Genomic DNA, 144,179 nt, shown 5'->3' on the forward strand with positions numbered 1-144,179 from the left:
GTATATATACTTTTTAGGGTTAGTGTTAGGCTGTGGGGGAGGTTTAGGGTCAGGCTGCTGAATAGATGGGTTAGGTAGGTTATGGATTAAAGATAGAACACTTACCTACAAGGTGTTGGGATCCTAAACGTTGCAATGCTGCTGTTCATAATATGACTGCTGGCATCCCAAGCACCGGGAACCTGATACCATCCTGATAACTATATATCCATCAAAGCTCAGCTCAGAATCTGGGATAACCCAATAAAATAGCAAAGTATCACTTACAGAGGGAACAGAGGTAAGGGGCTGGTGGTCAGGCTGCACAGGATAAAATATATGTAAATAATTTACATGGTCTAGTCACTTGTATAATGACCACCAGCTAATAGCCATGGCAGCTGCTTTGGAGCCACATACAGTATGCAGCAGGGTTCGCTTGACTGTCATTTTAGACATGTCTGGAACCCCCCAGGATCATTTTGATGGTGAGCTTCTCCACTATAGTGTGTCGTTCTGCCCTCACGTAACCTTCATAGCTGACGTTCACCTCTCACATCAATGGCACGTGCTGCTCTACATTTTCCTTGTTGGTTATTTGCAATTGTGCCATTTGTCCAGTCACAATACACCTCCACCACAGCAGCATGTGAACATTTCACAAACTGCGCTCACTCAGAAATACTGCCCCACCTGTGCTGAAAGCAGATAAACATCCCTTTTTGCAACTCGGATAAATCAACCCTTTTACCCAGGACAGCAATGAGTTATATGCGCATATGGCGTATTGCACACCTTATATACACACCAAGCCAGCCCACAACAAGTGACGTACTTCATGGGCTACGCACTACCGACGTCAAATGTAGGAGGTGATCATAACAATGTGACTTTACCATGTATATTTGAATTACTACTGGCTGATGTGCCCAGATTCAACCGGGCAAAGGTTTTCTGGGCAAAACATTTAATACCTTTCCACCCCCTTAGGAGTCAAGTATGTTAGGTGGCTACAAATCTGTTTATATTCACTAGGACCCAGTTATATACATACATCAGTAACCAGGATATAAGTATTATCACATGATGGTTTATTAGCCTCGGGAGCTCTCATGGAAATGCAGGTGACAGTGTGATCATCTACTGAAACAAAAAATCATACTAATTTTTTTCAGATTTATATTTAAATATTGTAACATATTTAAGCAATTTAATTTAAATATTTTAATATTTGTATACAGATATTGGGCATACTATTGTTGAAATTAAATGCAAAGTCATAGTCATTTGTTTGAAAAATAATTGAAGTTTGAATAGTGAAAGTAGAATACTAATAATAGATTTATGCCAATCAGGATATAATTGTGAGAGTGGAAACATGCAGAGAATACAAAAAGAAGAAAAAGAGAAGGATGATGAAAAAAGAAAGTAGTGGCTGTGGCCTAGCAGGAGAAGGAGCCAGATGCATGGTGGCCGAGCTCAAGTTTATACACCCACTCCAGTGCCTTTAAACCCTCCTTACCCGACTTTTTGTTCCTGCATGGGAGAGTGAGCAGCTTCTCCCATCAGCTACGCTCCTTGAGTCAGCCCTTATCACTGTAATCCTGTCTGCCAAGGGGAAACACTGCTCCCAATTCTGGTGCAGGACAGAGGGGACGATGGACAAGTTCCTGGGTATGTTCTCTGCAGAGCCGGCCATAGGCATAGGCAAACTAGGCAATTGCCTAGGGCATTTGATATGCCTATGGGCATCAGCAGCTTCTGCTGATTAAAATGATATGCGGCATGCCTATATTCTGTGTGTAGCATTTTATATGCAGATACAGCCACAGTCTCACACAGTATATAGGCATGCTGTATGTCATTTTAATCAGAAGAAGCTCCTTGTGCATCCTAGCCACATAGCAATGCAAATAAGATGCATTTTCATTAAAAAAAATGTGCCCGACATTAGCATTGAGGCAAGATTTATGAGGACACATCTGTATTCAAGCAGAGGCAGAGGTCACAGAGTTAGTGTCAGTGTTAGTGTTGTGTGCATGTGAGTAGGTTGGTTGTGCAGTAGTGTTCAGAATGTGTGTAAGGAGCATTATGTGTGTCATGTAAAAATGCATTAATAATGTGCAACATATGAGTAAGGGGCACTATGTGTGTCATTATGTGTATAAGGGCATTAATAATGTGCAGCATATGTGTAACAGGGTACTACTGTATGTGTGTCATTATGTGTATAGGGGCACTAATAATGTGCAGCAAATGTGTAGGGGGCACTATGTGTGTCATTATGTGTATAAGGGCATTAATAATGTGCGGCATATGTGTAAGGGACATTACTTGTAAAAGGGCATTAATAAAGGTTTTCATAATGTGAAAGGTGCATTATGTTTATAAGGACATTAATATTGTGTCTCATATGTGTAAGGGGCATTACTGTGTGGAATTATGTGTATAAATGCATTACTAATGTGTGGCATTATGTGTATAAGGTGCTCTACTATGTGGCGTTGCGTATAGAAAGAGCACTACTGTGTCATCTAATGTGGATAAAGAGCAATAGGGTGTGGTGTAATGTGAATAAGGAGCAATTCAGTGTGATGTAATGTGAATAAGGGGCTCTACTGTGAGGAGTAACGTTTATAAGGTAAAGTGATACTACTGTGGGATGTAATATGAATTATGGATACTATCGCATGATCAAATGTGAATAAAGTTGGAGTACTGTGTGGCATAATTGGAATTGGGGTCACTATTGTGTGGCCATGCCCCTTGCCAGCAAAAATACCCCCCTTTTTAGGCTGTGCGCCAAATGTGCGAACTGTTCCTATTTAAAATATAGGGGGTATAAACCCCAAAATAAGGACTGCTATGGATGAGGGGTCATGGTGCTGGGAAAGAGGTGCAAGGTCAGAGGCGGAATCAGCGGTGGTGCTAGGGGGCACCAGCCAAAATCTTGCCTAAGGCATCATATTGGCTAGGGCCGGCTCTGGTCCTCTGCTTATAAAACGCTCCCGCTGCCGCAGCTGCAGAGACAGGAGAATTGCTGGGGAGACAACAACATGGCGTCAGATAGCGACGAAGCCCTGGGAACACCTGCAAACAAGAAACCTATAGCAGATTCTTTGCTAGACTCTCCTGCAACATCGAACTGCACAGGTACTTTTTCTTCCTCCTATGAAGAGATGGTTCTGGCTATTCAATCTGCCATGGCACTGTCACGATCCTCACTGTAATTCTCATATTTGGTGACTTAACTCTGCCATCTCTGTCCTGGATCCTGCATCTTTCTGCTCACTGGGATAAACAGCTTGTCATTACCATGAGTTTCTTGAATGCAGAGTAAATGAGCTGCAACTGTGGTGGTTAATCTTCTGTGTGAATCTAAATTCAGCAATCTGAGGTTTAGGCCTAAAAGCCAGCATCCTCTGTTCATTTGCAGAAGTTCAGGCTTCAGTGTTCTTTTAGCCTGCTAGTCCTCACTCCACATCAGAGCCTAGTCTAGAGTACTCACGTGACAGTGACTGTTCAGCTGACCCAGAGCTGTTTAATCCTGTGCCAGCCCAAGACTCTCTGAATCACCTGTCTCTGCTCACCAATCATCAAGGACCAGGAAGTATAAGTCTGAAGACTTGAGTTGCAGACTGCCAGTTCCTTGTGTCACATGCAGCTCTGTGTGAGCTTTGAAGCTGAGCTCCCTAAAGGTAACACTTGTACTTTGGTTCCTTTAAAACTCTGCTCTTTTGCTACCCTGTCTGGATTACAGTTGTGTTACAATTAATATCCAGTATTTCTACAGTCCCATCTTAAAGACACAGCTGCAGTATTCTACAGTCTCATCTTAAAGCCACAGCTGCAGTATTCTACAGTCTCACCTTAAAGCCACAGCTGCAGTATTCTTCAGTCTCATCTTAAAGCCACAGCTGCAGTATACTACAGTCTCATCTTAAAGCCACTGCAGCAGTATTCTTTAGTCTCATCTTAAAGCCACAGTGGCAGTATTCTACAGTCTCATCTTAAAGTCACAGTTACAGTCATCGTTCTACTTTCAGTTGCGTTTCCAGTTATATCCGGTACCAGCCCGGATTACAGTTTTGTTCCAGTATACCAGAAGAGCAGCCTGGTTCACAGTGTGGTTCACAGTCTCACCGGTAACCAGCCTGGTTCTCAGTCTCACCAGTAACCTGTCCGGTTCTCAATCTCGCCAGTAACCAGCCCAGTTCTGTTCAACTCCAAAGAATCTATTTCATAGTAACATTGAGTACAAAATCACCCACTCTTGTGAAAGTATAATTAGTTCAATCTCACCAATACATTCACCATCCTGCTATCAACACCAAGTCGCTGGTGATCCAGTGGTCAGGATACGGCTTCCTCTGCCGAGGCCCAGGTTCTATCCCTGGTCAGGGATTGCTCCTTCTTCTCAATGATTCCTAGAGACCAGCCTAATATTCACATAGTCCTCCAGTCACCCGCACAGACTTCACTAACACCGGGTTCACAAAAACCACAGTCATGACAGGCTCCACTGCTACAAAAGACAGTATCTGATTTTAATTCCCAATTACAAATTTTATCTGGACGAGTTTCAGATTCAGAGCAGCATATTAGTGAAACTATGGATGATGTCACTGCTTTACAAAAATCTGTCTGAGCTTTGGAAATTGATAATAAACGTCTGGCTGAAAAGTTGGACAATATTGAAAACAGAACTAGATGAAATAATTTAAGAATAACAGGTCTCCCTGAATCAATTAAAGGTATTCCTATGGAGCAATTTTTCATACAACCCTTACTAAATTGCTGCAAATCGAGGCGGAATGTAGTGATATTTCTATAGAACTAGTGCACAGAATTGGAGATGTTACAAAATTCTCAAACGAACCGTAAATTTATTGTTATTTCCAGCTCGCTTGCGCATATTTACAGAAGCTTCATATTCTGATTTTACTACACCGGAAGATGCTGCAGAGTTTCTCAAAGAATAATACGCTGAGAAAAACAACTGTGATATTACTGATGTGTCAGCAGAGTGAGAGTGTTTTGAGCCTTTACTATAATATGGTTTAATGTGTTAAGCTTTTCATGGTTAAATCTTTTAGGTTTTCTTACCTAATTAATGGTTATAGTTACTACATTTTTTCCTTCTCATTATATACATTTTAGTATGTAACCCTGAGTAGGAATTATATGGCTATTATGAGACTAGGAAGCGGAGCTGTGCCATTTCTTTCTTTTTCTGATAGTTGAACATATTACTTGGTCTATTGTTTGTTATCCTGGTGGTACAGATAGTAGACAATTTCTGGAAGTCCAGTTTGGATAGAATTAGTACTGCTCATTGTGTCTTATTCTCTATGTCTTTCTATTTTCTATTTGTTTTTTTCTTTATGTGTTTTCATCCCATTTTTCCCTACCTCTACGATTCTGAAAGATCTTATATACTCCGTTTATACTATTATATAGATGTCACTCAAGGTAGGTTCACTTAACATTAGGGGTATTTATACTCCTACGAAACGAAGGAGATTACTTGTATACCCTAATAAATTGTCAAAAGATTTGATTTGTTTACTCATTTAATGGCTGCTGTTGCAAAAAAAACTAGAATACTTTGATGGGATTTATTAGCATCAGCCTGCCATAATACTAAATCATGTGGAGTTGCTATACTTGCTAAAAAAATCGTTGAATAGTCAAGTTTCTTCTGTTTTCTCAGATCCAGAGGGTCGATATGTGGTGACCTTTCATATATGCAGTGTGTATGCCCCAAATCAGTATAATAAATCCTTTTTTACTTTGCTATTAGCCAAACTTCATACTTATGATTCAGCTTCTCTAATAGTTTGTGGCAATTTTAATTTAATTTTGTTTCCCTTTCTTGACTGTTTTCCTTCACCGAAAACCCTGATTATTCTTCCAAAAATAGGTATCCAATTTTTTGTTAAGACTCTAAATTTAGTTGATACATGGCGAGCTGTTTACCCTTTTGAGAGAGTGTTTACATGCTTTTCCATGACTCATAATACATGCTCTAGAATTGATTATGCATTAGTTGCGGAACCTTTCTTTTCTAAAATATCCTCTATAGTTATTGAGCCTCCTGTATTATCAGATTATGGTTTGGTCTGGATTGCTTTAAATTTCAAGAAGTCTGATATTATTAAACCCTTATGGAAATTTCCTTCACACCTTGTTAAAGCTAATGGTTTTAAATTAAAATGAGAAAATATGTGCAAGGAATATCAACTGTATAATTCTGATTATACAACATCTAATTCTTCTACTTTCTGGCTAGTGGATAAGGCTGTACTTCATGGAGAATTGATAACTTATTACTCTCAGGTTAACCAGCAGCGAAATGCTTATTATTTGGATTTACAAGCAAAACTTTCTAACGCATTTCAAACTTTTAAACAGACCCCTTCTTTGGAGAATAAAATCTACTGTAATAATGGTAAAATGCATTTCTCAGAACTTTTACAGATGAGTGGTGATAAATATATTTTTAATGTAAATTCCAAGTTGTAAAAATTTGGAAATAAAAATGGTAGACTCCTTACTAATCTGTTACATGGTTTTAGGAAACAGACCGGTGTTCACCCTTTAATGAGATGGTACTTTCACTGATTCTGATACTCAAATAGTAGATTTAATGAAATATTTTTACGAAGATCTTTATTCTGTCCCCAACAATCTTAAGATGTTTATTCTACCCATAATATCTCTGAAGCTACACCTTCTATTTCTTCTACTTTATCTTTTTGGGATTTACTCCAGCTCCCTACACTCCCAGACTCATTCTTCTCTACTTTGATGGCTCCTATAACCCCCTAAGAGGTAATTGGGGTTATCAAAAAAAATTAAGTTAGCTAAAGCACTGGGCCCTGATAAGTTTTCAAATGAATTTTTTTGTATACTTTCTCCGCATATTGCTAAGCCATTAGCAGCTTCTTTTAATTTTATTATAGAGCATGGGACTCTCCCTCCTCACTTTCAGATCCCATTATTAAGGTCCTACCTAAAGAATCTAATCTGAATCTCCCTGGTTCTTATAGGCCAATCTCACTCCTAAATATGGATTATAACATTTTTACAAAAATTTTAGCAGAAAGATTGAAGCCCATTTTACCAGTTCTGATTCAGAAAGATCAGACTGGTTTTATAACTGGGAGACAATCAGTAGTGAATGTAAGGAGAGTCCTTACTGCTATATATCATGTTATTTCTAATCCTTCCTTACATTCATCTTCTTTTCATATGATAGTAACGCTAGATGCTGAAAAAGCATTCAATCTTGTTTTATGGCCCCATTTATTTCGTACTATGGAGAAATTTGGATTTCCTAGTCATTTTATAAATATTCTTCGTACTTTTTATTTCTCTCCTCCGTCACAAATAGCCTGTAATGGGTTTTTATCTTCACCTTTTATTCTAAGTTGGGGGACCCATCAAGGATGCCCCTTATCGCCTCTCCTTTTTGCTATCGCCATAGAGCCTCTCGCTGTAGCTATACGTAATTCTCCCCTGATTCATGGGATTAAAATTGTCTCTGAGGAGCTAATAATTGGGTTGTTTGCAGATGACACCCTTCCTATTTCTTTCTAACTCTCAACATCCTTTGCCTGCTTTGCTTCATTTACTTGATTCTTTTGGTGTGGTTTCCGGATATAAAATAAAATAAATCAAAGTCGGAAATTCTGCTGTTGGGAAACTCGACATCAGACTTCTTGAAATCTTTAGATATACCATTTTCAATTGCCCCTGAAATTTCAGCTCCTTTCAACCTGCACACCTCTCAATTTCTAGTCTCTGTTGCTCCCTATTCTCCCCAGGCTGCTAGAAGGGACAGCTGTGAGAGGTCTGTGGAATTGGGTTGTGTTTGTGGTTACTTATGAGTTGAAGCCGGGCACTAAAGTGAAAGTGCAGTCAGGGCTGGAGTTCTGGGATTGGGGCGGCTGCGCCGCGTCACCCCGGCATGCTACAACTGCTTGCGGCTATCCCTGGAGTGTTCCCAATGGCCTCCTGAGTCTGTGCCCCCTGCTTGTTACTCCATGGCTGCTCACAGGCCAAGAGTGCTGTGTGTGGTGCTCTGCCTGAAGGGGAGTTGGCAGCTAGCTGCAGCCATCTTGGATTCCTATACAGCAGTGTGTATCTCATTCACTGAACCTCAGCGCTAGGCAGGACTGGGAAAAGGGGTATCCTCTATGGTGTTTATCCTCCTGTCCATTCCTCCTTGCTACAGTCAATATCAGCTGGAGTTGACCCTGGATTTTTGGGCTCTCTTATTCCATCGCAAGGTACCAGTTTGATACTTTCATCTGTTCTATGTGCACCCAGCCTGCTGGTTGCATTAGTGCTGTCTAATTCACGTGCTCATATTTGGATGTGTGTCTGATGTAATCCATCCTCTCCATGCACCCACCCAGGATTTTCGTGTATGAATCTTAGTTTCTATTGTAACCTCCATACCTTTGTGTCTGCTGGACTCCTGATATATTGATACCTTATCTTCCTGCATATTTGCTTTGATATTATAATTTGTTTTGAAATGCCTCCTAAGAAACTTAAAGGGTCAGTACCTCCACCGGTGTCCTTTCCTAGCCAAAAACCCACCCATGCATCCTCATCATCGGCAGGAGATCATGCTCCATCTGGTAGGTCTGCACCCAGTGGTGGCTGGCATGGCCCCTCATCTAGCAGTCCATGGAGTGGACCCCAAATCGAAGGAGCCTCTTACAGTAAAGACACTGTGCCACGTCCTAGCAGCCTTTAAATCTGAGCTTACTCAAGATCTCTTTGCCACTGTTCGTGAGATTAAAGTGGAGCTAACTGCTATAGTGGACCAAACAGACCACTTGAGCATAAAATTGAGGAGCTGCTGGCCTCCTGTAATGAGCCTATTTTGTCCCACGACTCACAGCATGCTGAGATGGAGGCATTTAAAGACAAAATGGGCAATGTGGAGGACAAGTCTAGGAGGAATAATATTAAATTCCGTGGGATCCCGGAATCAGGGTCTAATTCGAAACTGCAGCACTATGCTACTGTATGTCTTTATTCCATAAACTGCTGCCGAAGGTGGGGAAAAAGGATCTGCTCATTGATCAAATTATTAGGCTCCCCAGACCCCGGTCAGTTTCTTCCTCATATGCCAGGGATAGGCTCCTTCAGATCCACTTCTATACCATTAAAGAGCAAATTCTCCATGCCGCGACATCTGCTTCTGACTCTGATGATCTGGGAGGGCTACAATTATTTCCAGACTTTTCTGCATTGACTATCTCCAAACGCAGGCATTTAGCCCCTATAACAGCAGTATTACATTCTCAGGAAATCAGATATAGATGGGGTTTTCTGTTGAAATTGCTGATCACCTATGAGAACTCCTCTTATTGCTTGCTGACTGGGATATCCCTGTCACACTACCTTCTACATCCAAGAAGCAGACTTTGCCTTCATTTGAGTGGTTGACTACTTGATTGTATTCCTCACTTATGTTTTGATGTGGTTTTTCATTTTTTTTTCTGTCTTCAGTTGCGTTTTTAGCGATACCAGAGTTATGCTCCTGATATGTGAGTTTCTTTGCTGCATTTATGTACACTGTTGGTTTCTTTATTTGCTATATAAGTGTGTATATTTGTGTTTTCTCCCTGATATACCCCTTTATTTGTGTATTGACAGTGGAAGCCTTTCGTAATTTGTTGTCTGAGTACGATCTACAGTATATAATCTATGGAGGGTTCAGAATCTGTCTGGATGGGACTATACATACTGTATTTTTCACCTGTCCACTATTCTTACTCCCGCATAGACGTTATTTTGTGTGATAAATGGACGTTAAAACATTCAGACCAGGGGGAAATTCTACCTATATCATGGTCTGACCATGATGTCCATCTTTTTGTTTCTGAGCCATTATCTTCCCTCCCCAGTTTACATGGTATATTACAAAACTATAGTGCAGGATGAATACGACTAAAACTGATGCCCTCCCCATTAATATTCCAACCCCGGTTCTTTCTGTCCTTAAGTCCCAGTATCCATACAATTGGTGCTCAACTTCACTTCAATACCTAGGGATTCATATTCCCCCTACCACCCCTTCTGTTTTTGTAGTTAATTTACCTCCACTGCTTGACAGTCTGTTGGCCTTGGCTACATCTTTGCTCTCTTATGAGATCTCATGGTTGGGGAGATTGGCAGCTTTTAAAATGACTATCCTCCCAAAACTAATGTATTTATATCATACAATACCCTTTTCCTATCCTAAAATGTATTTAGATAAGGGTTGCCCTATATTATTGCATTATATGTGGAAGGCCAAAGCACCTAGACTGGCTCACTCTAGGATGATTCTTCCTTGTGGAAATAGAGACTTGGCTCTGCCGGTTCTTGTTTTATATCAGGAGGCTTGTGTGCTAGCACAACTTAAATATTGGTTGGGTGGACCTTCTCTTGTCAACTGGGTAGCTATTGAGAGAGCGGGGTGCCGGGCTCTTCCCCTAGCAGACCTTCTCAAAATACCATCAAGCTTAAGACCTTCATCATTGAAACTTCTCCTGTCTGTAAAATTGGCCCTATTGGTTTAGGATTAATTGATAGGCCGCCTCCCTGGGCATTTATATCCATACTCAGCTTTATCAATATGCTCTGTAGCTAATTTAATCCCCAACCTTAATCTCTCCACTTGGTATGCATGTAACCTACAGTTCCTAGGGAAGATTGTAAACTTGCGAGCAGGGCCTTCCTACCTCTATGTCGGTTTTTACCAAGTTTTGTTCTATTACTGTTGTTCTAATTTGAAAGTGCAATGGAATATGCTGCGCTATATAAGAAACTTAATAAAGAAATAAATAAATCTGTTGGATGGTACTGTCAAGTTCCCCTTTTCATTGCTGCAAACCATCCTGACAGGGAACTATTTCACTACCTTCCAATACTACATTGGTTTAAAAGTTTGCCTAGATCTTTGGATAACCCGGGACCTTCAGCTCAGGCCATTGTATCATGCTTAGCACTTCTTAACTCAAAAAAAAGATATCTCTTTTTGGTATAAAATTCTTTTAGGTTTATTCGATACCACAAAATCTAGGGCACAATTGAAATGGGAGACAGACCTGGGGATTCCATAATCAAAGGGTAACTGGGAAAGGATATTTATTTCATCCTATTGCAGGTCGAGATGTCTGAATCACACAGAGATGCACATTAAACTCTTACATAGGTTGTACCTAACACCTGATAGAATTCATACTTTTTGGCCCTCATGTTCGAAATTTTGCTGGAGGAATTGTGGGGAGGTGGGTCATATTTTTCATATATTTTGGACTTGCCCATTTATCCAAAGCTTTTGTTCAGCAATATTTCAACTAATTCATGAGGTGTTGAGTTTGTCGTTGATTCCCTCTCCGGCCTTGGCTTTATTACACATTTTCCCTGCCAAAGTATTGCCTCATCAGAGATATCTGTTGGGACATATATGTAGAGCTGCTAGAGCTGCATTAGCTCAGTGTTGGAAGCAACCATCTCCTCCCTCCCTTTCTCTGGTTGTGAAAAAGATTAAATTTCATTATACTATGGAAACTGAATTTATGCCCTATTCATCTCTGGCATCCTAACCTATGGTGAAATGGATGGCCTGTCATGAATATGTGTCAGGTGGTGCAGGAGCCTCCTCTCCATCTTAAATGACCCTAGACCCGTATTTTTTCTATTTCTCTTTGCGTTTATGGGGTTATTACCTACTGTTCAGTTTTATAGTATGACTAATGCTTACTTGTATAATTATTTATTATTGTGTATGTACTCTCTGATTAACATGCTCGCTGTATTTGTATGGTTGATTTTTCTAGATTGTTTGCTACATCTCATTTCCATGGTTTTGTTCTCCCCCCTCTTTTTCTTTACTGTATCCTATTCCCCCATAAAAAAATAGCATTTTGTGCTCTTAATAAAAATTATTGATGATAAAAAAACCTTACAGTGGAATTCAATTGTGGTAACTTACCATGGCTAATGGGTCCCTCGGGGGTTATCAAAGTAGCCCTTAAAGCCAGTGCTATAAAAGGATTTTTTTTCTCCTGACTGGAGGAAGGCAAAGAAAATCCCTGAGAACTGACATGAGAAAAACACTGAAAACTGACGTGAGAAAAACCTTGTGAACTGACCAATTTTCACAATCAACCCCATGAAAATACATAGATCTGGCAACTTATCCCAGATCCACGTGTTTTTGCAAGAAAATGGGTCAGTTTTCATATGACAAAAACAGGGCTTAAATTAAGTTGCCCAATACAGACCAACGGGCAAAAATTGTGGTTAAAGACCATTTTTTGGTGTCAATAAATAACGGGTACAATTGATTTCCCCACTTAAACTGTGCCAGTAAATTTGCTGATGGATGACATACATGTGGTAAATAACAGTCACATGTCTCTTGGGACAGTCCTAATTCCAGTTGCCTAGCAGGGTGGGTCCCATTAGAAAGACGTGGGGTCTTGCTATAAATGTATGTCGGCTGGAAGAATTGGGGAGTTACTTAGAAGAATCAAACTTCTACGGTAATTTAATAACATCTCAATCGAAAATGTTATAAGGTTACATTAAAGTAAATCACAAAGTCTCTTGTTCTCTGTGACATAAATCTTCATCTATTCCTTGTCTCTATGAGGCTAATTCAGACCTGATCACTGATGTGTGTGTTCACACAGCAACCGATCAGGCATGAACTGCGCATGCTCCGGCGCCGGAGTGCACCGGCGCATGGCAGACAGCCGACGGCTGTCAGAGCCCAGTGGTGGCCTCAGCTTGATTGACAGGCAGAGGCAGTCGCTGGGCGAGAGGGGCAGGATGGCGGCGTTATGCCACCATTCAGGGGACATGGTCCAGTCCAACGCTGGTGTGGCTGGACCGTGCCAGGGGTGGGCCGCGGTGGCTGCGTGATGTCACATGCAGGTGCTGCGACCTGGGCAGCAAAGAGTAGCTCACGGCTAGTGCGCAGGATCTGCACTGGCCGGGAGCTACTCCTGAAGTGCAAAAGCATCGCCGCTGTGCGATGATTTTGCCCTTCTGCGACGGGGCAGGGACTGACATGCGGGGCGGGCTAGCCCTGTGCTGGGCATACCCCCGCACAGCTATGATCAAGTCAATATTACCCCCAATGTCAGATATCAGTGTGATAATTAAATGATATGTGGGTTATTGTAGTAACTACGTGTCTGCTGAGTGAATGACAACAATGATCCCTGGTGGGTGACAGAACCTCTCACAGATCACACATGAATCTCAGACACTTTAATCACATGGTAAACTGCAAAAAGTGACAATGACTTTATTTGTTTATCAGGTTTGAACATCAGCTCAATATAAACGTACAGTAATATATGCGATTATTTATTATTAAGGTTTATCATTTGCAAATTGACAGGAAGATCTGGTGTATTTATGTCTATTTGTATCTCAGACTTACAGTAGGGGCTGATCTGAGTCACACGCTGCGGCCGCTTCTGTTGGTGTAGTTGTATCTGTGACAGTGGCGGATCTTGCCACGGGCAAGCAGGACTTTTGCCCGGGGCGCCGCCTTCCGGAGGGCGCCGGCGCCATCCGGAGGGCGCCGCACCATGGCAAGATCCTCCACTGTCAGTGTGCGCCCCAGCAGTGTCCCCCCGCTGTGCCCCCCCTCCCGCTGTGAGAAGGGAACCAGACGCTATGCGTCTGGTTTCCCTTCGTGGCGCTGGTCCTCCCCCGCTCTGAAGGGAATCAGACGCTAAGCGTCTAGTTTCCCTTCATGGAGAGGACCTTTGGTGTGCGGTGCGCGATGACGTCATCGCGCACCGCACAGCATTGTGGCATAGACGCTAGGGGTCATAATTGACCTCTAGCGCTTATGCTGTGCTATGGGAAAGACGTCATGACTGACGTCTCTCCCGTAGATCCGAGGAGAAGAGCGGCGCCGGTCTGCAGGGTCTGGAAACAGGAGCGGGGTACAGTAAGTATAATTTTTTTTTTCCCCCCCAGCAGCGCTACAAATGGGGGGCGTGACTGACCACGCCCCCATGTTAAGCAACGCCCCTAAATTTTGCCCGGGGCGCCGAAAGGGCAAGAACCGGCCCTGATCTGTGACTATATGATAATGCGGGTAATAGCCCTTCCCCTGGTGTACAAGCTGCGTCTGACTGTGCCAGGACTGAGACACTGACCTCCAGCATCTGTAGACACAGTAACACCGCTCAGTACATCATTACATGTCACCATCAGTCACACCATAGACAGTTACCTCATTCCCATACTAGGTGCAGAGTTTCTATCTGAGTGTGACCTCCAATGTGAGTGTCTAAACGTCTCTATACACAGCCACTTCACCGACATACAGATGTGTCCTCATACACCTTTCCTATATCCTGCAATCTATGGTAAGCCATAGAGTCAGATTTAGCCATGCTTTATTATGCTACTTTATATATATTCTATTATGGGAATAAACATTTTTTTAAATCCATCCACTCGCTGCATGTAGAAAAAGTTTAGCCATGGTATGTACAGAAAAAGTGTAAGTGGACACATTTGTACCTGCAACACTTCCATGACACTCACATACATACCACCTAACATTCTACATGGTGATGTAGGGACACCTGCACCCAAAAAGGGGACATGGACTAGGCAAAAAGGGGGCATGCCTTCAGAGGAATGATGTGACTGTGAACCACGCCCACTGTTTTCAAACCCACACCCCGCACACCCTGCACCCATATAATTATACTTATCACGCTGCTGTCCCTGCAGTGGCTGAAGAGCTGCAAAAATCATAGGGAAAGTGTCCACCATGGCCATTATCCTTGTGATTTGCGCAGTAGAGATTTTCCCTGGGAACAAGGTGCAGGAGCCAAGTTCTCAGAGACCTGTGCATGCAGAGCAAACTGTGGCACTGAGCCAGAGTCTACTGTACTGACGGAGAGGAGGTGCCCCATACAGAACCTGTATATGGGCCGCCTCCTCTCTGAAACCACACCTGGGAACACCTAATACATTTTCAATACACTTCTACATGCGTGTGTCACAACTACTTCAACTGTGTACAAACACAATCAGGATGTATGCACAGTGTGATTTAGACACATGCGCAGTATAACAAAATGTGTAACTGCACCCGACACAGCATGTGACTCAGAATCAGGCCCTTATTACCCTCTATGAGCTGTAATAAACATTGCTCCCTCATAGTCAGAAAGGTCACTATCTGTTGTTTTTTTATGGACTACACAGTGATCAATAACAAACCCTTCATCAGTAAGAACTTTTCTTGCAAATTTCTCATCATATCTTAACACATGTACCTTGTCCTGCCCAACCATTATATAAGATGTATTTAAAGCCCCTAACAATATCAGGTATCCTTCAGGTTTTAGTAGCTTCACAAATTTTCTTAAATTATTTATATAATCATCTTGGTCTTTGCTGATGGTATCCAACATCCCTGTACTGATGACACAGTCTGCTGGTGGGAGCACCTCCGGGTCTGTGAGATTCTCATTGTCAATGTCACATTTTATGATCTTTGTTATTGCCATCTTCAATGTCATGTCTTTGTCCTGACACTGGTCACTGAAATATACAAACACAATAAAGTTCACTGGGATCTAGGACTAGCCATGCTACCACATGAGAAATAGGATATAAGTTTATATGGAGATTGAATAAGTGGGAAGGTATAATTTAGGAAGGCATTGTTTGTTTTCTAGAAGGGTTCCTAGAAAGTGGTAGAGATTGGGCATTATTCTACACTTTCAATCATACACCCCTTTAATCTTTCAGGAGCATTTTATATGGCAGTGGTGGGAAACAGGTGACCACTGGATACCTTTATCCAGAGCACTCAGCTTCTACCAGCTTTATTCTCTGCTTAAAAACAGCTACAATCAATTATAAAGCAGAGAATAAGATTGAAGATGATCAGAGCATTAGATTTCTTTATTGCTTATCCTCATACAATATAAGTAGTGTATGTGGATCTTAGGGCATTTGTGCCACTTTTGGGTTAGTGGAAGCATTTAGTGACATATACAATTATGATTGGCATGTGGGCTGGTGTGAGGGTTCTATGCACCCTAGGCAAAGATTTACATTACTGCCTTAATTCCCCAATACAGTCCTTCAAACCATTTCCAAAAAATCACACTTGGTCTATGACAATGGGGGCAGAGTAATTTTGCACATCCATTTATCAACTCAATCCCTCAGCGCCCATTAACCCCATTTGTCCACACTGTCAGCACTCCATCCTGGTACCCAGCACCTACTAGTCCAATCACTCTTGGAACTAATTTTACCCCCTCACAACACAAATTACCTCTTACGCAACACCCTCCCAGCGCATATTAATCATTTCACTCCAAGCACTCATTAACCACCCACACAGCAAAAATTACCCCCCACCCTTCCCGACACCTATTTATCCTTTCATACTCAATACCCATTAACCCTGTCACCTAGCACTTATTAATCCAAACAAAAACAAAAGATTCCCTGGCGTATATATAGTCAACTATCCTGCTCGTTTTTTCACTTTACTTACAAAAATTATAAAAGTAATATTTAAAAATTATCACTAAGCTGCTCCCAAACGGTACTACTGAAATACCAAACAAAAATGGAAGTGCAAAAAAGATATATTATATCAGGAAGCGCTATAGTCAAATGTAATAGTTTATTACATAATATTCTAAAAACAATATAGTAAAACGGTAGACATATAATTCATATAACAGTATTTTATGATAATCTAATAATTTCTTCATTCACTATGACCGTATCCAAAAATGTATATTCTTCCTGAATCAAATCTATAACACAGAATGAAATAAATAGGTTCTATGCATTTCCGAGTAGAAATTAGGCAGAATTAGTAATCCCCAATACTGTATGTGGTAAATGCTGCCTGAAGCTGTTATAGTCACCTCACAAAGGGAGGCAATTACAAGACCACCTGTCAGGATCCCAGCGATTACAATGCCGACACCGGAATCCCAACAGGTGGTGAAATGCTGCCGCCGGAATACCAGCGCAACAGGCTTTTTCCCCTTTCCTCCCTTTCCCTCTGGCGCAGCCAATTATGCAAACTCTGCCCCACAGAGAATGAGGAGCTGAATGAGCAGCAAGAGCCAGGCAAGTAAGGGAACCTTTAATGGGATCTTGGTGTGTGATTGAGGTTAAAGGGTTCTGTGAGAAATGGAGTTAATTAGTGCTGGGGGGGAATGGATTAAGAAGTGCAAAAAAGATATATAATATATCAGGAAGCGTTATAGTCAAAAGTAATAGTTTATTACATAATATTCTAAAAACAATATAGTAAAAAGGTAGACATATAATTCATATAACTGTAATAGATATATATATCTCATAAGCATCACCAATATTATCCAACCGCACCAAGAACCCTTAATTGCAATGTTCCTTATATTCGGGGATATAGGGTGCTTATATGAAACATAGAGTCTTAAATAGACAGTGAGTAATACATTTGACACTTATCTCCTTAGATCTTGTATTTATTGTCAGTCAAGCAACAGCGTGAGGATTTTAGTGGCAGGCAAACCAACATGCAGTCATTCCTCCGATAATTGACGCTGTATGAATGGGCAGAGGGAGGGCGCCGAAGCGATGATAACCAGGCGCTATGCTACACCTGTGTCCAACCGAGGCTGACAATGTCCAGTTGTATATGGTGCAGGACAAACTGGACAAATCCTCACGCTGTTGCTTGACTGACAATAAATACAAGATTTAAGGAGATAAGTGTCAAATGTATTACTCACTGTCTATTTAAGACTCTATGTTTCATATAAGCACCCTATATCCCCGAAAATAAGGAACATTGCAATTAAGGGTTCTTGGTGCGGTTGGATGATATTGGAGACGCTTATGAGATATATATATCTATTACAGTTATATGAATTATATGTCTACCTTTTTACTAGTGATGTGCACCGGAAATTTTTCGGGTTTTGTGTTTTGGTTTTGGGTTCGGTTCCGCGGCCGTGTTTTGGATTCGGACGCGTTTTGGCAAAACCTTACCGAATTTTTTTTGTCGGATTCGGGTGTGTTTTGGATTCGGGTGTTTTTTTCAAAAACCCCTCAAAAACAGCTTAAATCATAGAATTTGGGGGTCATTTTGATCCCATAGTATTATTAACCTCAATAACCATAATTTCCACTCATTTTCAGTCTATTCTGAACACCTCACACCTCACAATATTATTTTTAGTCCTAAAATTTGCCCCGAGGTTGCTGGATGGCTAAGCTAAGCGACCCAAGTGTCCGACACAAACACCTGGCCCATCTAGGAGTGGCACTGCAGTGTCAGGCAGGATGGCCCTTCCAAAAAATACTCCCCAAACAGCACATGATGCAAAGAAAAAAATAGGCGCACCAAGGTCGCTGTGTGACTAAGTTAAGCGACCCAAGTGGCCGACACAAACACCTGGCCCATCTAGGAGTGGCACTGCAATGTCAGGCAGGATGGCCCTTCCAAAAAATACTCCCCAAACAGCACATGATGCAAATAAAAAAAGAGGCGCACCAAGGTGGCTGTGTGACTAAGCTAAGCGACACAAGTGGCCGACACAAACACCTGGCCCATCTAGGAGTGGCACTGCAGTGTCAATCAAGACAGGATGGCCCTTCCAAAAAATACTCCCCAAACAGCACATGGGGGGTCATTCCTAGTTGTTCGCTCGCAAGCTGCTTTTAGCAGCTTTGCACACGCTAAGCCGCCGCCTACTGGGAGTGAATCTTAGCTTCTTAAAATTGCGAACGAAAGATTTGCAATGTTGCGATAAGACATCTCAGTGCAGTTTCTAAGTAACTCGAAACTTACTCGGCATCTGCGATCAGTTCAGTGCTTGTCGTTCCTGGTTTGACGTCACAAACACACCCAGCGTTCGCCCAGACACTCCTCCGTTTCTCCAGCCACTCCCGCGTTTTTCCCAGAAACGGTAGCGTTTTTTCACACACACCCATAAAATGGCCAGTTTCCGCCCAGAAACACCCACTTCCTGTCAATCACAGTACGATCACCAGAACGAAGAAAAAACCGTGAGTAAAATTCCTAACTGCATAGCAAATTTACTTGGTGCAGTCGCAGTGCGAACATTGCGCATGCGCACTAAGCGGAAAATCGCTGCGGTGCGAAGAAATTTACAGAGCGAACAACTCGGAATGACCCCCATGATGCAAAGAAAAAAAGAGGCGCACCAAGGTGGCTGTGTGACTAAGCTAAGCGACACAAGTGGCCGACACAAACACCTGGCCCATCTAGGAGTGGCACTGCAGTGTCAATCAAGACAGGATGGCCCTTCCAAAAAATACTCCCCAAACAGCACATGATGCAAAGAAAAAAAGAGGCGCACCAAGGTCGCTGTGTGACTAAGCTAAGCGACACAAGTGGCCGACACAAACACCTGGCCCATCTAGGAGTGGCACTGCAGTGTCAATCAAGACAGGATGGCCCTTCCAAAATATTGTCCCCAAACAGCACATGATGCAAAGAAAAAAAGAGGCGCACCAAGGTGGCTGTGTGACTAAGCTAAGCGACACAAGTGGCCGACACAAACACCTGGCCCATCTAGGAGTGGCACTGCAGTGTCAATCAAGACAGGATGGCCCTTCCAAAATATTGTCCCCAAACAGCACATGATGCCAAGAAAAATGAAAGAAAAAAGAGGTGCAAGATGGAATTGTCCTTGGGCCCTCCCACCCACCCTTATGTTGTATAAACAGGACATGCACACTTTAACGAACCCATCATTTCAGCGACAGGGTCTGCCACACGACTGTGACTGAAATGACTGGTTGGTTTGGGCCCCCACCAAAAAAGAAGCAATCAATCTCTCCTTTCACAAACTGGCTCTACAGAGGCAAGATGTCCACCTCATCATCATCCTCCGATTCCTCACCCCTTTCACTGTGTACATCCCCCTCCTCACAGATTATTAATTCGTCCCCACTGGAATCCACCATCTCAGGTCCCCGTGTACTTTCTGGAGGCAATTGCTGCTGGTGAATGTCTCCACGGAGGAATTGATTATAATTCATTTTGATGAACATCATCTTCTCCACATTTTCTGGAAGTAACCTCGTACGCCGATTGCTGACAAGGTGAGCGGCTGCACTAAACACTCTTTAGGAGTACACACTGGAGGGAGGGCAACTTAGATAGAAAAAAGCCAGTTTCTGCAAGGGCCTCCAAATTGCCTCTTTTTCCTGCCAGTATACGTACGGACTGTCTGACGTGCCTACTTGGATGCGGTCAATCATATAATCCACCACCATTCTTTCAATGGTGAGAGAATCATATGCAGTGACAGTAGACGACAGTCCGGACCAGATGTCAGCACTCGCTCCAGACTGCCCTGCATCACCGCCAGTGGGTGGGCTCGTAATTCTTAGCCTTTTCCTCGCACCCCCAGTTGCGGGAGAATGTGAAGGAGGAGATGGTGACAGGTCACGTTCCGCTTGACTTGACAATTTTCTCACCAGCAGGTCTTTGAACCTCTGCAGACTTGTGTCTGCCGGAAAGAGAGATACAACGTAGGTTTTAAATCTAGGATCGAGCACGGTGGCCAAAATGTAGTGCTCTGATTTCAACAGATTGACCTCCCGTGAATCCTGGTTAAGCGAATTAAGGGCTCCATCCACAAGTCCCACATGCCTAGCGGAATCGCTCTGTTTTAGCTCCTCCTTCAATGTCTCCAGCTTCTTCTGCAAAAGCCTGATGAGGGGAATGACCTGACTCAGGCTGGCAGTGTCTGAACTGACTTCACGCGTGGCAAGTTCAAAGGGTTGCAGAACCTTGCACAACGTTGAAATCATTCTCCACTGCGCTTGAGTCAGGTGCATTCCACCTCCTTTGCCTATATCGTGGCCAGATGTATAGGCTTGAATGGCCTTTTGCTGCTCCTTCATCCTCTGAAGCATATAGAGGGTTGAATTCCACCTCGTTACCACCTCTTGCTTCAGATGATGTCAGGGCAGGTTCAGGAATGTTTGGTGGTGCTCCAGTCTTCGGTACGTGGTGCCTGAATGCCGAAAGTGGCCCGCAATTCTTCAGGCCACCGACAGCATCTCTTGCACGCCCCTGTCGTTTTTTAAATAATTTTGCACCACCAAATTCAAGGTATGTGCAAAACATGGGACGTGATGGAATTTGCCCAGATGTAATGCACGCACAATATTGCTGGCGTTGTCCGATGTAAGAAATCCCCAGGAGAGTCCAATTGGGGTAAGCCATTCTGCGATGATCTTCCTCAGTTGCCGTAAGAGGTTTTCAGCTGTGTGGCTATTCTGGAAAGCGGTGATACAAAGCGTAGCCTGCCTAGGAACGAGTTGGCGTTTGCGAGATGCTGCTACTGGTGCCGCCGCTGCTGTTCTTGCTGCGGGAGGCAATACATCTACCCAGTGGGCTGTCACAGTCATATAGTCCTGAGTCTGCCCTGCTCCACTTGTCCACATGTCCGTGGTTAAGTGGACATTGGGTACAACTGCATTTTTTAGGACACTGGTGAGTCTTTTTCTGAGGTCTGTGTACATTTTCGGTATCGCCTGCCTAGAGAAATGGAACCTAGATGGTATTTGGTACCGGGGACACAGTACCTCAATCAAGTCTCTAGTTGGCTCTGAATTACCGATGGATACCGGAACCACGTTTCTCACCGCCCAGGCTGCCAAGGCCTCAGTTATCCGCTTTGCAGCAGGATGACTGCTGTGATATTTCATCTTCCTCGCAAAGGACTGTTGGACAGTCAATTGCTTGGTGGAAGTAGTACAAGTGGTCTTCCGACTTCCCCTCTGGGATGACGATCGACTCCCAGCAGCAACAGCAGCAGCACCAGCAGCAGTAGGCGTTACACTCAAGGATGCATCGGAGGAATCCCAGGCAGGAGAGGACTCGTCAGACTTACCAGTGACATGGCCTGCAGGACTATTGGCTTTCCTGGGTAAGAAGGAAATTGACACTGAGGGAGTTGGTGGTGTGGTTTGCATGTGCTTGGTTACAAGAGGAAGGGATTTAGTGGTCAGTGGACGGCTTCCGCTGTCGCCCAAAGTTTTGAACTTGTCACTGACTTATGATGAATGCGCTGCAGGTGACGTATAAGGGAGGATGTTCCGAGGTGGTTAACGTCCTTACCCCTACTTATTACAGCTTGACAAAGGCAACACACGGCTTGACACCTGTTGTCCGCATTTGTGTTGAAATAATTCCACACCGAAGAGCTGATTTTTTTTGTATTTTGACCAGGCATGTCAATGGCCATATTCCTCCCACGGACAACAGGTGTCTCCCCGGGTGCCTGACTTAAACAAACCACCTCACCATCAGAATCCTCCTGGTCAATTTCCTCCCCAGCGCCAGCAACACCCATATCCTCATCCTGGTGTTCTTCAACAGTGACATCTTCAATTTGACTATCAGGAACTGGATTGCGGGTGCTCCTTCCAGCACTTGCAGGGGGCGTGCAAATGGTGGAAGGCGCAAGCTCTTCCTGTCCAGTGTCGGGAAGGTCAGGCATCGCAACCGACACAATTGGACTCTCCTTGGGGATTTGTGATTTTGAAGAACGCACAGTTCTTTTGCCAGCTTAAGTCTTTTCTTTTTTCTAGCGAGAGGATGAGTGCTTCCATCCTCATTTGAAGCTGAACCACTAGCCATGAACATAGGCCAGGGCCTCAGCCGTTCCTTGCCACTCCGTGTCGTAAATGGCATATTGGAAAGTTTACGCTTCTCATCAGACGCTTTTAATTTTGATTTTTGGGTCATTTTACTGAACTTTTGTGTTTTGGATTTTACATGCTCTCTACTATGACATTGGGCATCGGCCTTGGCAGACGACGTTGATGGCATTTCATCGTCTCGGCCATGACTAGTGGCAGCAGCTTCAGCACGAGGTGGAAGTGGATCTTGATCTTTCCCTCTAATCTCCACATTTTTGTTCTCCATTTTTTAATGTGTGGAATTATATGCCAGTATCAATAGCAATGGCCTACTACTATATTTACTGCACGCAACTAAAAGGCACCACAGGCATACAATGTAGATGGATGGATACTAGTATACTTTATGGATGACGAGTGTCGACACAGAGGTAGGTACACAGCAGTGGCCTACCGTACTGCTATATACAGTATACTGGACCTGGTGGACACTGTCAGCGAACTGCTAAACTAGTCTAAAAAAAAGGCACCACAGGTATACAATGTAGATGGATGGATACCAGTATTCTTTATGGATGACGAGTGATGACACAGAGGTAGGTACACAGCAGTGGCCTACCGTACTGGCTATATACAGTATACTGGACCTGGTGGACACAGTCAGCGAACTGCTAAACTAGTCTAAAAAAAAGGCACCACAGGTATACAATGTAGATGGATGGATACTAGTATACTTTATGGATGACGAGTGACGACACAGAGGTAGGTACACAGCAGTGGCCTACCGTACTGCTATATACAGTATATACTGGACCTGGTGGACACTGTCAGCAAACTGCTAAACTAATATGCACCACAGGTATAGGAATGTAGATGGATAGTATACTTAATGGATGACGACACAGAGGTAGGTACAGCAGTGCACTCTGCACTGTACTCCTCCTATATATAATATTAATTATACTGGTGGTCCCCAGTCCCCACAATAAAGCAGCACACTGTGAGCACAGATATGGAGTGTTTTTCAGGCAGACAAACGTATACTGGTGGTCACTGTCAGCAAAACTCTGCACTGTACTCCTGCTATAGCTGCTCCCCAGTCCCCACAATTAAGCAGTGTGAACACTCAGCACAGATATATCATGCAGCACACTGAGCATAGATATGGTATGGAGCGTTTTTTTCAGGCAGAGAACGGATAAAAAAAAATAAAACTCTGCACTGTACTCCTCCTAACAGTTGCTCCCCAATCCTCCCCACAATTATAGTAATAAACAAGCACAAGCAATCAAATCAACTGTCTTCTGACTTCTACTAAACGGAGAGGACGCCAGCCACGTCCTCTCCCTATCATCTCCAATGCACGTGTGAAAATGGCGGCGATGCGCGGCTGCTTATAGAATCCGAATCTCGCGAGAATCCGACAGCGGGATGATGACATTCTGGCGCGCTCGGGTTAGCCGAGCAAGGCGGGAGGATCCGAGTCTGCTCGGACCCGTGTAAAAAAGGTAAAGCTCGGGGGGGTTCGGTTTCTCGGAAACCGAACCCGCTCATCACTACTTTTTACTATATTGTTTTTAGAATATTATGTAATAAACTATTCCTTTTGACTATAGCACTTCCTGATATATTATATATCTTTTTTGCACTTATTAATCCATTCACCCCCAGCACTAATTAACTCCAATTCTCACAGAACCCTTTAAACTCAATTACACAACAAGATCCCATTAAAGGTTCCCTTGCTTGCCTGGCTCTTGCTGCTCATTCAGCTTCTCATTCTCTGTTTGCATAATTGGCTGTGCGAGTGGGAAAGTGAGGAAAGGGGAAAAAGCCTGTTGCGCTGGTATTTCGGTGGCAGCATTTCACCACCTGTTGGGATTCCGGTGTCGGCATTGTAGTCGTTGGGATCCTGACAGGTGGTCTTGTAATTGCCTCCCTTTGTGAGAATTCTGCCTAATTTCTACTCAGAAATGCATAGAACCTATTTATTTAATTCTGTGTTATAGATCTGATTCAGGAAGAATATATATTTTTCGATACTGTCATAGTGAATGGAGAAATGACTTGAATATCATAAAATACATTATAAAATAACAAGTTTGAGTTACCATACCTGCTGAATTTACATATCTACAGTATCTGCATTATTTAAGAAATATAGAAACATATAATGTGACGGCAGATAAGAAGCACTTGGCCTGTCTTGTCTGCCCATGTACACACACACACACACACACACACACACACACACACACACACACACACACACACACACACACTAGGGTTTATTTTGATTGACAGCCAATTAACCAACCAATATATTTTTTGGGATGTGGGAGAAATCCGGAGCACCCACAGGAGAGTCATGCAAGTTGGAAGAACATACAAACCCCACAAAGGCACATGGTGGCAATCAAACCCACAACCCACTGCCCAAATTAATTGATTAACAATTTCTCATTAGACAGCTGAGGTATGTTATGAACCACAAGATTAGTAGTGTCTTCCATTCAGACAAATTAATTTAAAGTATAGCACCATGCTTCTTGTAAACTACAATAAACATATAATAAAGTGGCTGCATGCTCAGCAGTAAACATTGGGAGACCTTTACCTTATAAAATATACCTGTACATTTAATTTAAACATAAATCTTAAAATAAAAATAAAAATCACACAATAAAATACAAATATAATTGCATGAGACTTGTTCATTAAGTGTCCCTGGTGACTTGCAGGACATGGACAGTTAATCAGTGGCCCTTAATGCTCCCTAGTGTTGTTATTCTAAGGTAGCAATATACTGTGAAACTGTTGCTTTAATATCTTTTGCAACTTAGTAGCATTTTTGATGCACTAGAAAATCCAAATAAATGAATTACCTCACTGCACCCACAGGCTCTTACTGGTAACAATGTTCCGCTTAGTCAATGCTGGCTGCCGGCGTCCCGGCTAAGTTCAGATACAGAATACTGATTACCGTAGCATGGCCGCTTTAATAGTTACCCCTGCTCACATGTAGTGATTCTTCCACTGCGATCAAGCCACCATTCCTATTCTCCCGGTGGTGAGGATATCACCGTCCCAGGCAGGTAACAGTGCTAGTAAGCATTTAGTTCTGTTTAGTTAGCTGCCAGATGTTTGTTGCTGCCAGTGCAGACCACAGTGCCGGGGTAGTTTCAGTCACTTACAGCAGCATATCTCCCTGTGCTGGTGGTGCAGTAGATGTAAGTCAGTGAGTGATAGTGTCAACGTGTTTCATCCCACAATGCACTGGGACTTTATCAAGACTGCAGACTCCTTGGTCCTTTACTCTTTTATACCTGTGATTCCTTATTAATTAATCCCAGCTGTATGAACTGATGAGTCTCCATACGTATGTTATCCACATTCATGGATTTCAGAACTAATAAGACTAATAAAACATTCATATAAAATCCTCATGGAAATTCTATACCAATATAAAAAAATATATCTACTAGAGTATAAGTCTCCCAACTATAACAAATGACCTTATTAATTGCTTGCTAGCACCTTTCAGTTTATATTCACAAACAGTGTTATTTACTCTGTGATTTCCAAGTGCTCTTTATTCAAGGTCCCAATATAATATATTCTAGTCCATATACAACCTATATTAACACACATATATGAACAATCTCTTGGGAATGTGACGTTGTAAATATAAGAAAACATACCTACATATATGTGTAATAATTAAAGTCCTCCATTTAGAATTCTAACTTTACACATAAATTAACACTTGTAAGTAACAATCTGCCAGATTGGGTTCTACATCCACAGAAAAAACTACTAGTTCTTTCAAAGGATATTTTCAACTATTTCACCAGATTTTCTCCCTCCTTAGTCTTTCCCTCACCCTCAAAGAAATCCCCGGTTTGTATATTTGACCTATTATTATGGTTTAGTGGGATAAAAGTGTAGAACAACCTGTTCCTTTTCCAACCTCGTCTTCATCCTATATCCATATCAAACATAATAGGTTACATTGGGTGTCATAGGAGATGGAATGTACTTAATTAACCATCTAAACATGTACAATTCAATGCATCATTGAGGCCTTTAGGAGTGGGAGTCTCTAGTTTAAAAAGCTAAGATGATGGGAAGTAGAAGTTTTTGGGTTACTGAGTGCTAGGTGGGGGTAAGTTAAGACTATTCACCTATATAGAACTGTCTAAACATATTACCTCCCCTTTTTGTGTTATTATATTTTCCTGTTGCCACAATAGATAAACCTTTCGGATCTCCTTCATGGTATTTTGAAAAATGACGAGATACACTATGAATGAATTTTCTAATCAAGATATTGCATCTATGTTCTCTGAACCTGCTCTTAATAGTTCTAGTGGTTTTCCCTACATATTGCAGGGAGCACGGACCCTGGAGAACATACACACAGTAACTGGATTCACAATTCCTAAATTGTTTGATTTCAAATGTTTCCCCAGTCACACCAGATGTTATACTGGTTGATTTATTTACCATAATGTGTAAGGTAAGCAGATAGATTTAGTGCATCGATAGCTACCTACAAATTTATGTGATAGCCAATAACCTGACTTCCTTCCTCTACACCAGGCATTCCCAACCACGGTCCTCAGGGCACACCAACAGTGCAGGTTTTAGTGATATCCAGGCTGCAGCACAGATGGTTAAATCAAAATATCTGAGCTACTAATTAAGTCACCTGTGCTATAGCCTGGATATCACTAAAACCTGCACTGTTAGTGTGCCTTTAGGACCGTGGTTGGAAATGCCTGATCTATACCAATCTGAGTTTTCAACATGCTTGGGTCTAAAATGTCACACAAGTTTGGTGTTTTTTTAAGATTACTGCTGGTCTTTTTTAATTACATTCCTCAATATAGGATCCTATTCCATTAATGTGAAGTTATCACAAACAATCTTTTTGATTTTCCATGATTTGATGTTATATTTAGATGAAAATATTATATTTTCAGATATCATGCTATTTTTAATGGCTACTTCATATCAGCAGCTAAATTCCCCTTCTTAACGTTGCTCAAGCTCTCTCCTTCCACTGTAGTATTGTCTGCCTTTTCTACATAATTTCCTAGCATAATCTTTCACATTATTAAGGAATTTATCCAGATATCCTCTCCTTTCATAGTGTTCCAGCATTTTCCCAATTTGGGAAAAAAAAGTCCTCATCACAAGCACAATATCGCCTTACGCGCACTATTTGATTTTTTGGGGATATTCCTTATCCATGGTCTGTGATGACTGCTAGTATAATGTAGATATTTATAGGCACCCATGGGCTTCATTTAATTAAATGGAACAATGGTACCATCCCTGGCATAGAATGCGACATCCAGAAAGACTACCGTGTCAAAACTAAATGTGTGAGTAAATTACAAATTAAAATCACAAGTGATTAAATTATTAACAAATTCCAGTGCTCTGTGTTGACCCCCCTTTCCAAATTACCCATACTAAATCACACAGCAGCACCCATACTATGCTCACACAGCACCCATACTACATCACACAGTAGTACCCGTACTACACTCACACAGCACCCATACTACACTCACACAGTGGCACCCATACTACACTCACACAGTGGCACCGATACTACGTCACACAGCAGCATCCATATTACACTCACTCAGCGGTACCCATACTACTCTCACACAGTGGCACCCATACTACATCACACAGCAGCACCCATACTACTCTCACACAGCAGAACCCATACTATGCTCACACAGCAGCACCCATACTACTCTCACACAGCGGCACCCATACTATGCTCACACAGCATCACCCATACTACATAACACATCAGCATCCATATTAAGCTCACACAGCGGCACCCATACTACTCTCACAGAGCAGCACCCATACTACTCTCACACAGCAGCATCCGTACTACTCTCACACAGCAGCACCCTTACTATGCTCACACAGCATCACCCATACTACTATCACACAGTGGCACCTATACTACTCTCACACAGCAGCACCCATACTACTCTCACACAGCAGCCCCCATACTACAACACACAATGGCACCCATACTACTCTCACACAGCACCCATACTACTCTCACACAGCAGCACTTATGCTATGCTCACACAGCGGTACAGATACTACACAGCAGGGAGGTGCAGTCAGGGGAGGAAGGGGAGGTAGTGCCTCCCCTTTCATTAATGACTAAAATAATACAAACAAGCCACTTATGACACATATTCTGTGTCATAAGTATCTCCTTTATATAAATCTAATCATTATCACTGTGTAAATGGGGTTGGGAGGCACCGAACATGGTGCCTCCCATTGTCAATGGGAAAGGGGCCGGAGCGGGGGGCTGGAGCAGGTGGGGCCAAGCCACGGACAGTAAAAGCCCATTGAAAATACATTGGAAAGAGGCACCAAATGAAGTGACGCTTTCATACAGGGACATGCTTTCAACCCATGAAAGCACGCCCCTGTCAGTGAGGCCACAGTGATTGGCCAGTGGATCTGTCACTGGATACGCTGTCATCACTGTGTGGGTACAGCGGATGTGTGGGCGTTGGTCTTGGTGGGATGCAGCGGAGGTATGAGTGTTGGTGGCGGCTGGACATGGTGGAGGTGATAGTATTAGCGGCAGGCAGAGATACGAGATCCCTGTCTGCCATTCTGCAGAGTTTGGCAGCGGAGCAGTATCAGTTTATAAAATGGCGCCTCAGTGTAATTTCTTAAATTTAAGATGGCCGCTGTGAGCCAATCACGGCTCACAGCATCATTTACCCACCCCTTCCGGCTGACTTATTTAAGTCAGCACGAGGCAGCGGCATCAGTCCGATGGTAGAGGAGGAGCAGTGAAGAGCTCCTGAAGAAAGAAGACACCATAGAAGTCCTGGATTGGCGGCTATGCAAATTAGCTTAACAGCCACCCACCAGGTGAAGACGCCAGAAGCCCTGGGAAGGCAGCAGCCATGCAAAAGAGCATAAAGGCCGCCACCCCCAGGTGAAGACCCTGACTAATAAATGATCTATTTCCAAATAATGCATAGAACATGAATACAGCAGCTAGGGGTGCAAAACACCCAATGGGAACACAAATGTATAAGCAAATTTGTACTAGGAATTGTATCACCACGTGTGCACTATTTGTATTAAATAATCATAATAACTGGATCCTTATATAAAATAAAAAAATTGTAGAGGAAAAGGTAGAATATATAAAGTGCCTTAAATGTTAAGTGCACTCATAACAGTTATGCCTAATAAAGAATCCCTTTGCACTGTATGCAATCCAAAATGCACATGAATATATAGGTGCCATAAAACATGCAGTTGTTTGTGTGAATGAATATAAACAAAGCAAATTCATAAGCTAAATTATGCACAGCTGACAAACACAAGCATGTAGCCCAAAAAATGTTTTCTTCCACTGACATGGTGTTGTATGCAAGTATTTGTCAATAAGTTCATCAATAAGTATTATCTGCTGATGCCTAACAAAGCTTGATAATAATTTTTCTCACTTTACTTATTTCTGTGGACTCTCATCTATGATCCAGGGGGCGGACTTGACACTTTTGTGACGTGTATTGCCCTCCTGCCTAACATAGAAAGCAGATCCATATCTTTATCTATTCTTTTTAGCTTTATGCTAATTAGACATATTTCTACTCCTATTCAGGTGCACTCTCTTTAGTGTTGTCACACCCAATTTGAGTACTCTACTACCATACCGCACTGCAAATGCCCGATCTCATGTGATCTTGAAAGTCAAACAGTGCTAGGCTTGGTTAGTACTTGGATGGGAGACCTCCAAATAATACCGAGTGTTGTAGATGTTTACCATCTATTTGGGTTTTGATTCAATCAGAACACTAACAGCAGTATCACCACTTTCACTTTTTTCCATTCTTATCTGTGATACTTAGCATTTACTGTATATCTAGGCGGCATCTGCGTTCAATTATCATAGTTACCTGCTCAAAAAATATGTAAATACTGGTGATCAGCTTTCCAATGTGCATTGACTCATTTTTTTTGCGTCATTAATACAGATCTTTCTGTACTGGTCAAGGGAAACAGGTGGAAGACTTTATTTGTCTACACATTTTCAAACTACGATATATGTAGTATGACCAGAGCATTTTTAATTTATTTTTACGTATTTTGTTTGTCTAAGGCAGGCTTTTTCAACCAGTGTGCCATGGCACACTAGTGTGCCGCGACCAGTTGCAAGGTGTGCCGCGGAGCCAGAGCAGCTTCCAGCACCTTCAGAGTGTACTGTTGGCCCGGGCTCTTCTTAGAGGATCAGTCATGCTCTGACCGTGACCTATGCCTTGAAGACGCGGCAGTGTGATATCATAGGTCACGGACGCAGCATCTCACCACCCAGCCAGCCCACCCACCTGCATACACATCTTCCAATTCCTGCCTGCATACACAGCTTTCCTTGCCCACCCACACATCCACACCTGCCCGACCGCCCACTGCTCAGTATTCGCAGCACTCCACTATGAACAACCCCCGCCACTGAGAGACAGCGAGGAGGACAGCTGACCGGTAGTGGCTAATATTTGTTATTTTATTTCTCCTGTGGAGAACAATAGGATTTATGTGGGGAGAATAAGTATTTATTGGGGGGAATAATGTGAATAATTCATGTGGGGAGCAATAGGATTTATGTGGGGAGAAATGTGATTGATTTATATGTGAGCAACATGATTTATGTGGGGAGCAATGTGATTGTTTTTTTCTGAGTAGGCCAATGTATATGTGTTGTTGTTTTTTTTTACTGTGAGGGCCAATGTGTGTTTTTTGTTTTTTTTCTATGGGGAACTGATGGTGCGCCTTGGCAATTTTAAAATATTGTTTGGTGTGCCACGAATAAAAAAAGGTTGAAAATCACTGGTCTAAGGAATTGACTTTTGGGTAAATATTTGCTCATTTTTAACCAAGGAATAATAAAAGTCATGTTTTATAGATACTTTCTTTTGTATACCACAAAATCCAATATTTAGAATAAGAGTGCGCCCACACAAGAGTATTCTTTTTCTCCTTTCTGTCTAACAGTTGTATCCTGTCAGAGCTGTCAGTCTCCTCCTCTAGGCCTATTTTCAATGGGGGGCCTGGAGCTGCAGCTCCATCCTCCCCATTGTTAATCTGGCCCTGTGGACAGTATTTATTTTTGTTCTTACTCTTTCTTTGTATCTTTGCATATAGTTTTAAAGTCATCTAATATCTTATTATAAAACAGTGTTATAGCTGGGCATTTTTCATCAATAGGAAAATAATGGTGATATCCTTTTATTCTTTAGAATTTTTCCAGCAGACAGATTTATAGTCTGGTCATATTTAAGGATCCTTCTGGATTCTCTGCTAGTAGTTATTATAAAGATAGTAGTCCGGTGGCTTGATCGCAGTGGAAGGATCACTACACATGTGCAGGGGTAACTATTACAGCGGCCACGCTACGGTAATCAGTATTCTGTGTCTGAACTTAGCCGGGACGCCGGCAGCCAGCATTGACTAAGCGGAACATTGTTATCATTAATAGCCTGTGGGTGCAGTGAGGTAATTCATTTATTTGGAAATTCTAGTGCAACACAAATGCTACTTAGTTGTAAAAGATATTAAAGCAACAGTTTCACAGTATAACGCTACCTTAGCAATATAACTAGGGAGCATTAAGGACCATTAATGAACTGTCTATGGGGGTCAATCTGACCTGTTCGCATGCTGCCGTTTTTTGCTGCACAGTGATGGGGTCACTACTGCGCATGCATATGCACCGCAATGCGCAGGTGCGTCGTACGGGTACAAAGCGGATCTTTGCTGAGCAATGGATTTAACGAAGAATCCATTCGCACAGCTGATCGCAAGGAGATTGACAGGAAGAAGGCGTTTATGGGTGTCAACTAAACATTTTGTGAGAATGTTTGGAAAAACACAGGCATGTACACCATTTGCCAGGCGGGTGTCTGACGTCAATTACGGGACCAGACAGGCCGAAGTGATAGCAAGGGCTGAGTATCTTCAGACCTACTCAGAAACTGCACAAACTGTTTTTGCAGAGCTCAGCTGCACAGGCATGCGCACATTGGCAAAGCTAAAATACACTCCCCTATAGGCGGCGACTATCTGATTGCAGTGCTGCAGAAAGTAGCTAGCGAGCGATCAACTCGGATTGATCCCACTGTTGATCTCCTTGCGTTTGCTGGTGCTTTCAGAATTTTCACACCATCACGTTGCTGACCGGAGATCCCCGTTGCTGTGGTACATTGCACCTGCGGAGTGCGGTGCATACTCATGCGCAGTTCAGACTTGATCACAGCCTGTGAGAAAATGCACAGTAGCGATCAAGTCTGAATTACCACCAATGCAATAAAGTTTGCACACCCAAAAAAAAATAATTAGTTTTATTGTTCCGGAACTCTTTGTCACCGTGTCTTCTTTCACTTGGTTCCGCTAGAGTATCTCAGGCATAAAGGGTTGGTGCAGTATCTTTTAGATTAACACAATACCATGCCCGCAACTGTATTTATCATACAATGGGGGTCATTCCGAGTTGTTCGCTCGCAAGCTGCTTTTAGCAGCTTTGCACACACTAAGCCGCCGCCTACTGGGAGTGAATCTTAGCTTCTTAAAATTGCGAACGAAAGATTCGCAATGTTGCGATAAGACATCTCTGTGCAGTTTCTGAGTAACTCGAAACTTACTCGGCATCTGCGATCAGTTCAGTGCTTGTCGTTCCTGGTTTGACGTCACAAACACACCCAGCGTTCGGCCAGACACTCCTCCGTTTCTCCAGCCACTCCCGCGTTTTTCCCAGAAACGGTAGCGTTTTTTCACACACACCCATAAAACGGCCAGTTTCCGCCCAGAAACACCCACTTCCTGTCAATCACAGTACGAACACCAGAACGAAGAAAAAACCGTGAGTAAAATTCCTAACTGCATAGCAAATTTACTTGGCGCAGTCGCAGTGCGAACATTGCGCATGCGCACTAAGCGGAAAATCGCTGCGATGCGAAGAAATTTACCGAGCGAACAACTCGGAATGACCCCCAATGCTTGCTTTGGTCACCACAACAATTAACAATGACTTAGCTGACTATATGATAATTCATCAAGTTCACAGCACTACACCAATATCACAGTCCATCAGGGAACCTCTTCTCCCTTGTTGGTGCACATGTAAAGAATCCTTTGGAGGTTATGGTGGTCATTCCGAGTTGATCGCTTGCTAGCAGTTTTTAGCAGCCATGCAAACGCTATGCTGCCGCCCACTGGGAGTGTATTTTAGCTTAGCAGAAGTGTGAATGAAAGGATCGCAGAGCGGCTACAAAGTTTTTTGTGCAATTTCAGAGTAGCTCTAAACCTACTCAGCGCTTGTGATCACTTCAGACTGTTCAGTTCCTGTTTTGACGTCACAAGCACGCCCTACGTTCGCCCAGCCATGTCTGTGTTTATTCTGGCACTCCTGCGTTTTTCCGAACACTCCCTAAAAACTGTCAGTTGACACCCAGAAATGCCCACTTCATGTCAATCATTCTGCGGTCAGCAGTGCTACTGAAAAGCTTCGCTAGACCCTGTGTGAAACTACATAGTTCGATGCAATAGTACGTCGCGCGTGCGCATTGTGCCGTTTTTGTCTCATCGCTGCACAGCGAACGAATGCAGCTAGCGATCAACTCGGAATGACCACCTATGTCTCTAGTAAATGAGTCTTGTTTTCCTCTTAAACATTTCCCGGTTACAAGGCACCAGAGAGTTCAACAACACTAACTAGGCTTCCTCAATCTCTCTTTACTTGTATAAATCCACAGGGATTGAAGGGAATAATGCGTTCTAGCAATAATAGCAGATGTAGGAATATAACCCTGCTCTATCTCTGCCTGTTCACTGAGAGAGTAGAAAAGGGAACAGTAAAGTAGCGGTCTCCTGACTAACACCGGTAAGTTCTGCTCCTCACAGGAGTATTTGAAGATAAATGGTTTATTAAGAGCTCAGTGCCTATTATCAGCAACTTTATAATCCTGACTGACTCTTTAGGTAAATAAGCAGATGGAAGAAGAAGCTGAGGGTAAATGACAGATGCAAATCACATCTGTTAGAGCTGGCTGCTGAAGAAATAGTTTGGGAATTTGCAGACAATATATTTATTATATCCTGTAGTTTATTAATTACTTCTGTAATCTCCTTCACTAATCCTCCTGAAGAAATGGTCAGCGACATAGACTGAGAAACACACTGAGGATACGCTCTTTTGGATGACACACAAACACAGTGCGGGCCCTATTTCAAAGTGAACTGTGATCTACAGCGTACATCTCCCATAGAGGTAACACCTGCCATACACCCTAGTGGATTCAAGCCGCTGCTACGCCGTCATCTGCTCATGAGACTGGTCTGAATATTTGCCATGGACGCATGGCATGCAAACACTGTCTGACCTCTCTGCTACTCCTAGAATGGACCATACAGCAGGGCGCAGCAGCACACACTGCATGGCTCAAGGATCGCAAATTACCTAGTGGGTAAGACTTCATCACAGGCTGCAGTCCCGATCAGTAATCACGGATCACTATAGCCGGTAATACTGCTAGTGTTCAGATCTTCAAAGACTGCTGTTATATCAGACACTACACACTTCCTGGCTTCATTGTATATGTTGCAGCTACAGTAGCAAAAGTTTGTGTCCATTCTAACACTGTGGAAGTAAATCAGTTCAGCCACTTGTGTCTCCAATACATGCTACATTGTTCCATATTTTCAATAATTATTGGGTATTTGCTTGTATTCTCAAGTTATTCAATTTTAAAAGTATTGTACATATCTGCTTTTTAAATTAAATTGGTATAATTTACCCCAGCAGCGCTACCACTTCTTTTCTATTTGTTTTGTGTTCCTTGTTCAGGCTGTGCCCGCCCTGCCAGTGGTGAGCAGCTTGTTCTGGGATTGATTTGTTGATGTTCCTAGCTCCAGCAATATTTGTTCATCTTTGTATTCTTCTGTAATCTGACTGCTGTTACTATCTCTGTGCTGTTATTGTGAACTGGATATAGTGTATCACTTTACTACAGCCTAAGTATTGTAATACCTCTCCTGTAGACAGCAATGCCTTTATATGGAGTTCCCTGCCCTGTCTAACAGTCTGCCTCGGCTGCACGGAGATGAGCTATCCCTTAGGCTTACTCCTCACTCCTCTGTCAATCTTACCTTTGTTAAGTACTGTATCTTCTTCAACTGAGTGAATGTCTCCTGGCACTGTGGGGTACACGTAATAGAAATATTCCTGGAATGAGCAGAGTTAGGAACCCCTCAAAGAAGTTTAATGATTGGGGCTGCAATTTTTGCAAAGTGTTCAATAAAATGCCTACATTCTCCTACCAACCTGTACTAAGATCTGATCAAAATGTTATCCCACTCCTACTTCTGCCACTAGTTACCTGCTATTGTGTTTTTTTTTTCCACTTTTCATTGCTCGCTTCCAACCCACCATGTGTTTTTCCTGTAATGTTTACCTTCACTGATTGCACACCTTTCCATTGTGCCCTACATGCAGGGTACATCATACTACTACATAAGCATCAGTTTTCCCATATATGAACTTGGCCCTTGTATGGCTCACCTCCCACAGTGTAACCTTGAAAGTGCGCCCAACATGGCTGCCCCATATGGTACACTTGTGGATGGGATGAAAAATACATGGACCTTGTGGTTTTGTTGGAACCCTACTCTAAACTGTAGGACTCTGAAATCACCCCCATTTTGTGTCATCTCTTCTAGGGGTAGACTATTCCACCCTGGGTAATCCTACGCTGAGCGCCCAAGATGGCTGCTGCACTTGGTACCTATGAGGGTGGAATACACAACCCTTGGAAGTTATTACCCAAAATGCCTGCACCAATCCTGCGTTATGCTTTCTGTGGGCTTAAGGTTTTTCTTTTATGTCTGTGTTGCTTGTCTATAGTTGTATTACTCAAATCCTCTGTATCATGTGCATTGTTTTTGATGTCTGTAAAGCGCCTTGAGTCCTGTTGGAGAAAGAGCGCTATATAAATAAAATAATTATTATTATTATTATTATTATTATTATAATATCCCACAAAGCCTAGAATCCTTCTGACATCTCTGATGTTCTGAGGAGTTGGCCAATCCTGCATGACTCTAATTTTCTCTAGATCAGGAGAGACTCCATCCGCACTTACTACGTGGCCCAGGTATGAAACTTTTGGCTTGAGAAGGTAGCACTTAGAATGTTTTATCTTTATCCCATACTTTATTAACTGCTTGGCTTGAAAACTTCTCTCAGGTGTTGAAGGTGATACTGGTAGGTTTTAGAAAAGATGATAATATCATCCAGGTACAATAAGACCATTTCAAAGTTTATGTTTCCTAGGCAATGCTCCATTACTCGCTGGATTGTTCCTGGAGCATTGCATAACCTAAAGGGCATACGCTCAAACTCAAATAGCCCAATTAGAGTATTAAAGGCAGTCTTTTCTCTATCTTCAAGAGCTATCTGAATCTGCCCATAGCCATTATTCAAGTCAAGGGTAGAGAAATACTGGGCTGATTGCAAGGCTCCTAGTGACTCTTCTATACACAGCAATGGGTATGCATCCTTATGTGTGACATTGTTTAATTTGCGATAATCCATGCAGAACCTTAACTGCACATACTTTTTTTACCAAGACTATTGGAGCTGCCCCTAGACTATGGCTCTCCCTGATGACCCCAGAGGCCTTCATGTCCCCCAGCATTTGCCGTCCTGGTTTGTATAGAGCCAGTGCAAGGGGTCGGTGCCTCTCTTTAATTAGTACTGCATCTCCCGTGGGAATATGGTGTTGAATGATGGTTATCTTCCCAATAACCGAAGGGTGTTTACTGAAGACTTTGAACTTTTCCTGAACAACTTGGAGAACTGCTTCTTTCTGTTCAAGCAGGGTATTTCCATTCCCAATCTGTATGGTTTTCCTCTATGCCTCTGTTTCTCGTTTCGAATCAGGCTTTGTCATCACACTGCACTGGTTTGTAATGAAACTCGGGTCAATAATGTATTGAAAAGTGTTTTTTTAAGAGTTTAGCAATTGAGCAATTATGAAATAACCAAATATGGTGGTTATGAGGATTCAGAATTCGGACTCGTACATTTTCCACTTGATCTAGTGATCTCTCAACAACTATGTCTTCCTGAAAATGAATCTCATTGGGCTCCACCATAGCTTTGTAACTGGTGCCCCGGGGTCCACAACAGGCCTTGCTGCACACAATTGTTTTGGAAGTAGTTTGAAAAATCACAGGTCAATAATCTGCTACTTGCACTTTTCCTATCTCTCGCTCCTGATTGGCAAATCTCTGGTGCACCTGAAGGATTTTTATTGTGCATTGCAATGCTCATTGCTCCATAGTCCTTTTCTTTTTAAAAGCATTTTTCAGTGACCCTATCACTTCATCGGAACAATATTGAAGGACGTTCATCCCTATTATAACAGGGGTAGCATTGACATCATCTACATTAGTAACGATACATCTTTGCTTAGGCAGCTGAACATTGGCAATTTGAATATCAGATTCCCAGTATCCATGGAAAGATATTCCCATTCCATTACTGGTGATTAACTGTAACCATGTTAGTGGTGGAAGGTGAACCAGTTCAGCTCCCCAATACTTCAATCTTTAACTGTATACTGGTGACCTGGGACCCAGTATCAAGTATTGCTGGTATTTATATGCCATTCAATAAGATGTTTATAAGTGGACACTGTATCATGTACTATTGCCACCACCATTCTGGTGTCAGGTCTATTCTTGCTGGTAACCCCAAGGGTTGTCCTCCATTCTTGGGGCAGGGGAGTTTAAAGATCTGGGTTGACCGCATTTCCTTCTTGATGTTATGCTCCGTTTACACCGACGGCAGATTGGGCACCCATGTGAATCAAATCTGTCAGTGGGTCGATGCCTCATTGAACATGGAGGAGTCCAACAGTCAGTGTTCAGTCTCCTTCGCTCCACTTGTTGCATGACCTCTCGAGGTTCCATGGCTTGTCTAGCAAAATTATTTAATTCCTTGCAAATTTCTGCCATGCCAGCACTTAGTTCCTCTACTCACCCCATCAATGTTTGTAGCGGATCATGGAATGGCTTCTTGGCTCCTTGAGAAATGACTTTTTTCGTTCATGAAGAATTTCCCTTGCCCAACTCCTATAAGCCTGGCAACTCAGGGAAGGTCACTTCAATACTTCGGTAAGAGCCCATCAATTTAATTGCTGCCTCTCTGAAATTCAAGAAGGAACTCTCAGGAAATTGAAGTCTTAACTAGAGCTGTGCACTGAACATTTTTCGAGATTTGTGTTTTGGTTTTGGATCTCAATCTCCGTTCGTGTTTTGGATATGGATTGGTTTTGCCAACAAAAAAACAAAAAAATCAGAGAATTTTTGTTTGTTCATACAGTATTTTTAACCTCAAGGACATTTATTTCCACTTATTTCCAGTCTATTCTGAACACCTCGCACCTCACAATATTGTTTTCAGGCCAAAAGGTTGCACTGAGGTACTGTAGCTGGATGACTAAGCTAAGCAACACAAGTGGGTGAAACAAACACGAGGCCCAGCTAGGAGTGGCACTGCAGTTGCAGACAAGGTGGCAGTTTTAAAAACTAGGCCCCAAAGAGCATATAATGCAAAGACAAAAAAGAGGTGCAAGATGGAATTGTCCTTTGGGATTTCTGTTAAACAGGTCATGTACAGTTTAATAAACCCATCATTTCAGCGACAGGTTGTCCCTTGGAAAAAGCTCGCCAAACTCTCCGAATCATAGCTAGCTACAAACATACCACCTCCATATTTGATGATTTTCACATTATGAGAAGAGGCAAGAGGAAGAGGACAGTGTCAAGAAGGTGATTAAAAAATACAGAGGCACACGCATTCAAGAACAACACACAGGCTTTCACCTCCACTCCTATGTTGGTGTGGAACAGAAAGAATCTTAACCAAGCACATATATAATTACGACATTACTGGACAAAATGAAAAATCAGGGGCCAAAGCCTTCGAATTTGTACACCCTTCTCCATTTTCAGGGATTACAATAATCTCCGATGTAATGCTGGGATGCAAATAAACATGTGTATACCACAGGATCAAGATTGGCAATTTTTCCCTCCATGGAGTCTGGAGACTTAATTTGTTAAAATCTCCTGGGTTTCTTTTTTTCCATTTTTTAATTTCATGTTTATTAACATATTTTGTGGCAGATTTCTTATTTGAATTTTTCACAGCTCCCAGTTACACGCATGTGAGCATACCTGTGTGTTATGTTTATTTTAGTCTGATTATATTTTTAAATAAAGCAGTCCATTAAATGTTTTATTAGCCCCTCATGAGCCCCCACAGCAGCCCTGGATGGGGAAAGTTGAGTTTGAGTGGGTTCAGAACAGTACTAAGCAGAATTGTGCAGTGATGTTTTTGTTATTGAGTCCCTGCCCTAGTGGAGCTTACCGCTCTACAGTCCAAACTCGATGCATATTACAAGTAGGACTGTGGGAGGAAGCAATGCTAACCTCTGTGCCACCAGCATGCCTCAGCCTGGCAAGCCAGACAGCTTCCTGGCTGTAAACCACCATGAGACTCCATGCTGTACCCTTATTCAGAAACTGTTTGTGCCTTTAAGGAGCTCCTGGCCCATCTAGTGCTTTAGTGCAATGGTAAGCTGATGCAAGGCAAGATCAGTGAAACTCTGTTCTTCTAACACCGCAAGGTCTTGCGATAACCCTATGCAGCCCTTACATTGTACAATTATTAAGGAGAAAACATTTACAAAATAAAGAAAAAGAACCCTGTACAACAAATGTGCATCTTGTAAATAATCTCAAAATGTTGAAAATTAAGAAATCAAAATTAAGTTTGACTAATTGGAGCCATTCATTTGAGTCCCTAATATGAAATATTGAGAAGAACCTCTCTAATGCTGGGTACACAGTGCACACTAGAAAATATATTTACTAGAGATGAGCGGGTTCAGACAGGGCACCCCTGGAATTATTATGCAGTCATATAGACATAGGTGTGTTTGGAAAATCTAGTTTTCTCCGGCAGTTGCCAGAGAAAATGAAGTAGGAGATGTTGCCATGTCACATTCCGCTGGATTATGATTCTATCTCTTCTGAGTCTGACTGACTTTGGCCACAAATGTAGTCGCTCCCACACTTTATTGGAAAACACTTTGTCAAACTTGGAATTTCCATTTCCACCTTTATGGCTATATATTTTCACTAATCTGGTTGTGATGTTGAAGCTTGTTTCATATTCTGCACTAGGCTTTAATTTAAACTTTAAACCTCGGATCAAGTACAGCAGCACCCATGGAATTATACAGCAGTGCCTCTGGACGTATACAGTAGATAGGCAGCACCCCTATATTTTTACAGCATACAGGTCTGGGCCACAGCATTCCTTTATTTTTACAGCATTCCTATAGTTTTACAAGATACAGGACAGGGACATAGCATTCCATTATTTTTACAGCACCCGACAGGGACACAGCATTCCTTTATTTTTACAGCACCCAACAGGGAGACAGCATTCCTTTATTTTTACAGCACCATTATATTTTTACAGAATACAGGACAGGGCCATAGCATTTATTTATTTTTGCAGCACCCATATATTTTTACAGCATACAGGACAGGGCCACAGTGTTTCTTTATTTTTTCAGCACCCCTGTATTTTTACAGAATACAGGAAAGAGCCACAGCACCCCTTAATTTTTACAGTACCCTGTATTTTTACAGCATGCATGACAGGGTGACTGCACTCCTGTATTTTACAGCACCCCTTTATTGTTACAGCATACAGGACAGGGCCACAGCACCCCTGTATTTTTACAGCATACAGGACAGTGCCACAGCACCCCTGTATTTTTACAGCACACCTGTATTTTTACAGCATACATGACAATGCCACAGCACCCCTGTATTTTACTGTACCCAATATGATCACAGTGCACCATTATTTTTACAGCACACAGAACAGTACCCCTGTAAAGCCCAGCACTGCAGCACCAATGTCCAGCACCCTGAACAGCACAGGGAATGCCAGACCAGCAACACTGTACACAGCACAGGACAGCAGCACCCGCAACAGCACAGTACAGCTGCACTGGACACAACACCATAACAGCACAAGACAGCAGCACTAATAACAGCACAGTACACCAGCACAGGACACCACCCCAGAACAACACAGGATAGCAGCACCCCTGTACACCACCACCCACAGACAGACAGAGGTCTGTCAACCCTCACTCTCAATGTCCAGTTTGAAAATATCAGCGACATGCAGCTCCATATATGGAATCCAAAACCCACAAGAATCTGACAACGCAATGATGACATTTTGCCTTGTTCTGGGATCCGAGTCTGGCAGGGAGTCCTGAACCGGATTCAGATCTGGGCTCGGATCCTGAAGTCCAGACGGGTATGGATCTCGGGAACTAAACCCGCTCATCCATAGTCTAAACAAACGTATCTGAGTTTTAAAATTTTCACTATCTGCAGCTTCTATGACTATGTTAATCAAGGTTTCGTAACATTTCTTACTTTGGTGTTTTCCACCACTTGTATCTTCCGTAATGTCTCTTGTAGGGTTAGAGCATAGCCATGCAGAGATTCCCCTGGCTGTTGTGTCCTCACATAGAATTTCATTTTTAGATCAGAAATGGTACTAATATTGAAGGTATCTGCTAATCTCTGTAGAATTTGATCCATATTCTTTTGTTTTTCTTGTGGCCATGAAGTAAATTCTTTTAATGCAGGTCCCTTTAGTTGTCCAATTAGAATCTCCACTTGCTGACCATCCATTAAAGGGTTGAGACGAAAAACATACTTTTCATCTTGTTCTTGAACTCTCTCAGAGTGTTACTGTCGGAATCTTGATCATCTCCTGTATAAGTTGGGAGCCATGGGGCCCCAAAGTAACAGAGTACTGTTATAGGGTTCAGTTGAGACATCACAGGAGTGTCTTGTCTTTAACTGTTAGCTGAATCCCTGCAGGTAGAACTAATATTAGATGCATATCCTGCCAGCTGCTGGTCCTGTGACATATTGTCTGATTTTAAATGTTCTTAACACTAGGACCTGGATCCTGTTCCTCGTGACGCCAAATTTGAAGTGTCAAACTGAGGTAGGTAAAAGAGGTAGCTGTTGGAAGGTAAGTATGCTTTAATAAGTTGCAGGTAAGTTCTCAGTCTCTATAGAAGTACCTTGTCTCTTCTTCACTCTACTGGTATCTTTAAAACTCCACTTTTCCCAGAGGTGCAAGGATGGTTTCCACAATAAGGACTTCTTGGAAGATTTGCTACACAGTGTATTTATTAACTGATGTTCTCTACCAAGGAAACCATAACATAAAGAACTTGCAATAGCAATATGTCATTTAAATAGAATTTCATTACAACAATGCAGTACATTTTTTTCTCTCTTTATTTTGAAAAGTGGAGAACAATGCAATACAACAAGTTGTAACCAGTAATACAATGAACCTGGGGATGGGTCAATTAATGTTGCATGACATATTAAACATTGTCAAAGTCAGAAAAATGTCTTAGTGCACACTGCCATATTTGCACCGCACACTGGTCCGTGCTGCGCATGCGTACGCTCTCCCGTGGAAGCGCATACCCGCAATAGCGTGCACTCGCACGCGCAGTATGCGCATTTACGGTAGAGTTTATGTGATCGTAGCGTGCGACTCATTAGTTACAAATGTTCACAATTAATGTAGTTTATAGATCATGATCCCTTTGATAGTTTCTGTAAGTTTGGTTAAAGTATAATGTCCCAGAGCTGAGGAATCCCTCTTTGTATTGCACGAAGGGTCTAACAGGAGTCATACAGCAGTGTTTGATACCCATCGGAAGAGTATTTAATTAGCAATATTCCGGTGTTGGTTTGGAGCGTATTAATCGCTCGTGCGAATAGTTATGGACATAAGAAGTTTATGTCCATTTCTATGATTTGCACATACTCAGGTATGCGGCGGGAAACCCAGTTCCCCACCCACCTGAGCTGTTGGAAATCAGCACAGCCCACCTGTATGAATCAACCTATGACCTTTGGTTACAGTACAGGGCCGAATTCCTTCGGCCAATGGACAATGGGATTGTAGGACCAGGAGATTGCATTGTGTGTGGAGCATAAATAGGCAGGCCGACCACATCCAGCTCTCACTCTCTCATCAACGGTTATCTGCTGATAATCGGGAGCTGGATATCGAGGCGCTGGCGATCATACCCTTTGTGCGTAAGTTCTCTCCATAATCATTGTCTTTCTGCGAGCCAATCTCTCTCTCTCTCTCTCTATCTCTCTCTCTCCTCTTTTTCTCTTAAATACCTTATAGTATTATAGTATTGTATCGTATTGCATTTAGGTCAGTGTAGTATTGTCTTTTTGTATTTATTGTTTAGTTCTGTGGTTAGGAAGTCTCTGTTATATTGTAGTGTATCATATGTACTGTTATCCCCTTTTACAAGTATATTAGACATAATACAGTTAATAGGCCTTGGAAACCTAAACCAGTATCTGTGTATTTCCTATAGTGATAAGTGTTCATTTGAGCGTCGGTGACGCTCATGCAGCTTTGTAGATAGTCAGGTTCCACAAGGTTGCATTTACACCCTGTACTCACATTAAGGTATTCTGTGTGTTTCATCGGTATAAGGTTTAATATCAAGGTATAGTGTTGTGAGCGTCTGCACCGCTGGTGACCTCCTCGTGGTCTCTAGCGTATGCTACGTTACAGCGAATCTTTCCCCTAGACATAACCAATAACGTGTCCTGTGATCACTGGGCCGTGAGCGAACGTGACGCTTGAGCGTCTCGCCTACGGCTGAGCGATCGTTACGCAAATAGCGTATCATTACGGTATTTCTTAAGTAAGCAGCGTACAGTGTTCTTAGCTTCATAAGGGTTGTTTATACGACAAAGGAATTTAGCATTGTCAATTGCGGGCTCGTCCGGTCCTTTTCACATCTGCACTAGGTAGATCAGCAGACATTATCCCTCCAGCAAAGGGTGGGAGGTTGTCTCATAGTGCTGGCGGGATAAGCGTCTGCTTCGCTTAGGTAAAGAGTGCTGAAGGAATCCGGTAACCGGAAGTAAGAACAAAACGCTTGTGTCTTTTAAAACTGTTTATTTTTCTTTTGTCTTGCGTACGCATACATTTATCTGCATTTCTTTTTCAAATTTCGTATATCACTATTCCTGTTTGCCAATTTTTTTTATATAGTTGATAGAAAGTGCTAAAAAGAGATTTGCTGTTATTTAAAAGTAGAGGTAATAGTTAAAGTATAGAACAAACACACGGTTTGTCTGAGATACAAGGCAGTCAGTGTGGATTGCGGTAGATGATCAGGGATCATCTACATTGATAAATAAATATATTGTGTTACGGTGGATCCTTTGCATTGCGTACACGTGTCGCTAACAAAGACTAGCGTACGCAATCCAAAAGGCAGACGCACGCAGCGTTCATTACGCAACGTAGCGTCTGGTTACGCCCACGTAGCCCAAGTCACGCAAAGCGATAATTAGCGCAAAAGCGATAAGTAACGCACAGCGGTAGATAACGCGAAGCGGTAAATAACGCAAATCTGTTTTTAGAAAATCTGAAATTTAGTTTAACAGATCCTGCTCCTAATTGGTAACACTCTTGGCCTGAAGACAATTTCTGCGCAGAAATAGATATAGAAACAAAGTGTACATGTGTTGAGTGAGTGTGTTTTGTATACAAAAGTTTATATAACTTTAAGGTGGAACCAAAAGGAAAGTCGGGTACTCGTTAAGGAACATACGTGTAAGTGACATATACGGTGGCCAGGGAGGCATCCCTGGTTAAATAATATTTGAGCATTAGAGTATAGCGGACCATAAGGTAACAAGACCAGGAGGTCATAAGGAACAAGACCAGGAGGTCGTAAGGTAAAAGGTCCGCTATAAAAGTCCAGTGGCACAACGCCTGGGGTGTTGGTGCAGAACCCATATAGGCCATAAGCTCTGGTTGAAGGAATCGCGGCCGGAAACATCGATTCCATTGGTCTTTCAGTACATGACAAATAGTGCTCGTGTACTGAACGATTGGACCACACGTAATTGTGTGCAGTAGTTAGTAATCTGACCTAAATACCATTAGAGTAAAGTGGTCACAAACGCTATTTGTACATTCTGACGTGATTTGTGTAATTTTTTATTTTTGGAAGGGAAGTTCGCTGGTCACTCAGGAACTATCTAACAACCCCAACTTTACTGGAAAGAGTAAGTGTCCTGCGGGTAACCCTCATATGTTCCAGTAAACTGAAGGTTCCATAGGGGCCCTGTATCGAGTACGCTGGCATCATAACGGTGTTTACAGGTCGTATTGGTCGAGGTGGGCGAGTGAGTGGGGTACTCGGTAAACCGCCACCGCCGGCCTACTGTGGAGTAATTTGGTTGTCTGAAAAGGCTTGCTGAAAACCTTGATACAGAAAATCCAAGGAGGATTAAGCAACACCTACAGACGATGGGGGCCAGTTGCTCAGGTAGGGGGCGATCAACCCAGGTTCAGGTTGATTCAGAGAACCGACCAGTCGGGTCGGCAAGATACATCATGTGTGAAAAATACGGTAGTCACACAGAGGTTTTATGTGATGAATGGGAGAGAATGACTGTACAAGACAGGGACAAGTTCCCAAGAATAGGTAGCTTCAGTCCAGAGGTGTTACAAAATTTAAGGAGGAGGATATGTCTCGTAAAATCAGCAAAGAGACGAATTCAGCATCATGATTATTTACAGTTATGGCACCAGGAAGGTGAGATACAGAGAGGTTTGGCTCTGGCGGCGGGATCTGGGGCAGTCAGGAAGTTGATTGCCACAGCTCCTCCCCCACCATACATTGCAGGAGAGAAGTTGATTGCGGAGAGAAACGCACTGGGTTGTAAAACACAAACTCTTAGTAACACTGTAAATGTTAATGATGTTAACCAAATAACTCATGCAAGTATTAACCCGTGCAAGATGTACCCTGTTTTGAACCTTCCTCAGGAGTGTGATCAAGAAGACGATTCAACAACAATTTCAGCTCTCTCTCTTGCAGCCACCATAGCAGAGACCACAGTAGGCACAGCGACACCCACGAGATTAGTGAAAGCCCCTAGCGGAGGGATAGGTGAGGTCGTGTCAACGGGTAAGTACGGCACCATGCACTACACTGAAACAATTATACCACAACAAGCTGTAGAATCTACACAGGAAGAGGCTGTTAGAATTGCTCCTGTAAGGGTAATAGCAGTTCCCAATGGAAAAACAGATGTGTCTGGAGCCACTCCCATAAGGAACATTGCCATGTACACTCCATTTTCCAGAATGGAATTAAGAACAATAGTGTCCGAATTTCCTGACCCCAGGAAGGATTTAGTTGCTAGCCAAAAATACATCAGGGATTTAGGTAACACGGTAGAACCCAACAACAAGGATTGGCAGATACTGCTAAGAGCTTGTTTACCTTCCAATGTTGATGCAACTCAGTTTTTAGCTGATTGTGCATTGGATAAAGATGTACCGCTTACAGACGTGTACAATAAGGATAATGTAAAAAGGATAAATTTACAGCTAAAAGAGTATTTCCCAGCCGTTGTTAAATGGAATAAAATATTTTCCATTAAGCAAAAGGAGTCCGAAACGGCAATAGAATATTTTCACCGGGCACTATTAGAAATGGCAAAGTACACTGGTATAGAAGACATAAAGACCAACCCAAACCATCGAGAAGTAGCAGTATCTGTACTGATGGATGGTTTGAAAGAAACATTAAAAGCTAGGGTACAGACCACGCAGCCATGTTGGCGAGGTCTGTCAGTGTCCACCTTGAGAGAGGCTGCTATTGATCACGACAGAAATATCACTAGGCACAGGGAGTCGCAAAGTGATAAGTTGATGTCCGTAAGTATACAGGCGCTGACCACAAGGCAGCCTGCGTATGTACCACCGAATCCTGTGGGTAAGGCAAGTGTAATAACATGTTTTTCTTGTAACAAACCAGGACATTTTGCACGAGACTGTAGAGTAAGAAATGTACAAAGATCTTTTCAACCCCCTAGACAACAACACCACACACGACATTGGGAGCAGGGTCCACAGAGGCGGAGTTTTGAGCCACATACAGGGGAAACAAAAAGATATCCCCCAAACAGAGATTGGCATGCCTCTGGTAGTTCCCAGCTAACTCCCTCACAAGTAGTTGCTGCCAGCGGGATTCAGGGAGGTCAGCATACCCAATAGGGGTGTGGCCATACCTGTAATCTGCAACCAGTTAAATTGATTGCCAGTCTTGGAAGCGAACCAGAGATTGCAATCAATGTAGCCGGTAAAACTTTAAACTTTCTTGTAGACACAGGGGCGGCCAAGTCAGTGATCAATTCGACAGTGGGCATGAGAACCACTGGTAGGACAGTTCCAGCCATAGGAGTAACAGGAGTAGTCCAGCACTACCCTGTTAGCAAACCAGCCGAGATTACAATAGGGCCTTTGCATACCAAGCATTCCTTTTTGCTGGCTGCATCGGCACCGACCAATCTCCTGGGAAGAGACTTACTATGTAAAATGGGTTGCGTCATTTATTGTACTCCTGAAGGTGTATTCTTGGACATCCCTGAGAATCACGCTCAGGAAGTACGAGACATGTTAGACTCCCCATCAAAATTAATGTCACATTCCATTATGACAAATAGGAATCCATCCCAAGTAGAAGAGATGACATCTCAGATACCAGAGTCGCTTTGGACAAAAGATGGACAGGACACTGGATTAATGGCAAATGTAGCTCCAGTAGTTGTACAAGTAAAAGATGGTAGGATAGCTCCAAAAATCCCACAGTATCCTCTGAAGCCAGAGGTGGAGTTAGGAGTTTTCCCGGTAATAGAGCGCTTGCTACAACAGGGCATTCTAGTAAGAACGTCCAGCACAGCAAATAGTCCCATCTTCCCTGTTAAAAAGAGCGGGGGGAGGGGTTACAGGCTAGTGCAGGATCTAAGGGGGATTAACAAAATAGTTGAGAGTCAGTTCCCCGTAGTGCCTAATCCAGCTGTCATCCTAATGCAAATTCCTCCCACTGCCAAATTTTTCACTGTTATTGACCTCTGCTCCGCTTTCTTTTCGGTACCTCTGCACCCTGACAGCCAATATTTGTTTGCATTCACATACAGAGGAGTCCAATATACGTGGACTCGGTTACCCCAAGGTTTCATAGATAGTCCAAGTATATTTTCTCAGGCTTTGCATGATTGTTTACAGTCTTTCCAACCGGAAAGTGGATCAGTGTTGATACAGTACGTGGATGATCTACTGCTGTGTTCTGATTCATTGGAGGCATCCCTGAAGGATACGAAACAGCTCCTGTTTCATCTTTCAGACACAGGTCACAAGGTCTCCAAAGACAAGTTGCAATTATGCCAAGCTAAGGTAAAATACTTGGGACACTGTCTAACACAAGGACTGAGACACCTGACCGCTGATAGAATCCAAGCCATTAGAGACATGACACTGCCACAAACCCAGCAACAGATCAGGACGTTTTTAGGAATGTGTGGGTATTGCCGTAATTGGATCCCAGGGTTTTCCATATTGGCGCTACCTTTGCAGGAAATGGTCTCTTCAAACAAACCTGATCGGATTTCGCATACAGACGAATCCGAAACAGCATTTGAGAGACTCAAACAGTGCCTAACGCAGGCACCAGCATTAGGTATGCCAGACTATGGGAAACCCTTTGAACTATACGGAACAGAAAGTGCTGGGTGCGCAGCAGGTGTACTAACACAAAAACACGGTGATGCCAGCAGGCCAATTGCATACTACAGCGCTCAGCTAGACACGGTAGCGCGATCCCTCCCCACATGCTTGCGTAGCGTTGCGGCGATAGCATTGCTAGTGACGAAAAGCGAAGATGTCGTGCTAGGCCACAACCTCACAATCCATACACCACATGCGGTATCGGCCTTATTGAATTCTGCCCAAACCAGACATGTCTCATCAGCAAGGTTTACGAGATGGGAATTGGCACTAATGGCCCCAGTAAACATCACCATAAGGAGATGCAGCGCATTAAACCCTGCAACATTTCTCCCAGGTGTGCCTGGACAGGCACAAAGGGTGGGAGGTGAGAGTGATGGGGAAGGAGGATTTAATGCAAAGGAAGATACACATGATTGTATGGAATATTTGACCCAAAATTTTACCGCAAGGCCTGACATCAGTGACAATCCACTAGAAGATGCAGAACTCACGTTCTACACGGACGGTAGTTGTCACAGACAGTCAGACTCGGGAGACTTGTGTACTGGATACGCAGTCGTAGATGACCAAGACACCATAGAAGCGGAACCGCTAGGCCCACCTCACTCAGCCCAGGTTGCTGAACTGGTCGCCCTAACCAGAGCATGTGAATTGGCTAAGGGTAAGTCTGCCAATATCTACACCGATTCTAGATACGCGTTCGGGGTAGTCCATGATTTCGGAGCGCTATGGCGTCTCAGAAATTTCATGACGGCAGCTGGTACACCGATAGCGCATGCAGCTCACATAAAAAGGCTTCTAACAGCGATACAGGAACCCGACAGAGTGGCTGTTATCAAATGTAAAGCACATACATATAGTCAAGACCCAGTATCCCTTGGTAACAGCCGAGCAGACGAAGCTGCAAAGCTTGCAGCTGCTACCCCCATACGGACAGACACCACACAACTGATGGTATTTAATACCATCAACACACAAAAGTTGTGTGAAATACAGAATTTGTGTTCCACTCAGGAGAAGGCAGTCTGGAAGGCAAAGGGATATGGCCAGGAGTCCTCAGGGCTCTGGACGGATGGACATGGTAAACCAGTGGCCCCCAGGGCATACCTTCCGTGTCTGGCTGAAGCAGCTCACGGGCTGACTCATCTAGGCAAGGAGGGGATGTGCAAGTTGGTAAGAGCATACTGGTGCGCCCCAGGATTCTCCTCTCATGCTAGTAAAAGAGCAATGTCATGCCTTACCTGTCTGAGAAAGAATATTGGAAAAGCAATACCAACAGAACCATCCCATATCCCACCTGCCGGCGGCCCTTTCCAAGTAATACAAATTGACTTCATTCAATTACCCCCATGTAGAAATTTGAAATATGTACTTGTTTGTATAGATGTTTTCTCGAATTGGGTCGAAGCTTTTCCAACAGCTACAAATACCGCTATGTTTACAGCTAAGAAAATTGTGCAGGAATTTGTATGTAGATATGGTATCCCTAGAATCATTGAAAGTGATAGGGGTACCCATTTTACAGGTGATGTCTTTCAAGGAATGTGTAAGTTGATGGGAATTGATAGTAAGCTGCACACTCCGTACCGTCCACAGGCGAGCGCGAAGGTCGAAAGAGTGAACAGCACTATTAAAAATAAATTGAGTAAAGTAATGGCAGAGACAGGATTGACGTGGCCAGAAGCTTTACCCATTGTTTTGTATAGCATCAGAACCACTCCCAGGTCCCCTCTTAATCTGTCCCCTTTTGAAATCTTGTTTGGTCGACAACCGCATGTCATGATTAACCCTCAGGATGATTTGAAATGTAACAATGAAGTAACTGTAAAGTACTTGATTAACATGAGTAAACAGTTGAGGAATCAAAATGATAATCTGAAGTTGGTGATTCCTGATTTACCAGATAGTAATTGTCATGACATTGAACCTGGGGATTATGTAATGATACGAAATTTTCTACGCTCAGGTTGTCTTATTGATAGATGGGAAGGACCATACCAGGTCTTATTGACTAGCACCACAGCATTGAAGGTTGCTGAGAGAGAGACTTGGGTCCATTCATCCCACTGCAAGAAGGTTGCTGATCCAGAGAAGTCCCGTGATAAGGAAGAGACGGTAGAGGTTGTATCACTAGAGTGTCTGTTCCAGGAGGACTGAGGCGGCACCTGAGCCTTGAAGACCGAAAGCAGCTGTCGACTCCCCTCTCCCTTTTATTGTTTTCTCCACTTCCCATCCCCTCTCCTTTAAAATTTCTTTTTCCCCCTTCTCATTCTTCTCTATTTCCTCCTCAAAGATGGACTTGCCCCAAGAGACTGTGGTCCGGATTTTGATGTTAACCATGATGTTGACCAGAGCAGTCTGTTCCGGCGAGAGTACCATAGAGGTCGAAAGAGGTTCTGGAATGGGTTCCGATTATGATGATGGAGGTGTAGTTTTCCAAGATCAACCAAGCCAACAAGCAAAGGCGAGTATCAGAAAACGATCCGATAGAAGAAATTGTGATGGATTGTTAGCTGAGGAAAATTGTATCTGTAGGCTCTGTGATAATCTAGTTGAAGATGGATGCATAAAGAAATGTCAATCTAGTTTTAATATCCATATAGACCGGCATCCATTGAGTGACTATCACTCCTTAGTGGGTAACGTGTTAAACCAAACAGATTGTTGGGTATGCTCTCAAGTACCTCAGGGTCACAGTAAATCAGGGCTAGTACCATTTCCTTTAACGTTAGGGGAGGTACTTGAGCTAAGTGGTGGGAGACCGGTGGACCGGAGGTTTAACATCTCCAGCCCTCCTAGTTTGAAGCTCCACCAATACCATGTGGATAGGTCCCTCATATGTTTTAACATCTCCAATCCCAGAAAACCGGGAAATTGGGAAGTGTCATGGAGCAACCTTACCATGACCTTTTCACACAGAGCAGATAGAATGCCTACAGATACAGAGCTCGTACGCCACATAGCCAGTAGAGGAAAATCTTTCCGGTATCGATATACTTTAGGAAATAGGATTACTAAAGTTGGAGAGGTATCACCAGGATACTGTGCACATATCGTACAAACTGATACGTGCATTAGACAGATGGAAGAATTAGGGTCAGGAGATTTCACCTGGAAGGTTTGTAACATGGTCATGTCCTTCTCCGTCCCATATGTTCTCCCCGATGATGCATATTTCATATGCGGGAGAAAGGCGTACAAGTGGCTTGCCCCAAACTCTGAAGGATTGTGTTATATTGGAAAAGTATTGCCTGAAGTAATGACTGTTACACATGACAAAATGAAGGACATACACCGTGGTGCCCAAACTCCTTATACTCACACTCACTACGAGCACCTTGTTAAAAGACAACTGTCAGAAAGGTTAGAGCATCCGGCCTCTGATCTTATCCATGAATCCACCGGGATTCAGGTTCTGGTAGCGTTAGATTTCACTCGCACCGCTCGAGGTGTGATGAATTATAGATACATTTCCGCACTCGCCAATTTGTTAGATAATATCACTGAAATGTATGATGACACGTTTAGATACACTGGAAGAGAACTTCGAGCTTACAAAACAGAACTAGTTCAGCATAGGATGGTTCTTAATTATCTTACAGCAGTAACAGGCGGATATTGTGTTACATTGGCAACACAGTACGGCATAAAGTGTTGCACGTATATCACAAATAGCACCGAGGATCCGGTAGAGGTCATAGACCAAAAGATGGACGATATTCTGCAATTAAAGTGGGAATTTCGTCGAAAACACAATCTCACCCTTGCTGCTGTAGGTAATGAGCTGACTGGTTGGGTGTCATGGTTGAACCCGCGAAATTGGTTCTCCGGTTTAGGAGACTGGGCTCAAGGAGTCATAATGGATGTTGGAAAGTTTCTCCTATGTATTTTGGGTGTCGTTATATCTATTGGATTGATATTTAGATGCGGGCAGGCTTTGATGAGGTGCAAGCAAAGTACGAAAGTGATGAGCTTAAGGAGTGAGGAAACTGTAATTAACCTGGATTTGATTTATGACCCAATGCTAGAAACCATGACGTAATGAGTATACGGTCCGCCTTTCACCCATTTCTATGTTTTCCTCCGAGGTACAAAGACCCACGTAGACGAAGGATTTGATGAGCCAAGGGGCCGACAACGGAAAGATGGAAAGAAGAAGAGCAGACGACCTGATAAACAAGATTTTGATGGACAATGCCATGGGTACCCCAGTTTCCCTAGGAACTTTAAAACCACGCTAGCCCAACATTTTTTGTAAATCCATGGACGTTGTATGCTTTACTCACGATTTATGAGCAAAAGCACAAAGAAGAAGACTCCAATCAACCGACACCAATCAAGACCTCAATCGACGAACGTACATTACCCTGACATAGAATATCATTGCATTTTTCGTAAGTGTTCTTTATCTTCATCTCTGCAACCCTCAGGCAATAACACACATAGTCGATAGGGAATACAGGCACAGATAGCAGCAACCACATACCCCCCCCAATTCATGTATCATCAACTAAAATGTGCATCCCCATTGTGTTACAACCACAGCCGAAATGAGCTCGGTAGAGTTTGACAGCCCATCCACAGACCTGTACCACAGGATAAGAAGGAATTCAAATGTATACTTCGCAATACCTCGAAGCTTGATTTACCACACGTACGGCACGATGATACATGACCCTCCAAACATGGACTCATACACACATGCTTCTACTTTCTCACTAGGTCATACTCTCTTCACACCTACTCCATTCTTCTTCCTTTCCCCACCATGGAAATCAATTAACCCCTGACTTACATTTTTCTCCTTAAATATTTTGTGGCAGTTATTATTGACTGCCAAAGGGTGGACTGTCAAAGTCAGAAAAATGTCTTAGTGCACACTGCCATATTTGCACCGCACACTGGTCCGTGCTGCGCATGCGTACGCTCTCCCGTGGAAGCGCATACCCGCAATAGCGTGCACTCGCACGCGCAGTATGCGCATTTACGGTAGAGTTTATGTGATCGTAGCGTGCGACTCATTAGTTACAAATGTTCACAATTAATGTAGTTTATAGATCATGATCCCTTTGATAGTTTCTGTAAGTTTGGTTAAAGTATAATGTCCCAGAGCTGAGGAATCCCTCTTTGTATTGCACGAAGGGTCTAACAGGAGTCATACAGCAGTGTTTGATACCCATCGGAAGAGTATTTAATTAGCAATATTCCGGTGTTGGTTTGGAGCGTATTAATCGCTCGTGCGAATAGTTATGGACATAAGAAGTTTATGTCCATTTCTATGATTTGCACATACTCAGGTATGCGGCGGGAAACCCAGTTCCCCACCCACCTGAGCTGTTGGAAATCAGCACAGCCCACCTGTATGAATCAACCTATGACCTTTGGTTACAGTACAGGGCCGAATTCCTTCGGCCAATGGACAATGGGATTGTAGGACCAGGAGATTGCATTGTGTGTGGAGCATAAATAGGCAGGCCGACCACATCCAGCTCTCACTCTCTCATCAACGGTTATCTGCTGATAATCGGGAGCTGGATATCGAGGCGCTGGCGATCATACCCTTTGTGCGTAAGTTCTCTCCATAATCATTGTCTTTCTGCGAGCCAATCTCTCTCTCTCTCTCTCTATCTCTCTCTCTCCTCTTTTTCTCTTAAATACCTTATAGTATTATAGTATTGTATCGTATTGCATTTAGGTCAGTGTAGTATTGTCTTTTTGTATTTATTGTTTAGTTCTGTGGTTAGGAAGTCTCTGTTATATTGTAGTGTATCATATGTACTGTTATCCCCTTTTACAAGTATATTAGACATAATACAGTTAATAGGCCTTGGAAACCTAAACCAGTATCTGTGTATTTCCTATAGTGATAAGTGTTCATTTGAGCGTCGGTGACGCTCATGCAGCTTTGTAGATAGTCAGGTTCCACAAGGTTGCATTTACACCCTGTACTCACATTAAGGTATTCTGTGTGTTTCATCGGTATAAGGTTTAATATCAAGGTATAGTGTTGTGAGCGTCTGCACCGCTGGTGACCTCCTCGTGGTCTCTAGCGTATGCTACGTTACAGCGAATCTTTCCCCTAGACATAACCAATAACGTGTCCTGTGATCACTGGGCCGTGAGCGAACGTGACGCTTGAGCGTCTCGCCTACGGCTGAGCGATCGTTACGCAAATAGCGTATCATTACGGTATTTCTTAAGTAAGCAGCGTACAGTGTTCTTAGCTTCATAAGGGTTGTTTATACGACAAAGGAATTTAGCATTGTCAACATTTAGACGTAAAATGGCAATATAGTCAACTTTGAATGTTATACTTTTTATATACATGCAAAACAAATAAAAAAAGCAAAGAGATATTTTATGAATAGGGGAGGGGGGAGGAGATGGGGAAGGGGACCATGTTCAAGTTGGTAGAATAAGTGAGAACACCAAAATGAAAGGGGGGTAAGGCCAGACCTGCATGTAAAAGGTAGTGAGAAAGTCTACAAGCTTTCTCCCCTAGTCTGCAAATCAGGCTCCACATCACTGCCGGAGACGTCCGGCTGTGCGGCCACGGTTCATCAGCGCACACTGGTAAGCCTGCAGGGGAGACGGGGACACTGCTGAACAGCAATAGATGGGAGTTTGGAAACACTTCCAACAGCGGTGAGCTTAAATTTAAGTGGCATTGGACTGCTACAGTACATCTTTTAACAGTTAAAAGCTACTTGCTGGTGACATTAACGATACACTAGGATTCTGGACTTGCTCAGTAATTATTGGCTAAATAGCCTAATCTGGACCCTTTAACACCAGCAAACTGAGTTGTTTATTTCCACGAGAGATGTCCATTTGATATGGTTTTTAATTTTTTAATTGATATATCTTATTATTATTAAATTGTGCATTGTCATTCTATTTTTTTATTGTCTAAATAAATTAGATAATTATGAATATTTAGCGCTCGATGTGTACACATGTATGTATACATTATTGTAATTTCATGTTTGGTTTGAATAATTGCAGATTATTCTTTGGGAGCAGCATTGTAGATCTTCCTTATCCAGGTTATTTAAAGTTGGTAATAAGTGCGCCTGATTGCCTCTTTCTAAGTAAAATTAGTGTGAGTTTTATAATCTATATTATTAGAAGTAGACGTTAAAGCCATTATTGACAAAGGTAACTTATGCATATGACTCAGTGATTTAAGAAGTCTTTGTGAACTAGATAAAGTCAAGTCAGTAATGACAGAATTTTGGGTTTGTTGTGTCAGAGGATTAAAAATCCAAGTGGTTTGCTTCATTTGGTCCTGCATTGCTGAAAACACTTAAATAAGAAGTGTGATGTTTAAGAGAGGCAAGTCTCTTAAACTGAGGTATTTTCCTAAGAAAACACTTAATTCAAGTAAGTGTGATGTTTAGAATTCTAAGTTTTCTAAACTGAGAGTTCCCTAGAAAACACTTATTGCTGTAAGTGTGATGCTTGAACGAGTTAATTCTTTTAAGCTGAGGTATATACTGATTTGTTGTTTTGATACTGTGCAGTACAATTAAAGGTGCAGCAGAAAGGATTTCACAAAGTGAATTGATCTATCACACGAAGGGACCGCACAGTGGGCCCCTGTAAGTACTAGAGAAGGAAAAATAGGGGTAAACTTCCTAGAGGAAGGGAAGTGTTTACTAATGAGGGAGATTTGAAGCAAACAACAAACACTGAATTGATAATCAAGGTTTTACTGACACTGTTAAGAATTTGACAAACTGTTTCAGGGGCATAAGGTTTAATACATCACCTGTATGAATAATTAGTTAAAAGCATATACACATGTCAACAGAAGACGTATGCTAAGAATGTTTGTGTGTGGCATTTATAGAAAAGAAAGGTCAGGGTCCTTTTATATACTCAGTAGAAAGGGTTTATATATTGATGGGATGTCACTTTATTCCAAAACCAAGTGATATTAGTAGAGAGTGGCTGAGTTTCCTTGAAATGTCAGGAAATCGAGCACATAGCTGCATATCCTACGATCCTGGATATTGATACTTGGAAAAGTACCTAAGTGTTAAAATACTTAATGGTCTTGTTGTACCCAACCCCCAGAATTATTTTATTATGTCATCAACAAGAACAGTGGATCCTAATTGTTCCCTGGTTTATACAAACTGTAATGTTCCTAGTTCTGAAAAAATGCAGAACTGAAAAGTCTGTCATACTGCCCACAGCACGTACTGCTAGAAGCAAGGTTCCTGGAATTGTGAATGTTCTCAGACCAAGTTATGCATAGCAATACATTGTCTAGATTGCCATTGCAAAGAGAAAGGAACCGCTGCAGCCTGTCTATGTTGTATATCCCTCAGGGAAACTACAAAGGCTGATTCCATATGACCAAAGTACTGTGTACATCCAAAATATTACAAAATCTCAACAATATATAATTGATATATCAAAATGTATCGTAGTAGTAACATTGTAATTGTCATCTGTTGTTCTATGTGCTTTGTAAATATACAGGCTGGGGATGGGATGGGAGGTAAAAATTCACCTGTTAGTTCTATGTGACTAATGACATGCGAATGTACAATGTTTATGACTATGGAATATGGATAATATAATATAATATAACATAACAGTAAAGAAATATTGCATTAGAAAAATAATTGTCATTTTATTGCTTAAGACCTTAGAAGGTTTTAAAGATAATTAGAAAGCAGTAAGTTTTATAGAACATGCTACTGCAAAGTATATTGGTGGTCATTCCGAGTTGTTCGCTCAGTAATTTTCTTCGCATCGCAGCGATTTTCCGCTAATTACACATGCGCAATGTTCGCACTGCGTCTGCGCCAAGTAAATTTGCTATGCAGTTAGGTATTTTACTCACGGCATTACAAGGTTTTTTCTTCGTTCTGGTGTTCGTAATGTGATTGACAGGAAGTGGGTGTTTCTGGGCGGAAACAGGCCGTTTTATGGGAGTGTTTGAAAAAACGCTACCGTTTCTGGGAAAAACGCGGGAGTGGCTGGAGAAACGGAGGAGTGTCTGGGCGAACGCTGGGTGTGTTTGTGACGTCAGACCAGGAACGACAAGCACTGAACTGATCGCACTGGAAGAGTAAGTCTCGAGCTACTCAGAAACTGCATAAAGAAGTCTTTTCGCAATATTGCGAATCTTTCGTTCGCAATTATGATAAGCTAAGATTCACTCCCAGTAGGCGGCGGCTTAGTGTGTGCAAAGCTGCTAAAAGCAGCTTGCGAGCGAACAACTCGGAATGTGGGCTTTTAATGGGTGACTATGCATAATTTTGCAGATTTATATATATTTCCATAAAGTCATTTTTTTCACATATGCAATGTGTATTTTAGTTTTGGGTTAAAGAATAATTCTCAGCTGTCAGGTAGCTGAAGGATAGTAAGCATAGTGCTCATAATTACAGTGCTTTATTATTATTATTATTATTATTATTATTATTATTATTTAAAATACTAAAAGTTTTGTGATGCAGTTTTTGATACAGGGGGAAAAATGAGTTAGACATGGCAGCTCCAAACATACTGATCGAGAACATTACAAACCAGGGTGTCAGTCAAATGTGTTGGGAATTGTAAAGTTGCCAGATATGAGGGAATAGAATCCTGCTGCATTCTTTGAGTAAATACGTGTATGATATATGTATGTATATATATATATATATATATATATCTATATATCTATATATATATATATATATATATATATCCTCTTATGTAAATTTTGAACAGGTTTTAAAAGCACGGCAGCAGGTTTCTTATCAGCCGGCAGCACACACAAGATGATAGAATATGAGGGTGTGCAGCCCGTGTGTCAGCAGCAAGTGACTTTTACCCACAGGGGACACAAGGGTTTCAAGAGCTGTTTTTATGCACAACCAGATTCCTCAACGTTTACTTACAGATCAGGCCATTGCAACAACTGGATTGGGAGGTTAAGCCCTACCCCTACAAGAAAGCAAAGCTGCTATACAAGTCTACCTCTCACAGAAAAAATAAGACAAAGAGGAACAACAAGTCCCAGCATAGACATCATTATGTTGAACACCAGCATGGGTGGACTTGGACTTAGGAGATGACACGCCAGCAGCAGTAGGAAAGAATATGCAAGTAAAGAAAGGACAAAGGATGTAGGATAATGGATGAATCATAAGGAGAGGTGATTGGAAAAATAAAAGTTGAGAAGCAATATGAAGGTCACATGAAAGTTTGGAGACTAAAGGAAGTCTGCTTTAAGAAGGATAAAGAAAGACATCTGACAAGTGGTCAGTACTACTTGGCAAGTGTCACGATTCGGGTTACTGGACATCATTTTTTACCTTTTAGGTGTCTCCTGAGGCTGGCTCAGCGTTCCAGGGCCGGGTCTCAATTATGTTGCTAAACGTCCTTACTTCATATCTCCTCTCTGCCAGTCTGCAGGTGCTGTCATAAGGAACTCTTAAGTGGAATGGCGTTTCTAGCCCAGAGCGGCCTCCCCCGCCATTATTGCACTCTCAGCATTATGACGGCTCTGCATAGTGTCTCCTATCTGATGCGGCCTCTGCCGTCATTGCTGTGCTCTCAGCATGAGGAAGGATCTGTGTGGCATCTCCTGTTAAGTCGCGGCTCGTGCTGCTATAGTTACCATTCAAAGCATTACAAGTCTGTGAGGTTTTAACCGGCAAAACCAGCAGTCTACAGCTACTACTCATTTTACTATGTACAGCCTCTGTGTTACATCTGCTTACCAGTTCCAGCTTTCATCCATCATATAGCACCTAGGTGGTGGTAAGGACTTTTCATCTCCTGAATCTCCCAAGCTAACCCTGAGTGGATACCACACCTAAGGGAATATTGTCAACTGCTGGTTCCTGTGGAACTGTATACTGCTTTTAATCATTTCTCATATTATATTCTTACAACTGCTGATGTACCACCAGAACTGTGTGTAATAAAACAAACAAACAATCATTTTATCTTTTGTTGTCATGGTCACATCTTCGGGCACTGGTGGTATAGCTCATCTGTATGTCTAGTAGTCCTATTCTGCCACCCAGATTTACCTTTACACTAGCCCTTACAACTGAGGCTGCCTCAGACCAACACCAGTCCTCAGTTGTGACAGCAAGATTACAGAGATGATGCCATGATTAGAGGATTTAAAGCACCAGCAGCTCCGGGGTTTAATGCAAATAATAAGGAACAAGACAGAAGGATTCCCAGAAGACAAATGAATGGTGCTTCTTCTGCCAATATGAAATACAAGCTTCTTCAGGTACTCCCCAGTGAACATAATCCATGTCTCCAGAAGAAACAATGGAAGGTATAATTGCAGTCACCTTGCCCACTGGAGCAGGACGTGCATAATTGTGTTGTGTCTAATGCATACTGGAGCCAGCACACGCAGAAGACAGCAGAATGAGAAACCACAAGAACTGATGATATCAGAAAAACTTAAAAGGACAGGAGATGCAAGTACTACAGTCACCAATACCAGCCCAGTTCTTGACCTCGGAGTACATGTCCAGTGACTTTTCTGGAGCACAATGTACTGAAGCTTATCCAAGGAGAATACAGTACACACCAGCAGAAGTTGAACTTTCCAGCAACTTATCAAAGGAAAGAACAGAACCATTAAGAAGCAAGTTAGAACAGAAGTTCAGTATTGGCTCATTCCCGCAGTACCAGTTGTGGAAGAAAGTAAGCAATACTACTGGACCAGGATACCCCAGGGAGGGGCTACAGCACCCAGTGATTTATCCAGAAGACACAACTAATATAGGATGTGAATGAACTGCTGATTGCTACCACTACTAAAAGAAGTACCAAGAACAGACAGTGTCCTTATTGAAGTTTCTGGAAGGACAAGACTGCAGAGCCTCAGAAGGAGAAATTGCAGCTAGCCAAGCAAGAGGTAATCTTCCTAGGACACTCAAGGTACCCAACATCTAACAAAAGTGAGAAGGAAAAGATTCATACTGCAAGCTAAGCTGCCAACTAGTGTCAAGCAAGTCAGATGATCATTCCTGGGCATAGTAGGACACTACAGAACATGGATACCTCTACCACCAGTCTACATGCAAGCATTGTATGACAACACTGAAAGGGAGGAGGGTCCGCATCCTACACACAGCAGATGAATGAAGCAATTGAACAATTGGAAGCAGCATTTGCCTCATCTCAAGCCCTAGAACTACCTGACTATTGAAGAAGGAGGCCATACATAGAAGTCCTTACGCAAAATTATGGACTGAAGCGAAGACCAGTGGCCTACCACTCAAGCAAGCTTGACAGCAGTACTCAAGGAGCACCTACCAGCATCAGAGCAGTGGCAGCAGCAACAGTGCAAGAAGAGGAAAAGAGCACAGACACAGTGCTGAATCAGCAGTCCTATAAGAGGACAAGAGCACAGGCATAGTGCTGAATCATGAGCTTATCATCCAGGTACCACATGCAGGTACAGAAAAGCTTCAGCAAGCAAGAACCAAACACCTGTCAGCGGCAAGGCTGACCATGTATGAAGTAGCACTGCTAAAGTGCGACAAGTAACCATCAGAAGATGTACTACCCTCAACCGAGCAACCCTATTCCAGCATTAATCAATAAAGGTGTTGAATCTCAAGATTCAAAAGGAGGGAAGAACAGATTATCTGGCGGGAAAACCAGATTATCTACTCGTGAATTGGAAAGCAAGAAGTTGATGATAAGGGCCAGGAAGTTGGTCCAGAAGAACAAGATATAAACCGATCAACATGGATGCAGGACCAGAGGGATGGTCCAGAAGAGGAAGAGAATAATTCCAGTAATCAAAAATTTTCCTTTTCCTTGTGTGGCATTAATGGAACAAGAACCTCAACTTGCCATACACAGCCCTACCTATTGCTCAGCATGAGCTATATGTGGATGGATCAAGGTACCATGAGGATGGAATTCCTTATACAGAAGTAAGTGACCACTGAACATGGAGTTGTGGATTCAGGATCCTTACCATCTCAGTACAAGAGTGTGGGTCAAATATGAAAAATCAGAGGCTTCAAGAAGGCAAGTGGCAAAGAAATACAACATACTTCACTGATCAGACACCAGTTCAGAGCTTTGCAAGGGTCACAGAAAAGGTTCAGTAATGAAGATCAAGGCACATGCAAGAAATGACACTCCTGAAACCAGAGGGAGCAATCTGGCAAGATGCTGAAGCCAAGAGGGCAGCACGGTGCCCCCAGCAGGAAAGGTAAGTCTATCCAGTAACCATTCCAGTGCCAGACTAGATACGCTGATTGAACTTCAGATTTAAGCAGGAGAGAGTGAGAAAGTAGCCTGTGGATAAAGAAAGCAACCAAACAACCAACCAACCAACCAACCAACCAACCAACCAGTAAAGGTAGCCGTCTACACAACATATACAGAAGAAACAGAAAAACGCAAAGCCTCAAATGCCTGGTCTACAGGGTTTGAAGAAATATCAGGAACAAGCAGGTCCTGAAGAAAAAGCAGCATGGCAGAGAAGAGGGGCCAGACAAGAAGAAGAAACAGGCTTATGGAAATTAGAAAAGAAGTTATACTTACCCAGAAGCTTATATCCACATATGTGTTAAGTCAGCCATGGACTCACACACCTGGGAGAGGATTAAATTGAAAACTTAGTAAATGGAAGATGGATAGCTCCAGGATGTTGTCAGCGTCCGGAGTTTTACCGGTACGCTGGGGCCGTGGGGCTGGCTTCTCTGGCAGTGTGCAGGCAGCGGTGGAGGTTGGCTGCTGCGCTGGGTCCGTGGACAACAGTGGCAGCGGTAAGGGGGTCCGCTCGTGGCAGCAGGATGCCGCTACAGCGGGTCGCTCTTGCTGAGCCATTGCTAGGAGACCAGAGGCACTGAGCAATGGGGCTTTGCTGAAAGGTCTGCATTACTGGGCGCCACCATTTTGGAGACCACGTTTTAAGCATAGTTCCTGTTCCTTTTTCTTCCAGCCAATCCAGGGGAAGCTCTCCCTATTAAAGGGGGCTGGTTTAGGACAGGGATGCCAGTGCTTCAAGTTAGAACCCTGTTGTAGGTGCTTTAGCCTGTGCTCCCAGGATCCTTGTCATATTCTGGTTACTCCTGCTCCTGTTTTGTCAGTTCTCTGTTGCTGCTGCAGTCCTGCCGTTCCTAACCTGCTACTGTCTGTGGAAGCGCTCCTGGAATACCCGGTCCAGTAAGACTCTTTGGGCACAGTCGGCCCCGGGTCTTCTGCCTCGTCTTTCAAGCCACACTCCACAGATCTACTTCACCAGCCACGTCTTTGTACCACCGACCACAACCTGCAGATTGTTATCTTCAGCCTCATCCTCCAAACCACAGTCCACAGTCCTTGTATCCAGCCACGTCTTTTAACCACCATCCACAGTTCCGCAGTTCATTATTCTCAACCTCGTCTTTCAAGCCACAACCTGCAGTTCTTTATCCGCAACTACGTTCTTTAACCATCGTGCTCCAGCCACAGTTCTCTACCTCAGCCCTGTACATAATAAATACTATTCATTGACTTTCAACCCCATCTACGTTCTTCATTGCTCCGTGTCCAATGCAAAGGAACTATATCCAATCCCCTCATCTTGTTCACCCACAGCCATCTACCTCCTCGGGCAAGTCTCAGCTGCCAGATCCTCAAACTTTGCTAGACATGAAAGATGATATCCAGCCGCAACCAAGTTTGTACAAGCCTACTAGATATGTAGGCCTACTGTAAATGTCCAATCCAGGACAGAAGGTCAAGTCAGCCCTTGGAGCAATCCCCCAAAAGTTATTTTCCATTTCAAAGACTGCAAATTGACTATATCTAACTGCCAAAGATGTATTGGTAGCCACAGACATTTTCAGTTATTTGCCAATGGCAAAAGCCACAGCAAAATCAATAGCTAGAAAATTAGTTTCAGAAGTTATGTGCAGATATGGAGTACAAAGAGTTATAGTAGCAGATAGCGATATTTATTTAATTAAAGAAATAATGCAGTACATAAGGTATGATTTGGGAATACAACAGGCATTCCAAGTATCCCTCACAGGTTAGTGGGTGTGTCACAGAAACCAGAAAGGGATGCTAAGGTGTTTATTTTTAGTACTGGTTAATAGTAGAACCATATTCAGTAAAACCATAGGTTATTCACCTTATGAAATATTGTTTGATAGCATACCTATAGGATGTTATTTTCCACTAGAGTTACAGCATAAATATGGTAATTTGACTGCATATGTTAAAAAGTCTTACTGGAGAAACTGACACTTATGTATTTTCTAGTTTGCCTTTCTCCAAGATTCAGGAGCAAATCTAAATCCCCACAAGCTTCAACCAGGAAATCGGGTGTATCTGGAAAGGCACGTGAAAGAGTCACTTGAGCCAAGATTTGATGGTCCATATCGAGTGTTGCTGACCACGCCCACTTCTGTGTCAATTAAGGAAAGAGAAACTTGGTTTCCACTGCAATTTTGCTCAAGTTAAGTTTGTACAATTAAATACACAAACATGCAAAGGCTAATTGGGCCTAAACTAGACAGACCACTATGGGTCATTATATTGGGAACTTCAGTACTTAGTCATAATATACTCTATATCTCTCACAGGAGAGGGCAGGGACTGGCATGTCCGCCAATCCAAAGTTACGTACCAGTGTTTAGTATATAAGTATATACTTTTTATATAGATGTACTATATGTAGTATGTGCTTCTTATATATATATATATATATAGTATATAAGAAATGTGGTATCACTCTAGAGCTTGTGTTAGTCAAGTTAAAGTAAAGATCATGAAATCTCTAGAAGTTAAAAGATATCAGTTAATTAAGAAATGCTGGGCTCACATGGGCCCACATCTGGAAAAGGAGGGGAATGTACAACTGTCCCCACTACATGTACGCGTATAAGAGGTTTTCATTTGTTTAAAGCAAATACATACTACTAAAATAGAGTGTAATATTTTTTAGAATATGTATGAAGAGAACTCCAAGAATGTGTTGTATATCTATTCCCAATGAAACAAATAGTGCGCAAGAAGTGGTTTAGAGAAATGTTCTGCTCAAACCCAGCTAATTGGTTTAGCGGGATCAAAGAGTAGATTGTTGAAATAGTGATGTTTTTTTATTAAAAATTGTTGGCTTAGCAATTTGCATATATCTGTATTTTAAGATGCTATTTTGTTTCCTTTCCTTTCAGCTTGAAATAAATCTGTAAACTCAAAGATGTGAAACCTCCAAGTTTAAGAAACTACAGAAGAGCTTGGCAAGAAGGAGCCGTGAGCAGTCTACCTTAATGGATATGAAGCAAACGGTTCTGTACCTTCCGTGGGATAGAGTGACAAGCACGGTCCTATGGGAACATAGCCTTTAGCACCATTATAGCTAGACTGTTTGCTTAGTCTCTTGTAGGTAGAGTTTGTGTGATGCCTTGTAGCTCAACTGTAATGTCATATTGTTATCAGCTGTAATGTAATTTAATTATGAAAGGAGGGACTGAGGAAGATAGATGAATTTAGCTTAAGCATGTCAGCCATTTTGTCAAGCAACAGCCATAATTTAGAGAAGTAGCAGTATGCTTTGCTGGTTAGATCATAATAATGCTGACATTTCATAGTTAAGGACATTCTCAGCGAAGCAAGGTCGTATCTATAAGTATTGAAAACATGTTATTAGACAGTCTCTGTGTGGTTAGACTTCTGTGAAGGACACGTAGGAGGGTGACAGCCTGAGAGGAGTTATGAGAAGAGATGCATTATTGTTTTGAAATATGATGTGTATCAAGTGTTCATGCAAGTACCCTTTTTCCTCTATATAATGTCAGGCTAAATAAAGTGAGGCCAGTCTCATTTTGACGGTCATAACTACGTGTGCTGTCTCCTTTCTGGGATTCCCAATCGATTGGTAAACAAAGGGTAACAAACAGACAATTGAAGGAGATTGATAGTAGGAGGCTTATCTCCAACAGAGCCGGGACAGGCAAGTTATAAAGAGATTTATAGTAAGTATAGAATGAGTTGTTGATAGAACCTGAATCATAGCTAAGGGCATTTAATTCATTTCTAAGATCCAGAATAGTTTGAAAGACTTTCTTTGCCTTGAGTGTCACTGCCGGAAGGGAGTCAGATTTGTTGCTTTTTTCATCAAATTTTTGTCGCGGTATCGAAGGGAATTTTGGGTGTGCCCAGCCAGGAGGCACTGAAGTTCATCTCTAACACTCTGGATCTGGTTTAAAATTTGGGAAGAATGGGATCGTTTATTTATATGTTCTAGATGAGACAATTGGAAGGTGATAGAAGTGATCCTCTCGTTTTGCTGTTTCTTCCTATGTGAAGCATATTTAATTATCACGCCAAGGAGGACCGCCTTGTGGGCTTCCAAAATTACTGGAAAGGGAATATTGTCCATTATATTAACCTAAAAATAGTCTTTTAATTGGGTTTTGATGTAATCCTGAAAGTGTGGGATGCAAAGAAGTGTTTTATATAACTTCCAAGATTTGCGGCCTTGGGAGTGTCCATTGGATCAATGGAAGCCAGAACAATCAAAAGGTCTAACCAGGCATTGGAAATAGTGTCTACTTTCAGTAAAGATTTGATTTAAATCACTGCATCCAAGAATCATGTTGATGCATGTGTACATACCGTGGGGATTCAAAAAGAAGGTATAGTCTCTGGAGGATGGATAGAGTGCCCGCCACGTGTCAAATAGACAAGCCTCGGCCATGTGTCTCCTTTGATTACCTGGGGAAGTATGTTGAGAATGCGGGTGGGTTTGGCTGCTTTTATCTAGATCTGAAGATGTTATAGAGTTAAAATCACCCCCCACCAGGAGGACCCCCCTGCAGACAGTTTGAATTTCCATGAATAACTTCTGGAAAAAAAACACTTTGGCCCACATTTGGGGTGTATAAATTTACAAGGGTCATAACCTGGGGACCTAGTTGACATGCCAATATAATGTAACGCCCTTCAGAGTCAGTATTGGTGGAAAGTATTTGAATTGGGGCCGTGGTCCGCAGCAATATGGCAACTCCATTGTTTTTTTGATGGTGATTAGAATACACTGCAGTAGGGAAGTGTCTAGATTCCAAGCAGGGGTGGGAATGTTTTCTAAAATGTGTTTCCTGAAGAAACACGATATCCCTGTGATGATAATTGAGCATTCTAAATAAAAGGGAGTGTTTTGGGGAGTGTTCAATACCTTAACATTTAGAGAAAGTATGTTGTAGGGCATGATGATAACTAGGTAGACTCACTCTACTATTACTGTACTATGTGCTAGAGGGTAGAGGCCTTCAATCAAGTAATAGTAATTACTGAAGGGGAGTTGAAGTAGGAGGGGGGTTTGGGAGTTTGAACTAGCAAATGCCTTGACAAGGAGGAGTGAGCTCACTTAGATTGGGTCCTGTTTTGGGGAGGGAAGGTAGGTAAGCTTAGAGACCCAAGCAAACCTGGAGGACCCAGTTGATTAGAGTGCTAGGGAAAATAATCAATTACTCGAGAATCGGAGAGAGCAAGAATGGGAGGAAAAGCACTCAATTTAATCCCAACTAATTTGGGTGTGGCCTAGCGTGGGAGAGCTAGAAACTATCCACCCGGAACCAAGAAACATTAGTTACTGTAAACATTACACAGTAGTAAACAGAAATAAGAACAACAGAACCAACAACATATCAGTTATAGAATGATGGAAGAACCGTAACACCAATACATTTAGTTAGTAAATCAAAACAGAGGAACACTGTAAAGAATACAGAAGTTATGGAAGGTCCCACTCCCAAACATAGTAACAGTCGGAGGACCATGCCTAAGTATCTGGAGGGTTAGTGGTGATATAAAAGTTATGAGGCCAGATAGATTACACTCGCCCGAATAATCACATAGTCCACAATGCAGTAAAGTTTGCACAACCAAAATCAATAAATGAGTTTTATTGTTCCGGAACTCTTTGTCACTGGGTCTTCTTTTACTTGGTTCTGCTAGAGTACCTCAGGCATAAAGGGTTAGTGCAGTATCTTTTTAGATTAACACAATACCATACCCTCAACCATATTTATCATACAATGCTTGCTTTGGTCACCACAACAATTAACACTGATTTAGCTGACTATATGATAATTTATCAAGTTCACAGTACAATATTAAAATCACAGTCCATCGGATACCCTTTCTCCCTTGTTGGTGAACATGCAAAGTATCCTATGGAATGGTAATAAAGCCTGCTTATGTCTCTATTAAATGAGCTTGTTTTCCTCTGAAACAGTGTAGGTCATTCCGAATTGATCGCACGTAGCAACTTTTTGCTGCCCGTGTGATCAACTAGATGCCGCCTATGGGGGAGGGTTTTTTGCGTAGCAAGGCTGCGAACACTTGTGCATCCCTGCTATGCAAATTTTTTTTTTGTGTAGAACGGGACCAGGGTAAGAGTTATTTACCCTGTGTGATGAATCTAGTGTTGCAGGTCCTGGAATTGATGTCAGACATCCGCCCTCCAAACGCCTGGACACGCCGGCGATCACCGCACCACTCCCAGAAAACGGTCAGTTGATGCCCCAGAATGCCTTCCTCCTGTCACTCTTCTGGCGATTGCAGCAGCGATCACTTTCTTCGTTCTTCTTGTCATTGCCCAGCGATGGCCGTCACTGGGCAATGACGTTCCTGTGCATTGCGGCCACCACGCATGCGCAGAACCGACCAGTTTGCACCGCTGCGAAAAACAGTCGCGTGCAAACGGGTCGGAATGATCCCCAGTTGCCGGTTACAAGGCTCCAGAGGGTTAAACAACACTAACTAGTCTTCCCCAATCTCTCTTTACCTGTATAAATGCACAGGGATTGAAGGGGTTAATACGTTCTAGGAGAGAACAGAGTTGCCTTAAAGTGGTGCACAATATTTATAAAACATAACTTTTTAATTAATATATTTATTAAAAAGGACTTGCGAAATATTGATAAAAAGTATAGAAGTGAAAAATAAGAAAAAGTGTTTTAAAATATGACTCACCACGCACAGGGTGTCCGCCAATTATAGAGATTGTATAAATGTCTGTTATCTTGTATCAGACGTATACTGCTCGTGTATATAAGCAACATTGGCCCTCATTCCGAGTTGATCGCCAGCTGCCGTTGTTCGCAGCACTGCGATCAGGCTATAAATTGGCACTTCTGCGCATGCGTATGCGGATCAATGCGCACACGCGACGTGCTTTCACAAAAGCCGATGCAGTTTTACACAAGCTCTAGCGACGCTTTTCAATCGCACTGCTGGCCGCGGAGTGATTGACAGGAAGTGGGTGTTTCTGGAAGGTAACTGACTGTTTTCGGGGAGTGTGTGAAAAAACGCAGGCGTGTCACATACAAACGCAGGACTGGCTGGGGAAACGTAGGCGTGGCTGGCCGAAAGCAGGGCTTGTTTGTGACGTCAAAACAGGAACTAAATAGTCTGCAGTGATCGCAAGCTAGGAGTAAGTCTGGAGCTACTCTGAAACTGCACAAAATAATTCTGTAGCCGCTATGCGATCCTTTCGTTCGCACTTCTGCTAAGCTAAGATACACTCCCAGAGGGCAGTGGCTTAGCGTTTGCATGGCTGCTAAAAGCAGCTAGCGAGCGAACAACTCGGAATGAGGGCCATTGTATGTATGAAGCCTGGCGAAGTTATATGTATATTGGTACATTTGTTACATGTATGTTGTATGTATGAAGCCTGTCGAAGGGAAATTAATCCCGAAACGTTGCTGCAAATTGCTTACTCCAGAGGTGTTTCTTTTAAATAAGACCAACGAGTGCCTACATTGGATTTGCTATTTAAATATATCCACTTATATATACACTAGTGATGAGCGGGTTCGGTTCCTCGGAATCCGAACCCCCCGAACTTCAGCCTTTTTACACGGGTCCGAGGCAGACTCGGATCTTCCCGCCTTGCTCGGTTAACCCGAGTGCGCCCGAACGTCATCATCCCGCTGTCGGATTCTCGCGAGGCTCGGATTCTATCGCGAGACTCGGATTCTATATAAGGAGCCGCGCGTCGCCGCCATTTTCACACGTGCATTGAGATTGATAGGGAGAGGACGTGGCTGGCGTCCTCTCCGTTTAGAGTAGACTAGAGAGTAGTAGAGACACTTGATTTACTAATTTTGGGGAGCATATTAGGAGTACTACTTGCTGATAGTGTGACCAGTGACCACCAGTTTAATTAATCCGTTCTCTGCCTGAAAAAAAACGATACACAGTGTGCCACAGTCACATACCATATCTGTGCTCAGCCTCAGTGTGCTGCATCATCTATGTAATACTGTATATCTGACTGTGCTGAGTGCTCACTGCTCACACAGCTTAATTGTGGGGGAGACTGGGGAGCAGTTATAGCAGGAGTACATATTTTAACAGTGCACACTTTTGCTGCCAGAGTGCCACTGCCAGTGTGACTGACCAGTGACCACTGACCACCAGTATATTGTGATTGTCTGCCTGAAAAAGTTAAACACTCGTCGTGTGGTGTTTTTATTCTATAAACGCATTCTGCTGACAGTGTCCAGCAGGTCCGTCATTATATAATATATACCTGTCCGGCTGCAGTAGTGATATATATATATATATTTTATATCATTATCATCCAGTCTATATTAGCACTGCAGCAGACGCAGTACGGTAGTCCACGGCTGTAGCTTCCTCTGTGTCGGCAGTCGCTCGTCCATCCATAATTGTATACCACCTACCCGTAGTGTTTTTTTTTTTTCTATCTTCTTGATACTAGTAGCTTACTTTAGGAGTCTGCAGTGCTGAGCTGACAGTGTCCAGCAGGTCCGTCATTATATAATATATACCTGTCCGGCTGCAGTAGTGATATATATATATATATATATATTTTATATCTCATTATCATCCAGTCTATATTAGCAGCAGACGCAGTACGGTAGTCCACGGCTGTAGCTACCTCTGTGTCGGCAGTCGCTCGTCCATCCATAATTGTATACCACCTACCCGTGGTGTTTTTTTTTTTTTTCTATCTTCTTGATACTAGTAGCTTACTTTAGGAGTCTGCAGTGCTGAGCTGACAGTGTCCAGCAGGTCCATCATTATATAATATATACCTGTCCGGCTGCAGTAGTGATATATATATATTTTATATCTCATTATCATCCAGTCTATATTAGCAGCAGACGCAGTACGGTAGTCCACGGCTGTAGCTACCTCTGTGTCGGCAGTCGCTCGTCCATCCATAATTGTATACCACCTACCCGTGGTGTTTTTTTTTTCTATCTTCTTGATACTAGTAGCTTACTTTAGGAGTCTGCAGTGCTGAGCTGACAGTGTCCAGCAGGTCCGTCATTATATAATATATACCTGTCCGGCTGCAGTAGTGATATATATATATTTTATATCTCATTATCATCCAGTCTATATTAGCAGCAGACGCAGTATGGTAGTCCACGGCTGTAGCTACCTCTGTGTCGGCAGTCGCTCGTCCATCCATAATTGTATACCACCTACCCGTGGTGTTTTTTTTCTTTCTATCTTCTTGATACTAGTAGCTTACTTTAGGAGTCTGCAGTGCTGACAGTGTCCATCAGGTCCATCATTATATAATATATACCTGTCCGGCTGCAGTAGTGATATATATATATTTTATATCTCATTATCATCCAGTCTATATTAGCAGCAGACGCAGTACGGTAGTCCACGGCTGTAGCTACCTCTGTGTCGGCAGTCGCTCGTCCATCCATAATTGTATACCACCTACCCGTGGTGTTTTTTTTTTTCTATCTTCTTGATACTAGTAGCTTACTTTAGGAGTCTGCAGTGCTGAGCTGACAGTGTCCAGCAGGTCCGTCATTATATAATATATACCTGTCCGGCTGCAGTAGTGATATATATATATTTTATATCTCATTATCATCCAGTCTATATTAGCAGCAGACGCAGTACGGTAGTCCACGGCTGTAGCTACCTCTGTGTCGGCAGTCGCTCGTCCATCCATAATTGTATACCACCTACCTGTGGTGTTTTTTTTTTTCTATCTTCTTGATACTAGTAGCTTACTTTAGGAGTCTGCAGTGCTGACAGTGTCCAGCAGGTCCGTCATTATATAATATATACCTGTCCGGCTGCAGTAGTGATATATATATATTTTATATCTCATTATCATCCAGTCTATATTAGCAGCAGACGCAGTACGGTAGTCCACGGCTGTAGCTACCTCTGTGTCGGCAGTCGCTCGTCCATCCATAAGTATACTAGTATCCATCCATCTCCATTTTTTACCAGAGGTGCCTTTTAGTTGTGCCTATTAAAATATGGAGAACAAAAATGTTGAGGTTCCAAAAATAGGGAAAGATCAAGATCGACTTCCACCTCGTGCTGAAGCTGCTGCCACTAGTCATGGCCGAGACGATGAAATGCCAGCAACGTCGTCTGCCAAGGCCGATGCCCATTGTCATAGTACAGAGCATGTAAAATCCAAAACACCAAATATCAGTAAAAAAAGGACTCAAAAATCTAAAATAAAATTGTCAGAGGAGAAGCGTAAACTTGCCAATATGCCATTTACCACACGGAGTGGCAAGGAACGGCTGAGGCCCTGGCCTATGTTCATGGCTAGTGGTTCAGCTTCACATGAGGATGGAAGCACTCAGCCTCTCGCTAGAAAAATGAAAAGACTCAAGCTGGCAAAAGCACAGCAAAGAACTGTGCGTTCTTTGAAATCACAAATCCACAAGGAGAGTCCAATTGTGTCGTTTGCGATGCCTGACCTTCCCAACACTGGACGTGAAGAGCATGCGCCTTCCACCATTTGCACGCCCCCTGCAAGTGCTGGAAGGAGCACCCGCAGTCCAGTTCCTGATAGTCAGATTGAAGATGTCAGTGTTGAAGTACACCAGGATGAGGAGGATATGGGTGTTGCTGGCGCTGGGGAGGAAATTGACCAGGAGGATTCTGATGGTGAGGTGGTTTGTTTAAGTCAGGCACCCGGGGAGACACCTGTTGTCCGTGGGAGGAATAGGGCCATTGACATGCCTGGTGAAAATACCAAAAAAATCAGCTCTTCGGTGTGGAAGTATTTCAACAGAAATGCGGACAACATTTGTCAAGCCGTGTGTTGCCTTTGTCAAGCTGTAATAAGTAGGGGTAAGGACGTTAACCACCTCGGAACATCCTCCCTTATACGTCACCTGCAGCGCATTCATCATAAGTCAGTGACAAGTTCAAAAACTTTGGGCGACAGCGGAAGCAGTCCACTGACCAGTAAATCCCTTCCTCTTGTAACCAAGCTCACGCAAACCACCCCACCAACTCCCTCAGTGTCAATTTCCTCCTTCCCCAGGAATGCCAATAGTCCTGCAGGCCATGTCACTGGCAATTCTGACGAGTCCTCTCCTGCCTGGGATTCCTCCGATGCATCCTTGCGTGTAACGCCTACTGCTGCTGGCGCTGCTGTTGTTGCTGCTGGGAGTCGATGGTCATCCCAGAGGGGAAGTCGTACTCGTAAGACCACTTTTACTACTTCCACCAAGCAATTGACTGTCCAACAGTCCTTTGCGAGGAAGATGAAATATCACAGCAGTCATCCTGCTGCAAAGCGGATAACTGAGGCCTTGGCATCCTGGGCGGTGAGAAACGTGGTTCCGGTATCCATCATTACTGCAGAGCCAACTAGAGACTTGTTGGAGGTACTGTGTCACCGGTACCAAATACCATCTAGGTTCCATTTCTCTAGGCAGGCGATACCGAAAATGTACACAGACCTCAGAAAAAGACTCACCAGTGTCCTAAAAAATGCAGTTGTACCCAATGTCCACTTAACCACGGACATGTGGACAAGTGGAGCAGGGCAGGCTCAGGACTATATGACTGTGACAGCCCACTGGGTAGATGTATGGACTCCCGCCGCAAGAACAGCAGCGGCGGCACCAGTAGCAGCATCTCGCAAACGCCAACTCTTTCCTAGGCAGGCTACGCTTTGTATCACCGCTTTCCAGAATACGCACACAGCTAAAAACCTCTTACGGCAACTGAGGAAGATCATCGCAGAATGGCTTACCCCAATTGGACTCTCCTGTGGATTTGTGGCATCGGACAACGCCAGCAATATTGTGTGTGCATTAAATCTGGGCAAATTCCAGCACGTCCCATGTTTTGCACATACCTTGAATTTGGTGGTGCAGAATTATTTAAAAAACGAGAGGGGCGTGCAAGAGATGCTGTCGGTGGCCAGAAGAATTGCGGGACACTTTCGGCATACAGGCACCACGTACAGAAGACTGGAGCACCACCAAAAACGCCTGAACCTGCCCTGCCATCATCTGAAGCAAGAAGTGGTAACGAGGTGGAATTCAACCCTCTATATGCTTCAGAGGTTGGAGGAGCAGCAAAAGGCCATTCAAGCCTATACAACTGAGCACGATATAGGAGGTGGAATGCACCTGTCTCAAGCGCAGTGGAGAATGATTTCAACGTTGTGCAAGGTTCTGCAACCTTTTGAACTTGCCACACGTGAAGTCAGTTCAGACACTGCCAGCCTGAGTCAGGTCATTCCCCTCATCAGGCTTTTGCAGAAGAAGCTGGAGACATTGAAGGAGGAGCTAACACAGAGCGATTCCGCTAGGCATGTGGGACTTGTGGATGGAGCCCTTAATTCGCTTAACAAGGATTCACGGGTGGTCAATCTGTTGAAATCAGAGCACTACATTTTGGCCACCGTGCTCGATCCTAGATTTAAAACCTACCTTGGATCTCTCTTTCCGGCAGACACAAGTCTGCTGGGGTTCAAAGAACTGCTGGTGACAAAATTGTCAAGTCAAGCGGAACGCGACCTGTCAACATCTCCTCCTTCACATTCTCCCGCAACTGGGGGTGTGAGGAAAAGGCTCAGAATTCCGAGCCCACCCGCTGGCGGTGATGCAGGGCAGTCTGGAGCGACTGCTGATGCTGACATCTGGTCCGGACTGAAGGACCTGACAACGATTACGGACATGTCGTCTACTGTCACTGCATATGATTCTCTCCCCATTGAAAGAATGGTGGAGGATTATATGAGTGACCGCATCCAGGTTGGCACGTCAGACAGTCCGTACTTATACTGGCAGTAAAAAGAGGCAATTTGGAGGCCCTTGCACAAACTGGCTTTATTCTACCTAAGTTGCCCTCCCACAAGTGTGTACTCCGAAAGAGTGTTTAGTGCCGCCGCTCACCTTGTCAGCAATCGGCGTACGAGGTTACATCCAGAAAATGTGGAGAAGATGATGTTCATTAAAATGAATTATAATCAATTCCTCCGTGGAGACATTGACCAGCAGCAATTGCCTCCACAAAGTACACAGGGAGCTGAGATGGTGGATTCCAGTGGGGACGAATTGATAATCTGTGAGGAGGGGGATGTACACGGTGATATATCGGAGGATGATGATGAGGTGGACATCTTGCCTCTGTAGAGCCAGTTTGTGCAAGGAGAGATTAATTGCTTCTTTTTTGGTGGGGGTCCAAACCAACCCGTCATTTCAGTCACAGTCGTGTGGCAGACCCTGTCACTGAAATGATGGGTTGGTTAAAGTGTGCATGTCCTGTTTATACAACATAAGGGTGGGTGGGAGGGCCCAAGGACAATTCCATCTTGCACCTCTTTTTTCTTTCATTTTTCTTTGCGTCATGTGCTGTTTGGGGGGTGTTTTTTGGAAGGGCCATCCTGCGTGACACTGCAGTGCCACTCCTAGATGGGCCAGGTGTTTGTGTCGGCCACTAGGGTCGCTTAGCTTACTCACACAGCTACCTCATTGCGCCTCTTTTTTTCTTTGCGTCATGTGCTGTTTGGGGAGTGTTTTTTGGAAGGGCCATCCTGCGTGACACTGCAGTGCCACTCCTAGATGGGCCAGGTGTTTGTGTCGGCCACTAGGGTCGCTTAGCTTACTCACACAGCTACCTCATTGCGCCTTCTTTTTTTCTTTGCGTCATGTGCTGTTTGGGGAGTGTTTTTTGGAAGGGCCATCCTGCGTGACACTGCAGTGCCACTCCTAGATGGGCCCGGTGTTTGTGTTGGCCACTAGGGTCGCTTAGCTTACTCACACAGCTACCTCATTGCGCCTCTTTTTTTCTTTGCATCATGTGCTGTTTGGGGAGTGTTTTTTGGAAGGGCCATCCTGCGTGACACTGCAGTGCCACTCCTAGATGGGCCAGGTGTTTGTGTCGGCCACTAGGGTCGCTTAGCTTACTCACACAGCTACCTCATTGCGCCTCTTTTTTTCTTTGCGTCATGTGCTGTTTGGGGAGTGTTTTTTGGAAGGGCCATCCTGCGTGACACTGCAGTGCCACTCCTAGATGGGCCAGGTGTTTGTGTCGGCCACTAGGGTCGCTTAGCTTACTCACACAGCTACCTCATTGCGCCTCTTTTTTTCTTTGCGTCATGTGCTGTTTGGGGAGTGTTTTTTGGAAGGGCCATCCTGCGTGACACTGCAGTGCCACTCCTAGATGGGCCAGGTGTTTGTGTCGGCCACTAGGGTCGCTTAGCTTACTCACACAGCTACCTCATTGCGCCTCTTTTTTTCTTTGCGTCATGTGCTGTTTGGGGAGTGTTTTTTGGAAGGGCCATCCTGCGTGACACTGCAGTGCCACTCCTAGATGGGCCAGGTGTTTGTGTCGGCCACTTGGGTCGCTTAGCTTAGCCATCCAGCGACCTCGGTGCAAATTTTAGGGCTAAAAATAATATTGTGAGGTGTTCAGAATAGACTGAAAATGAGTGGAAATTATGGTTATTGAGGTTAATAATACTTTGGCATCAAAATGACCCCCAAATTCTATGATTTAAGCTGTTTTTTAGGGTTTTTTGAAAAAAACACCCGAATCCAAAACACACCCGAATCCGACAAAAAAAATTCTGTGAGGTTTTGCCAAAACGCGTTCGAACCGAAAACACGGCCGCGGAACCGAACCCAAAACCAAAACACAAAACCCGAAAAATTTCCGGTGCTCATCACTAATATACACACATACCCACGGAACCCCCCTGAATAAATCCTACATTTTCCCCTGGTTTCTGTGCTGTTATTGTGAACTGGAGATAGTGTAGCACTTTACTACAGCCTTGTTATTAGCGGAGAATATTGCCTGCAATAATACTAGTGCTGACTAAAATGCTTTATAAGTCAATAGGTGATAGATCACTGTCTCTCTCCTCCACTAAGCCGTGCAGGTGTGATGTGTGGTGCTTATTGTACTACCTCTCCTGTGGACAGCAGTGCCCTTATATGTAGCTCCCAGCCCTGTCTCACAGTCTGCCTCGGCTGTTCAGAGCTGAGCTGTCCCTTAGGGTTACTCCTCCCTCCACTGTCAATCTCTTGTTGGCCACACCTCTGGGATAGCTTAGGCAAAGACGTGCCACCTTTTCACCACCTCCTAGTGTAGGGGTGGGCAACATGCGGCCCGCGGGCCGGATGCGGCCCGCGGACCGATCCTGCCTGGCCCACTGTGCCCCACCAGAGTGCAATGACAAGAGGCCCGACAGGCCGCTTGTCATTGCACTGCTCGCAGACGCGGCGCCGCTGAGGAAATCCCGGTCACGTCACATGGTCAGCTGACCGGGATTTCCTCTATCTCATGCGCTGGGCGTCACGGGGGGCGTCACGGGGGGCGGGCACTGCAGAGTGGGACTCGGAGCAGAACGAAGCGGCCAGTGGGGAGCACAAGCGGAGGCCAGTGGGGAGAAGAAACGGCGGCCAGCGGGGAGAAGCAGCAGCAGCAGCGCAGATCATCACCGACAGTGGGGATCGTCACTGACAAATAGGTAAACCCCCTGGATAAAGCTAAAGCTGCCCTATAAGTTATGGGGAGGGTAGTTAAAAACGGTTGTAAGGGTTTAGGGGAGTGGGGGGAAAGGGGGGTAGGGACTGTCTGCCGTAATGTGTAAAAACGGGGGCCCTGTCTGCCGTAATGTGTAAAAACGGGGGCGCTGTCTGTCGTAATGTGTAAAAACGGGGGCGCTGTCTGCCGTAATGTGTAAAAACGGGGGTGCTGTCTGCCGTAATGTGTAAAAACGGGGGGTGCTGTCTGCTGTAATGTGTAAAAACGGGGGCACTGTCTGCCGTAATGTATAAAAACGGGGGCGATGTCTGCCGTAATGTGTAAAAAGGGGATGCTGTCTGCCGTAATGTGTAAAAACGGGGGCGCTTGCTGCCGTAATGTGTAAAAACGGGGGTGCTGTCTGCCGTAATGTGTAAAAACGGGGGCACTGTCTGCCGTAATGTATAAAAACGGGGACGCTATCTGCCGTAATGTATAAAAGCGGGGGCGCTGTCTGCCGTAATGTATAAAAGCGGGGGCGCTGTCTGCCGTAATGTATAAAAGCGGGGGCGCTGTCTGCCGTAATGTATAAAAGCGGGGGCGCTGTCTGCCGTAATTATAAAAATGGGGGTGCTGTCTGTCGTAATCTGTAAAAAGGGGACGCTGTCTGTCGTAATGTGTTTAAAGGGGGACACTGTCTGCCATAATGTGTAAAAAGGGCACGCTGTCTGCCGTAATGTGTAAAAAGGGATCTCTTTTTGAGTATTTTGTGTGTGGCCCTCGAATATTCGCTGGAAGTGTTAAGCGGCCCCCCAGCTGAAATAATTGCCCACCCCTGTCCTAGTGTGACTACTGTCAGAAAGCTGCGCCTCCTCTCCGCCTCACTGGCCTCTCACCAGTGCAGACTCTCACCACTGCCGTCAATCAGGGAAGCCCCGCCTCACTGCTACCGGCTCTGCTCTCTCTCATGCTGCCAGGGACACACTCAAGTCCCGTCACCCTGAGCCTCATACATCGGGGGTTACCAGAGCTGCACACCTTGCCAGGTGGTTGATGGCACAGCACACACCTCCACTGCCTTCCCCCATACCAGTGGTAAGTGCGTAGTTTCCCCAACTGACTTTTCAGGGGGCTGTGAGTTCCGGTACGGCTAGTGTGCATGGATAGTCTACTAGTTTCTGTCACGCACCGGCTACTGCTCCTGCCTGTCCACTGCCACCAATGTACAATGCATATAACACGGGTCACAGTCCCAGTGCTGCTAGTATAATTATTTTCTTAGTGGTACTGATAGTAAAAATAGCCATGGCCACGTGGAATGAGGGGGCATGGTCACACAAGTCTAGGGGAGTGGTTACATGACAATAGGGCATGGCCACAATATGCAACACACTGTAATGCCCCTTTCACATTACGCCACACACTGTAATGCCCCTTACACATTATGCCAAACACTGTTATGCCAATTACACATTATGCCAGACACTGTAACACCCATTGCACATTCCATCTGGATTCTGGCAGAACTTGATTATCAAACCCTAAGATAATAGGGGGGATACTGCATGTGGTTAAACATCACCTATGATAATTATGTAATAAGGAAAAATATGTTTTATTTCCCCTTCTTCCTGGTTACAGTGGAATGCAGTGAGCAGAATACGTTCCACGGACCGGAAGAGACAAGTTGGAATTAACGGAAGTGACGAGGCGGGTATAGTACATATCTCTACATTGAGGAAGCGCTAAGTTCCGTCACTTCCGGAAACCATGGAGCGCAATGTTGGTCATGCATTCCACGGACCGGAAGTGGCATTACGGGACCCCGAGTAAAGGTTATGCTGCGGGCAGATTGCCGGGGAGGATTGTATGTTCCCCGATATGGGGATTATGCAGACATTGATCTGTGTTGTGTAATGTACTGTATAGCAACACAGATCATTTAAAGCCGCAAACAACTAACTATAAACACACGTCACTTACGGTCAATATACCCGGAAGTATTGTGTGACCTAATTGAATCTGGAATGCAAATTGGTATTTTATTTAGCTTTTAGGATGGTTTTTTATAACATATGAAATTAAAAACATAAAAGGAAAATTAAATATAATATATGAATATACTTAAGACATAATTTAATTAAAGTTTTGCACCAACAGCAATCTAAAAAGGCGGAGTCTGAGGTACACCAATCAGGAGACATCTTAGGGTATATAAACCCATTAGTTTGTAGAGCACCACACACCTTGAAAAAGGCTCCAAGCTGAGCAGAAACGCGTCGGAGACCAGACTACCTGCCAGCATTCGTGTAGGGGATTCAGGAGTATCCAGCCCAGCATTTGATCCGGTACCCAATTTAACCCGGGAGGGTAGTGGAATATCTTATGCTGTTTCAAGGTGGGCACTTTTGACACCCCACATAGGGCCTAATTCTGAGTTGATCGCAGCAGCATGTTTGCTATCAGTTGGCCCAAACCATGTGCACTGCAGGGGGGACAGATATAACATGTGCAGAGAGAGTTAGATTTGGGTGTGGTGTGTTCAAACTGAAATCTAAATTGCAGTGTAAAAATAAAGCAGACAGTATTTACCTTGCACAGGAACAAAATAACCCACCCAAATCTAACTCTCTCTGCGCATGTTATATCTGCCTCCCCTGCAGTGCACATGGTTTTACCCAGTTGCTAACAAACTTGCTGCTTCGATCAACTCAGAATTACCCCCATAATCTGGTACGTATGCTTATTACTAGTGGTGGATATTCATGTGGCAAAGTGTATTAACCTGTTTTAAAGTTGTTGTTTATGGATTAAAACGTACTTCACCGTTATATCCATTCTTTCTTTCATTTTTTGGGATGAGTGTGGACTACATATGTGCAAAGTGAGTCACACCGCCAGGAAGGAATACTGAAACATTTTGGAACATAGGGGTATATTTACTAAGATTCGTATTTTCCCATTTGAGGTCAAAGTTCAATCACGAATGACATCGAAAGTGTAAATATGCAACTTTTTGAATTGATTACGACTAATTTACTAAGCTGCCGTATTCTGCATTTTCGGGTTTTCCGATGTCGATGTCATTCGTTTTTTTTGGCAGTGTTTTACGTGAGTGACTTGTAAAACACTGCCGACTTTAATACAATGAATCTCGGCCGGATCTGAGAGATCCGTGCTGGGCTTCATTGTGCACTTTGTTTAACAAAAAAATAAAGTTTAAATATAAAAAAAAAATTGCGTGGGGTCCCCCCTCCTAAGGCAAACCAGCCTCGGGCTCTTTGAGCCGATCCTGGTTGCAGAAATATGGGAAAAAAATGGACAGGGGTTCCCCCATATTTAAGCAACCAGCATCGGGCTCTGCGCCTGGTCCTGGTTCCAAAAATACGGGGGACAAAAAGAGTAGGGGTCCCCCGTATTTTTGAAACCAGCACCGGGCTCCACTAGCTGGACAGATAATGCCACAGCCGGGGGTCACTTTTATACAGTGCCTTGCGGCCGTGGCATCAAATATCCAACTAGTCACCCCTGGCCGGGGTACCCTGGGGGAGTGGGGACCCCTTCAATCAAGGGGTCCCCCCCCCCAGCCACCCAAGGGCCAGGGGTGAAGCCCGAGGCTGTCCCCCCATCCAATAGGCTGCGGATGGGGGGCTGATAGCCTTTGTGAAAAGTGATTGATATTGTTTTTAGTAGCAGTACTACAAGGCCCAGCAAGCCTCCCCCGCAAGCTGGTACTTGGAGAACCACAAGTACCAGCATGCGGCGGAAAAACGGGCCCGCTGGTACCTGTAGTACTACTACTAAAAAAATACCCCAATAAAGACAACACACACATACCTTGAAAGTATAACTTTAATACATCCATCCACACCTCCATATACACTTACTTACCTTATGTTCCCACGCAGGTCGGTCCTCTTCTCCAGTAGAATCCATGGTGTACCTGTAGAAAAAATTATACTCACATAATCCAGTGTTTTCGGCTCCTCGGTAAATCCTTTTGTAATCCACGTACTTGAAAAAATAAAAAACGGGACACCCGACCACTAACTGAAAGGGGCCCCATGTTTTCACATGGGACCCCTTTCCCCGAATGCCAGAAACCCACTCTGACTGATATCTAAGTGGGTTTCTTCAGCCAATCTGGGAGCGCCACGTTGTGGCACCCTCCTGATCGGCTGTGTGCTCCTGTACTGTCTGACAGGCGGCACACGGCAGTGTTACAATGTAGCGCCTATGCGCTCCATTGTAACCAATGGTGGGAACTTTCAGGTCAGCGGTTGACCGAAAGTGACCTCACCGCTGACCTGAAAGTTCCCACCATTGGCTACACTCCCAGTGGGAGGCAGCATAGCGTTTCCACGGCATGCTAAAAACTGCTAGCGAGCGAACAACTCAGAATGACCACCTCTGTGCGATGATTGCTGCGATGAAGGACACAGAATTTACATCAGATACCTACCCTGCAAACGCCTGGCCACGCCTGCATTTTTCCAAACACTCCCCGAAAACAGTCAGTTGCCACCCATAAACTCCCACTTCCTGTCAATCTACTTGCGTTCGGCTGTGCGAATGGAATCGTTCCAAGAACCTGTGCAAAAGCACAATGTTCATTGCACCCATACGACGCGCGTGCGCATTGCGTTGCAGGCTTGCCATTTTTTTAACTTATTGCTATGCAGCAAAAAACGGCAGCTAGCGATCAACTTGGAATGACCCCCCTAGACATTTGGTCCCATCCTGTACCGCTACACTGGTTCCCCCAAGCCACACTGCATAATGGAGGTGCACAGACTATACATAATTTATACGGACACACCAGGGTAATTTTATTTTATTTTTTAATTGTTGGGAGACAATTAGCCTACCATTATATTTTTGGATTGTGGTAGGAAAGCGGAGCGTCCGGAGGAAACATGCAAGCATGGGGAGAATATACAAACTCCACACAGTTAGGGCCATGCTGAGAACTGAACCCATGACTTCAGTGATGTAAAGCAGTAATGCTAACAATTACATTGTCCGTCCTGCCCCATATTGCAAACAAATACAGTACATCAAACAGAGCCGTAACTAGGTATGTGCACTGTTGGCCTTGCACACAGCGTAGGATGACCTGGGGCGCACCCAGCAGCTGCGGATTGCATAGCAGCTGCAGAGTTTTTTTGGGACCCACGCCAGCTCACGCACACAGGTCAGCACCTTCCTCCTCTCCTTCATGTGACCGACGACGAGCACTGCAGCGGCAACAAGGAGACTGAGAGAGACCAGAGAGGAGAGGTCACCATGCGCCACGGCCGAATGATGGGAGAAGAGTGTGACTCACTGGCACTGGCAGAAGCTGCTCAGTGAGTATCGCGGCTGCGGCCGTGCTGCCTTTAAAGTTTTTGCAGCAGGGGGGCATGGATGGGCTTTGGGGGAAGCTAAGGGGGCGATGATCGTTCCTCAGTTCCTCACCCTTCCTGGTTGATGGGGGCCGGGGGTGTGCCTGCCAGTGGGGGGTGCAATCGGCCAGGGGGTGAGACTGACAGTGTGCATAATGTGTAAAAAGGGGGCGCTGTCTGCCGTAATGTGTAATAAGGGGACGCTGTCTACTGTAATATGTAAAAAGGGGACACTGTCTGCCGTAATGTGTAAAAAGGGAACACTGTCTGCCGTAATGTTTAAAAAAGGGGACGTTGTCTGCCGCAATGTGTAAAAAGGGGACTCTGTCTGCCGTAATCTGTAAAAAGGGGGACGCTGTCTGCCGTAATCTGTAAAAATGGGGAATGGCTGCCGTAATGTGTAAAAATGGGGACTGGCTGCCGTAATGTGTAAAAGGGGCTCTACCTGGTGTAGTGGTGCTACTGTGCAGCGTAATTTGAATAAAGGAGACTACTGTGCACCATAGTATGAATTGGTATTATTTTATGGCCGTGCCCCTTCCCCATGAAGCCACACCTCTATATATTTTTCGCACGCCTACGGCGCGCACTGCCCCTATCTTACATGGGGGGGTGCCAATGCCATTTCTTGCACAAAGCGCTAAAGTGCCTAGTTACGGCACTGACATTAAAGCCCATGTCTGCAGAAAATATAGGAAATGCATACTATGTTTGTATGGGTGATAAATTAACAGGAATGGCATGCTCTCACCGCCATATTATGTATGCCCCTTGCACATGATATACTTTGCAGCAACCAGAGGGCTTTCAATGCTCCTGATAGAAGTGTGCTATTACTTTTTGAAGTCAATTGCGTTGACTCGTCTCAGCGAAAATTGGTGCTTGGCCAAGGGGATGAGAGAGAAGACTACATGTATGTGTGTAATGATATACTTTTAACACACTAAAAACATGCAAATTGGATAGAATGTATTTGACTTCAATATACAGTATATGAATAGAGCCCTTGTTACCCGGTTATAGGGTGATACTGTGTGACTTTAGAGCTACACTTCTGTAGTGTTACACTGCTCCCCACCTCACCCCACAGCCACATAAAAGCCACTCTGTGTGACCACAGCATCGGTGCCAGGGGAAGACTTTCGGAATAACAGTCCCACACAGTAGTCAGTCCCACACAGCAGAGGATGCGGCTCACTCCTAGCTGCACGGAGCACAGAGGGGCAGAGAGAGCAGACACTGGCTGCTGATCAGTAGCCATGTATGGCACTGTGATGTCTGTCAGTGTGCTACTCACCTCCTCTTCTCCGGGCTGAGCAGGATGAGGGTGAATTGCGAGGCCGGGTCACGCATGAGACGAGACGGGATGGTGGGGGGACAGCAGATCAGGCTCCCGGTGATGGCAAATGTGAATTTGGGACAGTTAAAAAAAAAGTGTCAGTGGGGGTAGGATGGATCAGCTGTGGGTTGGGGAAGCCCTTTCTGCCCTGGTTGAAGGTGCAGCTCCCAGACTCCTCCTCAGGCTCCTGCAGCTCCGTGGTCCCGGCGGAGGAAGCAGATATTCTACACGTCTGTTGGGGCAGGCAGGTGGGCAGAGTACCCCAGGAAGGAGAGGTGATAGCACTTGACATGAGACACCTATCCGACACCGGGTGAGCAGGGAGCGGGTGCCTCACATCCCTCATGGTATGTGCACACAACAGTCACTTCCTTCATTTTTTGTTGTTGTTGCACTCAGCGCCACCCTTTAAGTGCTGCCGCCCTTAGGCAGCTGCCTAGTGGTGGCAACGACCCTGGTCACTCTTGTCCCTTTCAAAGTTCACCTCGCAGCCCTCCGCTTTCCACTACTATCCACTTCACAGCACCCTCCCTTCCACAGCTCCTTCTAACAACCACCCCACAGCACCCCTGCCCCTCAATATCCACCTCACAGCATTCCCACTGGAGCCTTCACTGTCCTTCCCAAGCACTGGCCACCTTTAATAACTACCTTAGAGCCTCCCCGCCCATCCAATGCACACCACATGGCACTCACCCTCCTTCCATTTCCACATCAAAGTTGCCCTCCCCATTTTTCTGTCCATCTATCACAGAAGTCTCCCTTCACTATGCACCCCACACAGCACCCCCCTACAATGTCAACCTCACATCACTCCCTAACCCTTTCAATGTCCCCCTCACAACATCTCCCTTCAATGCAGTTCCCCCTTCAAGAAAAACCACACATCAACCCCCTACTCAGTACCCCTAAATGTCCACCCCACAGCACTCTCTCCCCGACCCAGTCCACAGCAATCTCCCTGGTTCCTCCAATAACCACCCCTCAGCAGCACAAACTTACCTGCTCTGATTTTGCCTTGTCTCCTGTGTCTGCTCAGCTATTCTTGTCCAATGATGACAAGCTCCCCAGCAGTGGCACACAGTAGCCTGATGCACATGTGTAGTTACAGCGAGAGAGGAGCTCAGGGAGGTGGAACTGCCTGGCCAGCTACTCTTATAGTGTTATAGCTACTCTTATTGTGTTATAGTGCAGAGCAGCCAGGCAGGTAGCATCCTCTCTACCTATCTCCTTCCTGCCTCCCACAGAAAGAAGGATGCGGCTAGCCAACTGGCGAGAGCAGAAATGCAAGTGATATATGACCTTGACACACTCAAACCGGGAGGACTTAATGCGGACTTCGGAATTAAGTGGTTTTTAAATTAATATGAACCAATATGAGTCTGTTTATATCAGTATGAGTTTTAATTAGTGTTTTAAAGTAAAGTTTTTAGTCATCTTTATTTATGATTAGTTTTAATCATTTTCTTATAGTGGCTACCCCTTTTGAATGTGTCACTTCTTTGTAGCACCATTTTTGTACACTGGGTATTATTTCCTGCAGGTTATGTTTACGATCTCCATAGCAACCTATAACGGGACGAGACCGGAAGTGACGTATCGCTATAATTTCGGAACTCGGGATTCTGTCGAACGTAATTAAGGATCTGTTTATTGGACATTATACAATGACACTATGTATCAACAAGAGGACCATCTATAGGAAGTCCTGCCCGTTGGGAGTACGGGATCTGCCGTTACCATGGTTTCCCCGTTGTGCCGGAAATGACACAACAGGAAGTCCCGTGCACAGCATGGAATCATGGGACTTGTAGGCTGTTTATGTCTAGGGATTCAGCTGTGTACGGTGAACGGTCATTGGACATGGTTAGTTTAAATGTAGGAAGGACTTGTAGGAGGCATACTCACCTTGACAAAGGCCCCAGATAGGGGAAGAAACGCGTTGGTGGAGGAGGGGATCCGGCTGGTGAGAACACTGACATTTACTATTTGTACTGACGTGATACCCGGGACCGCCAGTCATTATTTTAAAAAAATGCATTTGAACTGTTTAAACCACAGTTCCAACCAATCTGGTAATTATTTCATTGTATCACTCACCTGGAAAACCTCTTCATGAGAAAAGGAATGCCTTGCACTGCACTTTCTGCTTTTTGCAGAATTTTTATCCATTTTACAATTATTGTTTGTCATTTATATATGCATTAAAATTGTGTTACACTATATGCATTTTTCTTACATTTTATATTCCCATTGAAATAACGGGACTGTGTATGAAAACGAACTGGAAAAGCGCTGGTTAAGTTATTACTACATTTTTTTGTATTTTTAATAATATGTTCATTCATTGACCACAACAGGTCATTCATTCATTCATTCATTCATTCATTCATTCATTCATTCATTCATTCATTCATTCATTCATTCATTCATGTCAATATTCTGCAAAGAGCAACTTCATGTCCCTCAGTAAAGGGTTTTTTAATTTTACCTATTGCTCTCCTTCAGGAGAGAAGAGAAGAAGAATCCATATGGATTTAGGCGATGAATGAAGTTGAAACCCAGGTAACATAGAAACATAGAATTTGACGTCAGATAATAACCACTTGACCCATCTAGTCTGCCCCCTTTTTTTTTTCTCTAACCTTGTTTGATCCATATTTCTTTGTAAGGATATCCTTATGTCTATCCCATGCATGTTTAAATTGCTCCACTGTCTTAGCCTCTAACACCTCTGATGGGAGGCTATTCCACTTGTCCACTACCCTTTCTGTGAAGTAATTTTTCCTCAAATTTCCCCTGAACCTCCCCCCCTCCAGTCTCAGTGCATGTCCGCATGTCCTATTGCTTCTCTTCATTTGGAGAATGTTTCCCTCCTGGACTTTGTTAAAACCCTTGATACAGTATATTTAAAGTTTATATCATGTCTCCCCTTTCCCTTCTCTGCTCCAAACTATACATATTGAGATTTCTTAGTCTTTCTGGGTATGTTTTGTGATGTAGGCCATGCATAATTTTAGTTGCCCAGCTATTTGGGCAAGTTGTTTATTTCTAATTAAAGAGTTACACAGTAATGGGATTAGTAATATTAGCTACGTCTGTTGAAATACATATAACAGGAGACCATGGAGGTCATTCAGATCTGATTGCTGAGCTGCGTTTTTTGCTGTCCTTTAATCAGATTGTTGCCACCTACAGGGGGAGTGTATTTTTGCTGTGCAAGTGTGCGCTGCTATGTGTACACCGAGCTGCTAAAATTCTGTGTGTGCAGTCTCAATTGGGGCCAGAGCTGACATCAGACACCCTCCCTGAAAATGCTTGGGAATGCCTGCATTTTCCAGAACACTAAACAGTCAGTTACCATACACAAACTGCTTCCTCCTGTCAATCACCTTGCGAACGCCCATGCGAATGGATTTTTTTGCACAATCCCATCACTGACAGACGATCCCCTTTGCTGTTGTCCGACGCACATGCACAGTTAGGATCTGATCGCCCGCTGTGCGAAAACGCACAGCAGTGATCAGATCTGAATTACCCCCAATGGCATGAGCTGTACAACAGATATTTCTTTCATCCCAGGATAAATGACACCCAGTGTAAAGCATTTGGAATAGGTTACTGAGTACTGACACTGGGGTTACACTTGATAGATGCAGTAGGAACCTGCTTTCCAGTACTTTCCTGTGCGTCTGGACATCCTTGACTGTGAAAGGGACCACTGGGGAACACGCCAGACGGAGCCACATGCAGGGTATTGTTCCCGGGAAATACCTTGCATTCATAACACCTGCGGCTCCGATTATCATCTTGGTAGGACTCTGTTTCCCATGTTGGGTTCTGTTTTTGTCTCACTTTTAATCATTCAGTAGTATTTAATTTATATTTTATTCACATCAATCCGGTACATTACATTTTATTGAGAAAATAGAAGTTCCTGCAAAAAGTGTAGCATTGGATTAGTGCCAAAGTGGGAGTAGTCACTTTACCATTTTTAGTGCATTTTTACTGTTTGGAGTTTGCAGGGAACTCCCAGACTACCCCCAGGCTTGCACAAATCCTTACAGCGCAACCATCCACCTCTATTATTTCTTTTTTATGTTTTCTTACCTGTTTCCTTCTGTGCATTTAATATATTCTTTTATGTGAGACCAATCAAACGCTCCGGTACGTGTGTTAATCCATTTGTTCAGCTCCATAATACATTGCTCAGAGCACTTCAGCACAAGGATCTGTTTGAAATATCCACTGGCTGTATATAGATGATGAATAATGGATCCATAACTGATGTCAATCAAAAAGTCTCCCTTAATGTGACCTGCAGGGAAAGATCTCAGTGATTACAGAGTGCAATATAATATGTAGCATCAACTGTACTCTACTATGCGTCATTCTGTAATGTCCTGTTACAGGTAGAGGTGTGCGGGTTCGGATTTACTCATTTTTTTCGTGAAATTTATTTCAAGTTTGGATTTATCCATATTTATCTTATTGGTCATCCAAAACAAGTGAAAACCCGCACCTCCCTAGATACAGGTAAGCAACTTCCTCACAACACTCCTATTGCTGCTTTACTGTAATATATGAGGTATGTAAGTAATTCTTTGATCAGCATTTCCAGTAACTGGGGCCACTTTTCCTGTATATACACACAGACATTTACAGACCTCAGAGGTGTCATAATGTGCCATAATGTAAACTCTTAGGAAACATGCACACTTAGATATCACTGATGCCTGGTGTGTGTGAGTTACCAGTTCCCTCTGCTTGTGTCTATTACAATGCAATGCACCTAGCCCATACCAGGAGAGTGTGATGATTAATATAATATGCAACACTTGTATATCTGTGTGCAAATGAGTCTGTATGTGAAGCACAACAGAACTTGGCACAGAAACAAAGTGTTGCCACTGCATTGTAGCACTTAAAAATCAGATTTAGAAACTCATTACTTGGGTACAGGCTTGTACGAGGGTACTGGCAGAGACCTGGGCCAGCTGTTGAGAAGGATGAATGCTCCTGTCCATAGCGTATGCATAGTGTTCCTCATTGTTTTTTTTTTTAGAGGTACACGGCCTAACCTTCAGGATTTGGCCACACCCCCTTATCTTCTGGGCCCCACATATGTTTTGCCAGCCCTTCCCACCTCAGCTCTACTCAAGGTAGGAAGTTTTTTGAGCATTGTTTTTCATTCTGTTATGGAGACCATGCAGCTTAATATGGGCTAAAACTGTACACCTTGCACCCATCTCTTTACTTCTTTACCAAACCCAGCAAACTCTCCTCCTAGGCCTTCTTTCCCACACTCACTGTTTACCCCAACTGTGTCACCCTGGTCTATCTGCCCCTTCCATTTAGAATGTAAGCTCTTATGAGAAGGGACCTCTACCCTCATGCGATTTTCCTTTTTTTACTTAAACTATCTTCTACTCCGTACTCCCTAGTGATGGTACAGTCCCACATCCTGCTCTGGTAGCATCATGATGGCCCTGTTTCTGCCACTGCCCTGACTTTGAGCTCTGAGGGGGGACCCAGATGGTGTAACCAGAAATTACATCTGACAAGGGATCCAGCTGGTGAGTTACAGTAGCTTGCACATGAGCTGGTGGCTACACATAGGTGAGGAGATCCTGTATCATGTATTGGGGTCTGGTTCTGTGCGTCTGGGGATCCTGTGACCCTGGAGTAAGACCTGGGATTGTCATGGCTGCCAGGGATCCTACCACCCAACTGTAAGACCTGGGGGTATCATCGCTGCCAGGGATCCTCCCACCCTACTGTAAGACCCCTCTGTTTGCAGTGTACTCTGTCCTGTATAAAGTGTGGTAGGGAGGAGGAATGATATTCATTTTATGTCAGAAAGGGGGGATGCCAAATTGTTGACTTGCCCTTGGTGACAAAAATCTTAGTTTTGGTCCTGGTCAAACCCACCTACTGCTTGTCTGAGGCTGTTTCAAGTGCTCAATTTTCCTTTCTAGTCCTTGTCATCTGACAGTGATATTACACAGGGTTCTTCAATCCTCACTCAATACACTGTAACTACAGTATGTAAGTGGGCAGATCTAATGATATAATACATACAGATGGAGCCTCGCTCATCTATCCATCTCTGGCGTTTGGCGTATGGCATTACTGGCGAGTGTAATACTAGTGATCATCCACCAGATTTTGCTTTTAAAAATCACAGTTGCCCATGCATGAGGTGTTAAATAAAATACTATAATACAAGAATCACCATTGCACATGTGAGAGGTCTCCATTGAAATACACTATAGCGCAAGAACTACTTTACTGTACAGTACTGTATGTTATATAGACATGTCAGTGGACAGATATAATGATGTCATGCATATTCCTAACACTCAATGGCAATCAGTATGTACTGTACACAGTCATGTTCCGTCATCAAAGAAAGAGTCATAGGCATTGCATTTAGCAAATGAAAAATTTAATTCTTCACTTTATCAACTGCATAGAAATATATAATCTTAGATCCATCATAAAGTATCATTATTACTATTTATTTATATAGTCTGAGCATTTTATACAGCGCTGTGCAGAGAGTATAATTGTCATGCACATTAGTCACTGTCCCATTAGAGAATACAGTCTAAATTCCCCAACACACAATCATGTACACATGCAATCACTCACACTAAGGTAAGTTGGTCAGTATAGTATACATACTGTCAGTATAATATACATACCCTCACTGAATGCACGGTGTAAACATTCCATTGGAAATTTTATTGAAGTGTCCCCAAAGGCCATGTCTGGTTTGTTAGAAAAATATGTTTCCAAAAGTTCTCTAGAATCAAAGCCGTGTTCAGGATAGAATTTATGGGTGCTGGAATCCATCTTGTATTACTGTGTCACAGGCTGTCTGACGCTCACGTCTATTAATTTACTGGCTCAGGAATTCTGTTTATATTCACTAGGATCCAGTTATGTATATTCATCAGTAACCAGGATATCAGTGTTATCATATGATGGGGTATCAGCCTCAGGAGCTGTCATGGGAATGCAGGTGACAGTGTGATAATATCCTAAAGCAAAATAAATCATCATACTAATTATTTTTCAATTTATATTTAAATCTTGTAAAATATTTAAGCAATTTAATTAAAATATTTCTAGTGCAAACACATATTGTATACAGATATTGGGCCTGTCATAGTGGAAATAAAATTCAAAGCCATAGTCATTTGTTTAAAAAAAAAAATAACGTTTGAACAGTGAAAGCAGAATACTAATATAGGTTGAGTATCCCATATCCAAATATTCAGAAATACGGAATTTTTTGAGTGAGACTGATATAGTGAAACCTTTGTTTTTTGATGGCTCAATGTACACAAACTTTGTTTAATACACAAAGTTAACAAACATATTGTATTATATGACCTTCAGGCTGTGTATAAGGTGTACATGAAACATAAATGAATTGTGTGTATGTACACAAACTTTGTTTAATGCAAAAAGTTATTAAAAATACTCACTAAAAATCACCTTCAGGCTATGTGTATATGGTGTATATGAAACATAAATGCGTTCTGTGCTTAGACTTGGATCTCATCACCATGATATCTCATTATGGTATGCAATTATTCCAAAATACGAAAAAATACGATATCCAAAATACTATTGGTCCCAAGCATTTTGGATAAGGGATCCTTAACCTGTAATAGATATATGCTAAGCAGGATATAATTGTGAGTGAGAGTGGAAGCAGGTGGGGAATACAAAAAGAATAAAAAGGGAAAAAGAGAAGTAAGATGAAAAAAGAAAGTAGAAATAGAAAAGAAAAAAAGAGTAAGTGCATATTCAAATAATATAATAAAAATAATACCTAAGAGATCACGGTGATGATGATTATAGTCCTTCAAAACTTTCCACTTGTTACAGTAGTTATCAATAAACCTTCATTTTTGAACTCGGCAATCTTTTTTATGAGTGAAGATAAGTGAGTCACTTGCAGTTTTAGTAACCATGTATTGGGATTTTTTAACATTATACTATGGTACCCCCTCTTGCATAATATCTTAGCCAAGTACTTGCTTTGCATTTTAAAAGGGATATCATTGTAGCAATTTTTCCATAATCGTATAAACTCACCCTTCATGTCATTTTGTATTGGTGGTGGAAAGTGGTCTTTTGCATTGATGAAAGCTGCTGTTGCAGTTGGCTTCCTATATAGGCGAGAAAAGAGATTGCCATAAATATTAATTAGAAAGTCTAGAAAATGTATGGCATATGTGAATTTCCTGTTGAGCTTCATCATGAAGTCATGAAATTTCTGTTCTGTTCCATTCCAAATCAGTAAAATGTCATTGATGTAATGCATCGACATTGATATAAGTGTGGTAACTTCATAATTGGCATAATTGAAGACATAAACATATTCCTACCACCAAGCGCATCAACTATGGTCCCTGACCCACTGTCGTGTTTGGTCCTGTCCTTATGGGTCTCAAATGAGATATTTACCAACAAGGGAAACAAATAAATAAAGTGCATGTAGTGAAGCACAGTTGTTCTCAATAAGTGCCAGAATAAAGGGCATGGAGTACAGCACAATTAAAAACACATTTAATAACAATCCTTTAAAAAACATATATAGCAGCAGGAAATATTGTAGCAGCACAAAAAGAAATTCACGCAGGGAGTCCAATAAAGTGCAATTACCAGAAGTAGGTGAAAATAGAGCACATAAGTTTGTGAGTCCACGGCAATCGCAGCAGCTCCTGCACTGCATACACTGGTCCTCCGCACTGGATCTCCCGGTTCAGTCAGTGTTTTTATTCAGCCAACGCGTTTCTACCCTGTACATCGGGTCTTTTTCAAGGCATCCAATCGTATAATGTCCGTTTCCTCTGTTCCCTCTATTTAAATGCATATCCTACCAATCGTGGGGCGGCGGGCGCAGGTGGCTCCTATACAACCATTTTCTACATGTCCCATGAGCCTTTCCGCGTCCCGCCGTCATTTCCGCTTCAGCCCATCTCGTCTGTAGCTCCAGAACACGGCCAGCCGCGTCCGTTTCCAGTACGGATGGTGTAATGTTTAGCATTACTGCCTCACAGCACTGAGGTCATGGGTTCGATTCCCACCATGGCCCTAACTGTGGGGAGTTTGTATATTCTCCCTGTACTTGCGTGGGTTTCCTCCGGGTACTCCGGTTTCCTCCCACAATCCAAAAATATACTGGTAGGTTAATTGGCTCCCAACAAAATTAACCCTAGCATGAATGTGTGTGCGTGTACATGTGATAGGGAATATAGATTGTAAGCTCCACTGGGGCAGGGACTGATGTGAATGGCCAAATATTCTCTGTAAAGCACTGTGGAATATGTGTGCGCTATATAAATAACTGGTAATAATAATAATAAATAAATGGGTACCTGTCACCTCCGATGTCATCATCAGATAGTCTGTAGTGTTTATCAAACGTGGGGATTCCCATAAGTCCATCATTAAGTATGTAATATATGGTGCGGTCATGCCAGGAGGAATATGTGAAAAGCAAAGCTCAGTCAGTATCACATAAAAACGATTTAACATTGCATCACATAATAACAATTTAACATTGCACATCCCGAAAATGACTTTATAATGTGGCATGCTGAGAATAAAGTGCAAAATTGCTGTGCAAAAGATGGAAAGATAATAAGTTACAAGAACCATTTTACCTCGAAATCGAGGTTAAGCCCGCCCGGCTGCAGCGTGCCCAATTCGTAGATATACTTCATTTCTACTTTTGCTAATTGTGTTTGGAGGTCCCTTTGTCTCCAATTACCTTTCACCCACTGTACCCCTAAAAATCTCCTGATATCAGCAGGATTTTTGTTGTGTGTGGTGCAGAAATGGTCTGACAAAGCATGCGTCGTCAGGCCATTTTTAATATTTCTAAGATGTTTACTGATCCGCACCTTTAGGGGCCTGGAAGTTCTTCCGATGTAGAAGAGACCGCATGTGCATGCAACTGCATAAACCCCATTTTTTGTGTTACAGGTAGCAAACGTGTCAATTCTCACTTTTTTCTCCTTCACCTTAAATTCACTGGTTTTATTGTTGCCGTCACCCTTGATGGTACGGCACCCAATGCACATCCCGCATCGGAAAAAACCTTTCGATTTGATGGTGGGTAATGATTTAGCAGGAGGTAGAGCACCTCTAACCAATGCATTACTCAAATTAGGGGCCCTTCTTTCAATACATTTCGGTCTATTTGGGAGATTCTCCCCTACTATGGGGTCTCTTTTGAGAATATCCCAATGTTTCCTTAAAATTCTTTCCAAATCCCTATACTGGCTATTAAAAGACGTGATAAAAGCCCATTCGAAGGGTGTGGATTGAACAACTGGCGTTTTTACTTTTTTGTGAAGAAGTTCGTTCCTCTGTATTTTTCCTACTTTGGTGGTTGTGTCCCTCACTTTCTCAATTGCATAGCCCGATGCAATAGAATTCTCCTGCATTTCACTTACTTGTTCATCAAAAATGGCAGTCTCGGTGCAGTTTCTCCGTAGACGCCGTATTTGTCCACATGGTATCGACCCCAGCCAATGTGGATGATGGCAACTATTCTGTTTGAGATAAGCTCTGGAGTCTGTGGGTTATTTGTAATTCTTAGTTTGTAGTACACCATTTTTAGGATAAACAGTCACATCCAAAAAATGTATCTCGGTGTTGCTACTTTCAAAAGTGAAGGAAATATTGGTGGGATTGTGATTTAGGTACTCATAAAAGGCGTTTAATGTGGGGGCATCCCCCCACCATATAAAAAACACATCATCTATGTACCTGACCCAGATGAGATGGGCGGAAGCGGAAATGACGGCGGGACGCGGAAAGGCTCATGGGACATGTAGGAAATGGTTGTATAGGAGCCACCTGCGCCCGCCGCCCCGCGATTGGTGGGATATGCATTTAAACAGAGGGATCAGAGGAAACGGACATTATACGATTGGATGCCTTGAAAAAGACCCGATGTACAGGGTAGAAACGCGTTGGCTGAAAAAAAACACTGACTGTACCGGGAGATTCAGTGCGGAGGACCAGTTTATGAGGTGCAGGAGCTGCTGCGGTTGCCGTGGACTCACAAACGTATGTGCTCTATTTTCACCTGCTTCTGGTAATTGCACTTTATTGGACTCCCTGCTTGAATTTCTTTCTGTGCTGCTACAATATTTCCTGCTGCTATATATGTTTTTTTAAGGATTATTATTAAATGTGTTTTTAATTGTGCTGTACTCCATGCACTTTATTCTGGCAATTATTGAGAACAACTGTGGTTCACTATATGCACTTTATTTTTTATTTTTTCCTTGTTTGTAAATATCTCATTTGAGACCCGTAAGGACAGGACCACACATGACAGTGGGTCCGGGACCATAGTTGATGCGCTTGGTTGTATGTATTGACACCATATTCTTTTGCAATTGTTCCAAACCCGTTTGGGGTGGAGGTATTTCAGAGAGTTGCCTCTGTGTGTCTTTCACTTTATCAAGCTGCTCATAGTGCGCACTATATATAGATTCCACACCTGTATCTATCTCACTATATTACTACTCTCTTGTGGTTATCTGTTGGGTGCTGCAAATCATCACATGTTTAAATACATAGAAAATCATAGGGCAGTGTTTGACAATGCTTTTAAGGAAGAAGGAGAACCCCCATTGTTGTAGACACAAACTTGGGGGTGGTTATGCGAGATTTGGAACATATTCTATTAAAGGAGAGTCACATTTGGTGGAAGGTACTGATGCTGGAAAAGTATTTAAATGATCAAATAGTACCGAAAGGTCTTGTAATCCAGAAGAGTGCCTCCTTTACATCGGCTAACAACTCTTTTAAATTAGAGTGGAACAAAATACTCCAGACTTGCTCCTTTTCACTCATAAGATTAATTATCGATGATAGAAAAAAGGAGTTAAACAAATTAGAGGGTGCTATCACTGCCCAAAGGGATTTAACAGCACATTTCATAGAGACTAAGGAATATAAGGATTTTGAAAGTAAAATTGAAATTAATCTTAAAAAAAACGAAAAGTCCCTCATGGAGAGAAAGGTGAAGAAATTCAATAGGGATAAAGCTGGGGGACCAAAAATGGGACAGGAGGACATGAGAGACACTTTTAGGGATGGGGATGAGGATATTATACAAAGGGAACATAATACACAGGATCAGGTATGGAACCAAGGGCCAAAGGGTGGGAAGAAAATAACATCAAATAGAGACTCGGTAGAAAGAGGAACTATCCACACATTTAGAAATCCTGTTAGACCACTCCCCCAAAGAATTAACCATCAGAGGGACAAAAGACGAACACGCCCCCCTCCAAAGGTTAACATACCAGTACAGGAAAGAGAAAGAGACACGGTACAGGTGACACCTCCAAGATTACCAGGTTCCTATAAGGAAAGGCGCAATGCCGTTTCAAAGTTAGGAAGGCCCACTTATTCCCCCAATATACGTAAGGGTGAGTCTCCTTTTTTATAAGGGGGTTGATCCACCTACAGGTACAAATGACATGGACGGGACATCGTGGTGGAAAACTGAGCAAACGGGTTAGAAAAAGAACTGTCAGATGTAAAAAAAAGGAGAATGGCAACAAACAACCCAGTTGAGGGTACAGGGAATGATACCGGGGGAGGCAAAGTTAAAATCTTTAACTTAAGCAATTATATCTTAGCCAAGGAAGAAGTCTCGGTTTTGGAAAAAGGGCTTAAGTTTGCCCCCCTCTATTCCCATCAACAAGTTTTCCACCTTTATTGATTTGAATAAATTTATCAGGAAGTTGACTTTGAAACGCTTCTTCCTAGGTAAAGAGGTTGTGGACCCTGTGGAAACTGAGGTTGTCAGTACACCCTTCAAACCGAAATCGTTTTTTTATCCGACACATATAAAGGATAAATTCATAGACACTTTCTTTGATTTAGTCCACCAAGATTTAAAAGAACTTCCTAACGGTAAAATTAATTTTAATATGTCCTGGAAGGAGAGACAAGCCCTGAAAAGATTGAAAGACAATGCGGAGTTGATAATCAAACCCGCCGATAAGGGTGGGGGGTTAGTGATTCTCAACAGGAACATGTACGAGGAGGAGGTCCTAAGACAAGTAGAGGACCAAAATACCTATACGAAGATAAAAAAAAAGATCCCACACAGGTGATCTTGGACAAGTTGCAGATTATGCTGGCCAAATATTTAGAACAGAATATCTTGGAGGAAAGGGAATACAAACACCTTTATAATGAGGAACCAGTTATCCAGATTATTTATATCTTACCCAAAATACACAAGGACCCCTTAAGACCACCAGGGAGGCCGATTGTTTCCGGGATTAATTCTGTGACCTCCAATTTGTCAGAATATTTGGATTTTCACTTACAACCACTAGTGTTAAAGAACCGGTCTCATTTAAGAGATACCACAGATTTTTTAAATGCTTTAGACACTATAGCATGGGAAGGAACAGACACTATGGTGACGGCTGATGTAAAGTCACTATACACAGTGATAAACCACCAAACGGACAAAAAGCCATCGTTGAAGCCCTTAGAAAAAGTGAACTGCCAATAGGAACACGGAATTTTATTGTGGAAGGGGCAGAATTTATTTTAACAAATAATGACTTCCATTTTAAAGACACATTTTACTTACAGAAGGTGGGCACGGCCATGGGCACCAGGTTCGCTCCAAGTTACGCCAACATTTTTATGGGCGTGTGGGAGAAGCAATACATTTGGGATAACAATCCCTTTGGAGTGAGCCTGGTGTCCTGGGTCAGGTACATAGATGACGTGTTTTTTATATGGGGGGGATGCCCCCACATTAAACACCTTTTATGAGTACCTAAATCACAATCCCACCAATATTTCCTTCACTTTTGAAAGTAGCAACACCGAGATACATTTTTTGGATGTGACTGCTTATCCTAAAAATGGTGTACTACAAACTAAGAATTACAAAAAACCCACAGACTCCAGAGCTTATCTGAAACAGAATAGTTGCCATCATCCACATTGGCTGGGGTCGATACCATGTGGACAAATACGGTGTCTACGGAGAAACTGCACCGAGACTGACATTTTTGATGAACAAGTAAGTGAAATGCAGGAGAATATTATAGCATCGGGCTATGCAATTGAGAAAGTGAGGGACACAACCACCGAAGTAGGAAAAATACAGAGGAACGAACTTCTTCACAAAAAAGTAAAAACGCCAGTTCTTCAATCCACACCCTTCGAATGGGCTTTTATCACGTCTTTTAATAGCCAGTATAGGGATTTGGAAAGGATTTTAAGGAAACATTGGAATATTCTCAAAAGAGACCACATAGTAGGGGAGAAACTCCCAAATAGACCGAAATGTATTTACAGAAGGGCCCCTAATTTGAGAAATGCATTGGTTAGAGGTGCTCTACTTCCTGCTAAATCATTACCCGCCATCAAATCGAAAGGTTTTTTCTGATGCAGGATGTGCATTGGGTGCCGTACCATCAAGGGTGACGGCAACAATAAAACCAGTGAATTTAAGGTGAATGAGAAAAAAGTGAGAATTGACACGTTTGCTACCTGTAACACAAAAAATGTGGTTTATGCGGTTGCATGCACATGCGGTCTCTTCTACATCGGAAGAACTTCCAGGCCCCTAAAGGTGCGGATTAATGAATATCTTAGAAATATTAAAAATGTCCTGACGACGCATGCTTTGTCAGACCATTTCTGCACCACACACAACAAAAATCCTGCTGATATCAGGAGATTTTTAGGGGTACAGTGGGTGAAAGGTAATTGGAGACAAAGGGACCTCCAAACACAATAAGCAAAAGTAGAAATGAAGTATATCTACGAATTGGGCACGCTGCAGCCAGGTGGGCTTAACCTCGATTTCGAGGTAAAATGGTTCTTGTAACTTATTATGTTTCCATCTTTTGCACAGCACTTTTGCACTTTATTCTCTGCATGCCAAATTATAAAGTAATTTTCGGGATGTGCAATGTTAAATTGTTATTATGTGATGCAATGTTAAATCGTTTTTATGTGATACTGACTGAGCTTTGCTTTTCACATATTCCTCCTGGCATGGCCGCACCATATATTACATACTTAATGATGGACTTATGGGAATCCCCAAGTTTGATAAACACTACAGACTATCTACTGCTGACATCGGAGGTGATGGGTTCCCATGGAAACGGACGCGGCTGGCTGGGCTCCGGAGCTACAGACGAGATGGGCTGAAGCGGAAATGACGGCGGGACGCGGAAAGGCTCATGAATTTCTTTTTGTGTGGCTACAATATTTCCTGCTGCTATATATGTTTTTTAAGAATTATTATTAAATGTGTTTTTGATTGTGCTGTACTCCATGCACTTTATTCTGGCACTTATTGAGAACAACTGTGCTTCACTATATGCACTTTATTTATTTTTTTCCCTTGTTGGTAAATATCTCATTTGAGACCCGTAAGGACAGGACCACACACGACAGTGGGTCAGGGACCATAGTAGATGCGCTTGGTTGTATGTATTGACACCATATTCTTTTGCAATTGTTCCAAACCCGTTTGGGGTGAAGGTATTTCAGAGAGTTGCCTCTGTGTGTCTTTCACTTTATCAAGCTGCTCATAGTGCGCACTATATATAGATTCCACACCTGTATCTATCTCACTATGTTCCTACCACCATATGAACAGATTTGCATAAGTGGGTGAGCATGCTATGCTCTAGTTTGGAGGATAAAATTGTTATTATAAACAAAATAATTCCTGTTTAGTATGAATTCCAGTAGATCTAGAATTAACTTATGGAAGTCTGATGTCTTTTCTCTATCCTGAAAATAATTGATGGCTTCAATACCCTGTATATAATTGCTGATGGTGTAGAGGGATTTGATGTCTATACTGGCTAGCATGTGAGATTTGTTCAGTAGGAGGTTGTTTATCCTCTTGAGAAAGTCTGCGGTATCCTGGGCATAAAAGAGTAAGGTGTTTACATGATGCCTGAAATGTTATCCACAAGGATGCTTACTTGTTTGGAGAGTCCCCATATGGCAGACTGAATTGTCCATCCTGGTGGGCCGGTGAGATATTCATACATCTTTAGCAGGAAGTAAAACGTGGGTATCTTGTGGTGGGCTACAAGGTGAAATACATTTTAAGGTTTTGTTATAATGTCGACTGCTTTTGCCTTATTCATGATCTGATTATAGAAGTTGGAGAAATTCTCAGTGGTGTTATTATTATGACATTTTATTTATAAGGCGCCACAAGTGTTTCGCAGGTCCATACAAAGTACAGTATAGGGAGACAAAACTTAGCATTACAGTATATAAATAACAAAAATAGAGTACAGGTAACAAAGACACCACAATTCTCAAAACGTAATACAGCTAAGATGTAAGTAGCAAGGGAGTAACCATCGTTCTACTTGGGGCTGGTGGCCATAGATGGATATGAGCCTTGACCAGCAGGAGAGAAAGTGGGTAAAGATGGTTGCTGAGTTGGAGAGAGCTGTGAGTTAAATGGTCGAGAAGAGGGCTTTGACAACAAGAGGAAAGAGGGCCCTGCCCTGAAGAGCTAACAATCTAAAGGAAAGGTTGACAGACAGATGACATGAGGTTCAAGAAAGCGTAAGTAGCCTGATGGCAGTATGTAAGCCAAGCTGAGATGTTTGAGGCATGAGGCACAGAAATGGAGGAGCAGCCTCAGGACTAGGTTATGCATCGGGAGGGTATGCTTTGATGAATAGGTGGGTTTTTAGTGCAAGTTTGAAGCTTTGCAAGGTCGGTGAGAGTCTAATGGAGTGGGGGAGAGAATTCCACTGAAGAGGTGCAGCACGGGCATAGTCTTGAACTCGAGCATGGTAAGCACTGACCAGGGCAGTGGAGAGGCGATGGTCATTGGCCGACCGTAGGGGGGTGGGAGTGAGTATGAAGGGAGAGGAGGTTGGAGATGTAGGGAGCAGTGGAATTAGAGATGGCCTTGTATGTGAGGATGAGGAGTTTGAAGAGGATTCAGTAGGGAAATGTGAGCCAGTGTAGATTTTGTCGAAGGGGAGTGGCAGATGTGGAGCGTCGGGAGAGGAAGATAAGACTATATGTGGAGCTCAGGACAGATTAGAGGAGAGTAATATGGGAGCAAGCGAGGCCAGTGAGGAGAACATTGCAGTAGTCGAGTCGTGAGGTGACCAGTGAGTGGATATTAAGTTTAGTTGCACTCTGGGAGAGAAATGGCCTTATGCAAGCAATGTTGCGTAGCTGGAGCAGACAGGATTGTGCCAAAACTTGGATGTGGGTTGCAAAGCAGAGGGAGCAGTCAAGAGTGATGCCCAAAAGCCGAGTTGAGGAACACGGGTGTTAAAGGTAATATGTTGACAACACAGTTTGTCCTCTCATTGATGTTAGGCTTCCTTGAGATATAAGGGGTCATTCTGAGTTGATCGCTAGCTGCCGTTGTTCGCAGCGCAGTGATCAGTGAAAAAAAATGGCTAATCTGTGCATGCACCGCAATGCGCATGCGCGACGTACGGGTACAAAGAGCATTGTGGCTTTGCACAGGTTCTAGAAAAGCTTTCAGTCGCATGGCCAAACACAGGAAGATTAACATGAAGTGGGCGTTTCTCGGTGTCAACCGACCGTTTTCTGGGAGTGCTTAGAAAAATGCAGGCCTGTCGGGAAAAATGCAGTCATGGCTGGGTGAACACTGGGAGGGTGTGTAACGTCAAAAGCTGTCCCTCCGTTGTTATAATCAATGCACATGAAGAGAAACTACAGGGCAGGTCCTGTTTTGCACAAAATAATTTTGCAGGCGCTCTGCTGCACAAGCGTTCACACTTCTGCAAAGCGAAAACACACTTCCCGGTGGGCGGCGACAATGCGTTTGCACGGCTGATAAAAGTAGCTAGCGGGCGATCAACTCAGAATGACCCCCATAGTTCTGTTGGCCATAATACAACATTGCTCCCTTTATCTGAAGGTTTTATCACAACATCAGGCCATTCTTTGATTTTAATTAATGGCTTTCTGTTTTCCTCCTTAAGATTGTGAATCTTATATGCGTCAGATCTCCTAGTCCTATTTATTAGAATATTTTTAATGTAAAAATTAAATTAAAATATTCTCTTCTGAACAGATGTTTGTTTGGGGTGTGCAATGGGAATTTTATTTTGCATTTAAGTTATGGATCTGTGGAGGTTTCAGAAAATGTTGGTGTTGGTGAAGCTCCTCTAAATTCCTCCAGGGCTTCAAGTTCCTCAGCAGAAGTTAATAACAAGTAATGGGTTTAGAAGATTCTGAATGAGAAAACCAATAATCAACTGTTGGTTGGCTAATATAGGGGTAGATGTATTATGCCTGGACAAGTGATAAAACAGTGAAAAAGAAGTGACATTGAGGCTATCGACACCACTTCCCTATCCTCTCGGCTCGACTCCCTTCTCTCTCCTATACGGTCTCTCTCATGCCCTGAACAAGCCACTTCCTATACAATGCTTCACTTACTTCTGCTCTTAACTTAGTCGCTCCACAAATCATCATTCACCCTCACAGATCAACACCTGAACCCTGGCACACCAAATGCTCCAGATATCTGCAAAAATGCTCAGTATTGCCTCCCTTTTGCCTCTAAACTCCTTGAACGTATTGTCTACAATTCTCTACCTCTCCCTCCCAGACTCTCCACCTCTCTACAAAACTTCAAATGGGCTCTCCAAACCCACTTCTTCACTAAACCCAGCTGTCTCTCATCCTAAGCCCTCTGTGCCACACTCTCTTTCAGCCCCATCTGTGTCACCCTTGTATGTGTGTTCCTCCCCTGTAGAATGTAAGCTTTCATGAGCAGGGCCCTCTTCCCTCATGTGCTTTTTAATCTTTGACTTAACCTATCTTCTTTTCAATACTCTGATCGATGGCACCAAATCCCACAGTTTTCTGTCGCCCTGATATTTTTTTCAGTATCGTCTGCGGATGCAGCTATGTTTAGATTAGATGAGTGCTGAATAAGAATGAGACCATATAAGAGCCCCATTTCTTGTGATTGGTCGTTTATGACAAAGCAGTTGCTAGGTAGTTTTTCCAAGGGACCTTGTGAATTTTCTACAGGTTGTTTTCCTTGTCCAACAGGATTTGTGGGTGTCGGCTTCAGTGCATATAAAAGCTTGGGTCATGTGCTTCATACTTCCTCTTGCCATTTGGAAAGCTAAGTTACACAGTCTCTGTGAGTGTTATATTTGTTATTTCATCTGATGCTTTTCTGTCCCTCTTATGATGGTTGTTTTCATATATTGTTTTCCCACATTGTTCCCCTCTTACAGCCCCCTCTCCCCCTCCCTCCACTGTAGTCCTGCAGGCCCCGTTCTGGTGTTTTCCCTCCCGCTGGTGGGCGCGGCTCATGCACCTGCATGTGGGAGGCCCGGGTCCATGTCTCGGCCCCTGGGGCCGGGTCCCACTAGGCGCCCCTTCCCCCTCCCCTACCGGCGGACGCCTCTGTCCCCCTCCTGGCGGCGTGCTCCGGACGCTGCACTGCCGCAGCGTCTGTATTTTATGGTTCCCGGTGGGGAGGCTGTGAGGCGCTGCTGTCTGGTGTGGTGCTACTGAGCTCCGCCCGCTGGCGCCTTTACCTCCGACGGCTGGGCTTTGAGTAGCGGGTCTTTGGGTCCCCTGTGCGGCGAGCACTGTGCTGGCGCTGAAGCGGGAGGATGCGGGTCCGTGGTAGGGCTTCCGGTTTTTCACGCTGCTCATATTCCTGGTGTCTGGGGGTCCCCGCTCTCCTCCTGGCTTCCTTCTTCGGGTTGGGCTCATTTTTCCGGCACACAGCAACATGTGGGGGCATTCTCGACGCCCGCTATCGGGGTTTCTGCGCTGGGTACTGCTGCGGTGTCCCCTGGGGGGAGCTTGGCCCGCTCCCCACTGGGTGCTCTAGGATGTCGCGGTGGGTGCCCGCACATATTTTTTCTCCCCTTTTCCTCGTGCCGGCCGGGCATTTTGGTTGGCTTTGTGGTTCTGTCTCCCAGGTGTTACCGCCTGGGGCCCCCAGCTTACTCATATGGGTGGGTTTTTTGTTGCCTCAGTCTTGTCACTGGGGGTCGGGTCACGGGGGTTCCTCCTGGGGCCCTTCGGTGCATATGTTTGTCCCTGCACCCTTCGTGGGCGCTCTTCAGGGTCCCCCAGCCATTGAGCGGGTGCGTTCTGCTGTGCCCCCCCCTATTGGTGGATCTGCGCCCCCCCCTGCTGGGCATTATGGGGGTTGCTGGTGGTGTCCTCTCAGGCCTCCCTGGTTGGCTTCCATCATTGGCCGGTCCCCCCTTCCCTTCTTCTGCATCAGTCCCCCCGGTTCCAGTTCCTCGCTGTTGGGCATCTGTCCCCCGTACCGCTTTCCCGGTGGCTCTTTGTCGCGCGGCGGTTCCTGCTCCCCAAAAGCACTCACGTTTTTCTTCCCAGCTACGCATTTCCTGTTCAGGCATCGTCAGGACCACGGAATGTGGGTCCACGAGTCGATGGCCAGGAGAAGATTCAGTGTCAGGGTCTGCTGGAGAGGTTCAGTCAGGATCGTCGTCGGCTGGGGTGGTTCCGGGTCCTTCAGGTGACGGTAAGCATGCTGTTTCTTTGTTCCTTTAGCACTGTTTAGTTTTAAGTTGTGTTTTCCTTGTTTCCCCGGGCGCCCGCATAAATTTGCCTTGCTTACTGCGAGTCGCGCGGCTGCAGGGACTGGGTGCAGCGGGGTGCCGGTGGTAACAGGGCATTTGGAGAATAGGGCGAGAATAACGCAGAATCCAAATGACTATCAGTGTAAGAACTAGTGTCGGCTAACCAATCACTAATATATCGAAAAAATATAACATTAGAATATAAAGTTAGGTCAGGGAAGCTGAGGCCTCCATGTTTACGGGGCAGTCGTAATTTGGTATAGGCTATTCGAGGACGTTTCCCTTGCCACAGAAAGCGGGAAAAGAGATAATTTAAAATTTGAACATCTTTCGTGAGAAGTCTAATCGGCAGCATCTGCATTACATAAAAGATTTTTGGAAATAAAACACTCTTTATGGCTGCTAATCTGCCTAGGAAGTTAAGTTTATAAAGATCCGTTAAATCCGCTGATACATGTATACCCAGATATGTAACAGGGGATTGAGAAATATGAAAGGACTGAAGAATAGGAAGTGATTGAAAATACGAGGGTGGGCCATGGATAGGGAGAATCACTGATTTGTCTAGGTTGACTTTATAGCCAGAAATGGATCCAAAAGAGGAAATTAGGTTTAGGAAAGCTGGAAGAGAGGAAGTTGGATTAGAAAGAAAAAGAACCATGTCATCAGCGTATAATGATACCTTTAATAGTTTAGAACGAATAGCAATTCCTTCAACTAAAGTTGAGTTACATATTGCAATCACCAGTGGCTCTATGGCTATAGCAAATAAAAGGGGGGATAGAGGGCAACCCTGTCTTGTTCCGTAGGAAATAGAAAAGGATGACGTAAGAGAGCTATTGCAGGAAATTTGTGACTGGGGGGAATGGTATAGTGTTTGTAGAATGGATATGAAAATGGGGGGGAAACCAAATAAATGCAGAGTGGAGAAAAGGTAATTCCATTTTACTAAATCGAATGCCTTTTCGGCGTCAAAAGAAACAATCATCTTAGGGGGAGCAGAATTAAGAGAGATCGAGTGATGAATCATTGCCAAGATTTTACGGACATTGACAACTGAATGTCTACCTAAAATGAAGCCAGTCTGATCCGGATGTATAATCTGGGGTAGATACAATTTCAGTCTGTCAGATAGAATCTTAGTAAACAATTTGTAATCAAAATTTAGTAAGGAGATTGGTCTGTAAGATCCCGGTAAGGAGAGATCCTTACCCGGTTTAGGGAGAAATTTAATGATTGCCGAGTTAAAGTAAAGAGGCACAGATTGAGTACTGATTATATTATTATAAAATGCCACCAAAATTTTCCCCAAACCTAGGTAGTAAAATCTTATAGAATTCTGCTGTTAGGCCATCCGGACCAGGGGCCTTTAGGGGTTTGGAATGTTGAATAACTCTCGTGACTTCGTCAATGGAGATAGGGGCCTCCAATAAATGTGAGAATTCCTCAGGGAACGGTGGAAGGGAGGGAAACGTCCAGGAATGGGAGGAGTCATTAGGAGTTAAGGGAGAATTTTCGTGATGAGGGTCAGAATATATTTTTTCATAGAAATTTTTCATAACATCAGTGATCTGGTCTATGGAGCCATCCTCACAACGGAGGGGGTGGACTAGCATTGGTGGCTGCGAGCCTCTTAGTAGATTGGAAATAAGACGTTCTGTCTTGTTTCCAAATCTGTGGAATTTGTAGTTAGTAGTGAAAAGTGAGGGTTCGCTTTTAAGTTTAAAATATTCATCAAAGTGAACTTTCGCTGTGGTATATGTTAATTTATTAGATGGCGAAGGGGCAGATTTATAAGTTTGGTAAGATTCAGTCAATTTGGATTGTAAGTCTAAATAGGACGTAGCTAAACGTTTGTTCTCAGCTGCAACGTATGAGATAATGACACCCCGAAGGACTGCCTTACCCGTTTGCCAGAATAAAGAAGGATTTGAGGACTCACAATCCAAATTAGCATGCTTAAAGTCCATCCATGTGGACTCGATTTTCTGACGAAATGTCATGGATTGAGACAGATAATTAGGAAATTTCCAGAGTTGAAAAGGGCCTTTATCTATTGTAGTCTGAAGGGTAATCCATACTAGAGTATGGTCCGACAAACCTATAGGTTCAATGGAGGCTTCATGTATATTGGGAAATAAGGAGGTGGCTAATAATATATAGTCAATGCGAGAAAGAGTTTGATGTGCCGCCGACAGGCACGTATAATCCTTTTCGTTCGGATGCATTGCACGCCAAACATCAACTAAGCAGAGTTGTTCAGAAAAGGCTGGGACCCCTAATTTTGGGAGGAAGGAGGGTGATTTTTGTGATGTGGATTTGTCAAGTATAGGAGAGGAGATAAGATTAAAATCCCCTAATAAAATGAGAGGGCTAGAGCTATATGGTAACAATTTGGCAAGTAAGTTGGTAAAAAAGGATTTCCTATAAACATTCGGAGCATAAATCGTACATAAGACATACGGGGAACTATTAAGTAAAATTTCTGCAAACAAATAACGACCTTCAGGGTCAATCACTGAAGCAGAGATAGAGATGGGTAAGGATTTTCTGACTAAAATGACTACTCCACGTGATTTGGAATTAAATGGAGCAGCTGCTAATAATTTCCAACCCAATATCTGCAGCTTCAGTGATTCCGGGTGAGTTAAATGTGTTTCCTGAAGGCAAACAATGTCTAATTTCAACTTAGAGATATAAGTAAGTATCTTATGTCTTTTAGCTGGGGAATTGATTCCTCCCACATTCCACGTACCTATTCGTACTGACATTTACATGATGGGGGGGCTAAAGAGGGACCAGAAAGGAACATCCCGACTCAACCTGTCAATTAAAAAGAGAAAGGGAGGGGGGGATAGGGAAGGAACAAGAGGAAAAAGACAGACAGACAGGGGAAAAATAACGGATAACAAATGCAAAACAGAACAAGTAATTTCAACATCATTAGAAGAATGATAAGCAGTATATGAGAATATCAACAAAATACAATGAGCTTGATAAGCCTTGATAAGTATGGTATAGTAAAGACAAATTAGGCAGGCCCCAATCATAGTTAGGAAATAATACCGATAACAGTTAAACCTAAACAGCCGAAAATGTGTTAAGATGACAATATAATTCTAATCATGTTCGGCGAGCAGGAGCAAAGAGGAGGAGCAGTGGTACAGTCTGTCCTGAACATTGGCCCTCATTCCGAGTCGTTCGCTCGGTATATTTCATCGCATCGCAGTGAAATTCCGCTTAGTACGCATGCGCAATATTCGCACTGCGACTGCGCCAAGTAATTTAACAATGAAGATAGTATTTTTACTCACGGCTTTTTCTTCGCTCCGGCGATCGTAATGTGATTGACAGGAAATGGGTGTTACTGGGCGGAAACACGGCGTTTCAGGGGCGTGTGATTAAAAACGCTACCGTTTCCGGAAAAAACGCAGAGTGGCCGGAGAAACGGAGGAGTGTCTGGGCGAACGCTGGGTGTGTTTATGACGTCAAACCAGGAACGACAAGCACTGAACTGATCGCAGATGCCGAGTAAGTCTGAAGCTACTCTGAAACTGCTAAGTAGTTTGTAATCGCAATATTGCGAATACATCGGTCGCAATTTTAAGAAGCTAAGATACACTCCCAGTAGGCGGCGGCTTAGCGTGTGTAACTCTGCTAAAATCGCCTTGCGAGCGATCAACTCGGAATGAGGGCCATTGTGTAGATTAGTGAGTAGTAGGAGGAGGGTTAGTAATGTAAGCTTGGGAGGTAGAACAACCAGCTTCAGCCAAGAAAGCTTCTGCATCAGCAGGGGTATTGAAATCTTTGTAAGATGATCCATCAAATAGTTGAAGTCTGGCTGGGTAGATCAGAGCGAATTTCCGTTGTTCTGCCACTAAACGGGAGCATATGGGAGAGAAGGCCTTTCGTGCTCGGGATAATTCAACTGAAAACTCTTGGAATAGGTATAGTCTAGATGATTCCCATAAAATAGGTTTCTTGTTGCGGGAGGCTGACTACAGTGTCTGTTTATGTAAATAGTTGAGACAACGAAAAAGGACAACCCGAGCAGAAGGAGACTGGTGCCCCACTCTGTGAACTCTCTTTATGACGAGGTCACAGCAATCAGATTCAACCCCCAAAATGGTCAGGACAGTAGAACGCACAAAGTGGGCTGAAGCTGGGCCCTTAACTGATTCTGGGAGTCCCACGAGATGGATGTTATTTCTTCTTGACCGATTCTCCAGGTCGTCTACCTTATTCCAGAGATGACAGTTATCCTTCTCCAGTTTGGGAACCACATGAGTAAGATGAGAAACGTCTTGAAACAAGGTGCCTACTCTGTGTTCCGTTTCTTCAACACAATGAGTGAGTCGGTTGAATTGCGAGGTGATATCAGATACTGCTTGTGATAATAGTGGCCCCATGGTCGCCTTGATCGCCTCCACCACATCATGGTAAGTAACATAGGTGTCTGGAGGAGCAACTGACTTTTTGGCAGCCGGAGACAAAGCCATGGTGTCTGCGTCAGAAGTTATATTTGTATCTGCTCTACGTTTCTCTTGGCGTTGTTGAAGAGGCTGCGTGGATGCAGAGGATGTGAGGTATTTTTCCATATAAGCAATAACAAGGACAAAAGAGGCTAGTGTTGGAATTATAGTGACACCGCCAAATTGACCAAGATGAGGCCTGCGAGGAAGGCTATCAGCGCATTGTATAAGCACAGTTACATATCAAATCTTGTGGGTAAATTTTCCTGTGAATGCATCCCTGGAAGCGTAGGTAGATATCTCAAACAGTATTGCAACTAAGGACCGCAGGTTCCTCCACAATGTATTGAGAGTCACAGGGACTGAATTTGAGGTATTCAGCCTTGTAGATATGGAGATCACAGGAAATGTGGGGTAGGAGTGGATGATAATAGAATCCACAGGTAGCGACAGACCAGGAGCACAGGGGCGCAGCAGAGGTAATGTTAAAGTATATGATAATACATTAAACTGGGTTGTAAGTCCAGCCAGTGGAATATGCCCCTTTAATGCTGGGGTGAAGATTTTAGTACCTAACAACTATGCCAAAGAAAACGGTACAAGGAGTAAGGGTGATAGGGGATATGGGATAGAGTCAGGCAGGTAGGGTGATTAAGTGCTGGGGAGAAATTGAATGCCAGAGGTAAAATGGCTGCCGTTGCTGCAGAGGCCAGTGTGGGTAAACCGCAGCTCAGAGTGACTCTCACCTCCCTTGCTGTGATGCAGGGCTAACTGCCCTGTGTGTCAGTGAAGTTCGCCGGGTCCCCGGAGGGGAGACGGGCACTGTGAGGCCGCAGGATGGTGTGGCAGCGGCGTCCGCGGTTCCGTTTACCCGCGATCTCTTGCGTGGAGCTCAGCCGCCGGGCAGAAGCGGAAATCGAGTCCCCGGCTTGGCAGGAGACGAAGGCCACAACCCGCAGAGACCGATAATAGCGTCTTCCGTCTCCGCAGCTCGTCTCAGAGGTGTTTGCTGGTGGCAGGAGGTAAAGGGGTCAGGGTGAGGGGCGCAAAAACAGGGCTTTAGTAGGCAAAAGGGGCACCTTTATATGAATCAGAGTGGGAGCTCTGCAGAAGTGCTGCTGTCCTTCATCCCGGTCAGGCCACGCCCCCCTATTAGATGTTTTGCTACTGTTTATCGTGTAATATTATTGTCTGTTCTAGCACCTGTGTTAGGGATCTTTTCTTTTCAGATTCTATCGACACGCAGGAGCGTGTGCCTGTTGGGCCAATTTTTTAACAAAAATTGAATTTTGGGCGGCTTTGCATCCTATGGCAAGAGGAACGGCTGTAGTTTTGGTCACGTGGTGATCCCTGGGTACGGAGCTCGTTGCTTGCCTGGGGGTCTTTTGGTTGGGTTTTCTTTTCTACCAGATATGTAGGTGGTGCCGCCCGTTTAGGTGTCCTGACCTTAATCAGTACTGTGTTTGGGTCGTGTTCGTAGGTTTCTGCTTCATATTTGCTATCAGGTTCCCTTTTGTTGCTCCATGCTCTCACTGGCTGTTCAGCTGCGTTCTGCTGTCATTGGCCGGGGAGGATTATGCTTCGTGGTTATTGTAGGGGTGCAGAGTGTTTCTCTGCTGTCAGTTCGGGCCCGGGAGACGGTGGCCCTGCAGGTTTGTTTTGTAGCTTTCGGTGGTTTGGATGGGCGGTTTTTTCTTTTGCTGGTCCTCCGGGCCCACAGTATTTTGCAATGTTAAGCATGTTATTCTCTTCCTCTGGGGGTCGGTGGTTTTCTTGATAGGATGTTTGGGTTTTGCCTTAGCTTACATGGTTGTTTTTATGTTTTTTCTGGGGATGGCGGTCGTGGTTTGGTAAACCTTGTTGTGGCGGGAAAGTCGCTACCAGCCAGCGGTCATATAGGCCTAAGTTATCATTGTGGGGCAGCCTCTTTCGGAATGGACGGCGAGTCTGTCCTTACACTGCGGTTGGACAATCGGACGCTCCCCTAGGGGATCATCCATATTTGCCAGAGGAAAGAGTGGTGGGTCCTACAAAATGTGGGTTAGGCATGTAGGAGGTGGTTGTTGTGGTAGTCCCCTCCTCAGTTTCGGTGATATAATCAGATGACTGGAGCTGGCATTGGTAGCGCCTTTATCTTTGCCATCCTCCAACATAAAATCTAGTTTAAAGTTCCGGTCAGTCATCAATAAATACCGTCTGACCTTTTAAATATAGCTATTGGTGTCCGTGTCTTTATTTGTAGTGCTAAGCTAGCTTAAAGTTAAAGTGTAAGTGATCACAATAAAATGATGGGCACCTTATATACCATGTACTTGTTCTATATTGTTTTGAACTGAAAGTTACTGTTTTCTTGCTTTTCCTATTTGTTTAAGTACTCTGTAACTGGGCGCTGCAGATCCCATGTTGCACCATATAAATAAAGGATAATAAATAATAATAATAATAATAATAATAACAACAATAATAATAATAATAATAATAATAATAATAATAATAATAATTGGAAGTTGATAATGCACTAGCCAATCAGCTACTAACTGTCATTTTTCAAACCCGTAATGATTGGCTGGTGCATTATCACCTTCCGCTTATCACTGTTTTATCACTTCTCCAGGCTTAGTACATCTTCCACATAGCCCCCAGATACTTCAGCGATCTGTCTGTCTCCTTGAGGGCACACACGTACACCAGGGGGTTTTCTGAGTACCTATAATCCTCTAAAGCTCCAAAGTTTTCATCCTCTCCTGAGGGCACATTTTTCTATATTGGCAGTAGGAGGGGGCATAGAGGGGAGGAGCCAGCACACCCAGTTGAAGAAATTTAAAGTGCACCGGCTCCTTTGGACCAATATATACCCCATCATATTAAGTGAACTCCAGTATACCTTATGGACTACGAGAAAAAGATTTACCGGTATGTAATCAAAATACTATTTTTCCTATTTGTGCCATGCACATGATGTCATAACATCACATGCACTGAAGAACAGTGTGTAAGGCGTATGCTACTTTCACTGCCTTAAGGAGGAGCAAGGAGAAGATCCAGGTAAGTGGTGGTTGGAGGAGGGGTAGCACAAACACAGGCTGCTGCAGAGATATGGAGGGAGAAACACAGGTTGCTACAGTGATATGGGAGGGGGAAGCAGACTGCTGTAGAGACAACAGGGGGGAGGGAACATGCTGCTGCAGTGATATGGGAAGGTGGAACACAGACTGCTGTAGAGACAACAGGGGGCACAGGCTGCTGCAGAGATACCAGGGGAAGGGCACCAAATTACTGCCTATCCTCAGGTGACAAAAATCCTAGGTTCAGTCCCGACTCTTGCACATTTTTGTACATTCAATTTAAGTGAGTTGATGTTACTCTCCCACCTGATGTTTTCTGTTGAATCATGGGGGTCATTCCGAGTTGATCGCTCGCAAGCTGCTTTTAGCAGCTTTGCACACGCTAAGCCGCCGCCTACTGGGAGTGAATCTTAGCATAGTAGATTTGCGAACAAAAGATTAGCAGATTTGCGAATAGAAACTTCTGTGCAGTTTCTGAGTAGTTTCAAACTTACTCGGCATCTGCGATCAGTTCAGTGCTTGTCGTTCCTGGTTTGACGTCACAAACACACCCAGCGTTCGCCCAGACACTCCTCCGTTTCTCCAGCCACTCCCGCGTTTTTCCCAGAAAAGGTAGCGTTTTTTCGCACACACCCATAAAACGGCCAGTTTCCGCCCAGAAACACCCACTTCCTGTCAATCACATTACGATCACCATAAATAAGAAAAAGCCTCGTAATGCCGTGAGTAAAATACCTAACTGCATAGCAAATTTACTTGGCGCAGTCGCACTGCGGACATTGCGCATGCGCATTAGCGACTAATCGCTCCGTTGCGAGAAAAAAATAACGAGCGAACAACTCGGAATGACCCCCCTTGTCCAGAAAAATGCTGTCATATTCTTCTGTGGTGTGGCCTTTTCTAATGACTTCACTACTACGACTGAAGTGAGCCATCTGATAGCAATTATAAGATAAGATATGATACAGTAACTTGGGATCCGGTCGGGATCCTGGCAGTCTGAATACTGATGCCGGAATCCTGACATGGAATACAATTCCGGCGCCATATGAAGGTCTGTTGTGGCTATGGACAGGTGAGCCGTGGGGGATGAGGTTTAGGATGTGGTAGAGGGTTAGGGTTAGTCTGTGGGGTGTAGTGTTAGTGTTAGGCTTTGGGGAGGGGAGTTAGGGTTACACATCACCAGGGATGGTTAGTGTTAGGCTGTGGGGGAGGGTTAGTGTTAGGCTGTGGGGGAGGGTTGGTGTTAGGCTGTGAGGGAATGTTAGTGTTAGGCTTTGGGGAGTGGGGTTAGGGTTACACATCACCAGGGAGGGTTAGTGTTAGGCTGCGGGGGAGGCTTAGTGTTAGGCTGCTGAAAAGAAGGGTTCGGGAGGTTATGGATTAGGGATAGAACACTTACCTACAAGGTGTCAGGATCCTAAGTGTTAGGATGCTGCTGTTCGTAATATGGCTGCCGGCATCTCAAGCACCGGGATCCTGATACCATCCTGATAACTTTATATATCCATCCAAGCTCAGCTCAGAATCTGGAATAACCCAATAAAATAGTACAGTGTCACTTAACTGATGATTTATTTTGCCAAAAATTGCTCTGAAATTGTCGGGTTTTTTATGAGTGAATTAGGTGAAGAACATGAATTTAACCCTATCCCAAATGATTTTAGTTAAAAAAAAAAAGAAAACATTTTTTTTTATTTAAAAATAAATAAATTTCCCAAACATCGAAACATCAATCAGGAACATTACGACCATTGGAACATCAGGAACATCGTGACCATCGCGGTTTTCATTTTGAAAGCTGGGACAGCCTCCAGGTATACAGGTTGGGTTTGGGAGTGGCTTGGGAGGGATAATTTACACTCCCCTGTGGCTGCCATTGTCTGCAGCTTCTGGAGGAGGGGTTTCCTGCCGTGCTGACTGATCAGCAGTGACCGGCAGCACGGCAATCAGTGGGGGAGAGTGCAGGGAGGCAGAGGGACCTTCCGATCCCTCTGACAGCAGCAGCGGAGGGAAGTTTCTCTTCCCTGCTGCTGCTAACACTCTCTATCTGACTGGTCGCTTCCTGTGCGACCAGGTCAGATAGAGCACTTACAGGCATGGTCGCATCTGATGTCACCATGCCAGGCAAGTGGTTAAAGAGGGAACAGAGGTAAGCGGCTGGTGGTCACGCTGCACAGATAAGATATAAGTAAGGAATTTACATGGTCTAGTCCCATTATAATGACAACCAGCTAATAGCCATGGTACAGTAGCTGCTTTAGACATGTCTGGAAACCCCCCAGATTCATTTTGATGGTGGGCTGCTCCACTGTATTGTGTCGTTCTGCCCACATGCACCTTCACAGCGGACGTTCACCTCTCACATCAATGGCATGTGCTGCTATAAATTTTCCTCATCGGTTAATTGCAATGGTGCCATTTGTCCAGTCACAATACACCTTCACCACAGCAGCATGTGAACATTTCACAACCTGCACTGTTTCAGAAAGACTGCCCCTCCCTTGTACTGAAAGCTGATAATCATCCCTTTTTGCAACTCCGATAAGTCGCCCCTTTTACCCAGGACAGCAATGAGTGATATGTGCAGATGGCCTATTAAACACCTTATATACGCACTAAGCGAGTGCACAACACATGACATACTTCATGGGCTACGCACTGCTGACGTCAAATGTAGGAGGTGGTCACAGTAATGTGACTTCAGAGTGTGTGTGTGTATTTGTATGTGTATATATATACCAGGGGGGGAAATGTGTTGGACCATGTCTATTGTAATATCAAGGATGCTTATGCGACTTTTAGATATCCTAATATTGGTCATTCTGATCATATGTCCCTATTTTTGGTCCCAGGTTACAAAACCGTAGTTCAACGGTCTAGGCCGACCAGTACTAATATTACAGTCTGGCCTGAGGGGGCAATGCAGAAACTTCAGGATGCTTTGGAATTTACTGATTGGGGGTTGTTCATTGAAGAATCATTGGGGGACGACAATAATGTGAATGTGGACTCCCTGACCTCCATGGTCCTTGGTTATGTATGCTGTTGTATAGAGAGTGTAACAATTAAAAAGTGTGTTCCAGCTTTTGAAAATGATAAACCATGGATAAATGGTACGGTTCGAATCTTATTAAGTGAGAGAGACAAAGCTTTTAGATCTGGTGACCAAAATGCTTTCAGGGCTGCCCGACAAAAATAAAAAAAGGGTATAATAGAGGCAAAGAGGGCCTTTTCTGCTAAACTTGAAAGCAAGTTTAAAAATGATAAAGATGCAAAAAGCTTGTGGAAAGGCATCCAAGACATTTCTGACTACAAAGTTAATAAGAATCTCTCTCATAAAGAGGCTGATAGTTCCCTAGGGGAGACGTTAAACATATTTTACTCTCGTTTTGATAGCATGGCTGTTTCCCCTGTAGACTGGGATGGGAATCTGGAGAACGCGGAGCCCCTGGTACTGGATGGATTGTCTGTTAGACGGTGCTTTGCCAGCTCTAAATCAGGTAAGGCCCCCGGCCCAGATAGGATCCCGGGAAATGTAATTAAGACATGTTCTGAGCAGTTGGCTGGGATCTTTACTATGATTTTTAACCTTTCCCTTGCCACTTGTCATGTGCCTAAGTGTTTTAAGTCATCTATTATTGTCCCGGTTCCCAAAAATGGTAAGGCCTGTGAGCCAAACGATTACCGACAAATTGCTCTGACATCTCTTATAATGAAGGCCTTTGAAAGATTGGTTATGGGACACATAAAGAAAAATATCCCAGCTAATCTGGATCCTTTTCAGTTTGCATATAAAGCAAATAGGTCGACGGATAACGCTGCTATCACTTCGGTTCATCGTGTGGCTACCCATCTAGAATCCACATGTTCTTCTGCGAGAATTTTGTTCGTGGACTACAGTTCAGCGTTTAATACCGTAATCCCAACATCGTTAGTGTCTAAACTATCTCAGTTGGGATTAAATAATTTTGTATGTAGATGGATCTTGGATTTTTTGACAAACAGGTCCCAATCTGTTAGATTGCACAATTCTCTGTCTAGGGAGCTTGTAATTAGTACGGGGGGGGGGGGGGCCTCAGGGTTGCGTACTGAGTCCCCTGTTGTACTCCCTGTGTACCTATGATTGCATTTCTAAATCGGAGTCAGTTCACATTATTACATTTGCCGATGATATTGCAGTTGTAGGTTTAATTAGTAAGGACGATGAGTCAGAATATAGATCTGAGGTCGCTAGGTTAGAAGCTTGGAGTCAAACTAATCATTTAATCCTAAATGTAAAAAAAACGAAAGAAATGATTGTAGATTTTAGGAAGTCGCATAAGCAGCCCTTTTGCCCTATAGTTGTAAATAACCAGGAAGTGGAGACAGTTGAGTCTTTTAAATTCCTGGGTATTAACATCTCTAATGATTTGTCCTGGGGCACTCATACACGATGTGTTGTTAAAAAAGCTCAACAACGCCTGTTTTTACTAAGGAAAATGCGTATGGCGGGAATACGTAAAGAGATTTTAGTAAATTTTTATTCGGCCATCTTAGAGAGTGTCCTTACATACGGGATTATGGTATGGTTTGGTAACTGTACTGCCGTAGAACGTAAGTCCCTTCAGAGAGTGGTTAAAACTGCGAGCAGGGTTATTGGAGTTAGTTTGCCCTGTATTCAGGATATATATGAAAAGAGGCTCCTCGCTAAGGTGAGAAGTATTTTGGGAGATCTATCTCATCCTAATGTGGGGATGTTTTCTGTGTTGCCATCTAATAGGCGTTATCGTTCTATTCTTTGTCGGACTAACCGGTTAAGGGGTAGTTTTTTCCCAACAGCAGTAAACATGTTAAACCGGACAAAACCGAGATAAATTGATAATTGAGAATGTCTTGGTTTCAGGAGTGCTCTTTCTGTTCTCATGGTCTCTGTATATGCTTGCTTTTAGTTTCGTTGATTGTTCATGTATTTTTTTTCTTGAACTATTGATGACAATAAAGTATTATTTATATATATATATATATATATATATATATAAACAATAGGCAAGAACCCACAGCACTCATACATCCGCGGTGCCAGTGGTATTGTGACCACACTATTTAAATAAAAAATCATACAAATTCAGCACTCACCTAATATTAACACTTCAAACTGTAATTCATCTGAATTCAGGGAATGTTAGTTCCAAAATATTGCAATAGTTTGTTAAGCTGACCAGCCCCTTCACTGGCACCGCGGATGTATGAGTGCTGTGGGTTCTTGCCTATTGTTTATATAAAATTTTTGTGGTCACACTCTTTCTTGCACCCCTATTGTCCATATGTAAATTAAATGTTAAGAAATTCCCCAGGTGTTTTTACTGATATGCTTGGGTGTGGTTCCTGTCTCTTTAAAAGAGTGGGACAGGGCCTAAACACATGATATAAGCATGCAGTGCATTTAAAATCCAAAAGATGCCTGTGAGCATTGCTCAGATTTGTGTAAGTCAGTGTAGGGACTGACCAAATGGGAAGGCCGTGAAGGGGCTGGTCAGCTTAACAAACTATTGCAATATTTTGGAACTAACATTCCCTGAATTCAGATGAATTACAGTTTGAAGTGTTAATATTAGGTGAGTGCTGAATTTGTATGATTTTTATATATATATATATATATATATATATATATATATATATAATATGTTTCAACCAGGCAAAGGTATGCTGGGCAAAACATTTAATCCCCTTTCACCCCCTTAGGAGCCAAGTATAGTGGGTGGCTGCAATTCTGTTTACATTCACTAGGACCCAGTTACAGGGCCCAACGCATGCACGGGCTACGCAGCCGCGTAGAGCACCAGGCATTAGAGGACGCTGCTGCAGACAGAGTCAAAGGGACTTCACTCTCTACAGTGACGTGGCTGCCTGCCCTGGACACCGCTCCTCTGCTTCACTGCGTCCTCCAGGCTCCCAGCCCTCCCCCAATAGCAGGAAACTGAGATTTAAAGAGCCATCCTGCAGGTTAGCTCTGCTGCAGTATGCAATGTTCAGGTACAGAATTGTGGCACAGCACACAGAAATCTGCATTGCACTACTGGGTAATAAATCCCAGGAGACTCTGCAGAGGGCTCAGAGGATCATGTGCTGGTCTCTGATTACAAGAGAGCCATCACATGCTCCGCTGACCCATGGAGATGATCAGCAGCGGGAGCAGCTTCATGGGAGTCAGAGTCCTCACTTCCCAGCAGGCACACAAACAGCCTCCATTGCAGCTTCTACCACACCAGTGACCAGCACCCTGCAGGCAGAGGCACCCACCCACACTGGGAGCAGCTTGTGTGAGGTGGAGCTGAGGAAAAGTTGCCAACCAGAGCCAGGAGATCCTCAGCCTAATGCCTGCTGCATCAGTTCCCCTGCCTATGACAGACATGAAGATTCACCTCACACAGGTAGGTGGGAGCAGAAAGGAATATAGCTTATAAAGACAGGGGAGAAGCAGGTTAAAAGGAACAAGGAGTGAGCTTCAGTTACAGATAGATGATGTAGCCACTGCCTCAGTCACCAACTGCACCCTGTCACCCTGCCTTAGTCACCCACTATCTCCCTGTCACCCTGCCACAGTGACCCATTATCTCCCTGTCACCCTGCCTCAGTTACCCACTATCTCCTTGTCACCCTGCCTCAGTTACCAACCATCTCCGTCACCCTGCCACAGTTACCCACTATCTCCCTGTCACCCTGCCTCAGTTACCCACTATCTCCCTGTCATATCCCTGCCTCAGTCACCCAACTATCCCCCTGCCTCAGTTACCCACTATCTCCCTGTCACCCCTACTTCACCAGTCACCCCCTAACTCCCTGTCACGCCTGACTCACCAATTAACTATTATCTCCCTGTCACCCACTATCACCCTGTACCATGGGGAGTACAATTGTTTAGCCACACCCCTTTATTGTAAGACCACATCCCTTTTGTGGCACGCCTTTATAAAGTTTATACCATCAAGTGGCACCAAAATAGATTTTTGCTTACTAAAAAAAATAAGCTTGGGCCGGCCCTGCCCAGTTATATATATATATATATATATATATTCATCAGTAACCAGGATATCAGTGTTATCACATGATGGTTTATCAGCCTCAGTGTGATCATCTACTGAAACAATAAATCATACAAAAAAAAATTTCAAATTTATATTTAAGGAATTTCATTTAAATATTTCTAGCGCAAACACATATTGTATACAGATATTGGTCCTGTCATTGTGAAAAGAAAATTAAAAGCCATAGTTATTTGTTTGAAAAATAATTGAAGTTTGAACAGTGAAAATAGAATACTAGGAAAGTGTAGAGAAAAGAAGACTCTTTTGTGGGCGCACTCTTTAACTTGAAATGAATATAGAAATTAGTCTAAATAGATTAAAATTCAAATTTTAATGATTCAAAAAAATTAAGATAATAAGTGGTTCATAAAGAAAATAATAGTCAAAACGATAATACATTCAAATAGCACAGAGTGCTGATACAGGATAGAAGCTAAATTCTGGCTGACGGAAGAAATTCTGAGTGTTTATGAACAATATAGTTTGAATTTTAGGACGGTACGTTCTACTGATAAACACAACACTGTAATATGTTCCTTGTAAGAGTATAATTAATACAAATAAAGCAGTCTGGACGCTGGTTATACTTATGAATAGTATAAGGGTGGAAAATAAGATGGCAGTGTGAATCTTCTGTCAGTGTTAGACACTGTATGGGCTAAACCAATAAGCTCTACTAAACTGAGTATTCCTCAATGGTCACCCACTTGAGTACTGACCCAGCCCAACACTGATTAGCTTCCGAGATCAGACGGCTTCGGGCGTTTCCAGTGTGGTATGATAGTAGAGGAAATGAAGAATAATTGGAAGCTCTGGAATCACTGATGAGAGTTCACGAAATTACATAGTTATTAAGATAGATATCAGAGATGGAGGGAACCAGATGGATCTGCTGCCAATGTTAGACAGGGACGTGGCCCTGAATCAATGGTGAGAGTCCACGAAGTACAGAAAAGAAGGAAATGAGAGAACAGTACTTGTAATTTTGACAGTATTGTAATTTGGACAGTATTGGAATAAATAGTAGCATCAATTATTGTAAATGGCTGGATTCTAATGATATCGTAATCAGAAATTAACAAGACAAAAAAATGTCTGAGATGAAGAAACAAAGAAATGAAAGAATGAAAAGGGATAACAAAATAATCACCCTACTATATTAAAGTATCCAACTGCAGGATGTTGATATTGAAGGAAACAAAAATGGATAACACAAAGACTGTAGCAAAATTACAATGGTATGTCCTGACTTGGGGTTTAGATTGAGTAATTCCCAATATCATAATACATGTACAGTAAATCGTAATATAGAATATAGATATTAATGTAGTTGAGAATGCTGGAACAAAACCAGCTAATAATCTGCACACCGCAAGTGTGACCTTTTTCAAACATAAATTAATACTAATAAAATGTATAGTGATGGCGGGCCATTAGCTGCTGATATGCATTTTGTAATAAAAAGATATAAGGTGAAAAAGAGAAAAAGGAGCTGATATTACCGCACTCGGTATTAAGCCATCTCGTTATTGCGAGTGCCCCTGGCTTGGTATAGCCCCTGATGGCTCGATTGATGAGAGAGGGGACGCGCCGGGCGCCGCCGGCCTGACGGTGATGCTGGCGAGTGCGGGAAGCCGTCCACTGCAGGTGCCACTGGCTTGGTGGAGCCCCTGATGGCTCGATTGGTGAGGGAGGGGACGCGCCGGGCGCCGCCGGCCTGACGGTGATGCTGGCGGGTGCGGGAAGCCGTCCACTGCTTCGACGGGGACGGGAAAGTCAGAGGAGGTGCTAAGCGCATACAGGTGCTGATGAACCTCCGTTGCTGCAGTCAGACAGATGAAAAAAAGGGGGGTGATGTCGGAAAACGCGTTTCACCCGTCCACCGGGCTTGATCAATTCCTGGTGAGGGCTGGAACCCAGCGGTGCTTTTAAAAGCAGGTTAATCTGGATCATCCAATCAGGCGGACATGTGTTTATCCATTAATTTAGCTGCTAGGATCATGTGACTTGTGTCGTCCGGACAGATTGCAATAGTACTGGATCAATTGTTGATTGCCAGGAGACTCCATTATACATGTGAACAAAATAAAATGGAAAAAAGGGGGCATTATAAAACACAACCAAAGTAATGAGCTTAGACACTTTGATATATAAATTGTAGATAATGATCGAAGAAATGCAAACTAAATTAAATGTAGGTAATTGCAGGTGATTGCTTTGACCGTGCAAATGTAAAAGCACAAATAAATCCTAAAAAGCGTGAAGGATGCTGTTTGTTGAAAAAATAGGTTTGTGGACACAATTCACGGATGGTATCACCTAATTATGAGAAGTCCTGGTACATTAAAAGGATTAATTAGTGGCCTAATTTCCAGCTGTGAATTATCTCATTAAGGCTGGGTAATATAGCTGTTATCAGCTGATACTGAGACCGTTTTAATAACATTTAATTGATCCTATAGAATTCTTTTCTCTACACTTTCCTATGTTCTTATACTGACTCAGGGTGCACCACCAAGTAATATTATAATTAGAAAACATTGTTTTCTTGTAATCATTTGACTTTGGTTTTATAATATCATTTGCTTATACTTACCATATCCTGTGCGGTATTCCCTCCCTCTCTTGTAAAATAGAATGCTAATAATAGTTTTATGCCAACCGGGATATAAATGTAAAAAAGAGTGGAAGCAGGTGGGGAATCCAAAAAGAAAAAGGGAAAAAGTGAAGGAAGATGAAAAAGGAAAGTAGGGAGTGTGGCCTAGGAGGAGAAGGAGCCGGTCGCATGGTGGCCGAGCTCCAGGGGCGGATTGGGAACAAAAAGCGGCCCTGGAAAAATTTGAACTAGTGGCCCCACATGGGCAGCACCAGAGGTGGAAGGTCTAGCAATGGGCCATGGCAGCAGCACCCTCCCCCCAAGACTTTCCAGATAGTGGGCATGTCCAGCATCAAGGTGGAAGTTAAAAAGAAATAAAATTAAATATTATGAGCACATTACATGATACACCTTCAGAATTTAGGAAACTATATCATTGTTTAGAAATATATATTTTCTTGCTTATTACACCAACCGTATCCCAATCACTATTCACTCTTATCTTATTTGTCAGCCAAGCAGGCAGACAAAGCATACACTAGATCATCTGCAATCACAGGCTAAGTGGCAAAGTAATTTTCATATATGCAAATTATTTAGCATCTTATTCATTATGTCTATAAAAAGGAACACATGTCCACGGGTGCGTCGGCTCACCGGGAATCTTCCCTGTTAACCCTATGGCCAATCCGCCTCTGCCGAGCTCCCATTTATGCACCCACTCCAGTGCCTTTAAACCCTCCTTACCCTGCTTTCCGGAGTCCCCTCGAGCACCCCTGCTGCCTGGGATACCAGAGGTCTGGTTACAGAGACGGGAGGCCACCTACTGTGCCTTTACAGGTTGCGGCCTACCTTCATGCCTGAATCCATGGCCTCAAGTACACCGGCATGCCCACCGCAGAAGGCCCATTGGTGTGGAAGTCCCTGCTGAGGCTGCTATTAAGAAGCCTGTCACCTGACCCTATGGCCACACTGCTGGTCAGTCTGCCTCCCCCTCTCTCCATGCCTGGGGTCCATTCTCTACCTGAATAAATGTGGGTCAGCCCAGAAATCGCTGCCTCACACCTACCTGTCTGGGACAAGCTGTGCAGCTCTCCCTATGCTGGCCGGTGCCCTGACACCAGCTCACCACTCTGTTATGAACTCCCCTGGGTAACAAAGAAACCATAATTGACTGGTGATGGTGGTGAACACAAAATTAAGTTTATTACAGGTAATCACAAGAAACAGGGATGTGCAGATAAACCAGTGATATGAAATAATGTTTGACAAAGATGGTCACAGGAGCAGGGATACCTGAAATACAGATGCTGAAAATGTAAATGAATCACTGATAGATCAGGTAACTGGTATGAATTATAATCAAACTAAAGTCCAGAATTACAGCAGAATGCAAGCAATCTTGTAAGTGCAGGGATGACACATACTGATAAACAGGAGTCCTGAAGTGAATGAATAGCAAACAAATGACCAGAAATAATAACAGAGGGATAACCTGAACTGGTGAAGAAGTTATTTAAGAGTAGCAGACATGTGGCTGATACTGGAGTCCAAAAGAATCACAAAATACAAGAACGAGACTGGAAACATGAAAATGGTATCCACAGGACTAACACAGGCATCCAGATATCGGGCAGACAACATTAATGAAGCAGAACTGAATGCTGGGCCCAGGGGGATTAAATAGGCCAGGAACCAGGTGTTTTCCATGCTGGTAATTAAATCAGAATACCTGATACCTGACCACAAGACAGGACTGCAGTGTCTTAGGCAGAATCCAGAACTGCGGCACACAAATAAGGTCCCTGATGACCCCTAGGGGAACATAATGCTGGGGAACAAAGCAAAATAACAGACAGAAAATATAACATAATGCCCCCCTTTTGGAAGGCGGATTTCAGACGCCTTAAGGATTATCTTTTCTTTTTCCTTTTAACTTTTCCATTAGAGAAGGAACATAGGGGGTCATTCTGACCCGTTCGCTCGCTGCATTTTCACGCAGCAGAGCAAACGGGACCCTGCTGCGCATGCGCTGGCGCCTTTATGCGCCTGTGCATGCGGGACACCGATGACCGTAGCACGGCAGCGATAGCCTCTGCCTGATTGACAGGAAGAGGCGATCAATATGCTGGAGGGGGCGTAACGGCGGCGTGTGGCCACCGCTTCATAGGCACGGTCCGGCCAATGCAGGTGTGGCCGGACCAAACGGGGGCGGGCCGCATCGGCTGCATGCTGTCATATGCAGCTGCTGCGGGCCAGGGAGCGAGGAGTAGCTCCTGGCCAGCTCGCTATAGCTGCGCTGGCAGGGAGTTACTCCTGAAGTGCAAAGGCATTGCACAGCCACTGTGCGATGCCTTTGTACTTCTGCGAGGGGGGCCGGACTGACTTGCGGGGTGGACTAGCCCCGTGCTGGGCGTCCCCCGACTTGTAAGGAAAGTTGATCGTAGCTGTGCAAAATTTTGCACAGCTACAATCAACTCGGAATGACCCCCCATAGTGAGGTCTTAAAACACTCTGCAGAAAAGAAAAAATCACCCCGTATAGCCAGGACATCTGATGGACTGAACCTCCTAACTACTGCCTTGTAGAAAGCGGACAAATCCTGCAAAGTGTAGTCTTTAGAGTCCAGCAAAAACGTGCCCACATCAAGGCCTCTCCTTTGAAACCCATCAACAAACTGGCAATAATATCTGAGTTGGTAGTGTCTGTGTGGGTAGTATCAATTGAATCCAGATGATGGAGGACAAATTACTTAAACTGGGATATATCTCCATCAAAAAATACACACTGGTTATTACGAAAAGGATCCTCAAAAGCCGATGCAATATCAGACAAAGGCGGACATCGGCTGAAACTCTGGCACGGCAAGGCTAAGAGACCCCTCAGGCTTGGCAGACCTCAGAGACCCCTCAGGCACAGCAGAGCTCAGAGACCCCTCAGGCACGGCAGTGCTCAGAGACCACTCAGGCACAGCAGAGCTTAGAGAAACCTCAGGCATGGCACAGTTTAAAGACCCCTCAGGCATGGCAGAGCTCAAAGACACCTCAGGCACAGCAAAGCTCAAAGACCCCTCAGGCATGGCGCAGCTCAAAGACCCCTCAGGTATGGCACAGCTCGAAGACCCCTCAGGCATGGCAAGACGAACACATTGCAGGTAAACTGTTTACTGTACGCAGACCCAATGAAGTGACTATTTTTTAAAGGGACCTATCTGTGCGATATGTTACCAACCGGTAAACTGTCGCTATACTCCTGCACATTTGTTTCAATACGCATAGCAGTGGACAGCCAGGGGAGCACTGGTTGGTCATTTATTTTATCAAACAGCGCAAAAGTTACTTTTTTGACTCTTACAGGCTTGCACCTGACAGTACCCTACTCCCAAAGACTATAATAACATTTTTAAACTTGAATTCAAAAGGTATTTATCACCAAATAAACAGTCGCAAAATTTTAACAGCGTTGTTTGCGGTCAATATTGCATATACATTATATTTTTCATGTGTAAAAATTAAAAAATATATGGATGTGCTGGCTCATTTCAGTGTTGATAAAAAAATGTAATGATCATTTCATTTCAAATTTGTAAGACGCCTTCCAAGAACCCATTGTTTGAGTCATTATATTGATAAATATATACAGGCTTGTGTAACTTGTAACCAACGTTGTGTTTGAAACATTTTATGTACAATGCGTCATAACTATGATGATTTTCTAATAAACAACTGTTATGATGCATTGTATATAAAATGTTTCAAACACAACATTGTGTTTGAAGCATTTTATGTAAAATGCGGCATTGTTTGTGTAACTTGTAATCAACGTTGTGTTTGAAGCATTTTATGTACAATGCGTCATAACTATGATGATTTTCTAATAAACAACTTTGTTTATTAAACTTTATATTGTGTGATTGTGTTTCTTCCATGTACGACAATTAGAATCAAAGAACAAAACAGTGTTTTATAAATCATAAGCATATTTTATTGATATATTCAAATTCTAGTTAAAGAAATACAGTTGTTACATCACGGTAAAGCTTTACATTTAAAACATTACATAAAGTATTCTTGACGCAATACAAGTTAAACATTGTGGTTCAAAACATCCACACAAAATACAATGTATAAAAATAGAATAAATTAGTTATATGTTATAGTTTCAGCTACTGTGATTCCTGAAATAGATTTACGGATCTTATCCTCGTAAGTAACTTAAAACATTCAGACAACTTTTTTAAGGGTTTGTATTGGGGTGTCTGCTTTTACAGCTCCAACTGGATCAATGTAGCTCTTTGCTTTTAAACGCTGTAGCTGCAATCTATTTGCGGCATTGCCAACAACTGTAAATGGTATATTCAGTTCAGCTACTACACATGTATGTTTATATATGTTTATAATTTGACCCATGCACAAGGTAGTCTGTACTGCAGCCTAAAGTTTGCATTCACCACTTGATTTTAGTGAAAACATGGATTCTTTCTTGAAAGTTTTGACTGGATGACCTCGCTCAGTCAGGCTAGCATAGATTTTTATCCACTGATTTGGAACAAAGGGTGGTTATTTCTCCCTGTGTAACCTGAGTGCACTCACTTCACCATTCCTAGGAATTCTGTTTCACCATCAGTAACATGTTAAAGACTATGGGGGTAATTCCAAGTTGATCGCAGCAGGAAATTTTTTAGCAGTTGGGCAAAACCATGTGCACTGCAGGGGAGGCAGATATAACATGTGCAGAGAAAGTTAGATTTGGGTGGGTTATTTTGTTTCTGTGCAGGGTAAATACTGGCTGCTTAATTTTTACACTGCAATTTAGATTTCACTTTGAACACACCACACCCAAATCTAACTCTCTCTGCATATGTTATATCTGCTTCCCCTTCAGTGCACATGGTTTTGCCCAACTGCTAAAAAATGTCCTGCTGCGATCAACTTGGAATTACCCCCTATGTAAATGATTATGAGCTTAGTTTTAAAAAAAACTTACAGAGGGGCTCGGCCTGGCTGCTGCTGAGAGAGGATATGCAGATAAGGAGATCCTAAGATTTCAGCTCCTTTATCCCTGCACACCTCTAAATTTCTAGCCTCTTTTGCTCCCTATCCTCCACATACCCTCAGGCAGCTAACAGGGATGATTAGTCCGTGGAATTGGGGAGTGTTTGTGGCCTACTTACGAGCCGAAGCTGGGGACCAAACTGCATGGACGATCTGGGCCAGACTTCTGGGATAAGGGTGGCTGTACCGCGTCACCTCCAGCATGCTAAAACTGTTTGCTGCTACCCCTGTAGTGTTCCCAGTGGCCTCCTGAGTCTATGCCCCCTGCTTCCTACCTCCATGGCTGCTCACAGGCTGGGAGTGCTGTGTGTAGTGCTCTGCCTGGAGAAGAGCTGGCAGCAAGCAGCAGCCAAATTGGATTCCTGTACAGCAGTGTGTATCTCATCCCCTGAGCCTCAGCCCTAGGCATGATGGGGACAAAGGGTCTCCTCTATGATGCTGCTCCTCCTGTCCATTCCTCCACACTACAGTCAATATCAGCTGGAGTTGACCCTGGATTTTTGGGCTCTCTTATTCCATTGCAAGGTGCCAGTTTGATAATTTCATCTGTTCTATGTGCACCCAGCCTGCTGGTTTCATTAGTGCTGTCTATCTCATGTGCTCATATTTGGATGTGCACCTGATGTAATCTGTCCTCTCCATGCACCCACCCGGGGTTTTCGTGTATAAATCTTAGTTTCTATTGAAATCAACATACCTTTGTGTCTGCTGGACTCCTGATATATTAATACCTTATCTTCCTGCATATTTGCATTGATATTATAATTCATTTGGAAATGCATACTAAGAATCTTAAAGGGTCAGTACCTCCACCGGTATCCTTTCCTACCCAAAAACTCACCCTTGCATCCTCTTCATCGGCATGAGATAATGCTCCATCTGGTAGGTCTGAACCCAGTGGTGGCTGGTATAGCCCCTCCTCTAGCAGTCCCTGGTGTGGATCCCAATTCGAAGGAGCCTCTTATGGTAAAGATACTGTGCCACGTCCTAGCAGCCTTTAATCTGAGCTTACTCAAGATCTCTTTGCCGCTGTTCGTGAGATTAAAGTGGAGCTAACTTCTATGGTGGACCGAACAAACCACTTGGAGTGTAAAATTGAGGAGCTGGTGGCCTCTCATAATGAGCTTATTTCGGCTCACAACTCACAGCATGCCGAAATGGAGGAGTTTAAAGACAAAATGGCCAATATGGAGGACTGGTCTAGGAGGAATAATATTAAAATCCATGGGATCCCGGAATCAGTGTCGAATTTGGATCTGCTGGACCATGCAATGTCTTTATTCCATAAACTGCTGCTGAAGGTGGAGGACAAGGATCTGCACATTGACCAAATTCATTGGCTCCCCAGACCCCGGTCGGTTTCCTCCTCATACTCCTGGGATGCGCGCCTTTGCATCTACTTCTACACCATTAAAGAGCAAATCCTCCATGCTGCGAGATCTACTTCCGACTCTTATGATCTGTGAGGTCTACAATTATTTCCGGACTTTTCTGCATTGACTATCATCAAAATAAGGCATTTAGCTCCTATGACGGCAGTATTATCTTCTCAAGAAATCAGATATAGATGGAATTTTCTGGTGAAATTGCTGATCACCTACTAGAACTCCTCTTATGTGGTATCCAACTTGAATTCGGGAGTCCAATTGCTTGATGACTGGGATATACCAGTCACACAACCTTCTACATCCAAGAAGCAGACTTTGCATTCAATTGAATAGTCAACTACTTGAATTTATACCTCACTTATGTTTTGATCTGTTTTTTTATATTTTTTCTGTTTTCAACTGATTTTTAAGCAATACCAGAGTTTTGCTCCTGATATGGGAGTTTCTTTGCTGCATTTATGTACACTGTTGGTTCCTTTATTTGCTATATAAGTGACCGTTTGTATATATGTATGTTTTCTCCCTGATATACCCCTTTAATTGTGTATTGACAGAGGAAGATTGAGGTATATTGTGGGCAATATTTGTGTTTGTAGTCCAGTTCTACCCTCAATGTAGCTTTTTGATAGGGTATATTTCTGCACTTAACATGTATGTGCAGTACGGCAGCTCATAACCGGCAATTCCCTGTATGAGGGTTCTAATATTGAATTTTTCTTAAAATTTCTTAGTTTGGTACTTGAAAGGAATTACTTTATTTTTAATGATGAATTATTTTTACAGAGGCAAGGTTGTGCGATGGGTGCGTGTGTCGCACCAACCAATGCCAAAGCCTTCATGTTTTCTGTAGAGGACAGACTGTTTTTTGGGAAAAATTATGCTGAATTTATTCCCCTCTATACTAGATTCATTAATGATGTCTTCTTTCTGTGGTTGGGGACTCAGGAGATGCTTCATAACACGATGAGGGATATAAATTCCTCTGATCGGAACATTAAATTTACGTATGACACTCAGAAAGAAAAGATACACTTCCTAGATGTAGAGGTGAAAATCAGAGATTCTAGATGTGTTACATCAATTTATCAGAAACCGACTGACTGCAATAATCTGTTGCAAGCGGCCAGTCATCACCCTGAGTCTCTTAAGAGGGGGCTTCCATACTCCCAGTTCTTCCGGGTGCACCGCATTTGCAGTGACACTGCGGATGAAGCTGTGGAGATGGATGCCATGACGAAAAAGTTCTTAGAGAGGGGTTATCACAGTAAAGATCTGCAAATAGCTAGATCTAAAGCGTTAGCGGCCCCTAAAGTCACAACATATAAAAATGTTGGGGTGAATAAAGCAGACACATCTATCATTTGGGTGAATAATTATACAGTTGCAACAAAAAAATTAGTCTCTACTGCCAAGAATATCTGTCCAGTAATTCAGTTTGACCCTGATCTACCTGATTTGCCTAAACTTAAACTACTTCCCTGTTACACTAGGGGTAGAAATATCAGGGACTATGCTGTCCATGCTGATATTTCTGAAGTATCAAAGAGTGGCACTGAGCACTTTATGACCAGGAAACCAGGCAATTATAAATGCCTTGGATGTACAACCTGCTCCTATTTGGAGACTGGGGACTACATTGTTCATCCTCATACGGGCAGGAAGATCAAATTGAGGCATGTACTCACCTGTTCCAGCAGATATGTTGTTTATTGCATTAAATGTCCCTGCAGTTTATACTATTAGGAAAGACAGTATGCTAGTTTAAGGAACGGATGGCGCAGCACCGCAGTGCCATCAAACAATCTTTGGAGGGCAAGACTGGTGACCAGCCAGTCGCTAAGCATTTTAAGGCTATAGGGCATACATTATCATCCATGCGCTATAAAATACTTGACCATGTTAAGGAAGACAGGAGGGGTGGTGACAGAGCCAGAGCACTTTTACAATGTGAAACGAAATGGATCCACCTCTTAAATACGATTACCCCGCATGGTCTTAATGAAATGCTCTCCTTAAATTGTTTCCTGTAATTATTGATGACACTTGACTGTAAACATTATGCTTATTTATTTCTGATATTACATGCCTGTAACCGCTATGATATACTTTGTGTATAGTTTCCATGGTGATAGACTTCACGTTGTATTGTATCCCTGCTTCCGCCCGGCGCCGTCTGACTGTGATGATGTCAGCGGAAACACAGGGGGAGCCATGCACCGAACACACGCTCACATTTGCACTATGGTATAAAGGTAAGCTTTTATGATTTGTACGGATTGTTACCTGACAAAGGATAATAAATCCAAAATGTTGTAAGCAGACTTGGGGGTCCCCGGTCTTCTGTGAGTGAGTCCGTGAGTGCCGCCTGTATTTCTCTTTGATTATATATATATATATATTGGTGCCCCGGGTGGTGAAGCTATTGCCACTACCCTCATTTTTTTCCCCTACCACACTCCTTTTCCCTGTGGTAGTGATGCGGTACTGATTTCCTGGGTCCTTTTGTTTTTTTATTCCTTGTCCTGTGCTTTCCTTCCCTGTGTTTTGTCCTCCCCACCTCTATGGATTGGTTTTTGTTATCCTACTTTTACTTTTTGAATGGTATGAGTTTACTCCTTAAATGTTAAAGGATTGAATTCTCCTCATAAAGGTAGGTTAGTCCTGACTTCCAGCATAGGGCTACGGTAGTGGCGTTGCAGGAAACCCATTTGTCAGGATTGGGCCCCCAGACTCTGAAAGGATTTTTTGCAAATGGCCCTTTTTAAATGAAATGCAGTAGTCATCCTCTTCCGAAATTCAGTTTATTTTTAATTGAAATTCCATACAGCAGATTAGTATGGTCATTACCTTATATTAACTGGAGTACTGGAGGATAGGCCAGCTAACTAAAGTTTGCTCTGCTGTCATGTGTGGAAAGTCAAACCCCCTAGACTGGCACACTCTGGGCTGATCCTTCCCCACAGAAATGGAGGCTTGGCTCTGCTGGATCTTCTTTTATATCAGGAGGATTGTGTGCTAGCACAACTTAAATATTAGTTGAATGGACCTTCTCTTGTCAGCTGGGTAGCTATTGAGAGAGCAGGGTGCTTGGCTCTTCCCCTAGCAGACCTTTTCAAAATACCATCAAGCTTAAGACCTTCATCATTGACACTTCTCCTGTATGTAAAATTATCCCTAAGGGTTTGGGATAAATTGATAGGCCGCCTACCTGGGCATTTATATCCATACTCAGCTTTATCAATATGCTCTGTAGCAAAATTAATCCCCAACCTGATACATTTTCAAGTTCAGTTACTGCCTTCTGAGATACTTTTAATCCATTTGGTTTTGTAGCTGCCACCTAGTGGCTATGAGTAAATCTACTAAACTGACTGCTTCAGCTTCTTGCACATGTTCCTGCTCAAGGAAAGCAGGGGAGTCTACACTACTTAAGTACTACCCTGAAATACCATCTTCCATAACCCCTGCTCATTTAATCCCTGCCACGGTTTTACCACCCAATTCCACAATGACACTTACGTATGAGGATATTGTACGTGCCATAATGGACACTGTTGCTCCTATCATGGAAGCACAAGGAAACAAATACTCTGCAGCTATGAAAGATCTGAAGGAACACCTAGACTTCACAGATATTTAAGTTGTGAGTAATCAAACGGAAATCAAAGAACATGAGCAAGCTTTATATAATATGCAAAAGGAGCTTGCCAAAATTCAGGACATTAACCACTAACTCCTAAACAAAGTAGATGACCTGGAGAATGGCTCGGAACGTAATATCCTTCACATAGTGGGGATCCCGGAAATTCTCAAGAGCCCCGATTTGTCTGACTTGATTAGTAAAGACTTTTTGCAGCTTCTGGATTTATCCTTGGATCTTCCCAATTTTGCTGTTGAAAGAGCGCATTGATTGGGTCCTCTTCATGATTCTCGGAAACCACATACGGTTACCTTTCGTGGCTTAAACTCAGCACATAAGTCCGCCATCTGGGCCAGAGCTTGAAAGAAAGGAAAACTCAAATGGCAACAACATCACCTCATGTTATTTCAGGATTATTCTGCTGAGGTTTCCCAGGCTCGGAAGGACATGACCCCAGTATGCTCTAAATTATTCCCAGCACAGCAGAAATTTGCACTACTCTTTCCAGAAAGGCTCAGGATATTTAATGATTCTGGTTTCAAGGTCTTTACATCACCATCCGATGCAATGGCTTATTTGGAGGAAGATTTGCCAACTTGGTCAGTTTCACCCAAGTAACCTGCTTTGAAACCCTCTGCTCTTATGAATGTCTTACTGATGACAAAAATTGTCCTTTGCTCCTGCATCTGTTGTTTTTTTTTGGGGGGGTCTTACACTCCTGTTCATGTTCAAATCCTGGCCTGCATACTTTTTTTTTCTTTCAAATTCATGCACATTCTTCTATAAATATACTGTATTGTGCCCATTGGGTTTTCACATAAGTGAATGTATAGTTACCAGTTATTTTACTATTCTTGGTTCAAGTACTCTCTTTACCATAGCCTGATGAGGGATTTGCCCTCCAAACCTTTATATGATGTTCTACATGTTGGTTACCAATAAAAGCTTCCTTTCAATAATTTGTTTTATTTTATTACTGCAAACCGGGTTGAGAAATTTTCTATTCTCTACACTTTTCCCACCTTTCCCTTCACACCCAAGAACAGTGCTAAAACCCTTTATTCTTGCATATAAATTATTCTCATACTCATTAGCTATTGAACCGTAAAATGTTTAATGATGATACATGTTAATGTTTTTGTGCTTTTTGGATTTCTTTGGGGCCTGACCACTCTGGAACTGTTTATAGTCTCATACAATATCCCTTATTACTGAGCTAAAGATTTATTCCTGAAATGTCCAGGGAATAAAATCTCCAGCGAAATGACGTAAAATCATTTCATACCTTCACTTACATAAAGCTTATATCTCATTTTTACAAAATACTCACCTCACTGATCTTGAGCATGATAAGCTTTCTATGTTAGGTCAGAAAATGTGGCATATGCTTCTTTTAATTCCAAATCGAGGGGAGTAGCCAAATTGGTGAAAAAAGGTATCCCTTCTACAATTATCCATGAACAGTTGGACCCCGACGGTCGTTATATTATGTTGGTGGCTCAAATCTTTGGCACGCAATATGTACTCTGTAATGAACAGTATATGCCCCCACCATGTATAACAAAACTTTTTATACTTTCTTGAGTAATCTTCTATGTTCCTACTTAGATTCCAATGTAATTTTGGTTGGCGATTTCAATATCATAGACTAACCTTTCATGGATCGTATAAGTGTGAATGTCACCTCCCATCATCCTAGAAAGTATAGTATTCAATATCTTATTCGCAGCTTTAATTTAGTGGACATATGGAGACTCCAACACCCGACAGACAAAGAATTTATGTTTTATTCTTCCCCCCACTCAATTTTTACTAACATAGATTATTTTTTGCCCTCAGCAACTCTGTCCTCTAAAATTGCTAAATCCAATATTAACACTTTGGTATTGACAGACCATGCCCTTGTATAGTTCTTGCTTCATACCTGGATTCCCTCTGGTGGACACAGAATCTGGCACTTTCCCTCTGGTATGACCTCTTCTCATAAATTTTGGGATACTCTACAATCAGCCTGGAATGACTATCAGTTTGCTAAAGCGCAACACCAACAAGATCCCATTCTTTACTGGCAGACAGCGAAGGTGGTTTTAAGGGTAGACTGCTATCATTTATGTCTCACCATAATAAGCGCAACTCGGAAAAAATTGACAGTTGCGCAGCTGGATCTTACTCAGGCTTATGAGGATATGAAGCATATACCATGCCCTGCCAATAATACTAAATTTAAAGAATGTAAAGTGGTCTTGGATACATTGATCCAACAAACTGGAGATAGGCACATTGATAATAACAAAATTCAATTTCATATACATGAAAATAAAAACAGTAATCTCCTCTGTAACCTTTTAAAGGGGAGAACGGTCCAGTTCTGCTATTCTCACCTTGAAAGATAATATGGGGGTTGTTGATACTTCAGGCCCAGGTATAATAAAAATATTGCATGATTTTTATTCCAACGTATACTCACAGGAACCTATTCATTTGACTCAAAAACAGAACTTTTGGGATACACTCACACATCCTCATATTCAGGAAGAACAGTCTTCTTCCCTGGTAGATCCAATCTTGGATACTGAAGTCCTCGCAGTCATTAAGGGTCTTCAACCCAGAAAATAACCTGGCCCCGATGGATTCACTGCAGAATTTTACAAATCCCTTTAGGACTATTTAGTTCCCCCTCTCTCTTCTTTTTATAATTCTCTCTTGTCAGGTGAAACCCCTTCCACTTTACTTCAATGATGCCATTTATTTATTTATTTAAAAAACCAGGCAAAGATTCATTGCTGCCTTCATCGTATCATCCAATTTCATTATTAAATCTTGATTATAAAATGTTGACCAAAATAATAGCAAATAGACTGAAATATATTTTACCATCGGTGGTACACTATGACAAGACTGGATTCATCTGGGAATGGAGTGCTGTTTCCAATATATGCAAAGTGTTAGCACTATTGCAACATTTATATGATTTACATCAAGACAATCTCCACAAACTTATTTATTTAGATGCAGAAAAGGCCTTCAACCTCGTGGTCTGGGATCAATTATATGAAACCCTACATAGATTCGTATTTCCTTCTAAAGTCATAGAACTAATACGTACTTTAAATTTTGCCTACTCTTCCAAAATTTTGGCCAATAATTACCTTTCTGATTCTATACCTATTCAGAGAGGCACTAGGCAGGGTTGCCCACTTTCTCCTCTCATCTTTGCTTTAGTTCTCGAACCCCTAGCGTTAGCTCTGCATGCATACCCGCATTTGTATGGTATCCACATAGGCCCAATAGAACTTAAAATCTCACTATTCGCTGATTATTATTTATCTCACGTCCCTTGGAGTTGATTCCTACCATTTTACAATTGATAACAACCTTTAATTATTTTGCAGGTTACAAAATTAACACATCAAAATCTAAAGTTTTACCTCTCACCAGACTGGACCTGGTCTCTCAATGTCTCCCCGTCCATGCTAATTTTCCAATCATATCCTCGAAAATGAAATATTTTGGGATTTATATCACCCCTACGATTTCCAAAATATATGAGGTTAATTATCCCCCTATCATTACTAAATTTATTCAGAAAATCCAACAATGGATGTCACTCCCACTGTCACTTTTGGGCAGGATTGCAGTGATAAAAAGTGTCCTTTTTCCAATACTGACTTATCCACTTCAGATGATTCCAATCTTCGTAAGTCCGATTCAGAGAAATGTATGGCAGCATTTTGCCGATTTGTCTGGCATAACAAGAAACCATGCATTACAGTACATCGCCTGTGCCAGCCAAAACAAAAGGGTGGACTGGGTCTGCCTGATAATTTTACATACTTTTGCGAAGCAGCATTTAGATACATGGCAGATTGGTGTTTAGGTCATTCTCAGTTCACTAATAAATTACTGGAGGAGGCTTTGTTTGCCCCCTACGTGCCTGCGGCCCTATTGCATTTAAAACATTCCCAACTGCTGGAGGGGCTCCTCCAGAATTTATATTTTTATTGGAACATACAGGGCATGGTCTGTCATCCATAAGAGGTTCCAGACAGATTCTTCCACTTCTAAGTTTATTCTGTTATGGGGCAATCCAGATTTTTCCCCATCTGTCCATTTAATTTTACAACATCTGGAAACAAAAAGGACTGGCTTCTATACAAAATGTATTTGATCTGGGTGACAATTTATTTTCCTTTCAACAACTAAAAGACATTTACAGTATAATATCCCTAATTCTCATTTCTTTGGTTACTTACAAGTCCGACATTATATCCACAGTAAAGTAAAACCAGGACACTACGACCAGTTGTTACATAGGGTCTCTCCCTCTCCTTTGAATTCCCTGTTTCACTTATCTATGCAAGTCAAATTCAGAATCAGATACTTATACAATGATTTGTTACCCTCCGATGTAGATAGACTGTGTAGTAAAGTCTGGTCTTGCTGGAAACATGATTTTCTGGATTTCCCTTCTATGACGGATGTATTTAAACAATTCCCCTATGTTATGAAATGGTTGAAGTTGGCCAAAATTCAGGAAATCCATATTATTTTTTTGAACAGAGCATATGTCTCTCATGCCCAATGGGCCCGGTTTTCTAATTCGACATCAGCTACTTGCCCTAAATGTCCTACCTCATCAGCCACTTACAAACACAACATATGGCAATGCCCTAAAATTACATGATTTTGGTGCAAAGTACATAATTTCATCCAAACAATCCTAGGCTGTAACCTCCCGTTCTCTTGGAAACATTTGTTGTTGGCTGACTTCACTCTATGGACTTCCCTAATTGTTCGAAAAGAAATGTTACCATTTCTGTCTACACTTACTACTTTGGCCATACTTCTACTTTTGAGACAATGGCTAGACAAACTAGCTCCTACTGTCAATTTGTTGAAAAGCGAATTATTGACGTACTTATATAATCATAGGCAGTCAGCTTGTTATGATATTGAAAAAGGCATGGTGAAATTCTATGCGGAATGGGGTCCATATCTAGCTTATTTACCTGAAGATACTGTTGCTCCCATTATGAAGATATTTGAAAATACTAAGTGGTCTCTCTTCAGAAATGTGTCCTAATATTTTTATATCTTGCATGCTGAGACCGCTATTTTCACTGTTTAAGCTCTGACCCCCCCCCCCTGTTTTTCCCCCCTCCGTTCCCTACAAAAAAGAGATGTGATAAGAACAAGCAGATAAAATATCAGATGTCATATAAAACACATCGATTACAAGTAACATGGACATTTTTAATTTTTCAAAACTTTGGGGATGGGGAAACATCCCCAAAGTTTTGAAAAATTTAAAAATGCCATGTTACTTGTAATTGATGTGTTTTATTTGACATCTTAAATTCTATCTGCCTGAATGAATTTCAATAAAAATTGTTGGAAAAAAAATTGCTGATAAAAAAAAACTTACAGGAGAATTCAATTAACTGTGGTAACTTACCATGGCTAACGGATCCCTCGGATGTTATCCAAGTAGCCACTAAAGCCAGCGTTATCTGGATTTTTTTTCACCTGACTGGAGGCAGGCAAAGAAAATCCCTGAGAACTGACCTGAGAAAAACCCTAAAAGCAGACTTGAGAAAAACCTTTAGAACTGAACCATTTTCACAATCGACCCTATGAAAATTCATAGATCTATCAACTTATCCCAAATCCACGTGTTTTTGCAAGAAAATGGGTCAGTTTTCATATAACAAAAACAGGGCTTAAACTGAGTTGCCCAATAAAGTCCAACGGGCAATAATTGTGGTTAAAGCCCATTTTTTTGTGTCAATAATTAACGGGCACAATTAAATTCCCAACTTAAACTGTGCCAGTAAATTTCCTAATGGATTACATACAGTACATGTGGTAAATTACAGTCCCATGTCTCTTTGGACAGTACTAATTCCAGCTGCCTAGCAGGGTGGGTCCTATTAGAAAGATGTGGGGTCTTGCTGTAAATTTATGTTGGCTGGAAGAATCGGGGAGTTACTTAGAAGAATCAAACTTCTACAGTAATTTAATAACATTTCATTCGAAAATGTTATAAGGTTACATTAAAGTAAATCACAAAGGGGGGTCATTCCGAGTTGTTCGCTCGTTGCAGAATTTTCGCAACGGAGCGATTGATGTGAAAATGCGCATAGTATGCAGTGCGCATGCGCTAAGTAATCTAGCTCAAAACTCAGTAGATTTACTCACGTCCGAACAAAGAATTTTCATTGTTGAAGTGATCGGAGTGTGATTGACAGGAAGTAGGTGTTTCTGGGCGGAAACTGACCATTTCCTGGGAGTGTGTGGAAAAACGCAGGCGTGCCAGGATAAAATGCGGGAGTGTCTGGAGAAACGGGGGAGTGGCTGTCCGAACGCAGGGCGTGTTTGTGACGTCAAACCAGGAACGAAACGGGCTGAGCTGATCGCAGTGTAGGATTAAGCCTCGAGCTACTCAGAAACTGCTAAGAATTTTCTATTCGCAATTCTGCTAATCTTTCGTACGCAATTCTGCTAAGCAAAGATACACTCCCAGAGGGCGGCGGCCTAGCGTGTGCAATGCTGCTAAAATCTGCTAGCAAGCGAACAACTCGGAATGACCCCCAAAGTCTCTTGTTCTCTGTGACATGGGGGGTCATTCCGAGTTGTTCGCTCGCAAGCTGCTTTTAGCAGCTTTGCACACGCTAAACCGCCGCCTACTGGGAGTGAATCTTAGCTTCTTAAAATTGCGAACGAAAGATTCTCAATGTTGCGCTAAGACATCTCTGTGCAGTTTCTGAGTAACTCGAAACTTACTCGGCATCTGCGATCAGTTCAGTGCTTGTCGTTCCTGGTTTGACGTCACAAACACACCCAGCGTTCGCCCAGACACTCCTCCGTTTCTCCAGCCACTCCCGCGTTTTTCCCAGAAACGGTAGCGTTTTTTCACACATACCCATAAAACGGCCAGTTTCCGCCCAGAAACACCCACCTCCTGTCAATCACATTATGATCACCAGAACGAAGAAAAAGCCGTGAGTAAAATTCCTAACTGCATAGCAAATTTACTTGGCGCAGTCGCAGTGCGAACATTGCGCATGCGCACTAAGCGGAAAATCGCTGCGATGCGAAGAAATTTACCGAGCGAACAACTCGGAATGACCCCCATAAATCCTCATCTATTCCTTGTCTCTATGGGTCTTATTCAGACCTGATCGCTGCAGTGCGTGTTCGCTCAGCAGCTGATCAAGCCTGAACTGTGCATGCGCCAGCGCATGGCAGAGAGCTGACGGCTGTTGGAGCCCAGCAATGGCCTCTGCCTGATTGACAGGCAGAGACAGTCACTGGGTGGGATGATGGTGTTATGCTGTCATTTAGGGGGTGTGGTCCATTCCAATGCAGTTGTGGCTGGACCGCACTAGGGGCGGGCCGCTGCGTTAGCGTGATGTCACACGCAGCCGCTGCGACCCAGGCAGTGATGAGTAGCCACTGTGCGATACTTTTGCCCTTCTGAGACGGGGCAGGGACTGACGTGCGGGGTGGGGGCTAGCCCTGTGCTGGGTGTACACTTGCATGTCTGTGTTCCTGATCGTAGCTGTGCTTAATTTAGCACAGCTATGATCAAGTCTGAATTACCCCCGATGTCAGATATCAGTGGGATAAAAAAATTATACGTGGGTTATTGTAGTAACTATTAGTCTGCTGAGCATATGACAACAATGATCCCTGGTGGGTGACAGAACCACTCACAGATCACATATGAATCAAATGCACCAGATATTTTCAAAAAAGCTCACGTACTGTCGAGCGACAGTGGAGGAAATCATGCTCTAAAGCAGACTTCCTCCATTTCAAATTTATGCTCTCATCCTTCAGTACTGCCCTTTCCCTCGCTAAACAATCATACTTCAAAATCCTTATCTCTACCCAGTCTTCCAACCTCTGGCACCTCTTTGCCACTGTTAACTCCCTCCTTTTTCCACCACCACCTCCTCTACCTTCCTCATTGTCTGCTCTTGACTTTGCCACTTATTTCACATCTAAGATTGACTCCATGCGTCAGGACATCACATCCCACCAGACCAGCAACCAGCCACCACCCATCCCTTGCCACCCCTCCCCTTCCCACCTTCCAACTCTGACATCTTTCTCCCATGTATCTGGTGAGGAAGTCATGGCCTTCATCCGTTTCTACCCTGCACAACCTCCCCACTTGACCTATCCTCTCACACCTCCTCCGCTTCCTCTCTACTTCTGCCTGTTCCCATCTTGCCCACCTTCTCAATCTCTCCCTTTCGTCAGGCACTGTCCCCTCTGCCTTCAAGCATGCTCTTGTCTACCATATTCTTAAAAAACCTATCCTTGATCCAAACACTCTCTCCAACTACCAAGCCATCTCTCTCCTCCCTTGTGTCTCCAAACTTCTTGAGCGTATTGTCTATAATCGCCTCACTGCCTTTCTTTCCTCTAACTCACTGCTTAACCCATTCCAATCTGGGTTCCGTTCTCTCCACTCCACTGAAACTGCCCTCACAAAAGTCTGCAATGACCTCCATGCAGCCAAATCTAAGGGACACTACTCTCTGCTTATTCTTCTTGACCTCTCTGCTGCTGTTGACACTGTGGACCACCCTCTACTTCTGCAAATCCTTCACTCTCTTGGTCTACGTAATACTACCTTCTCCTGGCTGTCCTCATACCTCTCTGATCGTTCCTTCTCTGTCTCCTCTCATAATGCTACCTCCCCCCCACTTCCACTAACTGTTGGTGTAGCCCAAGGCTCTGTTCTTGGTCCTCTACTTTTCTCTTTCTGTACATCCTCTTTAGGTGAACGCATTAGTTCTTTTAACTTCCAATTCCTCCTCTATGCTGATGACATTCAAATCTACCTTTCCTCCCCTGATCTATCCTCACTCGTACCTCCAACTGTCTTTCTGCTATCTCTTCCTAGATGTCCCAGCGCTTTCTTAACATGTCTAAGACTGAGCTTATCATCTTCTCACCCTCTTGCACAACCTCACCTCTTACAATCTCATTATCCATTGATGGCACAACTATCTCCTCTAGCCCCCAAGTACGCTTCCTTGCCGTAATCCTTGACTCCTCCCTCTCCTTCAAACCACATATTCAGCACCTCTCACAAACCTGTCATTTTCATCTCAAAAATATTTCCAGGATCAGACCTTTTCTCACCCAGGATGCCACTAAGATCATTATTCACTCACTGATTATTTCCAGACTGGACTACTGTAATCTCCTCCTAACTGGCCTCCCTGACAATTATCTCTCTCCACTCCAATCTATCCTCAACGCTGCAGCCCGGCTCATCTTCCTCACCAAATGCACTACATCCACCTCCTCTCTCCTACAACCCCTTCACTGGTTTCCCCTCCTTTTCAGAATCCAATTCAAACTTCTCACACTCACTTACAAAGAACTCACCCACTCCTCTCCCATTTACATCTCTGACCTTGTCTCCCTTTACCCTCCTATCCATCCTCTTTGCTCTGCTAATGCACGCCGACTCTCCTGTCTTCTGATTACTTCCACCCACTCCTATCTCCAAGATTTTTTACGTGCTGCTCCCTTTCTCTGGAATTCTTTACCTCTTCCCCTCAGACTCTCCACCTCACTACAAAACTTCAAACGGGCTCTTAAGACCCACTTATTTACCAAACCCAGCCATATCTCATTCTAACCCTCTGTTCCACGTTCTCTATGTACCCCATCTGTGTCATCCCTGTCTGTCTACCCCTCCCCTTAGAATGTAGGCTCTCACGAGTAAGGCCATCTTCCCTCATGTGCTTATCCTTTTCTTACTTTAATATTCCTCAACTGCCCAAATCCCGCAGGTTTTTGTCCACCTTGAAACTTATCTCTGTTGTTTACTGGTGTAGTTATGCTTAGTTACCCTGTACTCATCCTATATTGCCTTCAACTGTAAGTCAATGTTTTTATGTCTTGATTATGTGTATAGGTACTCTGTAATTGGGCTCTGTGGAACCTTAGTGGCGCCATATAAATAAAGGATAATAATAATAATAAATCTTAGACTTTTTAATCACACAGTAAACTGCAAGAAATGACCAATTACTTTATCTGTTGATAAGGTTTTAACAACAGCTCAATATAAATGTACAGTAATATATGTGATTATTTATTATTAAGGTTTATCATTTGCAAATTGACAGGAAGATCTGGTGTAATTATGTCTATTTTCCTCTCAGACTTACAGTAGGGGCTGATCTGAGTCACATGCTGTGGCCGCTTCTGTTGGTGTAGTTGTATCTGTGACTATATGATAATGCTGGTAATAGCCCTTCCCCTGGTGTACAAGCTGCGTCTGACTGTGCCAGGACTGAGACGCTGACCTCCAGCATCTGTAGACACTGTAACACCGCTCAGTACATCTTTACATGTCACCGTCAGTCACACCATAGACACTTACCCCAGCCTCATGCTAGGTGCAGAGTTTCTATCTGAGTGTGACCTCCAATGTGAGTGTAAAAAACATCTCTATACACAGCCACTTCACCGACATACAGATGTGTCCTCATACACCTTTCCTATATCCTGCCATGTATGGCACAGTTTGGCATGCCATAGAGTCAGAGTTTTAGCCTTGCTTAATTATGCTACATTATACATTTTTTTATTATGGGAAACAGCATTTTTTTAAATACATCCCCTCACTGCATGTAGAAAAAGTTTAGCCGTGGTATGTACAGAAGAGGTGTAAGTGGACATATCTGTACCTGCAACACTTCCGTGACACTCACATACATACCACCCAACATTCTACATGGTGAAGTAGGGACACCTGTGCCCCAAAAGGGGATATGGACTTGGCAAAAAGGGAACATGGCTTCACAGGAATTATGTGATTGTGAACCACACCCCGTGTTTTAAACCCCACAAACCACACACCTTGTACCCATATAATTATAGTTATTACTCCATTGTCCCCGCACTGGCTGCAGAGCTGCAAAAATCACAGGGAAAGTGTCCACCGTGGTCATTATCCTTGTGATTTGCGCAATAGAGATTTCCACTGGGAACAAGGTGACAAGTTCTCAAAGACCTGCGCATGCAGAGCAAACTGTGGCATCAAGCCAGAGTCTACTGCACCACCAGAGAGGAGGTGGACCATAAGGAACCTATATGCAGCCCCCCTCTTCTCTGAAACCACACTTGGGAACACCTAATACATTTTCAATACAATTCTATGTGCGTATGTCAAAGCTACTTCATCTCTGTACAAACACAATCAGGATGTATGTACAGTGCAATTTAGACACATGTGCAGTATAACAAAA

The 144,179-nt window shown here is 43.3% G+C and overlaps 1 protein-coding gene and 2 pseudogenes across 1 annotated transcript; 1 reads left to right on the forward strand and 2 right to left on the reverse strand.

The window, feature by feature from the left end:
- Positions 1-15,158: 15,158 nt before the first annotated feature.
- Positions 15,159-91,828, reverse strand: LOC134965389 (nicotinamide N-methyltransferase-like). Its single transcript, XM_063941852.1, has 3 exons — positions 91,678-91,828; positions 89,081-89,288; positions 15,159-15,579 (listed from the first exon to the last, which is right to left on the reverse strand). The coding sequence occupies exons 1-3, from the start codon at positions 91,826-91,828 to the stop codon at positions 15,159-15,161; spliced, it is 780 nt and encodes a 259-aa protein (XP_063797922.1).
- Positions 30,403-30,521, forward strand: LOC134967115 (5S ribosomal RNA; annotated as a pseudogene).
- A 29,061-nt stretch (positions 91,829-120,889) lies between the features above and the next one.
- Positions 120,890-121,008, reverse strand: LOC134968144 (5S ribosomal RNA; annotated as a pseudogene).
- Between the last annotated feature and the right edge of the window lie 23,171 nt (positions 121,009-144,179).

Source organism: Pseudophryne corroboree, chromosome 10 (assembly GCF_028390025.1).
Source record: "Pseudophryne corroboree isolate aPseCor3 chromosome 10, aPseCor3.hap2, whole genome shotgun sequence".
NCBI classification, from domain to species: Eukaryota; Metazoa; Chordata; class Amphibia; order Anura; family Myobatrachidae; genus Pseudophryne; species Pseudophryne corroboree.

Coding starts and splice junctions, on each gene's coding strand:
- LOC134965389 (XM_063941852.1), bottom strand. CDS start 91,828: ATGGATTCCAGCACCCATAAATTCTATCCTGAACACGGCTTTGATTCT. Junction 89,289..91,677: donor ACACCGTGCATTCAGTGAGG/GTATGTATATTA, acceptor CTTTCCCTGCAG/GTCACATTAAGGGAGACTTT. Junction 15,580..89,080: donor AAATGCACAGAAGGAAACAG/GTAAGAAAACAT, acceptor TGTATATTTCAG/TGACCAGTGTCAGGACAAAG.